Below are 144,179 nucleotides of genomic sequence, written 5' to 3' on the forward strand. Positions count from 1 at the left end.
ACAAAAAAAGCCCGAGATCGTGCATAAAATAAGTGTGTAGTACTAGGAAACGGGAAATGGATTAAAACTGAAGCATTAAAATGTATTTATTTCTTTTGATTCATTCAAAATTAAATCATTTATTTATGTATTATTTAAATGTGTTTATGAAATGTATATACATTATTTTAGATGTTGTAGCCGTTCATAAAACAATAGGCCTGGGTAAAACATCCAGTATCAGAGAATGTAAATAATAATGATTAGCTGTTTTAAAATCGGCACTAAACCTGACTTATGTGGGGCGGGAATGGTAGTATTTTGTTCAGCTAAAAGTAATGGAGGTCAGGTATTGAATAGGATGACACCTTATTTTTTTGCCTGCGTCTTAGTAAGCATATCACCGACTTTGTATTTTACAACATAAAACATTTCCCATTTTCTTTTTCAATCTTTTGCACACCCAGTTTCTCTGAAAACATGAAATTTGCGACAGGAAGTTTTATTTTGAAATCCCAAGCGGATGTCGAATATTTCACGGCGGTCGGCTTGACCTCCGTCTCAAATCACGACGTTTATCCAGCAGCGTCCGCTGAGCATCGGAGCTGTGATCCTCCTGCGTGTCGAGGAGGCGTGCGGTATGCTGTCACAGACTCACTGAACGCTGCTCGTCTTTTATTTTCTGCCCAACTCCCAGCAGGATAAGAAGCTGTCGGGCTCACACCCAACATGGGTTAGAAAGAAAGCCACCGATGGATTATCCACTTTGTGCACTTCAGCGAGGATGATGATGATGATGATGATGATGATGATGGGGGGGAGAGTGGACTTGTTTTCGCAGAGACATCCTGACAAAGACGGGGACTGAGAGGGGATAGAGACCGGGATTCGCTTCCTCTCTTGTCTCGCGTGGCATCTTTGTCTGTTTTTGTTTCTGTTTTGTTTTTTTTGTTTTTTTTTTGTTTTTGTTTTCCCCCCCCCCGCGTGCGTGCGAGACAGAAATGTTTGCAGAATTGCTGTGCGGCGCCGTGGCTCTGGTCCTGTATGTCAACACTCTGGGCGCCGATTTCTGCTACGATGACAGGTACTTGAGTAAATGAATGAATGAATGAATGACACGCAGACCGTGTTACCAACGTCACTGTCTCCACTAACACTTCAATCCCATCAACTCCGTTCTGCACAGCAGCAGAGCAAACAATGAGCCTTTCCTCGTTATGCTGGTAACTCTTGAGTGAGCAGTGTTTCTTTGCATCAGCATCGCAGCTGAGCGTTTTCATTATCACAACAAGCGGTGTGCCTGCAGGAAGGTACCAGGTATCAATGGAGTGAATTACTTGGAAGAGCTGCTGAGTGATCTGTTCTGAAAATCAGTCGCATGTCTCACTCCTGCAGCAGGCTTTCTCCGTGACTTCCAAGGATAATAATTATGCAACCGTCTGGAAAAATAGTTTCTGTGAAAGTATTCTTGTACTGTGTCTTACGGGATCTCTTTTTTGTTTTCCGTAGGTGAAGTCTGTAGCTCAATAAGCAGCGTGCCCGGCATGCTTCAGTACAAAGCGTTGCAGCCTCCAGAGTCTGGACTTGCTCAAAGTCCTGAGTTGTGCTGAGGAATTAATTGAGCTCTGGAGGAGAAGTGTATCTCGTTGCTCCGCAGCAGCTCCAAATTTGTATACAAAATGTGGAGCCGACTGAAACTTTGAGCAAAGCATTTTATTATTAATAAACCTTAAAAAAAATAGGTAAAGTTGTCACCCTTATCTGCTCGAAAACCATCAGCGCATTGGGTTCAGCCTCTGAAATGTAGTAATGCATTACTCATAGCTGGCCTTTTGATATTTGATGGCTGAATGGTTGTCAATGCCTAAAGCTCTTCATTCGCTATCCACACCCTGATGTAGGTCAGAGGCATCGGCACTTTTTTTCCCTGCCATAACTATATCATCGTTAACAGAGGCCGATTAGTAATGAGCCACTATTCGTAGATGACATACATCAGACTATTGTACACTTCATAGTCTTTTATTCATGCTTGGTACCAGCAGTCTGTGCATATATGGCAGGTGTGGTGCATTTCTTAAAACACACCCAGAGGACACAGCTCAGTGAACAAACAGTACATTAACACTCCACACTTCAACTAGTGGTGTATTTCCTGTACAACTCCGCTCACTGCTCTGTATATAGAACGCTTCCTGCTCGGTTCGTTCCCCAAGGCCCTCTTTGCTGAAAGTCTGATACTTTTCCTATATGGTTGTGTTGCTATGCATTTCGCACTGTGCTTAGGTCAGGTGATTTCAGGCACTTCTGTGCAAGACGGATGGTGGTCCGTGTCCATAAACCTGTCAGGGAGTGGCTGCACTGTGGAGAGGTGAGAGGCTGCCGCCGCCGCTGCTGCTGCAGCAGCAGAGTGGGCTGCTGTGCGGCCGGTGGATAGCCTCGAGTCCCTAAGTTTTATTGTAAGACAGAAAGCCTGCCCCTGATTATCCTGTAAGGACATGATGATATAATGTTATTTATTATCACACGAGTTTGGGTCCAAGTTATTGCAGGCTTCTTATGAAGTAGATAAATGCCAGAATCCGCCAGTCCCAGCCAAGGATTTTCTCTGACGTACTCTGTCCCTGACATGTTTTTTTCATTGCAGGCTATCTGTCATCCAGCGTTATCTGTTTTTAACACCATGTGTTCAGACGTGCAATTAGCATCCGTCTCCTGTCCCCTTGGGCTCCACGCAGGGGATAGAGGCAGGGAGGGAGATAGAGGAAGGGTGGGTGCAACAGAGATATATCATGTTGTTCAGTGAAACAGTCCTGGACACATTTAACAATTGCGAAGGCTGTAAAAAAAAAAAAAGAAAGAAGCTGATTTAACTGTGTGATGGTAACGAAGCTGCTGCATGTGTGATGGCGATAAATCAAACGACGAGCCCACCATCAGCCAACACCCTGCAGCCCGTAGACTGGTTTTATTTTAACTGTGAATCTGACAGTAATTTAGGGATCATTCAGCAAATGTTTTTCAACAAACTAAAAGGACATCAGAATTATCCAAAATAAGCAGCAAGAATAAGATGATGGCTTATTTAGTGTGCATTTCGGTAAAAAAAACAAAAAAAACCTCTGCCCTCCGTCGAATGTTTATGATTAATAGTTGAGGAGGAAATGAATATGGATATTTTGTGACTGTGCATCATTGATTCCTCTCTGAAAAGACAGATGGTGTTTCCCCTTCGCTGCAGGCGGTGAAACTAATGCACAGACTTAACTCAACTCGTGATTTAAAGTTAAAACCCAAGATTGCTGTGTGTGTGTGTGTGTGTGTGTGTAAAATGGCTTGAGGCTGCAAAGCTGGCATAAAGAAGGCACCTGAGGATTTGCGATCGATCGGCTGGTTCTCTTGGTGTGGCAGCGGAATACTTAATGATGAGTTGCTTTATTTTTGTCATGGTAAAGGGAGTGTAAAAAAAACAAACTGCCCAGAGCACTGTGCCTTTGCGATCACATGCTTCTTATCATGCCAGTGGTTAAACATTAATCTGAGGAAATATTATGCCGTATAAGGGTCACAATTAAAGGCAAAGGCACACTTTTCACATGTTATTGAAGTTTTATCTTCCGGGCTCTAGAAAAAAAAAAAGAAAAAAAAAAAAGAAAAGCCATGCAAGGAAATTCTCTGACCCCTGCAGCGAGTCGCGGACCCTCCCTCGATAAAAATGACAGCCTGGAAGAGTGACCTGTTCCGCAGTGCCAAATCGCCCCGAGGGGGCTTTTCCTCTCCCTCCCCCCGGACACACTCATCATTAGCACATACATGGCTTTGACACCTGCGCTGGAAAATGGGACTCGTACGTCATGTAGTTCATATCTCCGCTGCTGTATTCCACAGTCAGGGCCGAGTGAAGGAATGGGAGAGCTCAGTTAAATGTCAGAGGAGAAACAATGGTGCAATATTCTGCGGCTTGCTGTAAACCCGCACATAGGAAACGTGTAATGTAACTATTGGCTTGATTGCAGGTGGCTAAACGTAATTTTTCCGATGTGAAAAAGCAGTTCAGACGCAGGTTAACTGAGGTGAGGCCAAAAAGGAAGCCGTTTTTTTCTTTAGTCTTTACAGCCGAAAACGGGGAACCGTTTTCAAGGTATGTTTCACCTCAGCCCATGCACACTGGCTTCATGGACTATCGTTTGCTGATGGGAGCCTGACGGATGTGATGAACTGCGCCCACCTCATTCCTCTAGCCGTCGTACGATTTTGCCTGTGTGAGGATGTGTGAAGGTTTGCGGGTCACGCTGAAGGATACAGCCTCCCTGGGCATGGCCAGTGATTTATAATGCTCAGACAGTTGGTAAAGGCGAGTCACCGGGCTGCTCCGCGCCCTCAAAGCTTTCATTAGAGGAGTCGGGATCGAGGGAAGAACCGAAACACTTCTTGCTGATGCGGGGAGATGGGAGGTTTCGATCCGTGGAGGCAGCTCAGCTACACAGCGCTTTGGGTGGTGACTCATTTTGTTTAATGATCGTGCTAGCGTTGTAATGGAAAAAAAGACTTTACTTATTTACTTCTGGTGTTTGTTTTTGTTTTTTTGGCTGGATTTGATTCAATAGCCTTGCCTTAATTGTGTGTTTGCATGTTTTTAGTTTTTTTTGTGAGTTAAAAGACGCACAAACAAAAAGTAGACCCCCTACTTCTTTAAAATCTCAGCAACGGCAGCCTTAAGTGTCCCTTCTGTGTCTTAAAGTTGAATACTAGTTTTCATATGGCCTGTATTACTGGAGGCTGTGTGGTCCGTGTGATGTGGAAACCAGTGCGAGTCCTACCTGGCCTGACGTGGACTTGTCTGTACCCATGGCTTTCTCTTCGTTGGCACCGCGTGTCAGTGCAGTGATCTGGAACCCTACTCTCGGAGCCTATACTGGAGGATTGGCTGGTTAGTGTTGCGGTTATGTTGAGGGCCCAAGGGCGGCAACCCAGCAGTCTGAGTATCCCCACTTTTTTTCCCCAGTCAGGATTTCTGTGTCTGCGCCCTGTAATTACCGTCCTGCCTGCAGAGAGGGACTCACGACATGGTTTTGTAGATGTAGCTGCTCGGATGTCTCTCTCTCGCTTTCTTTTTCTCTCTCTGTCTGCCTTCCCCTCTTGCACCCCCCAAAGCCTTTCGGGCCTCCAGCTCCCATCATCCAGTGCCTCCAGATGGTCCCGTTTGGGAAGAAGTTGAGGGTTTTTCTCCCTTCACCAGTTTGAAGGGGAACGTTTGAAGTGGATTCAAACGGAGGATGTTGTGTTTGCCGGTAGTCGCCAGGATGGAGACATCAAAGTACACAATGACACAGACATTGGGAAGTGTATATTAGAGTCAGTGAAGATGGCCAAATAACATGCACTCAATCTTAGTTTTCAAAGTGGCTGTAATCAATATTTTGAAAGGCTAAAATGACCCAAAGAATTATCACTCAACTCGGTTTCCCTCTGACTTAGAGACCTTTGCCCTATTTTTCAAGTCCGTTTTAGTTTTATGGCCGACAACTTAACTCTTTTAGTTTATTCTCACTGCTCCGATAGCGCTTATGGATAAAATTATCTTTTTTGCTACTTTCCCAACACCAAATGGGAGTTAAACAAAGTTAGCTGCAAGGTAGCGGAGCACCTAGCTGCTAAATTCACACTGTTCGAGAGCAAAACATGAAACTAATACGCTACATTTGTCAGGTGGCCAAAAAAAAACAACAACGCATCTCCAGATGAATTCAAATGTTATTCTATATTTGTTTGATGTGTAAATAGACGGTGGCAACACTTTAATCAAGTGTTCACAATTCGTGTCAACGGCTCCCGTGTGGTAAAAAAAACCAACCAAAAAAACAGCACATCAGTTGTTACAGGTTTCAATTAAATGCCAAATTAAAAATACAAAAGAATTGAAAACACACCACTGAGGTTTTTTTTTCAATGTGTGATGAATCTGTTGTCAACAGGAATAACCTTTGTTCCTGCATTTCCTCCTTCAGACTACAAGTGAGTACAATCTGCTGGCAGGAGAAGAAGGAGATGTTGGAGGCACAGTTTCGCGAATAGATTTTCTCAGATGAGAGAAAGAGGGTGTTTTTGATTTCTTAGCATAATTTACAGATTATACACATTAGCCAGTTTGAAGACTGTTCACATTTCAGGCATAGTAGCTGCCAGGGTGCCTCCTTTTGAAAGTGAAAAGTTTATAGTAATTTTCATTCCAAGTTCTTTCTCATTTTATTCTGAAGATGCCAAAGTATCACAAAGACAAGAGCAAAACAGTTAAGATTTAAGCTCCACCAGCCAGAAAGATAAGCTCAGTTTTAACCACAGACCTCCACTTTACTAACTGTTTTTCAACAGATAGCCAAGGCTGGACTAGACTAGATGTTATTTTCACACAATTGCAAGATAAGCCAGCCTGGCAGAAATTTATTTGTTTCCAAAAATAACCATTAATGAGGGGTTCTGATGTGTTTGTGTGTTTCCGCCCTCACCAACAAAACCCTGCAGAATTACTTGAAGCATCGGAGGCTTGGATGGAGTGAGTTCACATGTAGGTTAATAGGAAACAGCTGACTAGATACGATGCCTCTCTTTCTCTCCCTCCCCGTCATCAGGCAGGGAATTAGACTACGTTGCACTGTATCTTGGTTACCGAGTTGTACCTCCTGAAGTTCATTTAAAAAGATGTTGGCCTATGTGCTGTGTTCCCTGTGGTGAGGGCAGAAAGGAAAAAAATCTGAAATACCTGAATATTTGGAAAATGTGCAATAGAGATTAAACCTGAGAAAGTGTTTTATTGGTGCACTTCCCTAACATGTAAAAAGTGTGGAAACACACACATTGCAGAAGAACACTGCACCCCTGTTGCCTAACCAGGGACTTCCTTTTCCCTACCTTCCCTTTCTGGGTCACCAGATTTCTCAGAGATTGTCAAAACAGTTAAATTAGCTTCTTTGGACTGCTGTGGGAGAAGCTTCCACTGTGTGATCGAAGTATTGATGGGTAAGGCCACGTTGGGTTAAAGTCTTTCTTTGTCCAACTTTTTGTCCAGCACATCTCACTGCTTTTGCAATTCAAAGAGGGTTTGGATTCCCCCCCCCCCCACACATTAAAAACAGTTGACATTACAGTTATTTTTCCTCCACAAGACCTTGCAGGACTTTCTGTAAATCAGCCAAGTCAATGTAACTGCCACTATGCATGTATATGGGTTTAATGTAAGCAGAGGTTGGGATACGAAAATGTAAAATATCTTTTAAGATTGCAATAAAAAGACAAATCTGCTGAATTTCACTGTCTGAAATATAAAGCAGGTACCCAGAGGAGGAACACTGTTGACTTTGTGCCACCAAATGTCATATCTTGGTTAAAGAGACAAATATCTTTACAATTAAATGCAAAGGTTTGCTTTGGCTATTGAATATCCCTAGAGGATAAATCCTCACTTTTCATTATCAAGTCAAAGTTAAAATTTCTGCAAAACTGACAAACTTTCAATTATCTTAATCATCAATTATGGAGCTAATGGCAAATGTAAACATGCTAACACACTAAAATAAGGTGATTAAACTTCTAAATGTTTTTTTGTTGTCCCCGTGAGCATGACGTCATGCTGACATTAGCACTTAGCTTAAAGCGTTGTGTTTCGACTTCAGCCTCAGACAGACTCCGGCTCCCAGTCCTGCTTTTTAACTGTGTAATCTGAGATGTTTGTGCATGCTATGAAACCATATTGATCTTTGATTTCCCCAGCTGTTAAGCCATTTGTTTCAGCAGCAACAAAACATTTGGCTCAAACTTGTGACCACCAACATCTAAAGAGGTCTCCATACTTGAAGATGAGGAAGGCACAAGTCATTTTATTTAAAAACAAAATCAAAACTTAACCAAAGCTATGAGACTCTTGAAGGCTGTCCAAAAAAAAGAACAAAGAACGAGTAGTCTGGGCCAGCCACGCAATTGGCCGTCGGAACCACAGTTGCTTCCCCCCTAAACTAACCAAGACAGATAAACTAAACTAACAAACCCAAAAACCAGACAACCAAACCTCCACTCCCAAAAGAAAGAAACCCACAAATGAAGGCAGAAACTCGCAGGGTTGCCCCATCTAGGAGACAAACAGAATTCCTCTTCTCTGCCAACCTCCCTTAAATAGGCTAAGTGGGTGTAGCCATCCACTCATCACAGATCAGAAACACCTGAATAGAGAGAGAAAGCAAGGGACACAAGGGGGAATCACTTAACACAGTCAACAGCATAACCACCCACAAAGCTGGTATTTACTTTTAACATCGTTTTGTGCCCAGACCTGATTAGTGAGTGAACAGTAGCAGGTTATAATGCTGAGCATGATAGCGCCACTAAGCCACAGTTTTTCACTTAATCACAGTAATCCTGAGTGACATTTTACACAGGGGAACATGCTCCTTCCACGCTACTGGACACCCATAACCTCTGGGCCCAGATGGTGTCTAGACTTTGGAGAAACACGATACATACATGCGTCTTAACTACCTGCAATCGCTGATGTGCAGCAGATCAACCGGTGCTATCTGCTGTTGGGTGGTACTGAACATGCGAGGCAGTGTGAGGAGCGCCGAATCACTTCAGCTGATTGTTGTTTGTGATACGCCGCAGCGGCAGACCGCTGGTTTTTGCTGTGGGATTGAAAGCTGATCATGAGCAGTTGCCATGCCCACCATTTCCTGGAAGCCTTTACTGTGCTCTCGCCAGGCCAGATCAAGCTACTTTAAAGCTGCATTAATCAGGCTCTGATGCTTTGTAATCACCTGACTGGTATGCAGTGGGATGAGAAGTGGGCCATATGTAGCTGTCGGGTTTGCTGCCTGGTGGTGGACTGAGGCACTAGAGATTTTCTCTGCTGCGCTGCACACGATGGGTAACCTTATAGTCCTCTTTGAGTATCCTCATTGCTTCTTGCCTGGCTATTTAATTAAAAGCCAGCAGATTATCTCTCCTAATACATCATGTGGTTAAAGCAGCACGCACACAGACAGTATATTGCAGACAGTCGGAAACACACGCGCAATGATAATAACTGCCTTAAATGGGAGTGGTGTGTAATACCAGCCTGAGTCATCCAACGAGTAAATCCTTCACGTGGTCAGTTTTGTGTGGCAGACATTCAACGCAACTATTCAATGATGTGAGAAAGGCATTGAAGCTGCCAACGAATACGTAGATCATCGATCAAACGGGCTGTGTGACCAACAATAGAAGATCGGTCAGATTTACAATCAAAGAACGTGATGCATGCTCTAAAATCAGTGTTTTAAATGGGATCACCGATGGGTGGCTATAGGTTATGCTGCCATCATTAGACATGGGTTTCAAATGATTTGACTCTGTTGGGCTAAGTTGTTAATGGGTCTAGACAAGGGTTTGGATTTCCAGGGCTAATGCTGGCTGATGGCTCTTAAGCCGTGGCCACTCTCAGGCTCTTGGCCCTCTTCATATTAATGGGATTAACAGCACTGTGGATGAGAGGGAGCACGACATGTAGGCAGAGAACCCCAAGCCATTAGAAACAAAAACTTCCCTGTCCCCCATATCCAACAGTGATGCTATAGTTTGCCCTTTTCAGTGAGGAAGAGGAGAAGGCCCCTTTTCGCATTGCTTCTCCATCGTGGCGGTATTATTCTCCGTCGAGGAGCACTGGCTCATTTCGATAAGGTTATGACACAAGTTGGCCGGTTCGGAGGCAGCGCCTTTGTCCATTGTAAAAAAGAAGGGTTTGTGTGGTCCCTCTGTTCTCCCCGGACACAGTGAAGGAGGCCATTTGTCGCCAAATAGAGGGGAATTAATCCCTGGTTGTGTTGCCCTGTTGTTTATGAGGGACAAAGCAGCAAGACCTCAGTGTTCACTGTTTGAACAGAGCAGCATTGCGGCCCAAACCTGTCAGAACCAATTGGGCAAACTCATTACGGTCGTGCGTGGCTCTGGTTCGTGCTCCATTTTCAAGTGGGAACAGGACAGGAAGGAAATCAGAGGATTCACAGTTCGTGAGCTCACAGATGCTTAACAGCATGTCAGGTTAATTGGTTAATTGTGGGTGGTTCAGTTGTATCCCTGGAAAGTTCATGTATCAATCAGTGCACTTGCATTTTCTGACTGGAAATCAGTCATCTGCCCAAGATGACAGAATGGTTTGTATTTTTTCTATTTTTATATATATATGTATATGTGTGGTGGACTACTGCAGTGCTCTGTTACTATTCTACCCAACTTTCTACCCCATTAGATCTTAAAATCAGTGTGAAATGCTGCTTCTTTTTCATTTTCATTTATTTGTTGATCTTACTGCTGCCGAGAGCTTGTTGTGGCATTAAAGTGCAACAGAAGCAGCACTATGTGGAAGATTCTCCTCTGAGAAAAACAGAGGACCTTTTTAACACTGTTTTTAACTCAATGAAATGTCTGACAGTGGCCTAATTCTTGTTGCCCAGGACAACTGGGCAAATGCTGCTGTTGATGCCAGGGGAGACTTGCAGCACTGTATCAGCAAGCCACCCGTGACAACAAATGAATATGTCATTTTGGCATGACACGGTTTCAGTATGGTTTCCGTCTCTTGTCAGGTCCAGGTTCACTCCGTAAAGGAAGCTTGTCTTAGACATCCTCTGACTTGTGTTACTGTTGTGGTTTAAGTGGTTTTCACATATGATTACAGTATCTGGTGTTCCCTAAGTGTGGTAAGTGAGTCAGATGCAGCACAGTAGGGCCTGTGGTCTGGCCAGTCCAGCCACTGTGGGTAACCTGCTGCTCCCTTTAGGCCTATAACACTGGGACGCAAATGAAGATTTGCCCCTTGTGGCCTTTGTTATGATGCTGTGCGCTCTCTGTCTTTGAGATGAGGTATCTGTAGAGAGGAAACATCACTGTACACGTCAGATGAGTGGAAGAAAATTGGAAGGGACTGGTCATTTGTGCAATGTTGGACACTTTTTCTATATGTGTGGACAGACAAGCTGACAGAGCAAGTTGAAGACTGAATTCTTGTGGACCTGAACAGTCCCAGCTGTAAGAGTCTCCTCCTCCCCCTCTCCTCCCTCACTTCCTACCTCTTACCAGACCACAGCAATGGAGGAAGTACATCTTTTCACAAGCTGCCTCTAAATGATACTGTTGAGCTCTGGGAACGCAGCGCGTGGTTTTAGTGCGCTGCAAAATGCGTGCAAAGCACAACAGCCTGCAGTGTGCCACCCTCTGGGACACCACAGGTTATTTACAACCAGACGACCAGTCTGGTCCAGGTTCTCGTATAGTTTCATTTAAGTAAATTTAAAAAATGAAAAAACCCCGAAAAACACCACACTTGGACGTGACCCTTGCCAAGCCTTTCATCAAATAGCTACACTGGGAGAGGGCAAGAGTTGAATCCAATCCAGAGCTGTAATCTCAGCCTTAGGGGGCTTTTCACTAAATGGTTGTGTGGGATATGAAAGAATGAAACCAGATATATGTGTAGGCTCAGTTCCTTCTGTTGGTTCTGGCTTTTTGCTACTGCTTCTCTTCATACTTTTGCTCAGCAGCTACACCTGCAGAGCATTCAGACGTGTCGTAAATAAATGATTGAATTTTGCTTTAATGACAGAATATGGGCCCGTATACGTTTTGCGTTCAGAGCTGTGTATGTGGCATTACCAGATCCAATTAAGATTGGTGTAAAGTGACTGCTTCTAATGTAGCTTGTCATGGCTTGGTGAGGCAGATGAGTGTGACATCTCTCCAGATGGGGAACAGCTTGTGTTGTATTGTATTTCACACACAGAGCCAACTCTGCCGTTCGCTCTCTGTCTCTCTCGCTCGCGCTTCCTCCCGCTCTGTCATCATGAATAAAATCAAACCGGTGACTGATTGATGCGATCGTGATTGTTTACAGGGTTGATTTCAGTGGTTTATTTTGGCTGAGCATTGACCCTCAGTGTCTGCGGCCGCCGTGTTTCTCCTCCTCTTTGACCTTTTACATGTGTGACTCTCCCGCCAAGTGAGGTCTTCCTCTTCATCAGGAGATGGATACACACAATTGGCCTCAGTTTATTTTTGGTCAGAGAAGGAAGTTTAGGTTGGGAGAAAGTGTTCACGAATGCTTTTTTTTTCACTAGCTGCTGAGGTTTGAGGATTTGGAGAGAGGCGCTTTCAGCTGCCAATGAGATTTCATAAATGTGCTCTCAAGAAAAATAAACTTCTAATCTGAGAGAGAGAATGACTCGATGAAAAAGAAACGAGCAAAACTGCTAAGAAAGATACAGTTGTAGAGATGGAAGTCTGATTCCTAATTGTTTAAGTGTGTCTGTGGAGGCCTGGAGATGTGCAGCGCGCGCTGTCCTGACGATGAACTCCAGCTGCATCGGGCCTTAAAACATTCACCTGATGAGATGTTAAGAGGGTCCAAAACTTAAACCACACCAGATCCCCCAAGTGACTCCTCTGAGCGTGTCCAGCATTTACGGCAGACGCATTTCTCGCCGCCACATGGTAGAAACATCAGCGGCTGTTTTAATTAGGAAGCAGTTTAAGGGAAATCCATCCTCAGCACCGCTGGCTTGCGAGTTTTGTTTTCATTTGCCTGAGTCATTGCCGGGGTCCCAGATGAAGACCCGAACCCCCCAGACATGTCTATTCAAACAAACTCTCACTCGGAAACCTCAAACCTTCTCTCTTCCTGCCAGGAAAATGCTAACCTTAGCAAGTCTTTTAGCCTCATGGTGAAGTTTAATGTTTTATGTTTTAGAAACAAGCTCCATTATCTTGGAAAAAGATAAATTACGCCTTGAGGAAAGTGACAGTTATATCAAGAAACTTCTGGAGACAAGTTGATTTCTGTGTAGGAAGACGCGAAATTATCTTACACTGCTGGCAGACTTCCTTCTCTGGTGTAAAGAAAAATATATTATCAGCACTAAACACGAGATTAAATGACTTATAAAGCGCTCCCCCTGCCTCCGCTGCTCATTTAGTTCTACTCCCAAACATTTGCTAATGCAGTGCGCCCATCACTCCACATGATTGATGGGGCTGGGGACTCGTCCTCATGACAGCTGAAGTAAAGCAGGCAGGCCTCAGGTACCTTCCATGTGGGCTCGTTTTGCTCCCTCGAGGCACAGCCTCGTTTGAAGAGGATAGAGCTTGATTGGCGCTCGTATTATGTCACCCCCTCAACAGCATGTCCTGAAGCTCTGATTGTCATTCTCCTCGGGAGCTGCAGCATCTACAACCGGCAACTCATTCAGAGGTTATTGATTTCTAGCGAAAGAATAATGCACCATAGTTTGGCTGTGAGCCCACAGAATGGCTGGCCCTGATTAGGTGGATAAGGATTTCATTCATTTTCTTTCTGCTCTTTCATTCATTCAATGAAGTGAAACTCCGCACATGAACGACTATGTTTATTGTGTGCAGTGTCACATCAGAATACAGTTATTATGTAAAATACTTCTGGTTAGGTTATGCTTTCAAAATGGCCCAAACGTTTATTTCATGGCGAGAGTCAGTATGGAGATTTAGGAGCATGTGGAAGTTAAATCTACATTTTTTTGTGTGTGTGTGATCTATTACAAGTGTCCAACAATTAAAGTTCAGATTTATGTAAGAGATTACTGTGTATCTCACAGTAGTGCTGGAGGCGTTTGGCTTTAAACCATGCGGATGAATGATGAATACCTGTTGTCACTGTGAACAGATGAGTTGGCAGGACACACGCCGGCGTGTTTGCCTGCTCAATGGGCTTTTAATTTGCTATAACGACTTGACAGCAGAAAATTAGGGGTATTTGGAAATTAGAAAATCAGACTTCTCTGAGGGAATGAAAGAACCGTTTCAGAAACATGTGTTCAAGCTGCTCTGGACTACAGACAAATTAGTTATCTTGTACTATTGCATTTTTTTTAAACTAAAGTTTTATAGGTCCCATATTTTACATTACTGCAGTATTTTATTTGCAGTCTTCATATCCATAAGAAGATATTATTTTGGTTTTGCAACTTAAATACCAAAAACAATCTCTCTTCAGCTACTTTCTGCAGCACTACCAAGAACAGGCTGTTTTGTGTCTGTTCCTTTAAGACAAATTGATATCAGTGACCCGCTCCCCTGATTGGCTGACTCTTTTCTGAGTGACAAATGCCCAGGCCAATCACAGGTTTCTTTCAGTCTTGTAACTTGCTTGCTTTGTGACGGAATGACTGTTTGGTGTTTTATTCCACATAAACGGTTGGACATTGGGCCGTGCTGAGGGCAGAAACATAGCATGAGTGGTTAATTTGTGACATCACAAACTTACAGAATTCCAAACAGGACTGCTACTGAATACAGGCTATGTGTATTTCACTGTAGACTGAGTTTTGACACTTTTACAGTATTTTTATACCTCCCAACCTGCTTTACAATCAAAAAAGAAATGGAAATCGGACTTTATAAAATATGAGCCCTTTAAAGGCACTAATATTGTTTATTTGGCATAGATTTTCCAATACTCCAATAGACTTTTCAGAGCAGACGAAGCAGTGTAGAGTGCGTACTAGTCTTTAATAAAAACAAAACTCGCTACTTGTTTGCAGTTGGTGGTTAGTGCTGTTTTATGCAACGTACAGGAAAACTTAATTATTTCTTATGTACAAAAAACATGCAAATCAGGGGGGAAAACTCTTCAACATGAAGCATTAGTCAGTAAAATCAGCCTATTCTCTGCTAAACCAATTATTGGACACAATTCGCAGTTGCACTGAAGGCTAGTTTATTAATCTTCATTGTATTTATTTTTTTTAACACATAATTATTCCTCATTTCCAGCTCGGCTGTGGTTACGCATTTGTTTTTTTCAGTGTAACTGGCTGTTGTTTTCATGGGCACTTTGTGTTTTACACTAAATTGCAAACTTGGCTTACACGCAATTACAATTACCATTTTGAGAGCAGTGATTATGCTGTGCGTGGTCTCAACCTGCTGAACTCAAGGCACCCCTTTCTGTTATTAAAAAATAAGCAACAATAAGCATAATAATATAATAATTATAATTATAATAATATAAGAAATATGAATAAATAAGAACTTCCCAAATACATTACTGAAGTTTTTGTCATTCAGACATACTTCATGTTGCCAAAGCATAATAGGTTTACAATACACTGTCTGAGTATTCCAATTTTGTTGGAAAGGACACATACAAAGTCATGCCATAATCACATAATCATCATTATGAATGATCTCATGACTTTTATTAACAGACCTCTGTTTTTTTTCTTCAAGAACGGGGCTCTGCTGTCTCACAGAATGTTCAGTATTTGACTGATAGAGAAAATAGCCATTTCAAATTAGCTTTTTTACTCTTGCAAGCCATAAGTACTAATTTTTTTAGCATATCCCATGCCTCAGATAGACATAACTAACTCAGCGCCATTCAAATATACAGTATTCTGCCATTGTTAGTGGGAGAGGCCTTAGCCTGGGAAAGAAAGGCAGAGAGTGGGACACTGTGGGGAGTAGAGACCTGAGCAGTGGAAGAGCCACAGGTCCATTGACTGCTCTGAGACGCCTGGCTAGATACTTGACGATTACAGCCTGTTGATGTCCACAGTGATCCAAAACAGACTCATATGTGTGTCTGGAGGTTTCCTTCAACCCAACTCAACAGATAATACTGTTACAATAATATTGGCAATGGGACATTTTCTTACATTTGACTTTTCTCTTTTGAAACTTTAAAGCAGAAGAATGATACTCCCCATTGTTCTTATCCTAACAGTTGCATCCTCAGTGTAGATTTGGTGTATATCAATTAAAACAGACTATTCTCCCCAGGCATTAATTATTTGCAGATTTGTCTGACTTAGGAGACGTTTTGTGTGACTGTTAGTGGACTCCTAGGGTGCGTCAGCTGCTGCTGCAGTAGACGCCAACAGTTTAAACCAGATTAAGTGTTTAAAGCCTTTAGTCCCTGGTCAAGAAGTTGGTAAACTTCTTTCAATTTATAGCCATACCTTTCCTGTGAGGGATTTTCGATGCATGTACTGTAGTTTTATATAGTTGTCAGACACAGAACAAAGTCAATGCCATGGTTTTCTAGGTCTATGATGAAACCCAGTGAGGTGCATTTGATCTTGATCTGCGATTTCATCATAGAATTGATGATTGAGATCAAAGTGTCTCAAAGCCGGTCAAACACTGTGTTCTGATTTTAAAAATGTATCAAAGAATCGACATGTTGTATTGATCCCGGTTGGAGATACGAAAGATAAAATAAGTCCTCCTCTGTGTGCATGCACAGTGTTTTGACCTCAACGCAGATACACTGTCTGACAGCGCCGAACCTTGAAGCAGACGTCACATGCATATTCATAAACCGCAGTGCCCTTGACCTGGATGTTGAGATCTAAATATTTTCATGTGTGCAGATAATATAATGTTATCTTTTTGAGGACAAACAGCACCACTAATGCAATAAGAGGCAGCTGCATGCTACATCGGGGTACTTTGTGTATCATGAATCCAGAGTTCAGTCTCTCCTAAGTAAACACTCCATCAAAACACAGTGTGACAAGACCTTAACGTAAAACTTTCATCTTGTCAATCTGATAAAAGCTGCTATGATGAAAGTTTAGCTGTGTGTGGTGCAACCTTTGGCTGATCTATGAGCCGATCTCCCTGCCAACTCTCTGTAGTAGCCAGCGCTAGTTTTTACTGGAAAATCCACCTCAGCTTATCACGAGGAGACTTCATAAACATTTGATATGTTGAGCAGCTTTCCACTTTCATTTTTTTATGGAATGCAAATTGGAAGTGTTCTTCTAACTCCCCTCATTAGCAAATACTTAGGAGGTCAGCCACTCTTTATTAGCAGAGGACACACAGTGTGTTGCTGAAAAATATGAAATCACAACTCATGCCTTATGGTGTTTGTTGCAAATGGTGCAGGTTAATGAGGCGTTAAAACAGTGCAAAAACAAACAGCTCTCAACCCTGACTGCATCTCATTCGAATCATTCAGAACTGGACTCAACAATGTGGACAAATATCCTGGCATAGCGCCAGCATCATGATGTTCACAACACCATTTCCTCATACATTATAAAATATGTCTGCAAGGTTTGAGAGCGCATATTCGCTGGGTTATTTTCAGCAGGATTGGTTTGTGTTATTAGATCCGTTGGAGACTTGTTTTTTGTTTATGGCTGCTGGGACCGTGTTTATTTGTTGATGATTTTAGGTTCTTTATTAGGGACCGGTTTCTGCAGTGTACAGTAGGTCCATTCAGATAATTGAGACATTTATGAGTTGGATACAAACACCAGCTCAGTGTTCAGCAGTGTTTACTGCAAGAATTTAATTATGGACAAATCATCTGCTTTTGTTCCACATAGCCATGAAATGATTGACTCAGGAAGAAAAGAAGGTGGCGGTTAATTTTCCTTGAATGCTCTCTGATCGTGAGGAGCTGCGAATATGACTAACGTTGACTAGAGCAGAGTAATTATGTGGCTGCTTTTTTACCCAGCTTTGCTGTAATTAGAGTGAAAAACAGCCTTTTTTTCTATTTCCAGTCCTAAAATGTCACATACATATATTTGATGATATTGAAGGCTGGTGTCACGCTCCTTTAGTCTTTACTTCCTGACTTCCCTACCCATTTGTAGCATTCACTCTTAAACCCATTCCTTATTACCAAATCCTTAAAAACTGCATATATGTTTTTTCTTTTCTTTTCTAAAAGGCTCAGTTGTCTCTTTAAACAGCTGTGCATTGTAGTTCATAGGAACTGGTCCATAAGTAGGAGTAAACAGCGCACTTGTTGGGACTGCTTTCAGTCAAGGATTGATACACATTTGTTGCTCTTGTGAGTATTTGTGGCAGTAATACAGTGCATTTGGGACTGCACATAAACTTTACAGTGCCCATGCTCATGTTGGGGTATGTCCCCCACTGCAACACTGTGACTCACTCATGTGTTTTAACAGCGTTTGGAACAATATACAATGTTGCCAGCCTTATCCCTCATAAAAGCATATCTCTCTACGGGACAATCTGTTCAATTGCTTTGTTAATTTTGTGTTTCCACAATGCAAAAATATTCTGTGTTAGCAGTCAGTACGGACATGTGGGCCTTTATGGACTTAAATGACTTAAACATAGAGCCGTTTTGGATGAGTGGAGCATACTGCAGTGTTGTGTCCCCATATCCAGGGCCAGTGGTGGCCTCTAAAAGGAGCAAACCAGTGAGGGGCTGGTAATTGATTTTTAAAAGTGCCCCTCCTGGGTTTGTGAAATGAGATGACAAGTACAGTCCTGAAGCATAGCTGAGTGGAGGGAGGAAAGGAGGAAGGAAAAAAAACAAAAAAACAGTGGTCCATGACCCACAGGAAGATCAATACTACATGACAAGGCTGTGGAAATGGTGCTGCAGCTCTTTGTTCTCATCCAGCCTTTGCAACCATTCTACCACACTACACTTGGAATGTTATTACAAAAAACATATCTCAGTGACACAGGCCATTTGTTTTTATTGGCCATGTGTTTGACCATGTGCTTTTCCATACTACAGCCCGAGAATAATTCTTTTTAACTGCCCTTCCTTTGTAAGTGATATCACGGACATAAAACGCAATGTGGATCCCCAGCAAAGGCTTTTAATATCCAGTTCCATGACATGGAGTCCCACTACAAATAAAGGGAGACATCACACACAAATTAAAGGTCGTGAGAAGGATTAATAGTGACGGTTTTGCTCCTCTAAAAAAAGGTGAGCTCATGTCTTTGGGATGTAAGGCTTGCAGTGTACAATACGTGATGTGGGGGGGGGGGGGGGGGGGGGGATGATGTCCATTAATTCCACCATATACTGACATTTGCTTGGGGCAAGGCCTAAATAATTTGTTGGTGGAACATGAATAATACAAGAGAAGGACACAAAGGCAGAGATGGTGGGAGGATGCTGTTTTTCTCATCCTGGGTTGTGTTTTTGGCTCTGAAACCAGCTGAAGTGTTTCGTTCGTCTGTTTGCATGCACGGTGTACAATCCTACCATGCACTGCAAAATTTGGCAACGTCACCTTCCAAGTCAGCAGTTCTGAGCCAACAGAGGGGATAGGTCAAGGCAAGTGCACTTCTCAAGTCATAAAAATCCATATACAAGTATTTTTCTTTGGGGTTTAGAGAGAATTCCTCGCCCTCAGGAACAGGCGGCTGAAGGGTTGGAGGGAATAATAGCTCACTTTGCACCTCATAAAGACCGGGGAGCACACCTCAAGTGCTGCTGCTGAAGGCTTCTCACTGAAGGTCTCTCAAAGAAATCCCTGAGGATTTTACAAGTGAAGAGGAGGGGAGTTTATATATCTGCCTGCACAACACTGATGTGTGTGTTTAGTCCTCATAGCTGTCCTTCACCTTAAAACACACTTGTTATACAAGAAGGGTGCCACGTCATTTTCTTCCCTTCACATTCAAGAGGGCCTGTTGTCTTTTTCCTGCTGGCTCTTCTACACATCCACAGCTGCCAGTAAACACTCCAAAGAACTAAAATGTGCATTTCTTTGCCACAAATGCAAGAGTCTGGCCTGAAGCCCCGGCTCCTGAGCTGAACTAGACATGTGTGCTGTGTGGCATTTTAACCCAGTTTAATTTTTAATATCTGCTAAGCTCTAGGAATGTACTCTGTTGTGCTGGAACAAGTGGCATAGTAGAAAGCGGAGTCTCCATTACATTTGCTGCAAGTGATTTTATTATTTTGCAGCGGTTCACTAATACCCTCCACTGCTTTTGGGCAACCTTGGGAGACTAAGCTAGAATGAAACTGCAGTGCGTGGATTATGAGTGGGGAAACTGACCAATAAGCACTCTGTTTTGTCTTTGTTCCCAGATGTTATGTACAAACTGGAGTTGTGTGATCACAGTCTTTTATCAGGTGGAACCAGTGGCAACAGTACAATTGGTTAGCTTAGTTGTGGCGAACACAAAAGACCAGAAGTAACTCAGATTCATGATCCAGATTAATTTCACAAAAGCGTGTGATACACTCATCAGTCCAACGGGAGATCTTGTGTCAGTGTCACATTTTGCCTCGCCTAAGCGTGAAAAGTACACGCATGCATGACCCACCCGACCCAGATCAAAGGAGGAGGTCATGTGACAAAGATAAAAATCCGTGTATGGAGGAAGTCATGGTTAGTCGAATGGAAGAAACACAGGACTTTCACTGGAGATGCCCATGTCGATGCCCAGAAAGCAGTTACTTATAATAATAATTTAACTTGTATAAGGTGCAATACATAGTTTACGTGACTTATGTAATGTTACTTACATAAAGTCACTTATTCTAACTCAAACCATGATCTTTTCGTAACCCGAACCACGTGTGTTTGGTGCCTAAACCTAAGGCACCTTACTTGTCAATCCTAGGTGAGGTAACACGTGACACCCGGTATTATCTAGTGGATTAGCAGGTGTATTACGTGCTTTGGCGTGCTAGCAGCTCTGTGAGGCTGCACTTTGACCCGGTGGTGCTCTGAGCTAAATGCTAACATTAGCATTCTTACCTGACCAAAATGGTGAACAAATCAACCAACCATCCATTAAACCACGCTGCCTGCACGGGTGAAAGACAGATTGCTGTCTCTGCACCTTGGTCATAAGTTAAGATAAAAAAAGAAAAAAAAAAGAAGAGGAACTAGATGTAGTATGTCGTGCGCAGCCAAAAATGTTTGACTAAATCGTAATTCTGGATTGTATATGACCCACGAGGTAGGCAGCTGAAATGAATCCTTCCTCCCATTTTTAATTTAGCGATTTATTTTGGGTCAAACAGGCTTGAAATCTGTTCCTTTGAGAAAGCCTGTCCTCCTCTGAACTCCATTATCAGGCATCTCGCACACTAGCAGCTTCAGATAATTAAAACCCGCTGCTTTGTTCACATCTGCATGCAGTGACGTGATCCCTCTCTGTCTTGCTTTAGCTTTAACACGCTCTGCCCTTCACTGTGTCCCACCATTCGCTATTCAGCAGTTAAGTACATCAGTGAAATGAGGTCTCAGTGGTGCTGATTTGATCTGGTGGTATGCGAGAGATGACTCCTTCTCTTTCTCATGTACATACATCACAAACAGCCGTGCAGCTTTTTTTTTTTAAGCCCGTTTGGGCTAATGGCAGAGCACCTTGTTTGTTTGACAGTTCGTCAATAAAGTGTCAAAATATAGTGAAATAATTCTCACGGACTTCCAAAGCCCAGTGCAAACTTAAATTTGTCCCAAAGCGCGTGCATTTTAAATAGCATATTCTTAGAACAGCTGCAAATTCTCAAAATTTGATAATCTGGAAAAACCAAAACTTTTTGACCTAATTACAATTATTCATTAATCAAAACAGTTCGTATGAATTTTGTCAATCATTTCAGCATTTTTTTATGTTATGGTTCTATTCTCAACTGCATCACGTGAGTAGGGAAATAAATATATTCATTTCCACAGGAGGCTTGAATTTTTCATCACTTCTGATCTGCCCCTGTGAGTCAGAGGATCAAAAGCCAGGGCCCACTGCCTTTTCTCAGCACCTCACTGTTTCTGAGCGTGTGCTCAGCTAGATGAGCACACGCTCTCTGTCAACATGTTATTTTTGAGATTATGGCTTCCTCGCTCCTCCATGAGGAAATTAGGTTGACACAGTGAATTTCTTTCCATTTAAGCAATCTTAATACTTAATGCTGTTTTGTCTGCCCCTGGGGCCCTCTGAGTGCGCTTTGCACTTTTCTGGGCTGGCACAGATTCTCATTACCCCTGGAAAAACTTCCCGTGTTCATGTAAAATAGTGTAACCTGAAACTCAAAACAGTTTGTGGGGGGACGATCCGGTGGAGGTGATTCGGCTTCCCAAGACGGGGTTGCGTAAATAGAAAACAGCCCAGTGGAGGATGTAAAGAAACAGCATGTGCTTGTTTAACGCCTATAAACATCTGAGGTGAGGTTACCATCAGCTGTATGCTCCAGTGAGAGGAATTATGGTTTATCAAAAGAGTCTAGGGGACTTGCAGAGTCGTGCTATGTCAGTTACTTTTTATCCAGCCTTGAACTTTTTTCCAAAAGGGTTGCTTGTGTAAGTGGAGTTAAATTATGTCGGCGACCTATAACTCATGGAGGTAAAACAAACTGAGATCTTAACAATCACAATGTTAAGAAGTAATGTATTTTACTTGAGGATTACAACCGCACAGATGTTGAATACAAGCAAAGATAAGGTATAACCGAAGTCATGAATTTTAGGTTTTAAAAGAAGCAACTAATCCCATTGTCTCGCTCCAGTGCTGGAAACCAGTAAACGCTGATGACATAAATACCATCAAAAGAATGGGATTGCAGAATGTTTACGAGGAATCATGTATTGTGTGCCGAGGGAAGTTATTTCTTACTCCCTGGTGAGAGGATCTATTTCCACCGGCAACTTGTCACGCTGGAGCCACCCGAACAGAAAATCAAATCCCAGCTCTCTGGATAATGGGCCTCTGAATCCTACAGGACTGGTGATGGCGACTGCATCCGTTGGAAAGCAGTTACAATTTAGAAATGTGTGTTTGTTTGGGTGTATTGGTGCTGTGTGTGTGTGCTCGTGAGTAAACGCATGTGTGTGTGTGTGCTTTTTATGAGCTCTTCTGAGTGATTTCCCAGTGAGTGTGTGTTTTACAGCTGGATTCCTCCAGGATGAGTCGGACCGTTTGATTGAGCAGCCCCATGGCGGCTTCCCAGTCTCAAGCTTAATGAGCATCTTGTCTAACAGGTGGTCCATCGGAGCACCGAGAACAAGAGGAATTAGGCTGCTCAATGCTCATGTAATCGTCGAAGAGGCTTCTTTTTTTTTTTTCCACCAGTAGCACTACTTTTTTCTCCATCCAGTGAGGAAATTGAATCATAAACACAATATTTGTTGGACCGGCTTTTGGCAGTCTGCCTGTGGTCTGCACTGTAAGCGATCTAACAGCCTCAGAAAGTCTGAACGAATCTCAGGTTATTGACTCACTTAAGATTATCGACGACCAATACACTGTTGGAATTCTACCATGAACAAGCAGCTTTTTTTCACATCACTATGAAGGACTTAAAAAAAAGTGGAATTTATACAGAATCTATGATTAAAGTGTTGCTGAAAAGATGGAACAAGTGTCAATTATTTCCAGATACACTTCCAGTTCATGTGAAAGTAATTTTGTATAATATTAAGCAGCAGCTGTTTTTGCAAATTATTTGGAAAGTCTTTACAGTGTTAGCAGCCATCCAGTATTATTAAATTTTGTAATATATTTAAGTACCTTAAATTCCAAATTACTCTCATGCAAAAAGCTGTATTCATATAATTCTCCGTTTTAAAAGTAATATGCTCCATCTGTTGGCCCTGTGATGGACTGGCGACCTGTCCTGTACCCACCTTCACCCAAAGTCAGCTCTTCCAGACTAAAAACCGCCTGAGTTAACAAATGTTAGAATACTAACATGCTGCACTTAGATCACAAACATGGAAAACATAATACCTGGTAAACACCCCACGGTAGCATTGTCACTGTGAACATGGTAACATTATACATTTAGCCTCCAGGCCACCCCCCCGTGACCTTGTTCAGGATAAAGCAGGTGTAGATGATGGAGGGATGAACGCTTCATGCTAAACTAAGGTTTACCCGCTAAACATCGGCATGTTAGCATTTAACTCAAAGCACCGCTGTGTCCGAGAACAGCCTCGCAGAGCTGCAGACTTGTTTTTAATTTTGGCTACCCGAACGTTACGTCATCAGGATGGTCTGTTAAAAGAGAGTCTTGGCCAGAGTGGCAGCATTACTGGATCCAATGTTGACAGACAGAATGAAAATGAAAATAAGATGATAAAATAAGGCATTGAAAAACCCTGAATATGGCGAAAGTGCTCGCCCATTTCTGGTCCAATATGGTCAACAAACAAACAAAAAAAGACTTAAATTGTGATCCAATCTCCGTTGAACATTTTAAGAAACATCAAGATGTTTTGCCTTTTAGTTTTCTTTGCCTCTTTGGTAAAAGTTAGAGGAACTTAAAATAAAACTCATCTTCACAGGTCTTCAGTCTGCATCTGCTTAAGGGCCTTATCTAAAATGACACCGCTTTATGCTAAAGTTTTAATTAGGGTTAATTAGGTTACTTACTTCAACCATACTAATATCTAATCTTAATAAAAATCAATATTTATGCTAATAACTCAGCCAGAAGAGAAGATTATCCAAGGTCTGGAAATTAAACCCCTGTGAATTTTATCTAGGAATAACAACATGTGTGTCCCGTTAGCTCATGTTGGTTCTAGACATAACGTCCTCGCAGGCAGAAGAGGAATAAAGTGCCATCTGCCTTGAATACCGGGCCGTTTTTTATTTATGCTGCCTAACTTCAGTGTCGTCTTTTAATGTCTTTATTTTTACTGCTGCATTTCATCACTTTGCTGATAGATCAGTATATGCAAGATATCAGAAACAAAAGCATATGTTTGGCATGACCAGAGGATGTCTTTTGTTGTACGGTGAGCTCATTAATTGATGGTGTGTTAGAATGCATTGGCTCAGGGTGGGGTGGGGTTACATCCCCCCCATCCCCCCTCATGCCTTGCCGTTGCAGAAGACTTTTAATGGAATCTGATTTGAAAGCTTGTGAATAATTCCCATGGGGTTGTGGTTTGTAGGTCATTGTGCCATTATGGTTTGTTCCTGGTCTGTCTGAGGCAGGATATATGCATGTGTGTGTGTGTGTGTGTGTGTGTGTGTGTCTGTCTGTCTGTGGGGGAGGGGGAGTGTAGGAAAAAGGCACGGCGGCTTCGTCTCCTTGTCTGGACGGAGCATCGTAGCTTCTCTTTGCCATACGTGGACATGGCGTGAACTCACCCACCCCCTCAGGCTTGACCCACAAATCCTTTCCTCCAGGCAACAAAGGGATTATGGGAGAAATAGAGTAATCTACTTCTACGCATTTACTTATCCAAAATGTTTGCCACACAAGGCCTGGCATCAGTTTATTGTTAGAGTGCGAAAATATAGTTTCAAATGTTGTTTTTATTTTTAGTTATTTCATCATCCAAAGCTGCACGCTCGTTATTTATGTAATTTTTTACTCTGTGCAGACCGAAGGAATAAAATGCTGCAGTTCCAATCTGAGAGCCTTTGTTTTCTTTATTTGGGATACTTGAGAAGGAACACTGGGCTTGTAAGGGGCCACCTGCAATAACAAATTACTCCCAAGTGTGTAGGAAACATACAAAAGCAGCACTCTGGGTGATTTCTGTCTTGATTTATTAATATTCTGCATATGGCTGAGGGTTGTGTGTGAAATATAGCTGAAGGTGTTGCGAGATGAAAAATACAACTTTACAAAGTGCTTTTCAGACAATTATATTCAGTAGCACATACCAGAAATGACAGTTTGTTACTCAGACAAATGCTTGGAGAGCAACTTTCACCTCAAAATGATATTTCTGGCCAGCTCATCTCAAACATCTTTGATCTCTTCTTTCAGTTTATATCTGGATGGCGTGTCTTTATCTGACAGCGAGGTGGGTGTGGAGTGTTAGTGAGTGAAGGAGGATGAAGAAGGATGAACTTATCACCGTGTCTTTGGCCAGACAGATTGGATAGAAGCTTTCGCCATAGCTGGCTCTGCTTCGCTTGTTTAAACGTTCCTGTCTCGATGGTGTGATACTGTATCTCCCAGGCTAATTCAGACAGTCCGGAGAGAAATAAGCCGAGGGATTTTCTGCAGTGGAGGTTAACACGCTGGAGTCACTGGAAACAGACACAGTAAAAGCTTCTTGGCTGAAATCACGTTATTGTTCTTCCTCAGACATCCCAAGACATTTGGAAATTAACCTCTATGATGTTTGCACAAACTCTCAAATGGTTGTTTCCCCTCCACATTTGGCCTGATGATGAAAGAGTGTGTGATATTCTGTTGGATTATATTTATTTTACAGGGAAGAGCTTTGATTTTTTTGCACCACAGGAAGAACATGTGGGTAGTTTTTGTGTTTCAGACCCGTCCGACTCATTTCCAGACTCGATCCCAGATGCTGGACATGGGTGGTCACACCCTGAACAATGTTGCATACTGTCTGCTTACTACCTGTTGTTTGTTAACCAACTATTATTCTTGTGTTTGCTTTTAACTAGTTGACCACACAGTTTTACAGGCAAAGCCTCTGAACTCTCATACAGCTATTTCCTTACCAGATGTTCTGATGATCGTCTCATCAGCTTTCGCCACCTCAGTTTTTACAGTGTGTTCACAATGTGAGCCAGATGGGTCAGTTTATTCTGAGGGAGGAGCAAGATGGTCCAAAAGCATGGGTGTGGAGACACGGTGTATGAACATACTGATCTAAATATAAGCTTCCGATGATAAGACATCCCTGCTTTACCAAAATGTATTTGTATAAAGAGACTTTTTGACGATAGACACTTTGTCAGACTAGTCCTCTTAGAAAAGGTACCCCGAGATACTTTTGTTTTAAGGAGAAGATAGTCCTCAACTTCAAAACGTTTTTTCTTGACAACCTGTTGGGTGTCAAAATACTGCTGCTTGGTCACAGCCCACTTTCGTCTCCAATACGCTTAAGGTGCCTGAGGTTTAGGCACCAGAAACCATGTGGCTGTGTTTAGGAGAAGATCACGGTGTGGGTTAAACTAAGTCAGTACATAGGTCACGGAAGTTACTTTACGTGTGTTACGTAAGTCATGTACACTACATTATTTATATAACTTACTTACGTTACTAACAGGAAACTTTTGTTTGTGTTAATTCTATCCAATCACACTCAACCTCCCCAACCTCAAAGGGCAAGTTGTGCGAATCAATGCTATATTTTTTCTGCTGAAATTGTTTCATTAAATGTGAATGACTGAATGCCATTTTATCATTAGAACTATACTACTGGTACTGGATTTTACTTTGTAAAAAACAACGTTCTATTTATAGTTTCATGGCATTGAATGATTTATACACCAGTGCTGGTATTTCTGCAGATCATATCAGCTAATATGTTGGCTTGGCCAATTTATTGGCTGTTAATTGGCTGATGTCCGTGAAAGGTTCAGACATGGTGGCTTTTCTCAACCCGCAGGCCTCCTGCACAAATTTGAGTCTCCCTGCTCTCTCAACGCTCCCTGAGAAATGAATGGCCCTCTGGTGACTTGTTGATCTTATTGCTCACAGTATGAATACACGGTTAGACTGACGTGTGCATTTTATTACTTAGATGCAACCACGAGAAAAAACTGCAGCTTTTACAGCTGCATAACATTAAATATCATATTTAACAATATAGAAACACCCTGTCCGAGAACAAAAAAGTTCTCTCCACGTTACAGTTTATTTAACCTCATCCAAGCTGAATTCAAATGGATTGCAACATGGAAACAGCGGTACTGTTAAGCTTCTTGAGCACATCCAGGCCATGCCCGGGCAACTGTAACAAGCCGCTGGGTGCTGCCTGAAATGTGCGTGTTTATTTTCTATGCATGCCCAGTGCTGACAGATCCGTAGTGACAGTTGTGAGATATCGCCTGCAGGATATCCAGGACAGGGATTGCAGCGTCTTATGAGCGGCCTCACCAGCCTGCCGATCTCTGAAGCTCCGTCTCATCTGCTGTTTGCAGTGGATAATGCAGCTCTAAAGCCTCTTGTGTAAGAGACCTGGTCACCGAAGGCAGGGCGGGGTGGTGGGTCGGGGGGGGATGACGTAAGTGTCCTCCCATTCTTCCTTCCATTCCCCCCTCTGGTGTTCCGATGTTCTGCTCCTGAGCACTCAGGAGGTCATCTGCTCTGCCCCGTTGACCCTAATTCCTTAAGGAAAAGTTTCCTGAGAAGATACCCTGCCCGCTCCTTTCCCCCTTTTGACGGCTGACCTGGAAACAGCACAGAGAGCAGCTGACGCAGAAAGAGGCTGCAGACGAGGCGCTTAAGAGCCGGCACTGCCTCCCTGCTTTCTTGATCCGGTGAAGGACATGGCGCCATCTGTTTCCTGCACCTGAGGGCTGCGGCATTCTCAGTCAGATTGAATGAAGACAAATGAATAAACGGAAGGATGAGTCACGGCTTTATTTTCATGTTATGACAAGTGTTTCTGCTCGAGCGTGTGAGACTGGAAATATTGACATCGCTTTTAAATAACTTTGAGGATGGTTCCGTGTCAGGCATCATCATAAACAGATAAGCTCAAACAATAGACAACATTGCTGTCCGTAACTGTTTACCAACTCAACGTGTTTTCTCGGTAGGTTTCCATTGTTTTCTTTGTCAATAAACACGCCAGATCAGAATGTAGGACACAACTACTTGTTGCGCTCCCCTACAGGAAGCCATTCGCCTCTGAGGAAGGTCTCCTATTTCTTTCAGCTCGTCATCCACCTCCACACTCAAACCCATCCTTCTCCTTTCACCGGCTCTGTCCTCTCGTCTGTCTTCCTCCAGCACCTGTTAAAGCTATTGTCCTCCCCTAGAAGAAGAGTAAACCCAGGCAGGCATGCTCTTGTGACCTTCTCAAAGGCCCTCGTCCAACAGGGCGAGTGCCTTTGTTCTTTGAGCCTTTCTTACCGGGTTTTGCGGCAATCAGCAAGTGGGCATCCGTCTTCCTATTGAGAGAGGCGTGGTTCTCGCTGCTCGCTGGGTGTGATTATGGACCACACATGGTCGTGCTCCAGTGGCTCACCAAGACCTGAGGCCTCGGTTCGTGGGCACAGGCCCGGCTCTGCCTCCTCTCCTCTCCAAACCGGCCCATAAAGCGCTCTTCTTCTCAGCCTTTTGTCCGGGCCCTTTTCACTTAGCTCGAGCTGTGCCGGGCCCTTTGTCCTCCTATCTGGGGGCCCGGCGCCTCTGCGTCCACTCCCTCAGCTTTGTTCGCTCCACCTACAATATGCCACCAACAAGTATTCCAGAAATGCAATGAATGCAGGTCTTTCTGTCAGAGTGAATTTGCCTAAGTAAAGAAGGGAGAAAATAGGTTTTGAGTTTCATGTTGCTCAGGAGGTTTTCCTGACGATTTGTTTATTGAGCTGAGCTGATAATGTTGGTAATTTAATTGGGATACAGTCAGTAAAAGAAATCCCAGCATACCTTTCTTTACGTGTGAAGAAAACAAATTATTGCATAAAGGAGTTTAATTAACATTTTCCCTGAGTTGATTACGAGGTGCAGTATCTGAAATTGGCTCTAAATTAAATACTAGTAAATTAAAACCTCATGCATGCAACAGTCCCAGCAGACCTCAACCTTCATCAGAGAACACATGGATACTAGAAAGGGCTTTTTTTCATCAAACCTGTGGACATATTTATCATACTTGACTGAAAGAAAGGGCCAAAAAACAGGCGTCAGTCTGTGTCTGGGTACTACAAAACTTAATATGTGTCCTTATGTCTCCACGTCCACTAACATGTCTGACTTTACAACCATAAATCTTTATGTGCAAGGCTTATTAAGTTTCCTTTTCTTTCTTTTTATCTGTAGAGTGGAGCTTTTTGATGTTTGACACACATGTCAGGGAGGGTTCTTTCTTCTTTCTTTCATTATATCGAAGGCCTAGCTAATTTAGAAAACTTCTGTCGAGGCCTGTGGTAATGGTACCACCCTGACACTTCATTAACATCCTGTATGCTTCATATTAATAATGTCAATTTACTGAAATCCACGTTCTTATTTTACTGGGATTTCATTGTAACCGTATTATACCGTGAAGAGGAGATGTCATTTCATGTATCTCATGAAATCATTCGCCGGTTTGCTCTGGTTTACCAAACAAATGGTACTGATTTGTTGGCGCTGCCAGGCTGGCTGCACAGATTTAGCAAGAATAAAGCGTAACATTCGGTTGTTCATGCTGGTCCGCTCAAGTAATAAGTCCACCAGACCTCCCCGCACCACATGGTCCTTTGTTGTTCTGCCGCTAACCAGGAATACAGCACAGAGAAACATCAGAGAACCAGCTACCTCTTGGGTAGCCTTAGCAGAGACCTTGTAAAACATTTTTTTTATTTTTTTTGTTCTTATTTCACTCATTCAGGTCACTGTGCCGCCTGTAGCATTTGACACAGTTTTAACAAAGTCCAAGACTTTTTTGTGGTATCTGTGGGTTTTAAAGCCTCCAAGTCTTTTCGTAATATCTTTGTGAGCCGTGTAAAATTTCCAACCGGCTTTACTAAGCATCATTTTATTGCCTCTAACTCTCTGTAACATCAGATCTCTGTCATGCCAAACTTTTATAACTCCTCTTCAAAAAAAAATGAGCTTCTAAACCGCTGTGGCCAGTGTGCTTCTCTGTGCCTCCATACTGGCAGGGATTTTTGAAAGGAGGTTTGATACTTGTACAATAAAAAAATTTTATGAAAAAAAAATTCTGTGACGCTACCTCCTCAGTCGCTGTATGTTAGAACCCAGGGGGCTTTTCAATTTCAACATGCCTCTCAGGGAAATGTTGAAATTGAGCGATTCTCTCCCTGCGGAGTCACATGACTGGTAATTTACGCCAGCCAGTTAGGAACAAGAAAACAAGCGGCTGTCTGTTTAACAAGCAGACCTGCCCTCAGGACAGAGACACTATAGATTGCTGTTGTGTGATACCTGCTTTTAGAAGGGGAGGCTGAGCCCAACCCATTGATTTCAGCTCACTTTATCGAATTGATTCTGTTAAGTTAATTCCACCGTAATTTAAAGCTAATGATACAGCCTCATCAACATCAGTTGTTGTTGGATTATTAATATGATTTCAGTTTTTTTGTTTCGTAGAAAGTGGCATTTTGTAAGCCAAGCATGTGTTCAGTGATTGGTTTTATAAAATCCAATAGTGCTGACTGTTGCAGTGCGATGCTGCATCTTAGTTTGGAATTCAATTTATCCTGACAATGGGAACGGAAGAAAATTGCCTCTGAATGTTATTGACTCAGTGAAAAAGATTAGCTGGGGAAAGTGTTTTGTGGTGCGGCGACGGGGGGTGACAATACAATACAGAGAAGACGTGAGGAAGACACGGGAGGAAACATTACTGCTAATGGAGGAGGCTTTCCAGTTTTAGCACAACGACCAACTGCTAGAGGCATTAATGCTGCATTTGTTGAAATATGTCATTTGCACTTCCTTTAATATTTCTCACTTTGCTTTTGTAATATTTTCTTTCCTCCGTGATTGCGTCAAGGAAAATCTGTATAATAATTATCATTTTGGATGGCTTCACCTCAACAGTGTATTTAATCTGAATGCGGTGTATTAAAAAAGTTTATGTGACAGTTAACTTGTAACCGTTTGCGTTTGACCAAAGTCCAGAACAGAAAGTTTGTCTGCTATAAAAAGAAAGCAGCTGTGTGTGACAATATAGCAAGCAGTATAGTGTTTCAGTAATGATTTATACACACGGAGGCAACTTGTGTCAGACCAGTGTGTTTACTTGTGTTGATTTGTGTACAGTATTTAAGAGATTCTTCATTTTCTAAATGGAAAACTAAATGAGAAAATTGAAAGGCACAGGCCCTGCTTACGGAGGCGGCGGTGCGGTTTGTGTGATTTGGTGGCTGTAAAATTTAAAATGCGTAAATGAGCTCCTTTGCAAAAATGCAAATTGACACCATGTGGAAGACAAAGCATTTAAAAACACGTAAGAGGCTATTTGGGTTCCTTTTGGACATGTTTATGGGTTTACGAGGCACTGCAGTCTCACGCAAGGGAAAGCGACGCTGGAGATATTTAGGTTCCTTTTGTTTTAACAGAAAACTCCATCCCATGGAGATGAGCCTGATTTTAAAGTTTGCTTTGGTTCCTCTTACATTCATCTTTTTTCTCAGTCCAGTTGCATATTTAAACGTTGTTTACCGAGTGGAAGCCAACAGTCAAGCTGACCTTTCATCTGCTTGTGCAACATACCCCCATCCGCCTTTCCTTTTCCCATTTAAGTCCAAATGAATACCAGATTACTGTTGCACCTTAACCTAATTTCCTCCATGTGTACCCACTCATATTGGCTCTGATCATCTGAGAGTAAGCAAAAGTTAATGAGCCATCAATATCATCTGGCAGAGTCCAGCCTGTCATAGATAGATCTTCGATGAGGCCTGAAGGAAACACCGGAGCCCGTCCGTCCACGTTACCGCAGACAGCCTCCACACACTCACGTGGCTGTCGATTGGGGCTCTCAATCTCTGTGTGAGGAGGCTACATGTGCCTTCAATTAGAGCCTGGAACTGGAGCCCAAATGGGAGAGTTAAAAAAAGCTGGGTTGAGAGCAGTGTGAGAACACTGGCCTGTTGTGATAGTACCTAATGAGATCACTCAGAGCTGCATCCTTGAACACTGCCATTCATTAATGTAATGATTATTTTTGTACATAAGGGTGACCCAATTCACTAAATAAGCTTTCATGCTGTGTTCAGGTTGTTGCCTTGAAGATAACAGGGAGACAATGACTCGTTTATACATATTTAAAGACAGTATGAACTGAGCAAAGAACAAAGTGATCACTTTCTCTCTTTTTTCTGGCCTCTTCCTTCTATCTCTTGCGATGTTTTGCTCTCGAGTTTTGTTTGTGTTTGACTGATTGCACAAGGCCTGAAGATAACGGACACTAATGACTCTGCCTATAGGAGGATGACCTCCTTTAATGTGCTTGCACTAAGGCAGCATTTTCATATTGTAGCAAACATAGCCGTGATGAGAACTGAGACAACACACAGCTGTTTCAAATGCTGAAGATGTAAGATGTTAGGGGCACTAAAGTTGTCTTCTCCTTTCTGCTTGGCATCCTCGAAAGGCCCTTCTGGCACTTAAGGCCCACTACAATAAACATCATCCATGTCCCTTTATTCAGGCTCATCCTTCAGGGTTGCTGTGCCATGCAAAAAGCTTTGGGAAGAACATTGTCTAAATGCTGGATAGATGTGCCACTCATGTGTTGCTGGTCTGCATAGACATCTGCAGCTCTGGCTTGCTCAGGATTTTTCCATCCCATTCCGCTGGTTCCATCCATCTGGTATGGGTCTCACTGAACCCCTTCATGGGTCAACATGCCCCAAACCCAAACCAGAATGCTTAAATGGCCCAGTGGTGGGCCAGGCTGGATGGGCCTCGCATGCAACGCAGCCACAAGCCCAGGAAGAGTAGCCTCCCCTGCATTGATCTCCCTCTCCATGTGAAAGAGAAGCACTCCAAACACGAGAGGAGGAACAAATCAAACAAATTTATTACCGTGTGGCCGAAAAGGTCAGAGCGTGACAATAGACTCCTGTTGAGAGGAAGAGTGCTGTGGAGTGGCCCCCTCCAAGTAGAGCCGGGGTGACTACCACAGCATTAGACATGGGTCAGGCCGGGGGAAACATGGAGGCAGAACTAGTTAGGGAACAAAAACCTTCTTCATTCTTGGCCTGTGACGTTTATTTAATAAAAACCCGTTTAGTTAAATTTTCCACTTAAGTGTTAAATTGGCTAAAAAGCCTAAGATGACATGGGGAAATCACATTTTCCAATTTGGTGACCATGATGTGACTATAAATATAAAAATCAAAGAAATGTAAACACTCAAGTTCATCCTCTCAAGTGAAACTTTTTCGAGCAATCAGCGTGGCAGTTTCTTTTCATTTCTATACATTATATTCTTAGATTTGTTAAATGTTTATTTGTATCAGTATTAAAGTCCTGTGCTGGTATATTTTTCAAAAATTTCAAGAAAACAGAAAAAGCTAAAAATGCACACTTGTTAAATCATTTTTAGTTAGCTATATTGTTATTAGCTGTGCTAGCAGTGTGGCTCTGGGATTGGCATTGTTGGTCTGTTTAACTGCCAGTGGTTGTCAGTCCTAAACTTGAACTTTGTCTAAACTGAAATACCTCAATAGCTACCGAATGTATTGTAAATCAGGGTTCCCTGATGATGTATCCCAATTACTTTGGTGTTCTCCTCACTCTTCCTCTTGAACCACCACGAAGTTCACATTTGTGGTTTTGGGTGAAATGTCTCAACAACTATTTTACCTCCAGCTGTGGACATTCATGCCCCGCTGAGGATGATTTTTAAAAAAAAAAACGTTGGTCGTTTCCCAACTCGTCGTCTAGTGCCACAATCTCATCAGCTTCAGCTGTACTTTTTGTTTAATGCTAACACAATCATCAACCTAGTTTAGTATGCGAAATGATATACCTGTTAAACATGAGCATGTTAGCACGCTTAAATCAGCATTTAGCTCAAAGTACTGTGATGCCCAAGTACTGCCTCTCAGAGCTGCTGGCATGTCTTGTTTCTCCCTTTTTTTTTGTTGAACAAACAGGTGTTTGGCCTTCAATAAGTGGAAGTGCAGGAGTTCTGTATAAATTTCACCTTGAAGAAGCGAACTCACCGAAAACTGCCCGAGCCCCAGTTATGGAAAGTTCTCACCCTTAAGTGCTCGCGACAATTTCTCAACAAAGCTGTCAGCTGAGGGGAGAGGTAGTGACAGATGCAAAGCAACAGTTTCTTTTTGGACACAAAAGAGAAAAGAGTTAGTGCCTGAGAACGAGAGGCCTACAGGGGTGACCCGGCAGCTCTTTTGCTGTCTTGCCACAGCCCCGCACATGCTGACAGATTTATTGGATACAATAATCGGAGTGTATATCGCTCCGCTCCGCTCTGCACCGGCAGCTCCTGTAATTGGCTCTTACACCTGGAATCAACTATAAACATCACACAACTTTACACTCGGCCTGGAATATGACATTTAGGTAATTTGTTTCAAACACTCGGCCCAAACGGGCTTCGGACGGTGATTGAGGATGCTTGTGTTTTGAAGAGCAGCCGCAACATTCATCAGGTGAAATAAATTATTCTATCCTAATGGAACGTTGCCGTGAAGTGAAGTTATTCAGGGGGAAATGAGCAGATACACGTCCAGATGGCTTTATCAAACAGGGCGGCGGCCCTGAGGACTCTGGATATCAGAGGATTGAGGAAGGCTCATGCGTACCCCTGGCAACTTCACACCATTGGACTCAATGCTGGGCTGCCAGGATTGCTGCTCTGCCAGCCTGGTTGGTTGGATAGAAGTGTGGCTCACTGGTTGGTTGGTTTGCTGGCTGACTGGTTGGCTCTAGTAATCAGCATTCAGGTCACACCCTACTGTGCCCATCCCGTACAGCACAAAGGGCTGATCAGGGATGCTAGGCAGCAGGCGCGGGTATTCACCGAGCTCTCGGCAATGCTGGACAAGCCTGCCCTGCTCCAGACTGAGTGTCTCAGTGTCCCAGTGTTTGCTTGTGTACTGTGCCATGAAATGGAGCGAGGGTGTATGATTGTGCCAGTGGAGCAATGCAAATACGCTGCTTGGAGGGGAGACGTAAGGAGGGTTAGGGAGTGCTGCTGGGTGAAACGACACAGTGTTGCATGTGGCACTCTGAAGTCCACTTAGATTCTTTCAAGTGACCCCCTGTGTGTGTGTGTGTGTGTGTGTGTGTGTGTGTGTGTGTGTGTGTGTGTGTGTATTTTAAACAAATCATTCACACTTTTAGCAAAGCTTGGAGCAATAGACTCATGTTATTGTTAAAGAGTGACAGCAGACTATTTATACAAATGGATTTAGGAAGAAACTATTACAACAAGCAGTTAGTGTAAACGTGGGTACACCAGAACAGTAGATTAACACAGTAATTCAGTAGTAGACACTGACTGATGATATACAGTGAAAAAATATTGATATAAATAATGATTGATAGAATAACTTCTTCAGCCTTAATTTCTGTAGTTTCTGACCTTTACTTTGACTGCCTACACAGCCAGTATCTCATCCATCCTTACTCTTTATCAAGGATTTAGTTGTCCATAGAAATAAATAATAGTGCAACACTTTAAAATTTTATTTTTTTAAGGTGTAAAGGTAAAAAGGTTCAAATATACCGGCTGGTTCTGTGGAATTGCACATATTACATTTCAAAATGTGTTTGTTTGATGTGGAAATCAATACAGTGATATAAAGTGGTCCTTACTGACTACATCTCAGGATATTAACAGAACAGATCAATAAATTAAAATGAATGAGCGTGTTAAATATTTCCTCTGCATCAATAACGACAAATAGATAACTAAAAATTCTGTCTTGTATAAAATTAAAAACACTCCCCGAGGCTGTTTTCTTCTTATTAATAATAGTATTATAGGCTTGCTAATCGCATGTCAAATGGAAGAAAGAAGCCATTCACTATGGACAATAGGGGTTTTACGGTGGCCTCAGTGGTGTGTCGGCTACATGAGCTATACCCCTCACTACTTTCCCTGTTCGCTCTTCTCCTCTTTCATTCAAAACATATCCAAACATCCAGTGACACTTTGATACTGGAGTTATTAATTACATTTCAGACCGAAGATACAGTGACAGGGAGTTCTGAAAGAAAGCCAAAACCAATTTGGACCTTTTAGTTTTTCCTCCATGTTAAACACACATTATCCCTCTCTGACTGACCTAGTCTTAAAATGTGAATGCTTGACTACATTGTATTGTATTTGGCTGTCGGGTCTCATCCATATCAGCTTCCTTGATGAAGCTATTTGTAACGGTCCCAAAACAGAAACGCCCTCCCACCCTCCTCCTAATTTTTCCCTTAGCTTTGTGTATTTCATTTCCATCCCCATTTGAATTCGTATTTAATGTAATAAATGACCATTTTTGGCATGTTTTCTGATCTGACTGAATACTTTAAGGCACAAAATAAGACATTGTTTATTTTTCATTATAGAAAAATGATTTAAGAGGAGAAGGTTAAATAATTGATTTAGTCCATTTTTGTTATTCATTTTGCATTCAGGTAGAGAAAACAGAATTATAAGTTCTCTTGGCCATATGAAGAGAATTTATTTTTCTATATTAGGTACAATAAGAGCAGTGGAGGTATGCCATTAATGACCTGCTAGCATGCCCATGGGAAGAAACATTAGACAAAGAGCTTTCCGGAAACACTGAGCGGGCTACCCCGGTGTCTCTGTGGGCAGTCTAAAAATACCACTGTGCTCCTTTCAGATATTGAATCTGGGTGATGACATATAGTTGGCAGACCTTCGATCACTTTCCCCAAACTCCCGGCAGACTTGATTTTCTTTTCACATGCTGTCGCAAATGGAAATCTTTATATGCCTCGTATTTTAAAGGGCTGACTTTCTCTTCAGTGTTTGAATATCCAAACTGTGATTTGTTAGTGCGTACTTCTCTTTTAACTTTGGAATCACTTTGGATATTACTATTTATATATTTTTTTTACTTTTAGGTGAACAGGTTCAACTACTTGGATCCAATACAAATGTCTGTCTCGCACAAAAAAGGTCACTACAAATGAAATTTTAAATATCAGTTACAGTGTTTCATATTTCCTCAAATCTTCAACATAAGTGGATGTTGATGCTTCCTGTTTACTTCTTGAATGTCCTTCAGTTTGCTTCCACATTTACCGCCATGCGAAGCATCTGCTACTTAAATCCTTTGCTTCACGCTTATGTGATTTATTTCTGGACACATGCCCATCATCTTTGGTGAGGACAATTAGCCTATTTTCATGTTGTTGTTTTTCCCTCAGGCTTTTGGGGGGATTCAATAAAAAATGGTTTTAGTCTGGTCACAGCTATACATTCCACCTATAGCTTCATCTCAAATTCATTGAGAAGTTGTAAAGGGGAAAACTCCTGATGACATGTCTTTGGTTTTCAATCTCCTTTCTAATATCCAGTCTCATCTCCCATGTGCTGCCGCTGCTTCGTCTCTGCACCAGAAAGCCAATCATTCTTTACCTTTCGATAGCCTCTTTACATGGGATCTTGTAGTCATTGGTTCTGGCTATTTCTCTTCATTCTATACTGCAGCACTCACATTATAAGTGAAACTGTTCCAGGGGGAAAGAGGTCAGCTCACATGATTATTTTTCAGCTATAAGGAGAGCATTTGTCAGGGAAATGCATTTGAACTAACCAGTTTCAAGGTCTGTGCAACAATTACATAAAAGAGTGATAAAAGTAAGGCTATAGCCTACATTTTGATCTGATTTTGAACAAAGGAATTACACAAACTTGACATCTGTTTGACAAACTGGGAAATGTCATTGCACCACCTTTGTTTTCTGACGTGGTTTTACACTAAATATCGTCTTTCTTCCGACTCTGAGTGTAGTTCGTCTGGCATTTAATAGACACCATGCTGCTTTTGTTTTCTCTGTTGAGGGTGATCACACGTCTTTGTTTGGGTGAAGTCATGTCACACTTTTCACTGAAAAATATTGAGTTTAGGAAGTTGTTAACATTTCTAAGTTCTCTGGGTTCGCCACAGTTATTCTAATTAGTGGTGGCGTGTACAGTAAACAGCGCACAGCAGGCTCAAAAGCCTCCGATAATACCCTTCTCCTTCTTGCTAAATATTTCATGCTTTATACGTAAACAAGCCTCTACTTAAATAATCAGAGATTTAGCTCACATAAAACATTTCTCAACAAGGGATAAAGCTGCAGTTTCTGACTTCACCCCGTTTCACTTCACATTTACACAAGCAAACAAACAGTAACAGATTGAGGCGCATGAATGAGATCCAGGCAAGTTGTGGAGGAATTGAGGATGGCAGCCAGAAGTAGATGATGGAGAAAGAGTAATGGGAGGCAGAGAAGTATTTCAGGGGCTTCTCTTGTTAGTGGCCACATGATCCCTCCGTCCCTCTGGGAGTCGGTGTGCTGGCTGGCGGTTGGATGAGGAATGCGCTCCCGGCTGGAAACGGCTCGGCGGTGCACGGAGCGGTCCTCTCCGCTGCCGGCTCGACTGAGAAATGGGCCCAGCCAGCAGCAGAAACTCAATCCTCCTCTCCAGCTGGCCTCTTTGCTGGTGGAAGAGGAGGGTTTGATGATGATGAAGACCCGCAGCAGATTAATGATTTGCCACAGATCAGAGAGATCGACCATGACTAGTTGAACCACAATGCAAATGTGTTAATTCGAGTGTGGGTGTATCATCTGCTCTGTGTCGTTTTTTTCAGAGAGAGTTGGGAGGTTACAGCGCCTCTTTCTCTGCATTCCTCGATTCCCTGCTCGTTGACCACAGTATGTGAGGTGCTCACTTGCATCTGCAGCATATAAACAGTAGATAATCCGAAAGGGGAACCTTGTGCACTGCAGCTCAGGGAGTCCCGGCTGTAAATGCAGCGGCCGTTTGACTGGCTTTTGTCTGCGCTCCCCTGCCAGAAAGATCTGGTGTGGTTTCGAGGCAATATATAATGTATCTGGCCTTGCTGGCTCCACCGCACTGTGCAATGGAAAAACAACGCACTTGTCTCCAAAATGGCTTCGAGATGTAATTGAACCATAATGCCTCTTATGTGAGCATCCTGCGGTGGAGTGAAGATCTCAGTTGACAAATGGGCCAGAGAAAATAAACTGGCATATGTGAGTCATGAAGCGGAGAGTCGGGCTACCGGTGGAGGGTTAGAGCCTCCGTCAGTCTGATGAGAGAAGGTAGAGAAACCCAATCGTTTGTGCGCTGACATCCGAGGCATTTCTATTATATCCCTGCTGATTATGTCTATGTCCTCTCCAACATCCTGAGGCCTGGTGATTTCCTTTAGATCCATCACAGGAGGGGATTTTTCTGCTCAAACTTTTCACAGAAGACGGGCTCATTTTGTGATTTGATAAATGCTGCAATCCTCACTGCAATCCCAAACTTCCTGTGAGCTTTCTGGTATTGGGAGGTGGCAGTTGGTCAGCAGGCTTTGACAAAGGTACAGTGTTGTGCTTAAGGGCCTCAGAACAGTTGCGGAAGCAATTAATTAGTCTCAATTCAACTGCTTTTTGATTCATTCACTTTCCTCGCATTTGTGTTAATTATATTCAGAGATTACAATAAAATAATTCCTGCCATTTGCTGTTTGAGGCTCCCTCCCACCTTTTCGCCACCCATCTTTCTTTGACCTAATTGTGTGTGCTAATTTGACTACCACGCGGACAGATTACATCCTATCACACATGGCTTGTTGTCACTTGTCACGTACCATCTATCACGCCTGCAATTACAACTCTTCTGTTCTGCTTTTCCAACCACCTTCTCTCTGGGGGGGACGGCTCGTTAAGCAAATCATCAGCACCAACAGCTCAAAAAGAAGCAGCAGAGGCCTGTCGCTTTGTCAGGCACCTCGTAGTGTGACAGAAAAGATAAGACAAATGGTGAACATCTATGTAAGGGCTCCTGTAGAGAGAAACCAGCCTTCCTTTGCCCACTTCCTTCACCCCTGCTGGCTGCACTCCCCCAACTACTGACACGCACAGCTTGTGGTTGATGTAGCAGCATCATGCTAGGTCACACAGGTTCATCCTTGACAGAAGAGAAGCCAAACTGGTCCTGTACTTAATGACTATTCCTGCTAAGAAAAGCTGGAATTACACCTTTTTTTTTATTTCTCGGCTGCTTGTCACCCCAGTCCACCTTCTCTCTAAACTGTATTTTACCAGAAGTTCCCGTACTGCGTGCCTGTATTTGTGGCTTTGGGTGTGGTGCTCTTGCTTAATCCCCAAGTCCAAGGCACTCAGAGCTGTGGCTGTGGTGGCAAAGCTGCCCGGAGCTTGAAGCTTCACCCTCTGATTTTCTGTTTGTGAATGCCACATGACCAAACTCTCAGGGTGAAGCTGTAAGCAGAGGCAAGTTTCATTTTGTAGCAACCTATATTTTCTGTTTAGTCTGCACTGTTGAAGAATAGCTGTACACCCTCCCTAGAGAATCTGCTGTGCGTTGCCAGTGCAAATACCGTATACCATAAACAGCTGTTTTCAGTCGCAGCAGTTTTATTGGATGTGGCAGGGTGGTAAAGTGGTCAGGCAGTGAAACTGTGTGACGTTAATTGAATTGACAAAAATGTCAGTCCAGTATTGCATCAAATATTGGTTTGATTTGTGCATTTACAGTGTACACGTTATATTTGTTTGTACCCAGAAGTCCGTTTCTAACCTTTCTTGTTCTCTTTACAGCCGTGCAATTAAGACCAATCAGGACCTGCTCCCAGAGACCCCCTGGACAAACATCTTCTACGATGACTTCTGGGGCACCTTACTCACACACAGTGGCAGCCATAAGTCCTACCGACCCCTCTGCACCCTCTCCTTCCGCCTCAACCATGCTGTGGGTGGGGTGGAGCCCTGGGGTTACCACCTGGTTAATGTGGCCCTCCACGGGGCCGTGACGGGCCTCTTTACCTCCCTGGCTCGCCTGCTGCTCGGAGGAGGACTGTGGAGCCTACTGGCCGGCCTGCTCTTCGCCTCTCACCCCATCCACACCGAGGCCGTGGCGGGCGTTGTCGGCCGGGCTGATGAAGGCGCCGCCCTGTTCTTCCTGCTGTCTCTGCTGTGTTACATACGTCACTGTCGGCTGCGGGGCCACGCTGCGTCCTGGCAGCTCGTGGCCTGGCTCCTCGGTAGCCTGGGCAGCGCTGCTTGCAGCATGCTGTGGAAGGAGCTCGGAGTGACCGTCCTGGCTGTATCAGCGCTGTATGACATCTGCGTTTTCCACAGGCTCAAATTGCGTCAGGTCGTTATGCTCGTCTACAAGGTAAGCAATTAGTTCTCGCCCTGTGATGCTGCTTTTTTCACGTGTATCTTATTTCCTGCATCTGCTCTACGATTCAAGAATCTGGCAAACATTATTGGAACGTTGATATATATATTTGGCCGTGTGTGCCTGTGTCTGTGTTTTGTTTGCTTTTCATCACAATATAATTTGAAAAACATTCACCCCGTGTATGGACAGCTGTGGCGTTCAGGTCAGATTGCGGGGTTTTCCATTAAATGCAACACATATTGAGTAAGGAAAGCAAACACAAGGCACAAACAGTAGTGATGTTTTATAACCATACACATGTGTATCCATTGATTAATCTGCTGATATCCAATCTGAGATGGATATTATTTTGGGTTTCATTATGTAATGGGGAAAATCTCGTTAATTCTAATGATATCAACAGCTTAAACAAGATTCATATGTAACCGGGTTTGTTAACAGATATTTTCGTATAGGCAGAGGTTTCACTTTTCAAACTTGGAGTCTATGTCTATTTTTATATCTAGTCTGTGGTGGGGAGGTGAGCCATGGCAGAAAACTGGTCAAATCCCTGCAAGAAGAACAAAGCAGCCCTGCCTTATGGCATGATCATATTCTGTGCCAAAATGGTTAATTTTCTGTATGTAGGTTGCTGCTCGGAGGTTATTGTTGTTGTTTCCAATTATGACAGGGATTTTGAACATGGAGGCACACAGATAGCGTAAGGGGAAGTGAATATTGACTGAACTAGTTGGCCGATGGCAGGTTTATACCAGCTGTCTCCATCCACTGATTCAGATTACAGAAATAAACTACCCCGTTACACCTTTTTTGGGACGTGACTCATGATTTGCTTAATCGACAGTCTGTCCTCTCAAGTGACATCATCTTAAATAGTCACATACACTGTGTACAAACATTTTGATTAAGGATGTGTGTAACCAATTATACTAAACCTGGTGTGAAAATGAATAGCTAATTTCTAACCAACCCATTAGTGTTTTTTGGAGTCTTTATAAAACATAATGATGAAAAGTGTGCTGTTTACCACATGTTAGGTATTAGCATTGGAACAAACCATGACGTTCATGTGTCTCTGGAGGTTTTCTTCTATTTGTGTTTACGTCCTGGTTTACTTGAGAGAAGGAGAAGAAAATGAAAACATTTTTCAGAAGAAATAGCAGAGATAACAAAAAGTGATGGCCATTTTAGATTTTGTTGTTGCTTTTGAAGCACCCGGCCATTAAGTAGCCTTTTTCCCCAACAGCTCCTGTCAAAACTATTTACTGTTTGCTGTCTAGTGAATGTGACATCCATGACTCTCTACCCATCATAACAAATTTAACAGGACGTGTGCACAAATGTGACAAAAGGGCTCCGGAGCAGCCAATGAGAGGGTGGCTATCGGGCACGTCCCAGCTAAAAAAAAAAAAAAAAAAAAAAAAAAAACACTTTAAGGAATGTTCTGTAGCAAGGAGAGGTAGGGGTCAGCAATAATAGTGGCAAAACCTGTGAAAGACGGACACAGAGATAAAAAAAAAAAAAAGCAAAAAAAACAAAGAGAGGAAATCGTTTAATTGAAGAGCAGACCTAACCCCTCCTCTTTAGTGCTCAGCATAGTGTGGAAATGAAGAGTGAGGGCCTGCGCTAGCCGTTTCTGCTGTCCTCTCATGATTTAAGCCTTATCTGACTCCTTGTGTCCTCTGGAGTATGGCCCATCCATTGCTGCAGGCAGACAAGCCTTCTAATGGCTTGTCAGGCATGGCTAGACCAGAGAGGAAACAGGGCCAAAAGGGCTGAGGGAGATGATGCCTCAAAGCTGACAGTTTTTCCAACTTTTTGATTGAAGGTCCACAAAACCCTGCTGATCCAATTGTCCTCGGAAAAAAAAAATGGACTGGACGATACTTACAGTTCTGGCAGAGAGCAGGCCCTATAGATTTCTTTCATGGTTTGCCATTGTGGTCAACTAAATTGGCTAGCATCTCCAGGGGAGAATGTGTTCTGCTACTGCGCAGCACATACTGTACGTTGTAACTCCTGAATTATACAGTGTTTTTTTTCCTGATATCGACTATTGTTTTTGCCCAAAAGATTTGTAGTTTTTTTTAATAAAAAATAGTAGTATGTTGGCTGCCTCTCACACTGCCACGACTTTGTCTTAAGGCTTACAGCAGCAGCTTTTAGTAAAGAAGGTTATGTAGTCAACTAAGTCTCGCACTGCACCCAGTCAGATTGTTTCTATGTTGTACACTTAAATCACATAGAAAAAATAGTATCAAGTTCAACAATTACGTCAAATTTAACAAACAAACGCACAACATAGAATGTAAAATGTGGTATTTTTACTTGTCTTTGTTTAATTTGTTTTGCAGCACAGTGTGAAAGTAAGACTGCAGCTCACTCACAGCAGATTACTTTGCATTGCGGAGACAAATAAGGATCTGTGTGGGACTGTTTCATGCACTTTTGGAAAAATGGTTGACTGTTTTGAGAGAAGACAGTAAAATGGCATATTTTTCTGGAAGTGAGTTTTCCTTACATGGCTAAAATTTCTTAACATGCAACTTCAGCTGACAACTGTCATTATCGTAGCATGTAATTACGTCACACCACAGACAACATAAAAGCGAGCACAGACAGGACTGTCATCATCACTTCAGTCACGTTAACATGGGAGGTTTCTTTCTTTTAAGGCTTGCCTCCTTTTGAAATGAATCAGTGTTGTGTGATCCGGAATATGCACTGCATGTATGAGTATTGTGACCCAATCTGTTACCCAAATGGAAAACAGCCTGCTTCTACAACGTGAACATTTGTCTCTCCTTGTCTCTGTGGAGCGAGGCAGTCACTCTGAGTGATGGTTAAAGCAAAGGGGAGTTATTCCTCAGGGAGAGTGGATCCTTCAACTGCCCAAATGAACATTAAATTGTGTACAGTGTTGAAAATGATCACAGTGAAAATAAATACAGTTCCCCCTCTTAAAATTCAGGCTTGAGATCAATCGGGTGCTGAAAACTTTGTCGCTAACTCCCCAAACCTGCATTGTAACATTAATGTTCTTTGATAAGAAGCATGAAAGCCTGATAAAGGCACCGCCACTGTGCTTTTTCCTCGTTCTGGGGCATAAAAGTCACTCTTCAGTCGGACTAAAGAGGTCGGCTTGCTCCATGACTGACAGGCCATAATGGGCCGGCGCTACGTTTTATCGCCGAGCTCTCCACTCAGCTGAAGTCATTTGACATTTAACGTTGGAAATGGTGAAATGGGCCTGTTTATCTGATTGTGGCATACAGTCAATTACATTAGAGTTTTATATCCACTGCAAATCTCCTATTGTGTCGCTACAGCTTCTGTGTGCGGTTTGAAGGGTGTAGGCGGTCGAGACAGCTGAGCTTCACTGTAATTCCATGTAGGTCCGTAACTCACTTGATCTAGACTTTGACTGCTGACTCTTTGCATATAAATCAGAGGCAAAAGGGTATTATCTTGACTGATTGTTGATGTGTGGAAAAGAAAGAGATCTTGGAACAGTAGAATCATGGGCTACAATTAACAATTGTGTAAAAGTAAGCCTAATTAAAAGCCTTTCTTAAAGGATTGCTGCACAATCACAGAAATAAGTGTACAAAGAGAGGCATCATACATTAAAGCAGGGGTCCAGTATAGATCTATCCGGTAGATCAAAGGAGCTCTCAGAGGGAAAAAAGGTTGGAGGCCCCGTGTGTTAAAGCATCCAACATTATAGTAAGTCTGCATCACCCGAGATCGGCATGCCCAAGCCTCCAGCAGAGATATCTCATCAGGGTGGGGTGCAACGCAGGCTGACCCAGCTGCTATGGGCTATGGAGCCCACTGGGTTGGACTCCACAGGCCAACACCCAGTCACCACACGCTTGTTGGCGAGCTCCCGTCCCAGGTCTGGCTCCAGGAATGTGCTGCGGTTAATCAAGCGAGGTGATGCATTGTCCAAGATTTCCTTTAATCCGGGTGTCATAAATCACTCTGGCCAGCTGAGATGGTTTGGGCATCAGGATTCCTCTTGAGCGCCTTCCGTTGGAGGCTTTCCAGGCACGTCCAACTGGTAGGAGACCCCGAGCTGGACCCAGAACAGCATGGAGAGATTATATATCTCATATGGCCTGGGAACGTCTTGGGATCCCCCCAGAAGGAGCTGGAAAACATTGCTGTGGAGAGGGACGTCTGGAGCTAACTTGCTCAACCTGCTGCCACTGCGACTAGACCTTGCGAGAAGTGGCAGAAAAAGGATGGATGTAATATTGTCAGTGTGAATACAGACCTCTCTTCTTGCAGGCTTTTGTCTGTGTAATGTCAGATTCAAGCTTACATGGATCCAATTCCATTTCACTCATCAAATTTACAAATTTGCCTCGGGCATAGCAAAATCCTTAAAGGGATTAGACAAACTCAACTTTATTCTCCAAAAGATTGTGAATATTCAATGTTTGACACATTCAGATGTAAAAGTTAGTGCAAGTGTAGGACTATTCCCCTGTGTTAGTGTCAGCAGCGATGAGCTTCTCTGGATGGAAGGAAATGAGAGGAAACCAGAGGGAAACAATAGTGCTCGGACACTAATTGAATAAGCACATGTTGCTTCAGCCGTGATGCTCGAGTCGAAGCTCTTGTAATCTTTTGGCATGTGAACTGTGGAGAAAACTTTTATTAAGATATCTGGTGGAACCTCTGGCTGCTCAAGTGACCTTTCTGAGCAGAATCAAGTGCTCATTAGATAAATCAAAGTCAGCCATCAGAAGTTACAAATATTTTCATGAATATATACCCTGAAAAAACACCTTTTCTTCCAGAATATGAATGCTTTTAGTTTCAGTTGAACTTTTTATGACACAAAATATCCTCTATACCTTTCAGCAAACATCACGCCTTCTTCCTTTCCCTCCCTACAGTCATTATTCTGTATGTTTAGCACTGAATTCAGCAGCTCCAACAGTGTTGATAACTGCTGCCAGTGCACGCCTCCAGCTTACAGTTTGCTCTAATTAGTTCTTTCCAAGACATGTGCTGTCTTCAAAAGTGAGAAAAAAAACTGTCATTAAATTGTTTACTCAAGCTGACCTTTACAGTGCTGATACTCTCCAGTTGCTTTGTGCCTGATTAAAGCATTTATGGCCATGTGTTGCTATGTATCCAGCTATGCCGAGGCAATGAGTTTATAGCATTCAAATGTAACATGGTTGGCAATGGTGCCTATGTGGTGTAACCTCAATTTATGTGGAAAAACTTGCTTTTTACGAGTGCGTTTCCTGCACAGCATTAGTTAATAGGCTCATTTTCAATAAGAGATACCGAAACACAATTAGAGCTCCTAATTCAGTGGAAGAAGGAATGCTTTTTAATAATGTGATATAACCATGTTAATTCCATAACATAATGCAGTTGTTTTGTTCTCAGGACTGTCTTTGTTAGCAGACCAATAAAATAAATGTCAAGGCAATTGAAGATGCAAGCTCTAACAATGGAAACAATAAGACCTGTTTGGGAATATACTGTAATTCTGTGTAAACATCTTTACTTATTTTCCCTTCATGAAGTGCTTCATATTTATTTATTGGTAAGGGGCCCATATATAGTTATTTTGTGTGATTTATCATGTACACATATTGCTTCACTCCTTGCCCACATGCTTACCCTGAAAGAGAAAGTATTAGTGAGGGTTTTTTTTCCCCCTTTAAAGACAAGACTGAGGTACTGTATAAGCCCGAGTCCCTGAGGGGCTGACACTCCTGACATGATGAGCACAATATACTTTGAAGACACAATACTGAAATCTGAGGCTTTGAAAGTGTAAACTGGATAAAGAGGAATTATCTAAGTGATGTAATGTCAATGCTGCACATCCATCAGTAACTCCTGAGCACACAAGGGCTCAAATACATCTTCAGAGAAACCAGAGACCGTCCTTTGCGATTGCTTTTGTTCACGGCCAACGTCTGACGACGCAAACACTGGAAAATGATTTTCAAATCTGGGACGAGACCCAGCTGGCCCTCAGTGAGTGTCAAACTTACACACTTTATCTTTTCACACCTCCCGTTTTCTGTTCGCACTTTTGCTATTAGTGCAAGGTTGCTGCTCAAGTCGTGTGTGTGTGTGTGTGTGTGAAATGTGTCTGGAGGGTGACAGAGTTTACTTGGACTCAGAGCTCAGGTGTTGTGGAGTGGGTGAGGCCAGCAAAGGCCTGACTTCCAGGATGTCAGAGATGGAGGAGACCGGAAGAGCAGATGTGAGATGGAAGGTCCCTGAAAACATATGTACATGTGCAGAGCCTGTTCAAATGTCAAGGTGTGTGTGTGTGTGAGAGAGAGAGAGAGAGAGAGAACTATGCCTGCATACAAAATGTGACAGCCACACATCCCTTTTCTGTGTATTCGATGAGGTAAAAGGAAACACGGCCCACCTCGTACAGTCTTACCTGGGGCTCCACAGATGCTGCTCCATGCTCTAACGGCTCCTGTCACCATATGATAGATTGAGCCTGGTGGGCTCAGCGAGTGACCCCTGCCCTTCCCCACCTGCCTCTCACATGGGGATGCACACTACTGATTCTGGTCTGGACAGGGAGATGGGCAGTCGGAGCTGTGCATACTTGTAAACACATTCATAGAAAAAAACAAAAATATAATACAGATGGATGATTAGGTTGTATAAATTCCCAACATTTTGGGCAATATGTCAACTGATCGCATAAAGACTGATGTCACGTTTATATGTTTATAGTAAATACATTAGCTCAACACAACGAGTGGAAAAGGGGAAACGGTTTGCTTTATATATCTTGTCGCCATGTGAGGTTGCCAGGCAACCAGCTGGTAGTTATTGCATCCAGCTGAGAAATAGTTCAAAACATAACCCCTTTTATGTATTCTTTACAACTCTTGTGTTATTGTCGACATTACAAAAAAAGCAATATATTATGTTGATAGGTGAACTTCATGAGTGCTGGGAGGCAGATTTTGTTTACTGTGGATAAAGCCAGTTTTGCTCTGCCCCTCTACTTCCAGTCTTTCTCCTGAGCTAACAACATGCTGACTGAAGCTTCAGATTTTCTGTGCAAAGATGAGAGTAGATCTTTTCATCTAACTCCTGGCATGAAAGCAAATCAGCATATTTACAAAAAATGTCAAACCATTCCTTTTAAGATTTAGTTTGAAAGTGTAAATAAAAAAATGCTTTCACAATTTCCTTTACTCTAAAAAAAAAAAATGCCACACACGCTGGCAGTGTAATCGAGGAAACATTCCCCACACAGACAATTGAACAGGTCTCTCAAACCATGAATGTCTTGGCTTTGGGGTAAAAATGGGGCGAGTGCAGCCGCAGTGATAGAAAGTGACTTGGGCTGGGTTTGCTTCAGCATACCGTTCATCAGGCATAAGCGAACCTGACAGGCATGTTGCCAGCAACAGTCAGTACCGTGGCCCCAACTTCGCCCGCTGTGAGAAGATGGAAACCGAGAGAAAGAGTGAAAAATCCCTAAAACAAAGCCTCATGTTGCCACGAAAACAGATGTGAATAACTGCATGAGGCTTGAAATACTTCACATTGTCCCTTCCCCTCGCTTCTCTCTGAGAGCGATTCATTCTTTTTATAGCCGGCGTGTCTGAGAATCGATAGTGGCGTGTTATGCAAGACCTCGGCCCTGGAAAGGAATGTCCCACAGCACCCGTGTCCTACACACTGCAGAGCATGCGTCGTTTGACTTCGTAAAGATATGTATAGATTTGCTGATTTATCTGTTTTCCCAAAATCATTAAGCTTTCACGGGGGATAATTGATTCACCCAGAAGTATCACAGCCAATAACAGACTCACAGTAATCAAATCCCTCTTATTTTAATTAACAAAGACTTTCAGTGTGTTCGTTGGCTTGTTTTCTTCCTTTGGGCGGTCCTGAACCAAATGGGCCTTTTTCTTCCAGCACACACTAAGGTCAATTCATATTTTAAAGTTTTGTAAACTGTAGTTTAGAACTTCGACACAAGTGAAATATAGTTTGGGCCTTTGTTTCAGTTTCTAACCATAGCTCCTATTTATGGTTCTATTTTTATGGTCTCAGCAAATAAACTGCCACGTAAAATCAGTCAGCCAGAACTGCATTACTTGAGACTTCCAGCTACTATACCATTATAAAAGGACTAGTGTAGGACTTTGTAAGGTCTTGCCTGGACATACGGTGTAATTTCTTAATCTCATCTTCTATTTCTTCCTTATTTCCCCTCTTTAATTCCTCTATTTTTACTTTACTCTCAAAAAAACTGAAAATGGTCAATAGAAATTATGATGGCATAAGTTTACATACAAAATTGTTCACATAAATGCATTGTTTTCAGAGGTTTAAGAGTTGCTGTTGCAAAACGTTAAGCATGAAAACTGGAATGGCTCAACGCCATGTGACAGGTTTACAGTTCTCCAGGGAAAGTTTTGTGTTTGTATGCTTAGTCTGGTAAATACAGCTCTTAGGAGTCATAATCAAAACAAGCATAATCAGATATCCGGTGAACTTTAAACTGAGGCCATTAATAAATTCATTCAGATGCGTAATGGGTGACCTGCCAAAGTACACAAAGAAAACAATACAGTCTGTAAAATTCGCTTTGCTGCTTCATCTCATTACGTCCTGTAATATTAAAATACTGCTGAGGGCAGAGTGATCCAGTCTATTACCAGAATAAGTGCCATCAGTAATTCCCCTCGTGCATGGTGCTAAAAAGAAAAGGACAGCTGCATTTTCTAGCAGCAGTCCTATCATCACCGTGGGCGTGCCCCGCAAGGAGGAACGGGAGCTGAAGAGAGACAGGACATGTGCAAAAGAGATGGAGGGAAAATGTGTTAAAAGAAAGTTGTGGGCGATGTTAATGGATGGGGCAGTCAAGGGAAAGGGAAAGAGAGAGAGGGAGAAGGCGAGAGGGAGAGAGTCTGCTGTAGATATTTTTGGGAGGTAGAGTCTGAGTGAAGTGCTTCGGTCAGATGGCCTGTCGCTCCCAATGAGCCTCTGGAGGATCTATTTTGTATTCCACAGACTAGGGAAGGACCTATATACCAAGCTGGTGTATATTAAACTCAGGAAATCAATCAGTCATGCTGGTTCCTCTCTGGGAACCCGCAATGGCACAGGTTGCCTATTCATATTGATTTATTTGTTCATACTAACATGAAAGCAATCTGTCCTACAGTTTCCTTGCTGTTTAACTCCTTAAATCTTGGTGCATCACCCTGCCTCACAAAGATGCTAAACCTAGGAATTCAACCAAAGAAAGAGATGATCATTTGATTAAAAAAAAAAAAATTAATTAATTAAAAAAATTTAAAAAAAACACAGCCCTGGACATTTAACTGCAACCAGTCCGGCAAACATAGCAAAAATGCTACGCTTATATCAGTGGACCTGTTCAGTGGGGACATGGGGATATTGAGTTATGGTGACTGATGGGAGATGTCACATGAGGATTGTGTTTAGAAGTCAGCGCAGATCCTAGAGTCATATATGTATACAAAAGGTAAATGTTACTGAGCAAAAAACAAATGTAGCACGTAAGTAAACTTACAGTGTTTTGTTATTTTAATGGATTTTTTATTCAACCAAAGTCATTTCATCATTATGGAAATGCCTTTATTGACGAAGAACACAAAGAAGACATTGTGAAGTTTTGAGATTAAATAGCTGACGAATTGTCAATCTTTTCAATCACAAACTACTCCAAAAAAACTTGAACACATCTACTTTTTCTATTTATCTCACTTCTCTGTCTCACCGTGTCACGTCTGGTCTGAGTGTCACTTTAGGTCTGCTGTTACCCTCTCAGATCAGAGGTTTCATCACAGCTTGTATTGAAACAAAATGACTCATGAGTATCCAGGGAGCTCTGAATTTCACTTCGCTTTTTGACGAAGCACATGCATATTGTTTGGCATACTTATGCAGCCAAGTGCTCCGCTCATCCCTGCTCTCACAATACTCTCAAATGAATTTCCATTCTTCCTTGTTTAGCTGCAGAGTTTCAGTTTTTGTCCTTAAACATTCGGTCAACTGTGTGTAAACTAAATGGACTCTGGCCCACGCCCAGTTCTAATTTCTCTACTGTTACACATTGGAACAATTATCGCAGCGGTAAAGTGAAGCCGCATGGGACAATCTAGCAGTTGTAAACATGGATGTAGATTGTGGAAAGAATCCTCCTCGACAATAGGATCAGTAAAAAGGAAATTCCAGCAGGACTGAGGCTCACGTTGATTAAATCCTTTCATTCTGGATGATCAAAGCTTAGTTCTGCGAGCAACGTGTTAACATAGTGCTTAGCATTTCTTCAAGACACATGGTATTACTGTACGTAGTTGGTGTATTAAATACCACTTTTAACTCTGCAGTGAATGTAATCAGGGAGACATGAGGGAAGTTATCATGTTGCATTGGAACATCCTGTAGAAGCAAAAAGGAGACATACAGGTAACTGATTTCTGGGCCACCACATCTGAGATTTCTCCTCTCAATCCCCAGATTCATTGGTAATCTCGAGGCATACTGCTGTAGAATTGAGTTATAATGCCCTTGTGTGAGTTCAAGCCTGCACGAGGACGTGTGTAGACTCAGAGACCTACAGAAAGATGACTGGCATGCCCTGAATACTCCCACAGCATTAAAGGTTTCTCAGTTCTCTTGTTTGATCTCACACAGTTTCTCCGGTTTTCTTTTTGTATTTCTTTGCAAGTTGTTTCTGGTAATTCTCTCTCCAGAGCTTCTTCTCCCTGTGGCCATCTTTGGTTTTCTGTCTTTGCTGAAAACTACAAATTAAAGTAAATCCGTGACTCTTAAGAGATTTTTTTTTAATGATTCGGTAATGATTTTATGACGATGTTACATTCTGTGAATGTTTCACGTTTTTCATTGGCTTTTGGAACAGTTAAAAAAAAAGAGCTGAAACTCACTACAAAGCTCTGTAAATCTGAGGGGAGTGTATTCTAATCCCTCCTAGCTACCCCACTTTGTCACATTGTTTCCACACACTATTCCTCACATCTTACACTACCTTCTGGATACTTTTAATTGTTTTGTGAAGAAACATTTAAGATTTTTCATATTTCACCATACTTACACAAACTCTTTTTCTGCATTATGTTCAATGAAAGTTTTGACATCGGCCAACATATAAAGATACCGACATCTGTGAGTTGTCTAAATTGGCCAGTAGAATCAGCAGGCTGATATATCGGTCTGATTCAAGTAAAAAGTGGAATATTATCATTTGATATTTCAGCTCAGACTGAATTTTCACCCTGCATGCTTTATGCTTTGCGTTTGCGTCTGTTGTTCGTCATCATCTCACACCACAAGTCATCTTTTCACTCTATATTTGCTGACCTCCTCTCACGCTCATTACTGGCCAGTATAAACAGAAACAAATGCCATGCTATCACTGAGATTCAGTGGTCAACTGTAACATGACACACGCCAGAGAGCTATTTTCAAAAAGTGGTTCAGAGAGGGAAAAAATGCATTCGGCGCAATTTTCTGCATCCAGCTTCTGACATCCCTCTGACAGTCTATCTGCTTGGCTTTGGACCCCAGTTCTGGCTTTGTGTCAGTCATTCATGCACTGCAGGAGCTTACCGCCTCTGCAAACCCTGCAGTACAAAGGCTCTGATCTCCCAAATGCATAGTAATGACTGGGAATCCATGCATGTACAGAACAAATCTAGTCCGGAGACAACTGGCAATACGCCTCTGAAACAGGAAATTTCCAGCTTTTTTTGTTTATCCTTGAAGTTGTTGATTTGTCGAGTCGATGAACAGCATCGAGCACAAAATACTTCCCTCCAACCAAAGAATTCAACCCCCATCCTTTGAGCTTGAATCAGCATCTTGTCAGAGCAAATTTGCTGCAGTGGTCACACAGTCTAGTTGGCCCTCGCAGTACAAATAAATATGGGAAACGAAAGAGAAGAAATCAGGAAACGTCTGTTTATTTTTTAAACCGTTACTGTGGTTTCACTCAATAAATATCTCCTCTGAAATGTTAAGGGTTTAAGCGCACTTTCTTTTTCGTTCTCCATTTTCATTATGTTCTTATTGTTTGGTCTGCCTGAACATTTTTCTTTTTCAGAATACGACTAGTTTGTACTAAGTGTTAATGGGGATGAATTAAGAGTAGTATAATTTTCTGTTTTTCAGTTGATAGATTGTAATGTTTGACCCTTAATCTGTCTGTGTGACCCCACAAATATAGAAAAGCAGATTGTCACTGGCCTTTTTTCTTACCACTTTGAGTCAATGAGTTGAGTTTAAACGCTTTGGAAAAGATAGCAGGAAGTTTTGCTGGTTTAGCTCAAAAATTTGTTCAACTCACGTTTCAGTAACCACTGAGAATTTGGCAAAGTGGCGGATTTTCCATTGATTATCTGTTTATGATCCTTTTCTCAGCCTTCATCTTCCTCCCAGCTTTAACGCAATGTTCCTTTCACTCTTAACTAGACATTCAGATTCCATCCCCTCCTGAGGCACGCTTTGGTTGGACAGAATGAGATGCGTCTCCTCTCCTATAGATGGTCTGATTGCCTCTGATGACAATATAAATGCACTCTGATTACGGCACTGGGAGAGGAAGACCTCTGTGACCCTTCAACCAGGGTCATCTGGCTGCAGCATGAAAAGAAGACATTTCGCAGCTTGCATTTGTACATTCAAAATAGTGTGTTTTAAGAGTTTGAGCTACAGTGAGGTGAGCTGGAATGTCGAGTGAGGGTTTTGGGAGAAATGGATCCCGTGTTGGTTCAATGATTATGGTTAATAAAAGCGGACCAAAAGAGCATGAGCTGGCGTGTTTTAGAAAGTCTTGGTCGGAAATTTTTTTCCTCAGATTTGTTAGCTTTCATCGTGTACGTTTAAATTCCTCTTTAACTCTTTTTTTTTTTTTTTTCCCCACAGTTGGCCTTTGGTGATACGCAGCAGGAGTGCAGTCCTTAAAAGTGGAAATATTATTTTTTATATTTAACTTATCAATGCCCTTAAACTAAACAGGCACCTCACAGTGTTGTGTGTCGGCCTTCTTTTTTCCCTTATTTCCTTCGTGGTCTCACACATATCTCTCTCGCCCCTAAAACTTATATCCTAAAAAATTCTGCTCATCACTGCTGTTTTTCCAGGGCTTTACTGTGTCCGAGGCTGATCCGTTCTCATTTTTGTGCTCCGTCTCCCTGCCAGCCAGACCGGCTGACTCGGGGGGTTTTCTGACAGGTTCATGCGGGTTAAAAGCTTTGATCATGAGCAGTTTGAGGAAGGTCCACTGTGGGTTTTGACTTCCTGACCTCACACCATGTGGCCCTCAATCCAGCAATGGTTCACTTGACTTTAGGTAAACTCTGCAATGACGCTAAAGTAACACACAGTTAGGGCTATTTATCTTAGTGATGACAGCATCCATGTAGCTTATCTCAAGGAATGTTTATTCATTGCACGAGCCTTGAGATGATTTACAGTTGGATTTTCTGGAGCCTCCGTACGTACAGTAGACTGTGAAAAATTTGTTAAGTAGACACTGTGGATCTTCTTGGGTCTTCACTCACTCTCCGAGTACATTTGTCACAATTCATCTTCACATTTATCAAACTCAGTCTTAAAGAAATAGTTGCGAGAAATAAACGTATTAGCTTTCTTTCCAAGGGTTAGATAAGTAATTTGATACAAAACTGATGTCTGTACCAAGATTTATTTATAATTTAGCTACCAACAGCAGCTAGCAGTTCGCTTAGCCCAGAATGAAGTCTGGAAACAAGGAGGAAACAGCAAGATTATCTCTGTCCGAAGTTAACAAAACCTACCTAGCAGCACTGCTTAAGCCCTCTAATTAACAAATTATGTCGTTTTGTTGGTACAAAACACAAAGTGTGAAAATGTGTTTAATTTTTTTTTTTTTGCTCTGCACAAGAACTGATATTACGTACCAATAAGTTGAATACGTTGATGTTACAGATAACACAACCTCAGGTACATATTCATCTAACTCTTCTCATATGACTTTCAATGAGAAAAAACAAATAAGCATGTTTCTTAACCTCTAAATTTAGCCATAATTTACCAGAAAAAAAAAAAGCCTTTATTTTGTATCAAATAATATAATAAGAAATTTGCCAAAACAAATAAACGTGACAGCTCATACTCTCAATGTCAGAGCTAAATTACGTTTTGTTATCATGAGCCAGCTGTTGGTGATCCATAACGTATTGTTAGGAAGTGAATAGTTGGGCTCTTATCTTGTCCCGCTTGCCGACAACCAGGTTTTACACCCAAAGATTCTTTACAGCGGAGAACATCGCAACAGCTGCAGCTGATAAGCAGAAAAGATAGATTTGAGGCTGTGGTTCACCAACCGCAAGCTTGATTAGTTGATCCAGCAGCAGAGTGTATATCCATCCATCAAACCTTTAGAAAGATTTAAACAGACTTTTAAAAGGAATCTGGTGTTCTTCCCGAATTTGAGCTTTCTTTGAGTGTGTGTGTGTGTGTGTGTCTGCAGGCTTTGAAGGTATAGTACTCTTTGATTGGTACCCTGAGCTCATTTTCACTTCCATTACAAGTCTATCAATGTGAGGCAGTATCGTGATGAAAGGCTCTCTGCAGACAATTGATCTCCGTAATGATGAAGAGGAGGGGATAGGTCAGACATGCCACTTCTTTTACAGGATTTTCTCTGAGGTGCTAGCTGGAGTGTGAGCCAGACACGGCGCTGCACTCTGATGTGCTGGTTAGATGTGTTGTGTGATGGATTGTTCTTAAAATGCTCTTGAACAGTGGTACAATGTACATCAACCAATTATGCAAAAAAAATAAAAGCCAGTGTGCACCCAGAGGATAGAACACTTTCTCTAAACTGATTAATTAAATTTCTCTCGGAGCGCTTTCCATTTTTTTTGCCACCACAAACCTTCGTTCACAACACCCTAGTGGATGTTAAAAAAAACCAAAAAAACATTTTAGATTGAGTTTTCTCCTTAGTCAAATTAACCTAATCAAAGTGTAGAAGGGGAAAAAAGAGGCACAAGCACAAATAGGGATTCTGTAATTGGCCTGTTTTGCATTTCATCTCCAAGGATATTTTATTCGCACGCCCGCCTTATAAAGCCTAAATTGTTTCAGTTCTCAACTGATTGCGCCTGAAACAAAAGAGGAGAAAAAAAACATTGCCCTCATGCCTCCTACGGGGTTGTGCTAAACCACTTATTTCAGACTAAACTGGATTATTGACAAAAGACACAAAGCTGGAACGCCTTGGTTTTCTTGCATAATAGAGCTATAGCACCCAGGGAGCCGTTGCCCGGCTGGTAATTATACTGATGCTTTTGAATGGTAGACATTTTAACCGGAGGCATATTATAGAGGATGCACGTGTTTGTTTATTCAAGAGATAATAGACATGGGGTTCATGTTGTCCCTCTGTAATATGTCCTCCAGACCATCCCTGAAGCATTTTCTGCTTGCCTTCTGCCTATATACGTTTTGCCCTCACCTTTATTTTCCTGAGATAGTCTGAGCCCTCGCTAAAGTAGGCCAAGAGGAGGAGCAATGGGGTTACAAAAGTGTACCAAAGTGCAATCAAGGGATTGTTTTATGTTTTCAGTGCTGCCCAAAGACATATGAAGGGGGGAAATGTTAATGTGCAAGTTCAGCACAAGAATGTAAATGAAACGCCGCCTCCATCCGCAGCAATGACATATGGATGTGGTTAAGATGGTGGTGTCTGAGTGTGTGCTGCGTCTGGGAAGAGTCACGATGACATATCTCTTTGTCACAGCGCCAGGTATGAATGAGTATGTGTAGGAGCAGTTCCAAGATGCTGCCGGCGGCAGCACTCTCAGGCCCTCAGAGGTGAAAACACACAAACATGAAATAACTGGTTGCCCTACGGAAGGTGGTCTCATCACAACGGGAACAAAAATGATTTGCAGAATCAAAAGGAACAGCATAAATCACTCACAAACAACACAGAGTATACTTCTAAGGAGATCAGGGTTGTCTGGATTATAAAACTTACTGTAGGCTATAACACCCAGTTTTGAATTGCCCTCTCCAAAAATAGACAAAGCTTTTCTTCTTCTGCCGAATGCTTCAAGTTAACAGTAATGTGGTGTCTTGTAAGCTCGTGCTTGGTCCAGAGAGTCGTCTTGAGAGCCTGTTGAAGATCCTTGTAAATCCGAGCTGGAACTCCCTGAAGCCGCGATTGAGATGTATTTACACTGCTCAGCAAGCCTCTCTGGCAAAGTCTGCACAAAGTAGAGCCACTGGGCCTCAAAGACCACTTCAGTCCACTTCAGCCTCTTTTTAGAGTTTCTGCACATCTGCTGGGATTAAAAAGTGGCCACAGGACCTCGGGTCAATTTAGGGATGGATTTAAAGTGCAGATTTATACTTGGTGAAATTTAAAGGGGGGTGATCTCCATCCCCATCATGCCTGAGACTTCTTATGAATTTGGGCTGTAGGAGTTTTGAAGGACTGGTGTTTTTAAATATCACTGATATTCTCACAGTTTATGGTCTCTCTTAGTGTAAGGCTCTACTTTTTATGTTTTTCACAAGCTGATTTTTTTTTTCAGGCCTACCTAAATCCAACAAGCATATTATTAGTTTCTGTACACATTCACAAAAATATGTAGCAGTTTGCTATGAACTGTGTTTTGTGGTAATTGATGAGGCTGAATATTTTTTTTAGACCTCAAACAGTATAAAATCAAGATGAAGACAACTCCAGAATTAAAAGATTTTGACATTTTGGGATAGTTAGATGAGATTTATGTTCATGTTTTTGCAATAAATATAAAGCTGCAGCTTATTAGCTTTCTTTTGAACAAGGCAAACTGTTTTGTTTCAAGCCTTTGTGCTAAATTAACAAAATCTACTTACTAGTAACTTTAAAGCTCCCTACTTAAAATATTATGTGTCATGTTTAATATGTACAATAACCAAAGTCTACAAAACTCGATGCTGTAATTTTCTTGTGCTAATTCTTTGTACTAAGTTAAGATAACAGGCTGATAGCTGTATCTAACTTTGGGCAAGAGTGCAACCAAGCGTATTTTCCAAAATATTCTTTTAACAGTAGAGTCTCATCTCCTGAAAGATGTGTTTATTTCTCTTTTGAGCATGTCTCTGTGGGTAATCAAAAAATCAGCAGGGGCATAAATGCTGCCTCCTCTCTCACTCAAAGCTCATTAAAATGATGGTATTAACCTCTGTTTACCAGTAGGGTATATTTATTTTTTTACTAGACCATTTAAACTTCACTGACAGATTTAAGTACTTTCTGTTTTTACTTTTTGTAACATTAAAATAATTGGGATTGTTTGGCATAGACACTATTGTTTTGTATTCAGTTGCCTAGCTGTGGTCTTTTGTTTTTATGTTGAACTTCCCAACATAAAAGCTAAATTTGATTCATTAGAGCTGACTGGTAGAAGTAGTTCCTCCATGAGGTCCTTGCGCAGCTCTTTGACTTCATATTCTTAATTTAGCGTTATTTAACAGCATCTAATTATAATTTATCAGCCCCGCTCTGTCTTCAGCTTTACTTTTCCCCTGGATTCCCACAGGGAGCTGACCATGACACTTTCTGCAGTTGCTCAAATTAATGAGAAATGGGGATGTGGATTGAAATGATGACCTTTTGTTGCCAAGCGACTGAACAACTTCTTCAGCGATGGAATACTGGAATATCCTCACGAAATCCTAAAACAGTGTCAGTTGTTGTCAGGTCTCCCCTGAAGGTTTTGACAGAGCTGACCTTATGCAGGTTTTTTTTGTTTTTGTTTTTTTTTCCATGCTTGTGACATTTTTATATATTGTATACCAGTACTCAGAAAAACTTGTTAGCCAAAGCACAACATTGTGGTGTCTTCTTCTAAGCAGCATTTTCTGCTGCAGAAACATGGTGAAGGAACCATTTTGAAAATGAGTTCTTGTCACATGTTGGATTTGTTGCAGTGCAGTTCTCTTTGATTCCATTGCATGTTCAGGTGTTAGTGTTGTTGTTTTCATCCTCTCCATCTCATCACAGTGAGTATCATGATTATTTCAAGATCTTTTTTGTGGTGTTGTCATGGTGCCGTCTTCTTGGTTTCCAGCATAATTTAATGTTGCCTAAGTGTTGGGCAGCAGCTCTTTGCATTAGCAGTGATCATTAGCAGACAACAGCTGTCCCCAGAGGTTACTGAAGTCTCCCTTCATGGATGCAATCTGTAAATGATAACACACAGGCAGAGACAAATCAATAGTACACCCCCAAAGCAGTGGTGGTATGATGTTTATGATCACAGATGAGACAAGAATTGTGCCCTTTGGCATGTGGAGCTAGAGAATAATCACATCCACTGGAATAAAGATTATGTGAGGTTAGACTACGGTCTTTGGTTTAAGGTTAAATAATAAAAAGAATTACACTTGAAAAAACATCAAGGACTATAATGTCCTTAAGAGTGTAGAATCAATATTTCATTCTTTCCATAGTACAACATTTTTCAAATGTTTTATGTATTTTCCAGGCACAATATATGCTAATCCTGCAGGACACAGGTGGGCACTGTTGTGCATATTATGGTGCTTTTTTTTCTCGTTAGATTTCCACCATTAACACATGGACAACGGTCAGTTGGTCCTGTAGCAATGGAACAGGCTTGTGGGGAAATACATCAAGTTATTATTCAATGCCAGCAAGGTATTAAACAACCAAACACACTATAAATATTTCAGAAGTATTTCCACACAACATTTGGAAAAGTGTTTAATATCAAGTCTGTAATATGATGAATGGAGCTCATATAGTTGTGTTTGAGTCAAGAGGGGGGAAAAAAAATGCATGAATAGAAAGTTATGATGTTATGACCTTCATTTTGACTCGGTGTGAAAGTTCTGGCTTTAATAAAAGTTTGTGTTATTTTTCTCTTGGTGGGTTTAAAACATGGTTTAAAGAGTCAATAGCAAAAAAAGGAAAAGACAACTGATTTGTTCACAGTTTTCCAAAGAAATCACAACGGTCAAAACTAAACTTTTTGATTAATAGCTTCTTGATTTCATCCACACTCGTTCTATTCTTAAAGGCATTACACAACTGGACTGTTGTAACCACGAAGTAGGCCGTTTATTCTTGAGAGTTGAAGTAACGTTAGATCCAACATTCCTTTGATCAATTTCCAGTCTTTAGGTGGGTCAAAGTAAATGCAAAGGTCCAAGAGTCATAAATAATACAGCCATCTAGAAAACAGGTGTAGCGTGATGCTCTCATATGTGCAGTATATTTTCCCCAGCAGACATTCCTTTCCAGTGGATTGAGGGTTTGATCCCTGTTTCTGTGTTTTTTTTCTGCCTTTCAGAGAAAGCACATCCACCTGCTGCTGAATGTGTTTTTGCTGGCAGGCTGGGGAGTCGTTCTGCTGGCATGCCGCTTCTACTGGATGGGCAACAAACCCCCAAACTTCTCCAACTCTGACAACCCAGCAGCCGACTCCCGCTCGCTCCTCACCAGGACTCTGACCTTTTTCTACCTGCCTGCCACCAACTTCTGGCTCCTTCTCTGCCCGGACACGCTCAGTTTTGATTGGTCGATGGATGCCTTGCCGCTGATCAGGAGCCTTGCTGACTGGAGGAACTTGCACACAGTAGTCTTCTACCTTGGATTGCTGTTGCTGGCTTGGTTCGGCCTGAGGATGCACCAGACGTCCAAGGGCAAGGACACCAATGGCAAAGCGCATCATTACACCAATGGCAGAAATGGGAACAGTAATGGACACAGTTACCATTGTAACGAATATGAACACATGAACAACTCCCACACAGATGCTCATAATAATAGTGCACAAAATGGTACCAAAAAGTATTATGAGAGCAGGACTCCACTGCCTACCACTGAAAACGTTGTGGTGTTCTCGCTAGGTCTGTTGGCCATCCCTTTTCTACCTGCCACAAACTTGTTTTTCTATGTGGGATTTGTGATAGCAGAGAGAGTACTGTACATCCCCAGCATGGGCTTTTGCCTGCTGGTTGCCGTGGGGATAAGGTCCCTGTACATCCGACTGCGACGCAGGTCCTCCAGGACAATGTTGGTGTACTTCAGTGCAGCCCTGGTTCTACTTTTTGGTGTCAAAACTGTTTTGAGGAACCGGGACTGGCAGAACGAAGAGATGCTTTACAAATCAGGGATTTATGTCAATCCTGCTAAAGGTACGGCTCAACGCCAATGCTTCTATGCACAATAGTTTGCACATGGACTAATATGAACAAGTACACAATCTTACACACTGTTATACACACCCATCAGGTTCGCTATTTAGAATAACATGAGCAAGTCTTGAGGCAAGCTTTTAATTTGATTATGTGAACTCTCTCTCAGTCTACTGCAATCCTGAATAATTCAAAGAAAAACCTGCTGCAAAATGTTTCCTCTTCATCACTCAGCTTTACCACATGTGCTCACAAGTTGAAGCCAACCAAATATGTACTTAAAAACAATTGAGGTTACTATTGTTTCGAGAAAATACAACAGAATTGTGTAACTTCACACATTTTTATACCCAGCACGCAATCTGTTTGATGACACCAGATGCCCCGTCTCACTCGGAGGGGGACCATCACCCTTCGCTGATTGGCATCTTCAACAGGAGATAAAATATTCAAAAGTTCAAGGTCAACCTCTCGAAAGCAAAGTTCTCAGAGCTGCTGAGGAGAGAAACAGGGCAGCGCTGCACAAAGCAACAGAAGGACATGTTGTGTTAGCTAATTTCCCTTTCAGATTCTGCAGCGGAGCTGAGGCATGACAGCTGTTTGTTTTGGCAGACCATGAGCTGAACACAGTAGCAGTAATGTCCCCGACTCACATTCAATAAAGCTAATATGAGATTTGAAAAGAGTCCAACCTCAAACGCGCTCATTGAGTTGTTTGAACTGTGAAATTTTGGGACACACAAAACAACTCTTTTCATTGTAAAACTTCATACATTTTACTAAGTGAGCAGCAATATGAATGCACAGTTGAACGAAGGAAGTTTGGTTTGTTTTTATGCCTGTCTTTATTTATACTGAACCCTGGTGGGATTCCACAGACTCTGGATATTTAACAGTTAAAAAAAAACGACTGCTTAAAGGCAGACTGCATATTTTTGCACCGTAAACACTTGTCAACAACAGCAGCGTGATCCAGGATTGTATTTTCTAATTCAATAAGACTTGTGGAGATGCTAGAAGAAATAATATATTGAGGTTTACACGTGCTAATTTTATATTTGTGCTTTAATTCACAGCACCAAAAATGCCTCAATAGGCTTTGTTTATTTAATAACAGTTTTCAGAGAAGTTAAATCTTTTGAGTCGTAATCATCATCAAAGTTGTGCAGTCTATTAATTATTTTAAAATCAAATTTGTGGTGATGATGTTACATTTATATGCTAGCAGCTATTAACATTAAAATTCCATTATTCCACAGTTTAATCAAATTAATTATTTTCTTTATTCCCTCTGAATTTATCTTCACACTTCGGTCTCTGTGCAAAATATACAAAAGCTCCTAGCAACCTTTTATCACCTGTCAGTTACTGCACTATGCAATTAAACGCTAATACCGTTAGCTGTTCAATAGCGCTGTGGTGGTCTTCTTTTCATACACATACTCATCGGAAAGACTGGTGGTTTATGCACAAAGCTCCCCCAGTGAGCCATCTCTCTTTACTCATAATGTCTCAGTGCACCAGCTGCAGCAGAACAACATTCTCTTCAGAGGTTAAAACAGCACTGAACTCATGGCAGCGTGAGGCTGCAAACAACAAAAAGAAAATTATTACTTGCCACAGATATTTTCTCTCCCGCTGTTGTAATTCACAAGGTTTTATTTAAATTCTGAAAGAAAAAGTCGTTTTTCTCTTCTTATTCTTCTTATTCTTTTGATTAACTCTTACTTTTGTGACATGTCAGCATGGGGCAACCTTGGAAATGTCTTGAAGAGCCAGGGGAAGATGGAGAGGGCTGAACAGGCCTACAGAAATGCCCTCTACTACCGCAGCAACATGGCCGACATGCTGTATAACCTGTAAGTGTGTCTTTATTTTATTTTTGTGGTGTAATTAATATTCTCTTTATTGATCAACTTAGCTGGCCTCGGATTTCATTTAGCATCTGTTGATGTGAATTCTGTTTCAGTGTCTCAACAATGTGCATGAATAAATGGACGAGCTGTCCTTTTACACATGTGCATTGATCACAGCTCTTCTTTCAGAGGAAGTGCGGTCTTGTCCTCTATTCCCCAGGGTGCTGTCTGCCTGACAGCATTATTAATGATGCCGTTTTAGAGCGAAAACACAAAACATCAGTCAAGACTCAGTGTGCAGATATCTGTGGTTTGCGACACCGTCCCCCTTTAAGGTTTATCAGCTGCTTGTGTTCTCGTTTAATCCTAACAGAGACTTTTAACTTCAAACATCTCATTTTTCGGAGTTTTCAAAGCTCTAAACTGTCTGAAGCTTAATTCCTTTTGTCTGTTCCAGCGGTTTGCTGCTACAGGAGAGCAACAAGTTCTCAGAGGCACTCCACTACTACAAGTTGGCCATTGGGAGCCGGCCAACTCTGGCTTGTAAGTACAGCTCTTCTTTTTTCTTATTGACGATCTCCAGCTCTTGTGGTTGTGGCTGTGCTGTGTCCAAGCAACAGTGAACACAGGCTGCGGTTATGTGAAGGCAAAGGAATAGGTGAGAAAGGGCAGTGGGTATACGGCTGAATTAAATACTCAGCAAAGCTGTGATGGGCTCTCAAAGCCCACTCATGTCAACAGATGAAGCAAATGTATGATGTCATTTATTATGAATTCAGGCCCACGATGCACTCATTTATTTTATTCCTCATGTGCCCACTTCATTTACTTTTACTTCTATGTAGGTCTCCCTCCTCTTTGTTTCCTCCCAGTTTTCCTGGAATCAAATTTTACATACGCTGTCATCTTCAGCGGGTTCACTCCCTGATTGGTACAAATGGCTCACAATCTCACATGATTGTGCAGTAAATTAGCTCCCCGTTGTTCCAGGCATCAGTCAGTGACAGATAAACAGAAAGACAATCTGAAATGTCTCTTCCTTTGTTCCCCAGATTAATTATATACCTCATGAAGATCCCGATTAGACTGGATAATTCCCATTCAGCATGCAATTATCCAATCTGTTAAAGCTGATAACAAGGTTAATTAATTAACCTAAGCAGAAGACTTTTTGAAGCACAAAGTGTGACATTTAAAGCGTTTTTTTCAAGGTAACACCATTACTCACTGCCTAATTGGGGTGAACTGGGGCAAACTGTAGCATTTTTATTCAATACACAGTTATCCTGTACTTTGATAAAGCACTACTGATTTTTGTCAAAATTTGTTCCACCTAAAAAGTCAGTTTAGAAAGCTGATAAAATTGAGAAAGACTTGCCTTTGTCTCTGTGTGCTTTTCTCATCTGCTATCCAATCATTGCAAGTTCTTACAATGGAGAAAAGTCTAATATTGACCATCAAATACAACATACCATGTAGGAAAGATTAGGTGTACGGATGAGGAGTGAGATAATGTCATCTTTCCAGATAACAAATTAAAGAACAGAGGAGTTATAAAATGGTTTGTTGGAGGGTAAAAAGGTTTGATTCTCAACCACTCCTCTTTGACTTGATTATACATGCCAACACCCTCCTGAAGAGCCTTTCAGATTGATCTGTTTTTTAGTTAATTTATTCCAACAGCCAGACTTGATAGGGAGTTGTTTAGAGAGGAAGGTCCACAGAGACTAATTACTCTGCAGCTACATATTGATCGCCGGATGTTGTCTTTGACCACTCAAGAAAAAGTTTAAGAAGCATCCAAAGTATCCCACAGGATGCATGCAAATGTCAAATGTAGAATAAAGCTTGAAGATCGACAGGGGTTTATTGTTCAACCGCAAAGCTGTAACTGATATGATATCAGTTATCATATCATAACGCATATGATAATAATCCTTTTTTGTTGGATTGACCTGAACCCACAGAGAGCAGAGACACTTGTGTTAAGGAATTGAGCATTTAAGGTTAATTGTACATAGATTTCCAGCAACAAGGATTTTAATAGGAGAACTAATCCCCTTCAAATATACATAAATATTGGATGCTATTAAAAGCAAAACACCAAAAATGAATACACAATGACGACACAGCTGTGAATGATGTAAAATGAGTGAAACAGCTAATGCCAACTAGTTAATAAAGACATAATAATACCCTGGGCATAGCATATATAGCACATTTCATTACAGGGAAGCTCAATGTGCTTTTTATTGAAATGTGTACAGCACCAGGCCAACATATTGATTTAAATGCTGAAGTCTAAGCTTTGTTTGGTTTTCTCTACAGCGGCCTACTTGAACACAGGAATCATCTTGATGAATCAGGGTCGCCTAGACGAGGCCAAGCGCACCTTCCTGACCTGCGCTGATATCCCAGATGAGAACCTGAAGGACCCCCATGCCCACAAGAGCTCAGTCACCAGCTGCCTGTACAACCTGGGCAAGCTGCTCCACGAGCAGGGACACCAGGAGGTAACAGCGCAAAACACTGAAATTACTACTTGTATTTTGCTTGAAAAATCCCTATATTTCAGAATATAATCAAGTAGCATCCTGGGCAATGGCTGTGCAGAATTCACAGAACTCCACAGTAATGTTGGCTGTTTTATGTTGTGTATCTTAGTCTTGGCTGGTTGTTGCCTTATTAATGCATAAAATAGAACAACTAAAATTAAAATGGTAAGTGTGATAAGAAAGCTAATTGATTTTGTTATTTGATGATAATCCACCCACAGCATACCTCAATTTAAACTACCAAACATGATCACCCTACCCCACAAGGAGTTAATATACTATAGAGTATTTTTGTTTTACTTTTTTTACATTTTATTTTGCCCCCACAAAATATGAAATATGGCTATCTTGATTGTTTGTACACGAATATGTTTTGTCTCAAAAGTATTCTGAAAAAAATCTACAAACATATTTTGCCTAACAAACAGGCCCGTTGCTTCCATGGGAGGAAGAAATAATGCTCCTTTGCGTACTCTACATGTTAGAAAATTTAAAACCGTAGTGAATTGAGATAAAATGCAGGCAGTGGCCCAAAGGAGCCTTTTGGGGACGCTGAGAAAATGCTTACTTTTATGTGGACATGTTCCAAAATTGCTTCTGTCATAAGGGACACAGTGTTTGTGCAGATAATCCTCAGGCTGTTTCTAACAAATTCACTCGCTTTCATGCCCCTGAAGACCTCCAGCGCTGACTAAAGTAACTGTTTTTCCAATGCTGCACATTTATATTGTACATAAGCAGTGATGCTGCTGATTCGATCAGGAAAGAAACAGTGGTACTGCAGATTCAATAAAGGCCTTTATAAATTGTTGGCGTGCTGGAGAAACGGAGCGATCCCACTTCCTCTGACCTGTAACCGCAACATTTGCTTCAGCAATAAAGTACTTTCGGATCCTACTAGCATTTAAACTCTGAGGTGAATTGTTGGACCTACATACTATACACGCTAGAGTCAATAAGTGAGACTGCTCTAGTCGTCTTAACAGCCGTGACACTGAGGATAGACCCTTTGTGCTCAGCTCTGTATGAACCAGCCTCCCGGCGACCCCCAATTCCACGCTGTGTATTCATATTGTCAGGGGCCCGGCTGCATGGGAGGAATGACTAGTTACCACAGAGCCAGTTTCTCTGGCCGGGTCTTACCACTCTCTAATGCAAACACCCCCCACCTTCTTTTTTTAATTTTTTTTTTTTATCCGTCTCATTCACAGGAGGCCCTCTCCGTGTTTAAAGAAGCAATACAGAAAATGCCAAGACAATTTGCACCACAGAGCCTCTACAACATGATGGGTAAGAGCTGATTTTGTTTCAGGACCATGAGCATAAAAGCTGTTGTTTTTAGTGAGGAGGATAAAAAACAAACAGCACAATTTCTTTGCTTTACTTGGTTGTTTTGAGCCTTTTCAGATAAGATTTCTATACATATTTTCTTCTAGTCTTAACTGAACCACTTTTCAATAAGCATTAGGATTTGCTGCACTGTTTTTTTTTTTTTGTTTTTTTTAATTACATGAGTGGAAGTGGTAATGAAATCAAAACAATGATACCTTTTTACTATTTCTTTATTTCTTAAAAATCAAACATGAAAGTAGGAGGTCAGATATTTGAGATACCTTTAGTGCTGCAAGAATCCTGGAAGTTTCTAGTTCTCAATAAATATGAATACTTGGTTTTTAGTGCTTTCTAGTAGTTTTCTCATCCCGTAAATAATCTAACGTGGAATAATAAAAATATCCATAACCCTGCTTCAGAAATATGTAACTAAATAAAACTGACTCTTAGCTTTCTGTTGCCCTTGCTTAAGATAAATCATGACATTGCAAAGTTTTTTTAAGTTTACAACTCCAGCTGAACATACAAATGTCTACCTAGTTATATTGATTATTAGCAACGACCTTGTGTTGGACAACTAATTTAATTTAGAAATAATGTTTTGACTGGATAGTAAGCTTTACAATATCATGTTAAACAGAGTCAATTTGCTTTTCACCACAAGAACAACCCAGCTTGTTATATTCCAGCTGTAGAACAGCTGCTTTCAGGCTCATTATATCTGCTGTTACTTTTTGTTTGCTTTTTTTTCCCCCTCTGTCCTCTTTCTGCCTTTTCTCTTTTACACACACATACACACACTTGAAATTTGGGACATTCGTAATCCAGACGTGGTGCTGCCACGGGTTTGCTTATGTGTTGGCAAAATGTAATTTGACAGAGCTCCTGAGATGATGACAAAATGTGGAAGAAAGCTGCAGGCACCATTAGGAAGCAGCTTTGCGTCTGTAATGGAGACACTGAGCCAGAGATCTGTGATTTCTGCAGCTTAGCATTGTTCCCTCACTGAACTTATTTGCACATTTGGCACACCTGCTCATATCTATTTTCATTTTCACTCACTGCACCGCTCTCATGCTGTTTGTCGGACGCCAAGGAGCAGAAGCTTTCATCAGAGGCAGACCTGGGTGGTAATCTGCACCCCGCTGGTCTCGCTCCAACACTCTCTGGTGGGCTGAGGAATGTTCCACTTCGAGGAGCTGGTTTTCAGCTCCTTGGAGTCAATGTCACTTCTAATTGCACGTTGATGTTTGTGCTAATCTCATAAAGCGTGTCTGCTGCCAGGAAGGCGAGTCAAGCATTTTTGGCTGCTTTTAAACCCATCAACAAGTCATGTCAAAACAGACCTGAATACACATTTCCAAACCGTTTAGTGCCTCAGGTTTGTTGTAAATCACTGAAATACAGATAATCCTTTCTAGATTTTAATGATGTATTAAACTTGAATCTAAATTATTCATTAAACATAGCATGCAGTGGTCTCATTTCTTGCATTTGTTAAATAGTACAAATCTGTCTCGAATAAAAAATTTATAAGCCAAATTGGAGAATATAGTAAGTTTAACAAAAACATCTCTTCAGAGTGGAAATAGATAGATTTCTATCAAACTGTTCATTTCCTCAAATAGAGCCCTATCTGATGACAAAAACATGTTTGATTATGTAGCTGTAATATCAGGGATTTGCAACTCTTAAATCTGAAACATAAGGCTGTACTGATGGAAATCATATTCACGTGTATTGTAAAAAACCCACATGAAAAGATTTTAATCCTCGATCTTTTTTTTTTAACAATAAAGGGAAGTTGAAGTCTTAAATCTGATGGCTTTTACAGGCCGATATGTTTCATTACACCGTGTTATCTCTCATCAGACAAGGTGTGTTTTCATATCCTTAAAAATGTCCCCAAGTTATGATTAGTCATGTGTCACCTGTCTCTGAATGCAGACTTTTCATGAAAGTGATTCCTCCCAATCCCACGTGGAATTAACATGTCAGTTCACAAAAACTTGTCAAGTCATTTTAAAGTTTGTAAAATTTAAATATGAACCACATTAAAAGGGGATTTTTAACAACTGGGATACATTTACACTCTTCCCCTAAATACATTAGGATGTTGGTTTTAACTGCGTTGTGTTACCAGCCGATGTTGTCAGATTTTTACAATAATATGAGGGTTATTGGATGGCCATGAAAGAGAGGTCAGTGTTGTTTCAGGTGTTAGCAGGCGGAGGGTCAGATCTGTCAGCGGGGGTGGTATCAGATGATATCTGACAGATTACGGAGAGGGAGACAGTGCCGTTCAGGCTCAGGAATATTCTCCTCTAGTTTGTTAAGTTCGTTTTAAATCATAATATTGCTTTTGTGAAAGACACTGAAAGCAGTTAAGAAATCATGTCTGGAGTATGAATGTGACCTGTTTTACAAAGTAATAGTTGTATCGTCAAAACTATGACTAACCGATAAACAGCATGGAATTTGAGCTGAGTTTTATACCCAGCTAGATTGAAGAGTTGCCCTCGCTGCCACCCTGTTATGAAGATCCTCAGAAGAACAATAGAAAGTTGTGTGATGTCTTAACCTTTGACAGTTTGACCCCTGATTCGACCCTCGCTTGTCTCCCACAGGAGAGGCCTTCATGAGACTGAACAAGCTGACTGAAGCTGAACACTGGTACCAAGAATCACTGCGAGCTAAGCCGGACCACATTCCCGCACACCTCACTTATGGCAAACTCCTGGCTACAACGGTAAGACTTCAGTTTTTGGTGTCAACCTCCTTTTCCTGGTTTGCCTTTAAAATGTAATTAATGTTACTTTTCAGCAACATCTTACCTCAAACTCATACATCTTAAAGCCACTTCCCAAATTGAGGGTTAAGGTTAGACGACGAGTTTACTCGTCATGGTTAGTTTAACTTTGCCTTTGAAAGCTGCTGCATAATGTCTTCTTTGGCTTTGGAGAAGCTTTATCAAGTCTGAGAAAACAACTGTGATACTGCTTCTGTTTCACACTGGTTGAGAATTGACTTGTGGTGCTGCATGTGACCCATGCACATGCAAAGACTCATGCACTTTAGAAGGGGAGAGTGTAGTGCAGGTCATTTTCTGCAACTACAACTTACAGGCATTGCCTAAATGCCCTCACAAGCAGACCATGGGTAGGTGCTATAATTTACTAATATTCCCCAAATTTTGATTTGATACACTTTATTAATCCCCGAGGGGAAATTTCTTCACTACAGCAGGGGGGCTCTCAGGGGGGAGCTGCTGCAGCAGGCTGCCACTAGCGCGGCGCCAGGTAACCTGACCTGAGGTGCATGTTTTTGGATGATGGGAGGAAGCCGGAGAACCCGGAGAGAACCCACACAAGCACAGGGAGAACATGCAAACTCCGCACAGAAAGGCCCAGGACCGGATTCGAACCCGGAACCTTTTTGCTGTGAGGCGACAATGCTAACCACTGCACCACCGTGCCGCCATGCGTCATAAGGAGCCTGTTAGAGCCATATTTTGTGTTGATAACAAATTATATCAGAATTTGCTTATTTACTGAGGTAATGTAAATCTTTCTTTTGACTTATGAAATAAGATGAAATGCATATGCTGAATTAATTAGTATGTATTAGTTGTGATTGTCAGCTGATTAGCAGCTGTGATAGGGGAGAAGGGGGACTGAGTTTTTGGTTCTTCTTCAACCAAGCATGGAGGAAACGTGAGGAAGGAGCATCGGTACAGTCTTTGACCTCACGTTACAACGAGAATGTTTTGTAAACTTTTTTGATTAATGTGAGAATAAACGAAACAACAGAATCGGCGACTGCAGCGTTATGATTTGGACCGGTTTAACGTGTGAGTCAAGCGGAGCCCCTATTAAGATAGCACAGATTAAATGAAAAGGACACGGCCATCACAGAGCCCGACTCCTTTACTGCACCGCACTCAACAGAAATTAGTTTGAAATAAGGCGATATAATGTTTGAGTTACATAAGTTAAAACAAAATTATTTTATTTGGATGGGTCCAAATCTACCCGGGGGGCTATGTTTTGGAAATACTGTATTGATATCTTCAGGGTAATTTGTGCTTGGCGTTACATTTAAATTCAAACTTAGGGCAAATGAGTTTGAGAGAAATGTGCATTAACCCCACGTCAACTTTTTATCAGTCTTTTCCTGGTAGACGTTGAAGCATCTTGAGAAACACAATGTGACCATCTTCTTTCATTGTTCACTTCCTTTCGGGAATTGCATTTCCGTATTCAAGATTTAGTTATGTCTGCCCAATTTTGGTCTCTAATTTGTTAGGTCTTTAAGAGTAGCTCATTCAATTGGCATGTTAATCTTTAGACCGTGTAGAAAAACAAATCTACGTTCATCTGCCCTGCCCTTTCCAGGTCAGCCAATAACAGCCTTTCGAGGTCACACAGCTGCCTTGTGTTTCCATAACCAAAGAAAAGGCCATCTATGTCGAAGGATCTCAGGGGTAGGAGCAGCTTCCAGAGTCCTCGGGAGGTGGTCATGTGGTGGGGGTCATACAGTCATGTGTAATAGATCGCAGCTCGATAGGCATATTTGGAATGAGGCTGATCAAGGCCAGAAGTGAAATCTAAAAAATGGAAATAAACGAATCAGAGAGAAGGTCAAAAAAAGGGTGGAGGCCTTCTATTTAGCTGACACCGCTCTCTCTTCTCTAATTCCTGATTCTGAATGAAAGGAGGTAAATGAGTTCAAAAGCCTTTAGAATCTAGATTTCCACAGAAAGGCTAGACTCATTCTGGCCCTGGCTCTTTTAATTTCCCTTATGAAAAGTTATTTTAAGGTTCTATTCATTTATAGTCCTTCCTAAACTGCTTCCTCTCATTTTCAGCTAACAGATTAGCTCAGAGAATAATCATGTCATAACATGACAAACTGTCAAAATAGTTTGTTCTGAGGTGCCACGCATGCGTGTCCTAGTATTATCGGCACTAATTATATGTCCTTAGTGAAGCAGTTGTTTGGTGGTAAATCATTATGCCTAAATTAAATTGAGCTCCAGCACCATACTAGATTGATTTTCTATTCTGCATTCATGCTGAAAGAAAAGGTCAGCTGACACCACAAATAAAAGTCACTTGTTAAGCCGACAGAAATGCCTGTTAAATTATTTTGTTAAAAGCCACTGGACATCAAAAATTTAATGAAACCGAACCCTGTCAGCAAGGACAGTCCTGAGAACTAACATAATACTTCAGAGGAGAGTGTTACGACTTGGTGAAGTGGACTCAGGGAAGAATTCAATGAGTTGTGAAGGGAAACTAATTCTATTTAAGAAAGTGTTATTGATTTTGGAGGAAAGTAGAGTTCAAACCTGCAGGGATAAATCGCTCTAGATATCTGACCGTGATGGATGATAGAGCGGTTTGGAGCCCTAGTGATCCTCTGAGAGCAAATAATGCCATCAAAGGAAGGGAATTAGTTGCTTGGATAGACTTACAGTCACTTTATCCTGAGAGGTATTTGACAGAAAGATTTTTATTGAAACGTTGTACCCTTGAATACAGGCTACCATTTAATGTATGCTCATTGTTGTGATTGTGGCCTCTGCCTGATGACAACAGCATTTAAACATGATCAGCATTCCCTGTGGCACAACTGTGAATGATGAAGACACTTGTGATGCTGTCAGGGGTTTTGAGGTTCAGATCCCCATGGGAGAGGTGGAGAGGCTGCGAGATAAGGCTTTGCAGCAGAGTCAGAGAAGGGTGAGAGGTGGATTGTGGAGCTGAGCTGGTAGCTGAGGCGCAGAGAGCGAAGAGTTGCTGTGATTTGTGGATGGGGTGGAGGGTGGGGGGGGGGGCAAAACAGGGTAGGAAGGGAAAGTTAATCAGATCAGTATTACACCCTCTCTCCGACTGCACTGTGTTTCAGACTATATGTACACACTGCTGGGTTAAGATGTGCGCGGGCACTGTGATGCTTGCAAAATTGGATTCAGTCATCCACTTGTCATTTCCTCGACTAATACCATGCAGGCTTCATTCATAATCAGCTCAGCGCCCACAGAGCCAGAGCTACATCTGCAGTTTGTCTGATGTTATCAGGAGATTTGAGGTGTGAGGCACGCACCAATGAACTCGGCATGTGTGCGACATAAGGGAGGAAAGTGTGCACACATTAAGCTGACTAAAATAACAAGTGGGTATAGTTTGAGTTCTTACATCATTTCGGCGTTTTGCACCCCCACCCCAAGTTACTGCCTCAAGATGCTGAATAAAAAGGAAGCGACAGCGTATGTAACATACCCACATTGACGATGTAAACATGATACTCGCTAAATCCAAGCATGTTGGTATTGTCACTGTGAACGTGCTGGCATGGTGATATTAGCATTTAGCTAAAAGCTCTGTGGTCTCCAAAATATACCTCACAGAGCTGCTAGCATGTAGACTGCACCAGGTTAAACCGAGACCTAAAACCAGCCTCGTCCTGGAGACCCGACCTTGATTGGATCTGAGGGGGCTACGAAAAGTTCAAATTGTATATTTTCACTTCATTTTATCTTTCCACTACTGACTTGCCAAATATACAAAGCATTGGCTACATTCTGTCTTTTTCGCCCCTTAACCGTTCAGTGCACATCTTCTTGCAACACTGTGGATGCACAAGATTTGCAGTCAGAGAGAAACATTTCAGATGAATTACATTTCACAATAACCAAGCCTGATTCCAACCAACAGCCGAGGCTTTCCATCTTGTTGCACAACGAGGAACAAGTAATTGTTGAATGTAAAATAAATTTGACTCTTACCCTTTTGTCTGCTAAGCAGTGGTGGTCATACCTCAGATGAGAAGTGGAGTTGTTAACTCATGGTTTTTTTTGGACATTGCTAGGATTTAACTTAGCAGAGAAAACGATCCTATTAGATTAGTGCCAGCTGTGTTTCATAATTACTCATAGAGGCATACAGATAGGCCAGATGAGTTGAAAGATGAAAGATTATCTTTGCCAGTTTAAGGAGGTTCAACAGTCAAGTAGTTGTACAAATACAAATAAGAACTGCAATAACACTTCTTTTAGTATGGGTAATGACACATGAGCCACTTGTTTGAGATCCTAACTCTTAACTATCATGTGACTTACTCTGGACACGGTCTGCATTAATATACTGAGATGTGTCACAATCAAAATCTTCCATCCACTCACAACTGCAGCTGATTTCGGCACGTGAAAGCTTGATTCTGGAGGTTTAACAAGCAGATGTAGACCTCTGTTATTATAAAAGCAGCTGGCCGTCACAATGTACACATCGCCACATCTGCGAATACGAGTGTAAAAATACACAGAATTGATGCTTTTCAGACCGGAGCTCTGATCGCTATTTGGACATCATCAGCTCTATTAAACATATACTTAGCACATGCTTGGTTTTCTGCAGCATCAAGGGAAACCACAGTCAGATGTTTACATTAGAAAATTATGTATTTATTGAATCTGAAGCTCAGTGAAAATGTAGTCGTTTGACTAAGTATACAGTCATTAATACGATACAGTACTGAATGGATCCGAGCCCATTCTCCTATTTGACTAAACCCAAGTCGTTCGCTGTATCTCACACTCGTGTACATTATTTTTACTGGCTCATGCAGTCTTTACATAATCCTCCATCTTTTCCAATGCTTTGGCAGATCATCTCAAGCCTTTTAAACTGCTACAACCTCAATGTAATAATATTTATTTTTCATGAAAAAGGCATTATCTCCTGGACTAAAATGCAAACTGATCGTTGCATTATTAATGCATCAGCTTTAATTGATGAGTGCACATTGTTAATTGTTGATCAGATGGCATCTGGTGCCCCATTGAGAGCAGGCATGTGTCAGAGTCCCAGCTGGCGCTTCTATTGGCCAGCTGCGCCGTTCTGTTTGAGCTGCCATTGGTTACATGTCGCAGTCTAAAAAGGACCTCAGGGAGCTCTTGGGGTCCGCAGGGCTTCAGTCTTGCTTCTCCTCGTCATGTCATGCTCGCCCTCTCAGCATGGAGTCTTTCATCTTTCTGAAGGCTGGAATAACTTTGTACACACAGATTAAAGCCTTCAGTGTGTTCACCATTTATATGAGCTAAAAAAAAAATCCCTATAGACACATGAACCTGTCTGTCGCTTCCCTCTCCTCTCCACCCACCTGCTCCACGTCCATGCACCGCTCACTGTCTTGTTTCATAGCGGTCAGGCCACACACACCGTCAATCCGCGGTTATGCTCTGGAGGTGTTATTTGCACAGATAAAAGTGTGTAATGAATGAACCTTTGCCCCATCTGGTCTTCTGTGCCAAGCATGACAGTGTGTACTCTGACGGGAGGACACATGAGCCTGAAAGAATAACGCTCGTGGTCCATGTGTTTCATGTCTGTTTATTAAGATTTATTGTTAAAGTAGGCCTGTGGTTGGGAGAGGGACGTTAGGTATACACGAAGGTATTTTGTCTGTTGAGCTGAGTGCGGCATTTTTATAATAAGTAGCTTTGAGGGGCAGTTGAAACAATAATGACACGGCGTTTAATCCATCTGTCTCAGGGGCAGAAAACAGAAGCGGAGAGGTACTTCCTGAAGGCCATCCAACTCGATCCCACAAAAGGCAACTGTTACATGCATTATGGTAAGCACAGATTTATATTCTTTCTTTCTATTTGACATGTCCTGACTTTATTCTTACATCTTAAATATTTGATCTGGCATTTATGACAGAGTACATGCTGCACTCGTGTGCACAAAGGCAGGAACTTGCAGGTTGTTTCAACAACAGTGCTGGCTGACCCTTTTGCCATTTCTTCCTTTGAACAGCCATAATGTCAGTCTGTACGTGATTAGTGGAGCATCACAAGAGGGGAAGATGATTTCCTCAGATTGTTCACTTTTGATTGGATGGAAATATGAAACGTGACCATTTCAGCGTCTCTCTCGTCATGTACTTTTTCCATCTTCACGTGCTGTGAAGTTGCAGCGTCACCTCTCAGATTTAATTACTGTCAGACTAATGGGAGTTTGAATAAGCTGACAAGTTCATCACGTTTTCCTTTAAAAGCCTATAAAACCTCGTCTGTCTGAAAGAGAATTTCATAATATACTGATGTGTCAGGTTCACTGTCACGGCACAGTGACATTTCAGGCGATCAATACAGCAGGTTAATGATGGATTTCTTTATCCTGTTGAGGCTCTGTATGTCTAAGTTGCCATCTTTAAAAGGTTCATCAATCAGTAGTGTGGATAAACTGTATTGATCCACACAAAGAAACAGTGACGTTCCATGAAAGCCATATTGATAAACAGGCGATAGCAATATACTGACAAAGATAGACCATCCATATAATGTGGTTTCTCTTAGCCAAGACTAAAACATGCACACATCCATTTTTCAAGGCCTTGATTCAGTTTAAAGAGTTCTATATTTAGAGGTAAGCACAACAGTAAATATAAAATGTGTTGTATTCTGCTACATATTCATTATTTAAAATAGAGTGAAGACATTCAGTACCTATAAAAGAGGCCGTCTTAAACAATCCTGACTGGCTTTAAAAGACTTGATGTTAGATAAGGTCTTAAAATTATCTTATGTTACTCGTTTTTCTTTTTATTTCTCTTCTATAACAATGTTTTTGTATCAATTGCAGGTTTATTTCAATTTTAGCCAAAAACATTATTAAATATAAGAAAAAAAACTCATTTTAATTAGTGAACTGGAACAAATGAATTCTCTTAAATTTTGTAATTAATAAGTATTGTAATATACTGCTGGGATTGATTATACTACACCATATTGTCTCTTGCATTTTAGCCCGTGTTGTATTAAAAAAGGCCATAAAATTGTTTTATTAATTAACAAATATTTAATTTGGTGAACTCTGCAGAAACCCAGAGTTAAGTTCTGTTTCCAGAACTGGACCTTTTAATACCCCTTTAAAAGTCATACTGTCTCATGATAAACATTCCTCGATCACATTTTAAAAATATCTTCTTATATGCTCTTTAATTTTTACTCACAGATTTGCTTTGATGTATTCTAAACTCTCCACGACGGCAGTGATGTTTATAACCTGAAGCTGTTTTACACTCAGTCATGGTCCTGAATCCTCACTTTAAGTCTGTCTCTCACCTCAGGCTTGTACTAACGGCTACAGTTTCATCCACAGTTATTAAGAAAAATATGCTTAGGTTCACTTGGTGGTTTAGCATCCTGGTATAGTGTTGGAGCTGACCAAAGTCAACAGGGTATTAATTCCTCTCTAAACCTGGCCCTTACCAAGGGGTCCACCCCTCAGTTCATGGCCTTGTCAGGCTTCCATAATCGCATCTCTTTAGGCGGGGTCCACAGAGGTTGACAGCGAGGCAGGCGTGGCCGTAATAAGACACAAACCTCCTGCGAAAAACATTTTCATCTTAAAGAAACAGATCTATCAAGGTCAGCTAATCTGAACAAATGGATTTGAAAGATGGCCAAGGAGAGATGGTATGTTCCACTCGTATCTAGTGTTTCAGCATATTATTACAGGGGCAGACTAGGCTGTCCCCCTGCCTAGGCCAAAGGCAACACTATGAGACTCTGTGCCTCTGTGGGGATCCCCTAGTGTTTTAATAGTGGTGCTGTTCTCTCCTGTCCTGCCAGGTCAGTTTTTGTTGGAAGACTCGCGGCTGCTGGAAGCTGCAGAGATGGCAAAGAAAGCTGCACGCCTCGACAGCGGGGAGTTTGATGTGGTCTTCAGTGCAGCCCACATGCTCAGGTAACTGTTTGATTGAAATATTTATTTTTTGTTTTCTTGTTTTATGTTTGATGACTTCCATAGTCCAACCACATACGTAAAGACACTATGTATTTTAGTGTGTGTAAATGAGATGGGTGGGCTGCAGTTTTTCCATGGCTGAGTAGAAAGGAGTCCATGTATGAGAGAGGGAGGTCTACTGTCTGCACGGTTTATCCGTGGGCTTACACTATTCCTCAGCTTGTTTGATTTACTTGGCTATACTTAGTAATCCTCTTCTCCCGCTGCAGTGCCAGCCCCAGAACTGCTGGTTTGTCTTAGTGGCACATGGTGCAGCTATACATCTTCATATGTTGTCTCTCAAACTCCATATACCTCTCCCACTCGGTGTCTATCGTCCGCAGCTGGCCTTCGCTCATACTTGGAAGTATTCTTCCAAATCAGTGCAAAGTTCAGCCGATGAGCAGAAAAGCCCACAAGCTGTTGTGTTTGTGAACACGAGCCATGATTGGAAATGTGTAAATACAGTCGTGTGCCAACTTAGTGAAGGCTTCCCCACTGACTGACTAAATCCACAAAATTATATTAGCCAGTGTAGAGATTTCCTTGTTTAAACTCATTACGACTAACTCTGTGATTTTTTTTTTGGTAAAATTACAGCTGGCTGCTGAAAGGAAATAGTTATCTTTAAGATGAATGCTCGCCTTGATGATTGATAAGGTTGCTGGTGCTTTGCCCAAGAGTACATCAGTGCACCACAGCTCTTAATATTTTCACACAGCTGCATTCAGCATAGCTCTTCCCCCACCAGTCTGACCACGCACGATCTTCACCACCATCAGTTTTGAGCATAGAGGGCCTCTTCCAGGGTCCAGACCCCTAGCAGCTAAAGAGAGCCTCAAGCAGTGCTTGGGCTCAACTTATCTCCGCCTGCTTGGCATGGGGTCTCCCTCCTCCACAGCTGGTGCTTTTTATGTGTTTGTCTTGGACACCGACGTGGAAAGGCCCTCGGTTGGTGGGGACAAAAGTGAATCTACACAGTAGAGGGGAAGAGATTAAAGAGAGGAGCAGAAGCTCTCAAATTTGCAAATCTTGTTTATTACCCTCCTGGGCCTTTTGGTTTTTAACTATTTTGCTTCCAGGCTAATCATTTCCCGCTGCCTCCTCTGAGCAGGATCTTGTGTTTTTCTTTTAAACCAGCTCTTGTTTATAGTCTGAATGTCAGACAGGAAAAGTTGGTTTAATAGGAATGGCAATAGGTTTGTGCTTCTACTTCCTTTTAATGTGTCAAATCCCAGTGAAAGTGAAAAATTACACTGTGAAGTGAAAGTACAATTTGTAGATATCGACAGGAAGCCGAGTGGGGAAGGAAATATAAAACACACACAAGCACTTAGTTTACCTCATAGATTTCCATCTGAACCATATGTTTTATATAATTATATAATACACCATATCTGAGAGATCACTTTGTTTATTATCAGCATGTCATGATATTAGATATGCTTGTTTGTGCATGTTTGGCTGGAAGTGTGTACATTGGTTTGAACTGATAATCTTGTAATGGGAATAAAGAAAAACTGGTAGTAAGTTACATGAGGTATAGTGCACATACAGTGCTGCCTCCAGGGAAGATATCCGTGTTCAGTGTAGCATCCTAACTGACTTACTCCAACAAAATGTAATTCCGTGCTCGAGCCAGATGGGACAGCTGCAGTTTGAGCACAAATATCTGGCTGTTGTTGAAAATGCAATTTGCTCAATCGGTCATTAGTGCCCCACAATGTCACGAGTATAAGCAGTATCTGTCAGTGTTGTGATTCATGCCTGTCTGGAGTTAATAAACCATCTCTAGAAAACAAGGCGCGGAAGATCAGTGGTTGACTGTTTTGAAATATGGTCCAGGATTTTTGCTTCCTCAAGGGATTTTTTTTTTTTTTTTTTCATTCATTTATGCTCCATTTTATCATCAGTTTCTCTCTTCATTTCTGTGCCACTGTAGTCAGACACCGATTCCTCCTCGGGTTGAAACCCAGGCGGCGGTTTACATAGTTGACCTCCATTGTCTTCAGCGCTCTAACAACCCACAATCAGACAGCCCAAAGAGGTCCTATTGCTCTGCTGGTCACATCGTGGCAGCTCTCCAGTTCTCGTCCGCTAATGTGTTTATAAATGTGATAATGATATTATAGAATTAGATTTGTGCAATTTTCTTTTTCTCTTCAGAAGATTGTGCTTTATAAATATTATGCTGGCAAACAAACATATGGTTGTGGTTGGATGTTCGACCCACATTTATAATCTCAGGACAAATTCAGCAACTGTAACTGGTGTTTGGATCACTGCTGGAATTTAAAATGCTTCTCTGGAAGCGAGCTGGAAAAATTCCGTTGTGCTATAAAAAAAAATAAACAGCACTGGCATGTTATTTTGTGTATCTGAAGTATGTCAGTGAATAACATGGTAATTTGATCAAATTACTGGGTAACTACAATATACGACAGTGCCATTCAGCCAATCACTGCAGTCACAAAAACTGTCTGAAAGCGTGCCATGAAGTTGTGTACAGACATTCATGTTCTCAAGAGGATCATACTGACTTTATTCATCCCCTGACTTTTCATATAGCGCCACCATGAGGTTCACATTCATGGTTTCAAGTGAAATATGTCAGCTCCTGGATGGATTGCACTGAAATGTGGTGCACACAATCTGTTGCCGGTCATGATGAATTGTAATAGTTCCATGTAGTTCCATCATCAGGTCAAATTTTGTATTTGACTGGTACTTTGGTTTACGAGTAAATAAATGTAAAACTAACAACCTTTCCATCAGCCTCCTCTGTACCATTGGTTTAGCAAACTAAAATAAGATGGAAAACATGGTGAACAAAGTTGCCAAACAGCATTGCCGTGGCAGTTGACGTTTGTATTTAGCTCAAAGCATTGCTGTGCGCAAGTCAACCGTCTACCAAAGCTTGTAATACACCCTTCAATCACTCTGGGAGGCATGAAAAGTACATGTATGTCTGACCAACCCTTACAAAGAGTAAGATAGTCTACTTTGAAAGAAGGTTGGATGAAACAAACATAGGACAGACCAGGGTTTGAATCCGTGAGAAAGCAAAAGTCGACGTGGATTTCTTTTCAGTGAAGTAAGTCAACTTATGTAACGTATTTAACTTCAGTAAATTATGGAACGTTAATCCAAACCATGATCTTCTCACCATAACCACGTGGTTTTTGGTGCCGAAACTTAGGACATCCTACTGCCCCCTCCTAGACGAGGCAAAATGAGATACTGACATGGTATCCTTTAGTGGACTGAGCGGTATTTTTCACGCTTTGGTCTAATACTGGTTTGGCGTACGGACACTCTGATAGCATGGCTGTAGCCTTGTTTGCTTCAATCACCCCAATAACTTCAATCTGGATAAGACAACTTTGCCATAGTTTGCTTTTGGTAGAAATATGTTTTGAATGTGTTTCTCGGGTCATCCCCTGGCTCACAACTTTTGGTGGATTTAAAAGTTGCTCTATTACTTTCTAAATAAGAAGCAACTAAAATGAAAAATGTATTCGCTGGTTCTAAATTTCATCATGATTTAAATTTCATGTGTAACTGAAAAAACTAAATTGTCCCCTTGTTGATCTCTGCACAATGGACCATTAGAATCTCAACAGTGTCTTTCAAATCAAACATAAATACTATGAGTGTACTTTTATCTGGAACCGTACACATTAGGATCTCCTAATAGACTGCGACAGCCTAAATGAAACTGTGGTTCGAAAGGCCTCGTCTCCTTTGATCATTACGACTTAAGGGGCTCGACCACGACCGGCCGTCGTTGACTCTGTCCTTGACTTTGTCAAAGTTAAATTGTTCACAGTCAGACAATTATTACCATCAGTGGAAAGCCTACAGCTGTGGATCATAAAGGTGATTTCTGAAATACGAGAGTATTAATAACAGGAAGTGTTTCTTGACAAAGGAGCTGCAGGTTTGTTTATAACAGTGGGTAATGCAGTGGATTATGAACAAAGATAAGAAGCATAATATAGGACATTCATGACTGCAGGTTTTATATCCTCAGGAACAAAGTATTTCTGGTTCCAGGGACTCACGCCGACAAGCCATCTGCCCCAAAATTATTTTTGGTAACATTGTGGCACATACTGCATGTATTGATGCATCTGTGCCATCCATTCGGCTGTTATGTTTTCTCATGATGGTATGATTAAATCATTTTGTGTTTCCATAGTGCTTGCACACCTTCGCCATCTCAGTTTTTATCTCGTAAGGCAAACCACAACCACATTCTCCCAGACATAACAGTAAACCTAAATGTACAGTGAATATTCCGGATCGTCCTTGGTTTTTTAATGAAACCAAATGTCCTGACCTCAAGCTTCAATTAGAACAGAAAGTGCTTGCTGTGCACAGCTCAGCACAGATGTTATCCTGTGGAAGATGCTATCGAACAAGAAACCCAGAAACGATTGGATCGGCTTTTCTAATCCCTCACGCTGTTCCCTCCTGTTATTTTCTCACTGACCCTTGAGCACCAGTAAACACACAGGGTTCAAGGCCTCATCCGAAGTCAGGAGCAATAAAAATGAGTAATGTTTGCCTCTCTCTGTTCTCTCTTTGCAGACAAGCCAGCCTAAATGAGGCAGCCGAGAAGTATTACGGACAAGCAGCGAGCCTGAGACCCAATGTGAGTAAAACCACGACTAGCTAATCTTCCCCATTACTATTTACTCTGATGGACACTGTGCAATCACAGTCTGGGTGGCTTTCCAGTGTTATTACTCCCCGGCCTGCCTCCTCACAACGGCCTGCATTGTCAGTAGAGCTCCGAAAAATGAGGGCTGGGTTTTTATAAAGCTCAGAAGTTTGCTTGCGCAACATCCATCACCAACTTCAAAGGAGAGACCAGAGTAAGCAGTTTGGAAGGAATAATGATAATAACACTCAGTCAGGGGACCGTGACATCTTGAAAATGAATGGGGTCCAGTCTTTGGGAACTCTGCTCCTTCTGAGGCCCTCACTTAAACAACTGGACCCTTCCTGTCATAGTATGTTTGGCATGTGGTCACCCTGTTTGTTCCTGTGTATTGATTAGAAGAAATCAGTTTAGGATTAATGAGAAAATATTTCTGGACAATGTCATACAGACAATAAAGTTTGGTTTTGGCAAGCACAAACCCTGGTGTAGTATACACAAAAAATTACCGACAACACAAACAAAAACTTGAGTATAACAGAGGGATAAAATTTTACATTTCCACAGAAGCCATGAAACTGAGCTCCTATTCCACTTGTTGTTCTCAGTCTCAATGTTGTTTTCAACTTTTGCCAAAGTATTGTATGTTTCACATCTAATTAAAGCCAGATGGAAGATTAGAAAATAAATGTTTCCCTTTGCTCCAGTTCAAATGTATACATAAATAATGAAAGAAACTATAAAGCATAGAGGTTATTGTAGGAATGTTTCCTTCCCAAGTATAGACTCCTTTTTATGCTTTGACAACGCCGTTACATCAGAAAACTGCTTACATTTATCTCCGAGTCAGCAATTTCCAACTGAATATTCAGGCATCATCATGGGAGTCCCACAACAAATTCTCTTAATACGAGGTGCGATCAAAAAGTTCCACTATACATGGAACAGGGGGAATCAAAAACGTATGTGAGTATATATGCAAGTTATGGCCCTATAGCAAAATCAGCACCGGTTACATCTGTTTTTGTGACTACTTGTATGTTTGCACATTTGCAATATGACCATGGCCTGGAGCAGAGAGTGTACATCAAATTTTCTGTCAGAGTTGGGAAATCGACGCTTGAAATGCTTCAGAAAATCTACGACAATGACACGATGAGCTGCGGGCAAGGTGTTTTGAGTGACATGTTTTTCAAGAGGGGCAGAACGCCACCGTCTTAGACCAAAGAAGACCTGTCAGATCAGGAGCGCAACCAGGTGGTCTTTTTGACATTTTCTAAGTTTTGCACCATAAATTCCTCTCAATGGGTCCGACAGTCAACACCGAGTTCTACTGTGATACTCTGAGGCGTCTGAGGGAAAACATTCAGCCCGAACTGTGGTGCGATGGCTCCTGGATTCTGACAATGTTCTCGCTTACAGCACAATGAAAACACGAGTTTCTCACCCGCAACAACACAATCGTCGCTCTCCGCCCCTCAGAATTCGGCACTAAATTTTATGCGTGTTCTCTGTTGAAGTTTCAGGTCCATGGTGAATTCGTAAAGGTGCACAACCAGTGGTTATAAAATCATGTGTTGATGTTAATCAAGTAACTTCAAATACTTATTCACAAAGGTCATAGCTTTCCCCCGCTCTGTGCACGTTATGCAACACAAACAGTCTCAGGACTTTTTTAACACGTCTTGTATTCATGAGGGACACCCACGTTCACACCTACCGACAATTCACAATTTTAAGTTTGTTTTGACCACACTGGACAACACTGCTGTTTTTCCACTGCTTGATGAATCTATACTATAAAGGTTTTGTTCCACACAGATATACCTCATTTAATGTCCACATCCCAAACACAGAGGCTTACAGCTGAGGCACGATTATAATTTAACCTTTTCATCAATCTTCTTTATCATTATCCTTTGTTCTCTCCGATGCGACTTGACTTAAGCCACGTATCCTGTCTATCTTCATTTGTCTTTTCATGCTTTACTGCAGCTTGACTCTTCACTCTCCAAAGGCACTGCTGTTTCATATTAGGCACATATGTCTGCTCGCTGGGAGTGAGAGAGGACAATTCGCTCCATTCAAGGGATTTAGTCCTTTAGTCCGAAAATTCCCTCCATCTAGTCGAGCTGAATCCTATCAGATGCTCGCTTTCTTTTTGCTCTCTGCAAACCACGAAGTCTGTCCTTTGACAGTCCCATCATATATAGATATTCTTTGTCTAAATGCCCATCTTAAGTTGTTAAAAGAAGGTCATACCTTCCCAACCTAGCTACACAATGAACACTCAGTGTTTATAGCATATGTTGCTTTACAGTCCAGGCTAATATGCCGTGCATCTGGCCGTGCCTCTGCTCCTACATGCCAGTTTTTGGCAAGGGCGGGGAGGCAGAGAGCTTTCAGAGCAGCAGGAAATGAGAAAAAAAAAATAAAAGCTTTTGACAAGGCAATGTTCTGCAGAGTGTTGCAAGGGCAAGGAGGAATGCAAGAGTAGGGAATAAATCACAAAAGTCTTAGATAAATGAAGTAGAGGGAGAAAGAAAGGCTTTTAGTAGAGTATAGGTTTGAGCCTACAGGGGAGACTTGTGGAAGGAAACTAAACTCAGGAAGTTCTGCATCGGCGAAGAAAACTATCCCTATGCTGCGGCTGTACTTAGAAGGAAAGCAGGAGCCAGTGGATTTTGTACCAAGGAGCTCAGTATCCTTCTTGATTTGTCTCTCCAGCAAATTGATACGGGACTTCAATGTCTTTAAAATGTATTCCAGCAAAGTATTCTGTGTCTTCACTGACATCTCAGCCTTCTAAAGGATTTTCTGTGGACAGAATTTGTTTTTAAAATGATGATTAAGTTTTCTTTTTTTTTTAGGGAACTCACTGACCTCTTAGAAACAGACAGGCTGAGGGATAACTGGACTTGTCAGAGTCCTCACCAACTCCACCAACAAACTCTGACTCTCTCTTTTCTAATATACACCTTGTCACCTATGAATTGTGTAATCTATGCGTAGCCCCTTCACCGTCACTTCCAACTGTATCAGTATACACACACACAGACAGTTCTATTCTGGCGAGTGACTCGACTAGGAAAAACTTTAAAAAAAAATTACTAACTTGCAAATTGATCCCCCCGTGTTATTTTGTGGTTTGACCCTCAAACGGTGGGGTCAAACAGAAGGTAATTTACAGTGCAAACAGCCTCAGAATTACCCCTGGCATTAAATTCATGAACGCTGGCTGTTTCGGAAACACAGAGGGAAAATTTTGTTTTGCTTGGAGATTAATGTAATTGCGTAATTTGAAGCAAGTGTAGTAAATGTAATGCTTTGAATTTAAACTTTAATGATGCACAATGGAGCGCGTGTGAAATGCGTGTGCATGGCATCTGTCGCACGTTTTAGATGCTTTGAGGGAATAAATGGCTCGGCTGCGAGGGACAATAGAATTATTTCATCGTTTTTGATTTATTCATGAATTAATTCTGACCATGAAAGCAGCCGCACTACTAGGACATATTGTTCCCATTCAAATTCTCATGCATGGAGCATCACTCATCCTACCTTGACGCTGTAAAAACAGAGATGTTTTGAAAGTTTTTTTTCAGTGTACAAGATACCGGTGGAACAATCCAACAAAAAGGAGGCAGTTCACGCAACCGACAAACTGAGATAAATGTTTGCAATTCATGTTTCTGAGAGCAGTTGTGTCTGGTAAATTCTATGTAATGCAAAGTATAAACTTCAGACTCACTTTAATACATGTATGGAAAGATTCAAATACACATCTGTGGCTGCTTGCCATCATGTTAAAAAAAACATCATTTTCATTTCAGACTTACTTGACCAATCTTGTTTATACGTTTATTGTAAAGGTGGACTGGATTAGATCAAATTTTATTATATCGCTTTTACAGTTTTTCTCACATTTCTCATAACATTTATAGAAAACACATTTACTCTTGATTAGTTAACAGACAGTGAGAGAGAAATGGTTGGCTTGTGGTACAGCACATCAGTAAATGTCAAGATGCTATAATCATGTGCCATTCCAAGTGACCATGATTTATGGGGTGATGATTACAGGAAAAAGTCACAAACACGCCACCAAAAACACATGATTTGCCATTTCTACCGTTTTATTTGAACATTCCTGGGAATTACAATTACAGAAATTACAATAATCTCCAGCAGTAAAACAGTAGCTTCTCTACAGGGTTAGACATCTTTTCCACATTTCATACTGAAATGGTGATCAGATGTGGGAGCCCGTCCTTGGTTCTGGATACTCCACGGTCTTGACGTGATTGCACCCCAGACACTTTTCCTGTATTTATGTCCGTCATGACTCACCCGTCACACTGACGATGACGATGATTTTGCCCCCCGGCAACAGCAGAAATAAACAATAAATTCATCTGGACTCACTTCAAAGTGGCGGTTGTTCTCTCTGACATCTGTGGCCACAGACAAGACACAGGGACACGCAAAGCAGCTCAGTTACCGAACTCCAAACACAGCTGAGGTGATCTGACAAACAGGAACCAAGAGCGTGTTTCTGACTGCTGCCCAGCATCAAATGATGATCAAATGCTCTACTACAGTGACTGTTTTTTTAAAGGACAAAATAGCGGTTTCATTTTATTGATTTTTTTTTTTATAAATGTCGTTTTCTTTGCTTTATTTATAGCAGCCACAACTCAACTAAATTATGAATACCCCAAAGTATGAATAGATACACTCCACTTGCATCATTTATCAGCTCGCAGATGTTTCAAAATTTTAATTTTTCATGAAATTATTTCTCTAGCTTAAACAACCCATTTATGGTCAGTAAAAAAAAAATGTTCATCAGAAGTGTTTGTAACTACTGTACACTCATTAACCGATTAAGGTTCTGCATTGTCATTCTTGAACAGAACAGTGAGTGTTTCTTTGGAACATAGCTCAGAGCTAGCCTGAGGTCATCTAAGTATCAAAGTGATGGTGTCATGACTAAGATCTCTCTCTTTTTTTGGGTGGGGTGGGGGTTTCAGTACCCTGCAGCCTTGATGAACCTCGGGGCGATCCTCCACCTCAATGGGAAACTGCAAGAAGCTGAAGCCAATTACCTCCGAGCACTTCAACTGAAACCAGACGACACCATCACTCAGTCCAATTTGCGTAAGCTGTGGAACATCATGGAGAAACAGGGCCTGAGGACCATGAGCCCCTGAGAGCTCACCCAGCCCGCCCTACCTGCCATCTGCCCGCCAGACCCAGAGACAAAAAGGACAGCCTTCACGCTTCTCATTCGCTCTTCTCATCCACGAGAGATGGAAGAGACTCAGGCAGGATGTTTGCTCATTGAGGCCACGACTGTGCCACACAGCCCTCCTAATGACTCCTGAGCTCTGCATACACCTCAGGCCAGCAGCTTCCCTCACAAGCATTGCTCACAGTTTGGCAGGTATTTGGACTCCTTAGAACTTTCTTCAAAATTAGTGCTCTCACAGAATCCATGTTTTTTTTTTTTTTTTTTTTATCTTTTCATAACAGGAGCACTTGATCTTGAAGTGAGACCATAGGTACCATCCTTCTACATTTGGGACAAGTTACATTCTGTTAAATAAGCCACTCTGTTCAAAAGGGTAAAATGTGTCCCCAAAGCAGCGCAAGATAGAAAATAAAAGAGAGACAAGAACTTCAGAGTGCTGCACTGAGGGAATTATCCATCACCATTTAATAAAGCTATTGGTTTGACCACATGTTTTATCACGGTAATGAAGGCAATTTCAAAAAGGTAATATGAAGAACTGGACACTATCCAAAATCTCCAAATGAATCATGAAAGTTTATTTCACTTGAATCTCCAGTCTGTGTATTGTTTCACATCCTGAATGGGTCAACTTGATTTCCTCATGACATTTAACACACTTCTTGGTAAAAGATTAAAAAAAATTAGCACCATTATTGCAAACCATGGCGTAGCAGATGTCCATATTGGAGAAAACTTAAAAAAGGGAATTTAATTTGTTAGCCATTGCAGCACAACAACAGCTTCTAAAAGCTCCACAAAAGCTGGATTTTGCCATATACAGCATGTTTTGGCACAAAATCAACAACAACAAAAAAGGGAAAAATAAATCCCATTGGAATTACTTTAATAAAAAAAAAGTGAAGCATAGAGGTGGCGTTTGCTATTACAGCTTCTCGTTCTGCAGTGGTTCAGAAGTCACTATGATCAACAACAAGTAAGGGGCTATAAAAAGTAGTATGAAGTTACTTTCCCGTGGAAGTCACAGATGACAAAGAAGTAGGTACTGTAGTTTTGGGTACACCACCTTCCCACACACACAATGGTTTTTGATTGTCGTGTGTGCGTAGCTGAAACAGATGATCTAACCAAATATAAAAGCTATGCTGATGCACACCTTTCCATCATCACAGAACAATGCACAGTCATGGCACGTCCAAGTGAAATGTTTTAAATGCCTTTGTGTTGGAATAAAGTAATTTCATTGTGTTTGTATAAATGAATCCTAATATATACCTACATTATGTATAGTATACAGAAAATCATGCAGCAAAAAAGTAGCCAGATGTAAAGTGGAAACAGTTACTGATCCAGTTTGGCTCGTTACTATACAGAACCAGTATTCCCCGTGTTGTCAAAACTCTCAGTCTTTAAGGTCTCATTTGTACATATTCTGTATTAACATCTGTTTCTTTATTGTTGTCAGCATACAGTGAGTGAAACGGCACCTTCCCGAGAGTCAGAATATATAAAGTATTTGTGATCATTTGTTTGTTATTGACCACAAACCTCCTGAACTATCGGTGTCCTTAGTTTATTACATTGTAAGTTATTGCTCTGCGTTACCTAGCAACAGAACCAGCTGGCACTGTGTTTTTACATGTGAAATGAAGGAAGTTAGTTTGAAGGAAGTTACGATGTATAAATGTTAAGATGGTCACAGTTCACATTCATTCCTGGCCCACATATCACACACACACACACACAACCGTTGAAACGTGCTAATTTCTCATGTATATATGAAGTGTTTATGAAGAAACACTGAATTGTTATTGCTTGAGTGAAGGTGTTAAAAAAAGAAAAAAAAAAGTGTTGCACTCTGTGTCTCTGCTCAGGGATCTCAAGCAGTGGGCTATTGCAGAAATTTGTTCACAGAGCGTTTACTAAATTAAAATTTATTTTTGAAAGTTGTTGTATTTGTATAAATTATCAAGATTTGTAGCCTTTTTTCCTCCTTTTTTTGTAATATAAAAAAAAACAACGTGCCAGAATAGACTTTTCTTGCCAATGTTGCTTTTTTTTTCCACAATAAATTTATGGTGTTCTGCTTTTTTGGGTTCTTGTGCAGTTATTTTTATGTAGATTCCAACACACTCTGTAGCAATGTCGACAGCTTCAAGTCAGACTTTGTGTATTCATGTGGGATAGGAGACTTAATGGGGTGGTCTAGCATGCTGTGGAACAGCTTTTACAGGGCATTTAAAGCCCTCCCCCCCTGCAAATTTGCTAAAACGTGTCATAAAATCAACTCAAATGGATCTCCTCTGCTTTGATCTGTGAACAACAAAGGCGACATGTAAATATTCCCATATGGAAGGGGTAGCACAGTGTGTGCATATGGCTGGTGTGATTCGATTTCAACCGCCCCCGCTGACAAGCAAAAGGCCTATCCTGTGAACGAAGCAGTCTGCCTTGTGATGTTTCTCACATGTCTGCATGGAAGGTTTGCTCCCATGATCTGAGCTCACCATGGTGCCCGGTTTTCCTTGTTGGACTGGAATGTACGAGCGCTGCTCACACTGTCCAGTCCAGTTTGACTCTTCTCATAACACAGGTGCACCTCACTTCATCTTAGCTCATGGGGAATAGAGACACTTGCTGGTTTGTGGAGTCACGCTACAAAGGCAGTGTAGTTTTATTTCTTGCTATAAGAAACAGTAGGCATTTAGGCTACTACCCATGCATAGCCTACATACAGTAACAGAAGATACTGTTTTAGAAACTTTTGAAAGTGCAAGTAACCACTTCCTGGATAGGCTGTGGCTCAGGCGGTAGAGTGGGTTGCACACTAATCGGAAGGTTGGTGGTTTGATCGCCCAGCTCCTCCTGTCCACATGCCCAAGCGTCCTTGAGCAAGACACTGAGCCCTAAGTTGCTCCCGATGGCGTGCCATCGGTGTGTAAATGTACTCTTGGTGGATGATTGCATGGCAGCTCAGTGTCATTAGTGTGTGAATGGGTGAAAGGAAAAACCATGTAAAAGCCCTTTGAGACCATGAGGTGATAAAGCACTATATAAGCACAGACCATTTCACTTCCAACAGTTTGATTCAGGCTGAAATATCCTAGCTATTTGAAGAGTTCAGTGAAATGTTTCAGACATTTGTGATCTCCAGTGGATTAATTCCAATGACACCATAGGTCAAAGTTTTTACGCAATCTGTGAAATTTCTTAACATTTACTAAAGAGGATCATCTCAGCATTTTGTTCAGAAATTCAGGGATGCTAGACAATACACTCATATTGGCTGGATTGTAATAAATTTTGGCCCCCGACAGCAAACATTTCGGCGATCTACAGTCATCAGATCAAAAGTTCACTTTATCCTGTGGTTTGGTTTTTGTAACAAAACTTGGGGCATTCTCATCAGCCTCTGCTGAACTTTGTGTTCAGCGCCAACACTAACATACTATAAGATGGAAGCAAAGCAAATATCGGCCTAACATTAACACGTTAGCATTGCTATTGTGAGAATTTTAGCATGCTCTTATTAGCATTTAGCTCAAAGATGCACAGTGCTTAAGTACAGCCTCTCTGTGATGGTGTTTGTTCCTCATTGCTTTGTGACAAAACTATTGTAACTACCTATCTAATTTTGGGACCAGTAGATTGCGATGTGTCAGATGTTCATTGTCTGTTCAAGCCTGGTAGCTGCATCTGCATGCATCCTTTTTTTTCTTTTCAAATCGAGGGAATGGCAAATCTTTTTTGTCTGGTAGTGATAGGAGGCCAATTCCTTATTTTACAGTTGCAGAAACGTTTTTTCTACACCAGTCTATCAGTTCAGGTAGTGGTGGACAATAACCGTGCAGTGAACTGCGGTGCTCCCAGGAATGGAAATGGATTTCATAATACTGACATGCTTAAATAAGTAGACCCATCCACCCTGTCTGTTGTCTCAAAGCCTATTCATGTTGAAAGGTCAAGTAGCTTCAAAGACATGGCTGTTGCCCATTTGGATTTTTCAGATACAGTAGATGGACCAAAATTTAAGGCAGTGGAGCTACACCGTATTAAAGAAATTCCTTGTGCACAAGTCTAATTTGTAACTGTTGCCAAAATACTCAAACTACCTTTCCCAAAATGAGCTAAACAGACACGTGCTGAGCTTATCAGTTCATCTGGATTCCAGTGTCAATGGCCTTTAAACAAACAGTGATGTTTCAGGGCTCTCGTGTCCTCATTTGCCTTTAAACCTCTCAAACACTAGAGTTTTGGATTATTTATGCAAGCATGTCATTTTGTCAGCTCTTATTAGTGTGGCACAGCACAGCGGTAATGATATAAACAAGTCAAGGATCCATATCCCACTCACACCATCATTATGTGCAGCAAAGAGCCTGAAAATGAAATAATAATAGTGATGATAATAATAATAAGTGATAATGAACAGATTTAAGTTTGTTTTAATGGAGAGGTTGTTTTTTTTCTTTTTATATGCAACATTTATACTTTCTTGCTTGAAAGTATTCATGTCTCATGGCGTTAGATGAAACCTGGATTAGTAGAGACCTGCACCTCAGGAATTCAGGAACATCTTGCTTCTGCTCTTCTGACTTCAGTGTGCTTCATTGCTTTATATAACCTCCAGTTCGGTTCAAACTGGGAGAAAGGAATTTGTATTATTATGCTGTGATCTGGAAAAACTGCCTGCTGTTATCAAGCAAATATTTTGTGGTATGTGCTGATGAACTATCACTACTTTGATCTCCAGAGGCTGAGCCAGGCGCTCACAGCACCCGACCAGCTTCTTTAGAGCGGTTGGCTGTGCGTGATGCTGAGAAGTCCTCCCCTCTGGACCCAATACCCAGTGTTATTATTTGATAGAAGAAGCATTAAGATGAAGCTCCTGCATGAGATGCAGACTCTGCCTCATATTATTGAAGTGTTTTAATGTCCTGAAAGGAAATTGTCTTTCTTTGGCATTACATTACAATGCAATATGTTCTACTGTAGCCAAATAACAGAAGCTACTTCTTCTAAGGGCAAAGAGGTGATTAAAAAAAATAAAGTTCTCAAGATGAGGGTTTTAAAGTCAAGTCCCACTGCACGATGTTTTCTTTAAATCTCACACCATTTTTTATTTTTTTTATTTTTTTTTTTATTTTTTTTTTAATGTAAATACATCTTGCCAATACTTAAGTCATTCTCTCATATCTAGATGTAATTTGTATTTTTCAGGCGTGTAATGCTTTTTCACCGCAAAAGTATGCGCAGCACCAAGGCCGGGAGGTTAAACCAATTGGCTCTGGGCACGAGAATAGAAGAATTCAGGGGGCTAGAACTAAAGATTCCAGCTAAAACTAGACAAACAAAAAGCACTATGGGCAGGCTAAGGCAGAGCCTATAGGACAGGCAGGTTACAAAAACCAGCAGGGTCACCAGTAGCAGCAGCAGGAACAAACAAGGGCAAACTGACAAACAGTGAAAGAGTGAACAGGAGGTTTATAAAGAGAGGAGGACGCTTAAGGTGAAGTGGAAACAGGTGAGCAGAGGGGACGGAGAAGCAGCAGGGAGAAATAGCAAAGTGGAAACAGGTGAGAATGATCAAAGGGGAAGGAGACACACAAGGGCAAGACAAGGGAGACCTTCAAAATAAAACAGAAAGAAAAACCAAAAAAGGAACAGAAAACCAAAACTATGACAGCACCTATGTAATTTAGGCCATTAATCTGGTAAAACTACAAGATTAGCTGCAGAGTTTACCACCTCAGATTAACTTGAGAACATTCCCAAACTGGAATAGCAGGTGTTTTCCCATTCTGCTAACATTGCCCTAACCAAAACCTTACCCAGCAAATCATCGCCTGAGGGCCGCAAGCAGGAAAACTAACAGAAATATCAATACACATCAGTGATTTGACAGCATGTTAGAAGAGGTGTTTTATAAACTTCACGTTTTGTACAAAGGAACAGACAGTTAAAAGTTATATTGTTTTTTTCTCTCTTTTAGTCACATGAAATTCTACATCACCAAAGTGTACTGGAACACATGAGAAGAATACTCATCCACATACCATATACTGCAATGGTAATCATTAGGAAGTCATAATAAAAAAACGTAATATTGATCCAAACCTTCCCTTCTCATGAATCCTGACCATGTTAAATTTAATCTGTTAAAATTACAACACATTTATCAAAATGACACTGTCAAATCTTTTACTTGTAGATGTGCAGAGTAATAACATGCAACTAATGAGTTTTTGATATTATCGCTGAAATTAGCATGTGTTCGTGTGCAAAGAGCTCTCTCTGACATGCCGCAGGAAATGAACACATTGGGTGGTTCCCTGTCGTCCACACAATAAATCTTTTCCTCAACACTAGTGCACTCTATATTTGCTTTTCAACTTTCACACGAGCACACTGACAAGTGTAATATGTGTTTGGAAAACATCCTGTGAAACATCTGCATGTGATTCCCAGAACTCAAAATTGGATTTTCAGAGCCAGGTCTCACAGATTCCTTCAAAACCCATTACAGGTTCTGATTAATTTTTGGCGATGTATTACACTTCTCTATTTCCCGGTTTGGACTTTATCCCCATATATACCAGCTACTGGAGTCAATGCACATTCGAGCATGTGTGTGCTCGTGCAGGTTTACCGTATGTCAGCCTACAAAAGGAGTACGAGACACAACCCAGATCCCCCGTCTCCCCAAAATGGCCACCTCAGAGTATTTACAGAGCGCTATTAACAGCCAAACCCAAGAGGCCTTGTGAACACCCCTACACATCTCAGGAAACAACACCTTTTTTTTTCTTTGTCTGCACTGACAGAATGTGCTTTGTCTTCCTTCTGCCCTCACTGATGGGGAGAGGCAGAACCGCAGTAAACCTCCAAGCTGGAACAACTCTGAGTGTGCAGAGATTGTATGTATGCATGAGTATACATATGTCGAGTGTGTGTGTGTGTGTGTGTGTGTGTGTGTGTGCGTGTGGAAGGTAGAGAGGAAGCAGGTGCGGTCTGTGCGTATCGAGACGCCAGGATTGATTAGTTCCAGAGAAAGAGACAAGATGTGAAGATCCAGTGGTGCACTGTCAAAACAACAGGCTCTTTTCCAGACAGCTGGATTTCTATTCAGACCATTACATGGACCGCTTGGGCTGTACTTGGTGCCTTCAGAATATCAATGTCGTGCCGTAGAATGATAAAAAGGAATTACTCATCTGACCTACAGAGAGGTGATTCCAGGTGATTTAACACATACTGACAGCCATAGCGGAGGTCCTCGACCGTTTCAGCAACAGTGCTGGTGAAGAGCAGATTGTATGCTCTCTGCAACTTGGTTTCATCAATAAACTTTAGCATATGTGGTGTTGTTCTGACTCATCAAAATCTCTACTTGGGGGTGGGTGGAAACCACTCAAGGGGTCACGAGGTACACGGCAAACTAGATTACTCTTATCCATATTGGATAATCCGGACCACCCTGTCCTCCGCCTACTGCAGGGACAGCGGAGAACTTTCTAGAAAACAGACTGATCCAGCTCTGCTGTCACAAGGACCGATACAGGAGATCATTCCTGCCCACTGCAATCAGACTTTACAATAACTCACCTCTGGCCAAATCCATCACACAATAACACTGTTGTTTGTTTGTTTAATATTATTTTATGTTTATTTGTATATAATGTGCATTTTTAAAAATAATATATATTTTTCTTTTTTTATTCCTCTTTTTTTATGTCATTTTTATTGCTTTGGCCTGTATATGCTGCTGTAATGTAAAAATGTTCCTTTGAGGGATTAATAAAGTATCTATCTATCTATTTCTTATAAATAACTTGTTGTATATTTTTCTAAAATAAAAAATACCAAAAAAAAGCGGTTGTTGTTTTTTGCTTTGTTTTTATTGTTGAATCTTAAATATTGATTTTAATATTGATTGCTAATTTTCTTGCAAAATACTAATGAGTAAAGAAAATTGGAAAAGGCTGGCCTGATGACAGACTAAGGTGTGCAACATTATAGTGATGAAGTGATTGAGCTCAGGGCTCAAGTTAAGGGCCTGCATCCACTTCTTGTTGATTAACAAGGATTTATTTTTATGTATGTCCTATAGCTGGCACACCCACAGTGGTAATTAAAACCTAAAAAAATAAAAATATATTTTTATGGTGATAAATGGATGAGCCAAATGTATTGTTTAACACACAAACAAATATATACCTTTGATGCAGGCTCGCAGGGAATGTAAGAAAACACTGACCAAAAACATATTTAACACTTAAGATATACAGTAGGTGTATTACTTTTTTTTCTTTTTTTTTTAATGAATAGAAATAAATTCACCAGCATAGCCAACCACATTTGTAGAGCTCAGAGTTCTGATTTACATCATGGTAGGACATTAAATAAAAAAATTCTAATTTGCTGAAGCTGACTGTTAATGGAAGATGTTGGAAAATGAGCTAAAGATATAGTATTTGTTATACCACGTAGATGTGTGTCATCTGCTTGTATTTTGTCTATTTGTGTCTTCTTCAGTTAATTATTTTCTTTCAGCAACCATAATAAAGTCAATTCAACAACCAGCCTACACAACTGTAATGGAGCCGACTTCCTCCAGTCACAGTATGTACTTTCCTTGACTCTATATTAGTGTGTATGCCGAGAGGAAAGTGCACATTTCTTATACACTTTAGCCTTTCTGCTGTTTTATTTGCAGGAGGACTTCAATTCCCTTATCAGCCTGACTCTTTCAGGAGTGCACTTTCACTATCTTTGTAGTGGAGGTTTTTGTTTTTTTAAAAGAAGGGAAGGTTTATTTGTTTAGCAGTTTCACTTACAATATATATGTTTTGATTATTCCTCTTAAGAGGTTGAATTTAATTAATATTTCTGTAAAAGTAGAATTAAAGAATTAGAAAATTATATAAATAGTAGCCTACCATGCAATGCTAAACGAGGAGAGATTCCACCTGGGTCAAAGTGGCACTAATCCCTTCCCTGATTGGCCACAGAAAGCAGGTGAGAGTATAAAAGTTTGTACAAGACAGCAAGCAGGTTGGTCAGTTTCTCTTGTTGACCTCCAGGAAAATGGAAGGCAGTGTTTTGTGTGTTGTTTTGAGTCTGAAGTCTGCCAGTCTGAAGAAAATGTGTACATCTGAAAAGAAAAACAAATCAATGCCCACATACTGGTCCACCCTTGTCCTCATGCTCCCAACCATTCAAGTAAAACAATTTTCCCTTTCTTGAATTCAGTGCTTCAGCTGGTCGTCCACAGTTGAAATCAGAATTTAGTTTGAAACTCGTACTGTTTTGACTGACAGATGAGGTGCGGCTCAGAAAGGTGTAACAAGACTTGGAAGCTGGGCAGAACATTCACTTTTATTTTAATAACCATCGTGAATTTACTCTGGAAGGCTACTCGAAGTCACACGTCTCAGTCTGCTGTATTAACTGTCAACTAGTCCACCACAACCATCACATTTCATTGCAGTGATGTTGGGGCCACTTAAAGGTCTTCACACTCACGTCCAATCTGAATGCAGATGTGTTCCTTATTTACTGTAGCTGCTGTTGCCTGAGGCTCCTCACTGCAGCCTACATCTGATTTGGTTCTGTTTGTGCGCACCTTCAACAGTGTTTACTTCTACTGAATATCAACTGTGGGATTATTTGCAAGTTCTTTTTTTTTTTTCTGCATTGTGTTTTCACATTCAGCGCCTGTGTTGCTGCAACAGAGAGTCTTTCCAAGATAAGTCCACTGTCAAATCAAACTGTACTAACATCTTAATTTTCCGTGTGATGTAAGTGTTGTTGACAGAACTTGACCTCCCCCATAGAAATCCTTTCAGGTCATCTGTCTTGAGCTGCTTTAACAACATAATATAAATGGCGAAAGCCTAAAATGGTAATGTGATCCCAACGGAGCAAAATATGCACAATGAGATCACATCATATGATTGAAACGGACAATAGTTTGACAGTGAAATTGTGCTTGTATTAGAAGAGGTTTAGTTTACAACCAACGGCTGATCAAGTCACACCCACCTGCCCTGCTTTCCCGCCAGATATGCTGCAGACAAGTGGGATTGTATTTACCCTGTACACGACAAGAGTCCATATGAACGGTCCCCTCCTGTGCTGACGCTTATGGATATGGCAGAGGCCATGGAAATGCAATTTTTGTTGGATGTTGAGCTCGCATCGCATAACAGAAGATCAACATTTTCCCCAGACGAAGTTATGAAGACAAACTCTACATAACTAAAATTACAATATATTAGCTTTACATCCAATGAAAAATAAACTTTCATGGCTTCTGTTATTTCTGTAAACATCAGCCAACACGTCACATTTTGTCCTCGAGGCTTAAATCGAATTGAGTTCCGACATCGTGAATACCACGAGGGGGCCGTTCATATGGACTCTTTTTGCATACACGATAAATATGACCCCATTTTAAAGCAGCTTTATATGACCTGATCTTCCCTGCCTTCCAACACACCCGTTTCAATTCCTCCAATCAGCCGCTCGGTGTGTGTATATTCTAGCTCGCCACATCGAGTGTTTTGCCAGATTGGATTTGTGCTATTGCCGCAGCTTTCCAGCTGTTCTTTCTTCTTTTTTTGTTTTTTTTATGACCGATGCCTGCCAACCTGGAACCCAAATTTTGCATGATCCCTTTGTTTGTCTGCTAGTTACTTTGTGGGAGTAAACTTCAAGTTGACTTTTATGTGACTGCCTCTGTGCATTTGCGTCCAATATCCGAGTCTTGACACAGACTCTTCTCTTGCCAAGCGTTTCATGACGCAAACTGCAAAGCCTCTACGCCTGGGCAGGTTTCCCATCTGCCTAGTGTTGTGGCCTTGTCATTGGAGGACAGCCACCCCAGTAAAACACACACTGCACTGATCTGCTGATCTCTCATCCGTTACACTACGTGGACCTAATGAATCAATGAGCCAAACATTACGAAATATAAACGTACACTTGAATTCAATGAGCACCAGCTTTTAGCAGAAGGTTGTAAAACTAGAGCGAGCAGAGACAAAGTAGAACTACTGCTTGAAATGGACCTCATTGTAGTATGTGAGACTGGTGTATAAAGCAGTGTGTCTAATTATACTTTGTTCACAGCTGTCCCATTAAAGCTCCTTTACATTGTAGCTCTTAGATTATGTCTACCTTATTGTCTTGGGGGCAAAAACTGTTGGCCTCAATGCTGAACAGCAAACCAAACAAAAGAAAATTGTCATCCTATGAAGTGTTTCTATTTACAATAATGACTGTTTACAGTGTGAAAGTAATTCACTATTTATCTCCAAGAGCTTCTGTGATTTCTTAAACACAGCTTGAGTTTGATGTGTTTACAACATTGTCTCTGTGGCTGTTTGGTTTTATACAAACAGTGCTGTGCAAAAGTTGTAGCACTTCAGATGTTTGGATTCATATCTGTCACGCAATACCAACAGGTGGGCGTTTGATCGGTCCTAGATTCACTCCGTAGCATGACAACAACCCCAAACAAACGGCCAGTGTCGTAAACAACTATCTTTTAATGAAAAGAAGAATAAGCAGCTCTGCAACCACAGAGCTTTGACTTCAACATCATTGAGTAAGACGTTTTCCAAGATCTTTGGACCAAGCGACCTGCCAGAAACTTGAAAAACATTGTTTGACAAACACAGTTTCTCAGCTCATTTTGAAGATATGCCTGACAGTGAATTAAATAGCCGAGCTGGTCGGTATAGGCCGGAAACTCTGCTTCAATCTGGTAGAGAATAATTTCAAAGCACTCTTTTCGAATATTTTTGACAACAACGACAGCCATTCACCTCAACTGGACACTGTGAGTGTTCCTCACTCAAAGCATCTGTTGCACTCATGATTGTCCTCCCTCACACTCGGATTTAATTCTGTGCCTACAAATTCATGTACAGTATGTGCACTATTCGGCCGGGAACACATTGCCTGCGTGGCGCGTGCATTACCTGTTGCTGCGTGGCGCCACTTAATTTGGGCGTCCACATTAGCGAATCAGAGCAGCCACACTGCCCGCTGAGATGCGCGTCTTATTTGCATGTCAAGCCTCGCGTGTGCTATCTGTGATCACATTTGTACGGTATAATCATAGCAGAAACGCAGTGTAGGCTCTAATTACATCATGGCGATACTTAGCTGATACGCGGCCGGTGTGGATACACACTTGCAACTGAGCAGCGAGTGAAAAGCAACGCACACGCCAGGTAGGCAGTGTGTTCCAGGCCTTATGTTGACTTTCAGACTGAAAAGAGCTCAAAATTTTGTTCGTGGTTTTGTGGTCAGTATACTTCCATAGAGTTTTTTTTTTTTTTTTTTTGCCATCAGTCAGCTCTTTCTTGGCTGGACACCCCCCTTGAGCAGAATTGTCCGTCTTGTTATTTATCCTTACATCAGTGGGAATGGCTGATTATGTTCCTCAGAGACCCATTAGAGCAGCAACCTGTCCCACTGAGCCACTGCCACCATCCATCATGCAAATCTAGAACACGGACACCACACTCAAGTCTGCCACAGTCTGCTTTATTATACCCTGATGTCAAAAACCAGTAAAAAAGTCTGCTGCTAACAACTCTGGACACTTCCTTTTTTTTTTTTTTTAAATAAACTCCCATAACAACAGAAATGGGACACCGGTGAGTGAGAGTGGAAGGAGCAACAGCTCTTGTATCAGCAGGGTTCGGTTAGCCAGGTTTGACAACGTACTTGGTCCTGCTCCGTATCTCTTCCCCCTGCAGTAGCTGACCCAGGGAAGCTGGGTCTCGGACAAGACGGCAGGCTGTTGTATGTTATTCTACACTCAACTGGTGAAGGAGGTAATTTGCAAATGGGCTTCAGTATGCTAAGCACTGGGGTTCCAGCCTAGAGGCCCCCTGACAGGTCTGATATGAATTCCAATGGAAAACTTCTCAAAGCTGTGGTTTGGACATCTACCAGTGGGTCTGACTGAGCTCCAGAAGATTCCTGGGGGCCGTTAATTCTGATACAAACAGTATGTTTCCCTCTTTTTGATACTATTTCACTTGAAATGTTCTTGTGCAGCTAATAATTCCTGTTTACCACAGATGGAGATCACTGACATTGACCACTGGCTTTGACATTATCACAAGGTGATCCAAGGAAATACTATGCATCTGTATTAGATGCCTTTACTGGAACTGTATCTCTCGTGTATTTGTTTTTACCATCAACATTTTTTCCTTGGAACCTGCTTTGACAGACTCTTGATAAGGCCTTTGGACCAGGCCCTTTAAAGGTGTGAACATGCTCAAACAATTTAATGCTAAACATTTTACCTTATTAAATAAAATATCAGCCCAATTAAAACGATTAACAATAGAACTATTCGATTCAGATGTGTCTGTGATTTACATCTGTTTCAGCTACTTTAATGCAGTCTCACATATGTGTGGAGTCTCGCTACTCAACAGAAAATGTGTCTTCTGTCAAAATCCCCCATTTTCTTTTCCTTTTGAGCCAGAACAATTTTTGCAGATCAGCTCTTTTCAAACCATGCTGATAGTCTTGTTACATGCCTAACTGTAATTAATTACTTTAATTCTGTCAAGTTCGCCATCCAAAGCCATGCGAGTTGCCTGAGGCCACAGACCTTCGTCGTGAGGAGAAATTTCAAAAACAGCACACACCACTGCATCTGTTGTTTCAAACCAGACAGAGGCAAAAATGAAAAAAGTCCCCATTGATATTTGAATGAAACCCACTTTGCTTTTTCAACAGACTTACTGTAACACTATTCTATATATCATCATATAAATGCAATGTAACACTGAAACTGAAAATGTTATCTCCAAGAACTATTGCAGAATATACCCTGTTGTCTCAAACAAATTACTTTCATTATGTTCACATTTGGACTACAACACAAATCACAGGAGATAATAATAACATTCTCTGATACTTTTGACAAAGCAAAATCTTATTACTTATCAGTCTACATTAGGAGTTTAGAAATGTGATTAATAGCAGCTGTGAGTTATCAGGGACAACACATGTTTTGACAGTTTTAATTCCAAAGGAAAGAGTGGGGTCTAATCTTTGACACCCTTCACAACCAATGGAAGTTATTTTTATATTCGTTCATGATAACAGTGGGACTTGAGAGGTTTTGTTCAGCCGGACCACCACAATTTGATTTAAAATGCAATAAAGTCAAATTAAAAAATGGCGCCAGATTTATCAATCATAATCATATTTGTGTTGTGTAGAGTTCATCTTAAAGCTCTGCTGAAATACTGTTTGTCCAAGGAGATATGAGTTAGAAATGTCTTTAAAATAATTAGGGAGATTTAGATGAATTCAACCTTCCCGAAGGGCATTTAAGCCATGAAAGTGGATTTCCTCCATTTGCAAAGTAAGCAGAGAAATTGCCTGTTTCTTGGTGGGTCACACATGAGGTGGCCTAATAACTTCCTTTATTGCCTTCTGTTTTGTGATGTAATGCTGGTAAAGAAGCAGTAAAACGGTGGTCTAGAAAAGGATGAAAAGCCTTATGTTTCTCTGAACAATTTCTACACTCACATTCTGTTTTGCGTTTTGAACACTCATCAAGATCTTAAAATTGAATCCTGCTTCAATATGATTTTCCTACGGGAGCAGATACTCTGCAGCTGGGCCTAAACTGAAAATGCTTGGTTCAATGTTTTATAACTCAATGTGGCCTTTGGATGTTTAAAAATTGATTCCATCCAACTCAGAGTTCTGTTAGTTGGAAACATAACGTAACGGTTGTTTGCATCTCAGCAGGATCCACTGAGTCTTTATAAAAAAAAAAGCATGATGTTTTAATAACAGCAATCTGTATCAAAGATGGTTATTTCTGTCTTCGCTTTGTAAACAGTCTATGCTGTGTCATTGTAGAGTGACACACACGTGATAACATCTTTGATATAAAAACCAGAGCATGTAGTGTTATTATGCTGTGACAAGTTGTGGTGTAACCTCTAAAAGATTTTGCGATACTTTTATATTGCAACGTTGGTTCACTCCTTATTCGGGATAAATCGCCATGGTAATTTATGCTGCAGACCTCACCTGCTCCGGAGCAGGTTAAATTTGAGATAAGAGATTAAAACATATAAAAGTACCGCCGACTGACTGGAAAATTTAAACACTGAAGGAGATCCTGTACAGCTCAATGCTCGGTGAGTGAGAGGGTCTCCTTGGAGACAAACTGTTCAGAGACCGGCAAACCACTTTGGCTTTCCCTGAAATACATTCCATTTCATCTTCCTTCAACAGAAACTGATTGATGCACTAAAGCCTCGTACTTAGTGTTTTTAAGATATGAAAGAAAGGCTACTTAAACCTGTGAAATATGTTTTTATATTTCTTATTTGCTCCATTGTGTCCATTTGACACCTCTGGGGCTGCAGGTTTCTTTTTTTCTTTTTTTTCTTTTGTCTTTTTCCAGCTGTCCTTCCTGCATTTGGCAGCAGCAGCTGTGTCGCTTTTATCCTGGATTATGTGTTTAACTTCATATTTTTCTAATATTATAGCTCTTATTGCTCTTTATTTGTAAAATATGTCGCTCTGCTGCCTGGAGACTTGTCCGTGTTTGCGATTGGCCATATGCTGCAAACGCCACCGCTTTTATGTGAAGGAGCACAAACCCTGGGTTGATTTAGCTAGTTAATCACTGATGTGTGACCTCTTGGTAGGATTACGTTTGTTAGGCTTAGTTAAGCCAGATAAAAGAAAAAATATCCTGGGTATTTTGAACCTGCTTTTCCCCAGCAAATGAAAGCACACCTGCTGCTACGTGTGCTGCTATTATTAATGTATCCTCAATGCTGTTTTTTATTTAATCACAAAAAACTGATAGGTAGAATTTATAAGCAATGCATTTAAGGGTTGATTTCTTTTTAATGTATTTCAACTTCTTTTTTTCCTTTTCTTGAATGCACCAAAACATTCACCATGTGTACAAAGAGTGTCATTGTGCAAATGTTGATTTGTAATAATCTCGGGTATGGTTTGACTCACACAGCAGCTCTTTGTGTGATGGACACCTGGAGGAAATACTCGGTGGAGCAGAGGCACCACCGAGTGCTCAAAGACTCCTTCTTTCCTTTATTCTGTATGACTTAGTTTGATTCATTGTTGTGTTTTGACTAAATGAGTAAGTGGACAGCATATATGCATTAATTACATGAAACCTCGCTGCTCAGTATGATTACTCAATATTTTAGTAATAAGAAATTAAAAACTGCGGCATCAGTAGCATCCAACAATCCTTTCAGACATAAGTGCTATTCTGGTTGCCATACCTCCGACCTGACAACGACGTCCAATGACCTGTGAGACGCTGAAAATGTTCCCCTGCAATTACATGTTCAGCACAATTTCCTGGAATTCCCAAGAGATCATAAATCACTGCCAGGTCAGTCAACTATAACACTTGTGTTAATACAACATCAAGAGCAAATGACCCTTCAAATCAACATCTGTGGGCCATATTGGGCAGACTTTCCTATTAGCTCCGAGTGCTGGATACCACATGTGAAAGGTGACGGTGATTTACAGCTGGCTAAACAAAAAGGTACAGGTGAAATGAAAAAAACAACACAGCATTTTATCTCCCCCCCACAGTGGGTGCCGACTCAAGGGCGTCGTTATGTTTTGCTCTTTTCCTTGTTGTTTGCAGGAGTTAATGCAGTGACCTTTCGCTCACACCATAACTTATGTAACCTCACAGCTACTGCAACAGTCCAGTCAGGCAGGTCAGGTATGATGATTAATTGTGTGTGTAGAATATGTCCAGAGTTGATATTTGGTGTCGAGGCTGTGACCCTGTCACTTCCAACAAGGACACATCAAGCTCTGCACAGCAGGGATTGGGGAGTGACAATAATGATTCTCCCGGAGGGACTGTAGAGACAGAGTCTACAGGTGGATGTGACGGTGGCTGTGGGGCTTATTAAACAGTAGCAGCAGTAACAGAGAGTGACAACTTAGCTCAGGGTTAAATTGTGTAGCAGCAGGTGTGGCAAATTGAAATTAGGACACTAAGGGCTTAGTGCTCTCCACCACAGGGAAGCCAAGGATATATGGGACAGTTAGAGGACTCAGTCAGGTCCAAATTAGATAAGGCTGCATTTCATGATTGTCTTCCAGGGCCAGTGCGGGAACTAGTGTGCCCCTCGAAGCCCAAAAATAAATGTGGAAAGTTTGGAGACTGGTTGGTTAATGGGCATGAGTTCAAAAGGTGAGTCCTGTTCCAAACATGAAATAAATAACTACAATGTTTCCCCCGAATACTATAACATTTTATGCACAGTCTGATTAACTGCTTCAAGTGATGTCACTTGAGTCAACATTCATCAGGCATGAAGTATGAATATGAGAAAAAAATCATCTGGTGTAGAGTTATGTTGGGTTATTCACGCAAGTATGGCTGCTCAAGTTCAATATTTTCAACTCGCGCGGACGCAAATTCGCGGACATTTGTGTGTTTGCATTGACTACGTATATAATTGCTCCGCGGGAATAACTTGCTTCGTGTTTAGTCTGAACACAATTTGAAGGAAATGGGTTTGCCCAACCTTTTGAGGCCTGTCCCTCATCTCTGCAGCTTGAGGCTACATTATGTTGTTGCATTGTGGGTAATGTAGGCACCATATTTTGACAAGAAGAACACGTGGAATAAAATATGCAGTACCTCTGATGTTGTTGTTTTTTAAAGATACAGACATTTATATAGACTGCCGAGTACTCTTAACAATAGTTAATTTGGTTTATCCACAAAGTTTCCCTAACCTTAAACCAGACGACCGTACTGTGATTACGTTCCAGACTTTGACCTTGTTGTCTGTAGGAGGGGTTGGAAGATTGTCACGTGAGAATAACAATGGACTCGAATTGAATGCCTGAACAAGCTCACAGGCTTTGTTTCATAAACACGTGAGTGCTGCGTGTCTACAATGTTTGCTTTCATGGAAAAAGCATTGCAATCAGTAAAACAAAATCCACACCATCTTGTGTTCACAATCCAACTCAAATTGTTCAAATTTTGAAGAAAAGATTATTGTGAAAATCTGAAAAGTAAACACAAACATTGAGCTGTGCCCACTGCCTCAGTGTTTGGCACATATCAGCACTTGTTTTCTTCAGGGGGGGATGAGTTCTGTAGCAGATGATGAGAAGCAGTGAGAGAAGACGGCGTATCATTTGTTTATATGAAGAGTTTTCTTGAGCATTGTTTTTTAATATTTGTTCTATGATCTAATCATCCATCATGTCAACCTCCAATGCTGAGTCTTCACATGTGCCTGAGGTTATTACAGGACAAATTACAATCACAGCAAGATAATCCAACAACTGAGTAAAGCGAGGTTTGGAAAACTTCCAAGATTGAGATCTGAGAAGCTTTGATTTGGTCAACTAAAGAGAAATGAGTTTGTTTTAAATGTTCAGCACTGAGCCAAAGTGGATCACTGCTGGTGTGCAGGCCATAACCAAAAGCATTATGGATCTTCACTGTGCAATCATCTCCTCTAATCACAAAGATAGTCCTCTCTACTTTTGGAATTAAAGTCAATTACAATAACTTTCTGGTCAAATGTTAAATTCCTCAGCGTCTGTTTATACAGAAAGAAATGTGAGCTTAGGCTTTGTTGATGTCTTGCAGAAGCATCTTAACATGTATCCAGATGTAAAAGCAGTCTGAGTTTAGGGCAGTGATGTAAATATTACTAGAGGGAGGTTGTGGTTTTGGGATTTTTGTTTCTTAGAATGACCAAGGCAAAACAAAAAGCTCATGGTATTTTCAGTCATGGTAAAAGTGAAAAGAAATGAAATAATCATCTTCAGAATATTTGGAAGTAAATATTATATCTCTAATATGTATGAGATGGCAATAAATATTTGTATTTGAAGGACTGACCATGACAGAAAAGAACATTTTGTGTATATAAATCAAAGTAGTACACTCTTAAACAAACATTTACTATCCTGTCTGTTCTTCAAGTATCACACTTTGTTTTGTTTGGATTTTCTATTTCAACATAGTTTCGAGACATCACCTCTTTCTCTTTTACACAGAAGTCTGAAGCCGGTTATGATGGGCGTTAATGTGTTATCCAATCATCACAATCAACTTTACGTCTCTTTAACAAGCTTTGAAATGTCTCTCAACGCTAGTTTCTCTATCGTAAGTCTCTCTTCAGCAGGTTGGTGCAGGTGCCTCATTTGTAGCAACCCCAGCACATTTTGCACTAACACACACACGGGGTTTCCCTTACCGGTCCCCACGCTATCCTGTTGCCAAGGTTACCCACAGAGATCATCTATGAATTCAGATGCACACTCATACTTGCATGATGTCTTAAAGTAGTTCAGATATTTATACATTTGTTTTATTTATGTAACTCACATGCTAGCCTCTTGCAGGCCATATGAAAAACCAAAAGCCCCCACAATCCACCAGTTGAATAGGCATGGTGTATAGTGTAATACACTGGCTTAACCCTCAGATTTGACTAGTCTCAAGCATGACTTACAAGATTACAGTCTACAGCGTGCATCCCTTTACATTAATCAATATCCTAGTTCCCAGTCAGAGTAGTTGTCAATTACCAAACACACTTGTCTGCACTCTCCTGACAAACCTCATGAAAAATGTTATGCTTCCCCATCTGTGTTTTATCATGAGCATCCTCTCCCTGGATACCTGCTTTCACTGATCATAATTTTCTGAATAAACAGTCTCAAAGGTCAACATATGGGGGGAAAAAACAGGAACTCATGAAAAAGATCTGGTTTAGTAATCAGCTTCCACAGATGTCCACGGCTTTGTACCAAGAAAGAATAGCATTTGGGAAATAAATGCGGCTTATCACTTAAAAAGCTCCCGGTGGGCAGGATGCTCCATTTGTTATGAGCATGAAAAAGTAGAAGCAATTTTCATTGCCGAGAAGCGACCTATCCGTCAAGCCGTGGTATGACAGTGAAGACAATGGCTGTACTATACTGTATAAGCTAAAGTGATAGATCTCCCTCTTTACTCAGAAGTGTGATATTTGCCTGGGTTTAGCCTCCAATGTGTGGTGAGTATATTAAAGAGAGGATCAGGGACATTCAAAGACTGTTTGTATTTATGTTCCTCTGTAGAATAGCAGAACAAATTTTATGAATAACAGGTTGAAATCTATCTGATCTAATACTGGCTCGTAGCAACAAAAGCATAATTAACCTCTTCTGTTATATTTAGGCATACAAAGCACTTTAGTGTTAAGAACAGGGCGGGTTTCTTTCACTGTCATGACTCTATATAAAAATGGACACAGTGAAGCCAATGGGGAATTGCCTGCAAATGCAATGCCAGTGACAGCCATCAGGGGCTGGCTCCAAAAAGCTACCATGGCTGGCTCCAATAGAATCCCATTTAAAATATATCAATGTTGCTCATGAAACACAAAGCCAATACATTTCTTCTACAAGTCATTACGGTGTCCTTTGCTAAATACAGTCCTTATGATCACTGTTCTGTGGTCCTTTTGATAATAATTCCATCAATAGTTAGATATTAATGAATTAAAGAAAGGTATTTTTAGTGCAGGCGCCGGTTTGACTGGGGTGCAGTCAGATTTTTGGTATAGGTGGGCAGACAAGATGTCCTTGGTGTCTTGGTTTCTTGGTTTGATCCACCTGTCATTCCTCCCTAGCTCCACCCTCTGATCCAAAAATGCATTTCTGACAGATTACAAACCAGCAGGTGACATCATGGTGGGTTGCTAGTTTGTGAAACCACAACCCTTGACCATAGTAATTTAGCTTTGCCAACTCTAAACACTTGAGATTTTGATGTTGAAGTCCTACACTGGTATTAGTATTTTACCTTAATTTTACAATGACAGGGTTGCCTGTTGGTAAAGTTATAATGCTCACACTGAATATATTTGCAAATTGCTCACCAACAAAATATTTCAATGCTGACTGCAAACCCAAGACAGAACATGTTCAGCTGTTTTTACGGAGAATCTTGTAAACTTTTTAAGTTTAATTACAGAGGAAGGAAATGACAACAACCCTAGTCTGAAGGATATAAGTCCAACACATTTTACTCCTACCTTTCATCCCAAATACATCTGTACAAACTGTGCAATAAACAAATATAGTTTTTGCTTGACCTGGAAAAAACATTTCCATAAACATCATCAAGACAGAAATTACACAACTGTGCTTTTCCAACCACAAATGATGCTTTGTATGTCCATTCACTGTTTAAATGTTTTTTTTTTTTTTTTTTTAAAAACCAAGGCTATTGTGCATCTAAAAACATTGAATGTATTCAGTGATTGAGAAAACCAGTTTTGAACATGTATTTTTGAATCTTTGTCTCTCCCCTGTAAAAACATCACAAACGCTATTGTAGCCATCATGTGAAGCATAGTGAGGGGCCAGTTTAAACTACAGAGTAATGCATCACATATAGTGCGGTGGATATTAAACGTTATTGTAGTAAGTGTTACCAACTATTATCCTAAATTAAATATTAATATTTGTGGCCTTTCACTGGAGGATTGTTGCCCTGATGTGGCTGATACACCACAAATTCCAGTTTCCATCCTCGCATTTATTTTTAGAAAACTTTGGATGGTATATTTAACACACAAATGCAAATCAAACTGGACTGTTGGTCCAAATCAGCAAGGACAGAAATGATCAGAATATTACATAAACATTTACAGAACTTGTGAATGTAACAAAAAAAGCCAACAAAAAGTACATTGGCCATGTATTTGTAGAACAAAAAATTAATAAAAAAAAAAAAATGCACTACATATATTAAAGAAACAGAGAATGATTTTTTTTTGTTGAAAACAATCCTAGAATTTTAAGACATGGTTTTGAAGGACTTTTTCACACACACCTGGGTAGTTACAAACTGGCAAAGATCACAATCCTCTTGTCATTCATCACAGACTTCACCATCCAACACAAGCACAGCAAAACCTTTTAGTGTGTTTGGTTTGCAGTGAATTTGAGCCCACATTCCCAAGTGAATATGGTTCATTATGAATAGATTTGTGTATTTAAAATTAACCTAAGAGTCTCTTCTCTCTTTCTTATGGTTGATATTTTGGAGAAGGCTATTTAACTTCTATGCCAGTGTGCAGAACAGAAAGCTACTGTTCTTGAATGCATGTTGTGTAAAATCCTTCAAACACAGAGTGTGATGTATACAAGCCGTTGTGACACTTGTTGCATTATTTATTTTTGATGAATAATTAACTTCACAACGTCACAGAAATCCTGAACAAGGCTGTGGGATGACATAAAAATGTGTACAATTAATTTGCAATGAGTCAGATGATAACTCAACAACAATTTGACAGGCTGATAAAATAATTGAAATAAATATGGCATGTTTTGCATTCCACATTTGCATTTCTTACTTTGCCCAGTTAATGTGTATATTTTGAAAAACATTGTTTCATGTCTGTACCTGCCTGTGGGCCATCACAATAAGAGCAGGCAAAATATGTGTTTATTCCGCTGCAGGAGAGACTTGACGTTCTCTGCAGTTAGGTAGAAAAAATACAAACATACTCTTGGCACCGTTAATCAGCCAAGGGTTAGATGGCAATGCATCCCTTCTTGAATCTTTTAACTGAAAGCTGAAAAAGATTTTAATATTTATATATTTTAAGCAATTCATGTTCAAGTGAATAATATTGCATTTAAAAATGTTCTGATGCAGCTGTGGAATAACTTTTCAAAGATTCAAGCTTAGAAAATGTAACCAGCAACTGCTATTGAAAGCGGCCACTTACGCCTCCACAAAAGACCAGTTTTCAACCAAATTAATACTGTTGGCTTGTTTTCATCCAGGAGCCACCAGATATTCCAGGCTGTGAACTGTAGAGAAGCTTGGTTATGATAATTAGCTACTTTCCCTCATTTGTTGTTCTGTTCATTTAACCAAGGGAGAAAATGGGAGTAAGAATAGATGAAAAAAAAAAAGCAATTTTTCTTGCTTGAACCAAGACTATGGTGTCTGAAAATAAACATCTTCCTCAAACAATAGTATGACATTCACTTTCTTGCTGAGAGTTAGATAAGAAAGATACTACTCTCATGTCCGAACAGTGTATATTAACTACAACCAGTAGCTTTTCTTAGCTACAGTAAAACCACAACATGTTGTCTTTACACTCTGTTTTTTATAGGATAGACTCAAGAGATAAAACACGATTTCAAGTTGCTGATACATATTTTGTTACCTCCAAACAGAGGCATGCCAGCCGTTTCCCCATGATCAGGCTTTATGCTAAAATAGGTTAATAATCTGCCAGCTGCAGTTTCAAGCCTTGGCAGGACTGAGACTGGAAACAGGAAAATGGTTATCAATCAAACTCTCAGCAAGAAGGGGAATATTTTTTGCTAAATGTTCATCAATTGCACAGTGTTAGAAAAGCACAATCTAGCAAGCAGTGTATTAAAGTGAAATTTTTCAAACAGTGATTTCTTCCTTAATTTGTTTCTTGAACACAGTTGACGCTGCCTGCTGTGAATCATGTTCTGCCCACTCGCTAAGTTCCTCTCTGTGATAAAATAGAGAGCTGGCTTTCACACTTGTCATTCCTTTGCTAATTCAAGATCGGCCTTACACTGCTAATTACTCAGTCATTCATCTCCTTCACACAGTCTCTCTTCCATTTTGTTTCACAGCAAAAGCAGCCAGGAATGTTGGGAGAGCGTCCTCATTATAGCAGCGACAGCAGTTTGGGACTACTTCTTCAAACACAAGTTTGGTAGCTGCTTTACTTGGGGAGATACAATCGACCTTGGAGTGTCCCTGTGGGGAAAACACTAAAGCTGAGTTATGCGGCTGAGTGTGGGAAGAAAAGTGTAATAACTTTCACCTGAATGCCTCCACTCTACACCATGGGTTTGTCATTCACAGGCGTCAGACCCCCCCGTACTGAGAGAAGGAGGCCTGCAGGGATCGAGCACTAATGAGGCAGCAGGCATTTCTTTGGCTCGTTGCATACCACTGTGTGGAGCCTTTCTCTTGACTAGAAGCTACACCGGTACCAGCTTCTATTTCTCAGAGTGAAAGGGATTCACAATTAATGATGCAATTATGCTAATGGTGTTGCCAAGCTACTTGTTTTCCTGCCCTCCTACTAAGTATCAATCCTGTTGAAGAATGGCACAGCGAAAGCATCACCGCTCTGATACGTAACGTATATTTTGACCACGAATCTGAAGTTTGCTGAGAAATGGATGTGGTGTAAAGTTGATGACAACTGGCTTAGAAATAACAAAACTCTTTCTGATCGTCATTCAGCTTCTCGTGCTTATGTGGATTGTAGGATTGGCAAGTCTAGGAAATTTTCTCTTAAATCAAGTCTTGGCCTTAAAGTGGTGTCTCCAATATTGACAGAATGACATCATTTATTTTGTTACAGCCATATGAACTATTCTGGCATGGTTGTGCACTTTCCTTTTTGTCAAGCAAGGTCCAACCTTTTCCAACCACCTTTAATATGTATTTCCCTAATGAAGAAAGAGTCTGATTTAATTAAAACATTTCCTGACTTCCATGGAAACACACCATATGGATGCACCATTGCCTCCGCCGTGGCTGGCGCATGCACGTATGTACTGAAAAGCATGTGCCATTAAGCGTAATTTTCTACTCAGAGACGAATGAGCAGTTAATAAAAAAAATAGGGTGGTAACTGTTCCCGAAGTTGCCATAATGTTGGAAAACCATGGGACTAACTCATTTACACTGGCACTTCTCATGTAATTCAGTTTGGTTTGTTCCCCGTCTCCGTTCCAAACCGCTTAATTTTGCTCCTTGTTTAGTTAACCTTCTAAGTAGCACCAGCAGCCAGTAGCAACAGCAGACAATGTGTAACGTCAGCTTCCAGTCCTATTTGATGTGAAACTGTTTTGAAAAGCATTAAAATTGTTTATATAATGAAAGCTATTGATTACTGTGCAGTGAGTATCTGGGCTGAAGACACTGACAGTCTCAGCTGAATCGATCTCTCTGCATCTCATCTCTACAGTTTTGTCTATGCAGTCAGTAAACTGCATGAATTTCAAACCATACTGAACATGTTTTGTTGCCTTACTTTACCTTTCCAGGTGTGTATGTCTCTTTTCAGTGCACCAGCAGGTTTTTGGGGATTCTCAGTATGCTGCCGTGACTTTCAGTCTTGAAATGAAACTCTACGGATTTTCAATTTCACTTTTTACGCATCTCTAAAACTGCGGCTGTTTAAAGACTTTTGTCAAAACGAGCAGTATATTTAAACTATTTCATCCGTTCAATATAGCATAGGGTTAAACCAGAAGTTAGCCAACGTGTCCAGCATGCATTCATTCGACCAGCTCCAGAATTACAACCCAGACACCAGATTCAAAGACGATACTTTACAGAGAGGTTTATTTAGCTGTATTCAATCAGCATTTGGGGAATTGTTTGGGTCTACTCCAATGTAACAGATGTCCATCTATAAAGTCGGGCTATTCTCTCAAGGCTACATTAGCAGCTACTAGCATAACACATTGAGCAAAATGTAGGTGGTTGAGTTGCATTGTGGGTAATGAAGGAACAAGAAATAAAACTTCTTTTTTTTTTTAAACTGTCTATTGTGAGTCTGACAGTGTCATAGGAGTGCATCAGTGGAGGACAAACAAAGAAACGCATCTTATTGCAAACATTTTGTAATTGCTCGTGAATTAATGCAATGCCAAAATTGTTTCCCACTTTTCTATCAAGTTTTTGAGCTCCACTTTATGAAAATTACATTCTTTTAGAGGGTGAAAATGTTGCAGCATTTTTTTGGTCTGCTTTTCTTTGCAAGCGTTCAGCTTCATTACCCTATGCTGCAGTCGGTTGCCATTGTTTGCTGTCTTGGCTTTGGAATCATCTGAAATGTTTGATGGCCAAAGAGTCACAGCTTGGATACAAGCAACTCATGCTGAGCTGCTAATCACACCTACTGAACAGGCAAATGAAATCAACACATTTATGAAACACCTAAACACAACAGCTCTTTTTGTTATTTATTAAAGAAAATAGACTGGATATGACAAGGAATTACTGTTTTTTTATGTTAATATTTCACTTACAGGAAAAATATTTAAGCATCTTTGACAGCGCACCACCCAGAGTTAAAATGGCACACCGTGAAGCCAACCCTCTAAACCGTAAACATAAAAGCATAGATGGTGATGCTCTTGAGTGGTTATGTTTTGATTAAACTGAGAACAGTAGTAATTGGAAACGCTACACCTGTGAGTTACTGCATAATTATATTACTTCCCATGCCAATATCTTTCAACTCCTCCTCATTTCATCAGAGACAAACTGTATCAGTGGGCATGAAAACGGTCGTGTGATTGTTTTGCTCCACTGTGCTTTGGCTCACATGGATGAGTAAAGGTTAATTAGATAAGCAAACCACCAGGGACTTCTACTGTATGTGTCAGCTGCAGATAAAATGTTGAGTTGAATGGCTATGTCTGTATAAAAACTGTGATGTCTTGTCGTATCCACATCTTGTGCTGAAACCCTTTCAGTTTCATACAAGATGGTTATTTATTTTCCTCTTTAACAAGCTTGTTACCAGATTCCAGTCCGCTTCACTTACCAAAACTGTCACGTTGCACAACATCTATTATACAAGAGCTAAAACCACACTACACAAAATGAACAAAGGCTACCCAGAGCCAGACAATCAGTTGGTGGAAGAAATGAATACTAACTAATAGCAGACAATCCTGTCTGTGTTTGTAAGGGCTTGTAAATGTTGGGGGGAGTCTGCTGAGAGGTTCCCAAGAGATTTCCTCTTCAATGAATGGCTGCCTGACTGTTTGCTCTTGTCAGTGACCTGTCAGATGACAAGAGACCAACCAGCCAACTCCAGATTATGATGAGATGAGTAAAACAGCCACTAAGCTCCCTCGCTTTCCTCCACTTCACTGCCTCCAAACTCCAAAAGCAAAAACTCGTAACGTTTATATTTTTTTTTTGGATGAGATGTTGTTGCAGTACAAAGAAGAAAAATTCTGAAGATTTGCGAATCATTAGATGCATATTTCACATCACTGGATGTTTGACTTTGTTTCAGTTTTTATAATTAATCACAAACACTTTGTTTTTTCATGTTGAGACTATAGTTAATTAAATGAAAACAACCCTGGTGAAATCATAATAACTACAATATTTTGATAAGCAGGCTACAACAGCAGAGAGCACATTTCAGAAAGTGTTGTTGACATTCAGACTTCCCCGTTTCCGCACAATGACATTTCATATGTGTGATATAATGGAAGTGGAAAGCATAAGACAACACTTGCACAGACAATTAATGTTGTAACTGAAATGTAAAATATGAGGTTAAGGCCCCACAGATGGAAAGAGTTTATGGAAATTGGATCCGGCTGGATCATCATTCCTCTATCAATTATTGCAAAGCTTTTTGTCATAGTAACTTTTCAAACAGGAAACAAATTTAAAAACATGTTTGTTTGTTTCACATGAAGGAAGAAAATATTTTTTTAGACATCTAGAAAAGAAAAAGCACTGTAAATCCATTAACATAGCATGTATTAAACAGTATTCAAAACAGGAGGCGGACGTAAGAGTACAATTTATTATATGAAATTTATATTTCAAAACAATAAATATATACATATTTATGTATATTGATATTTCATGTAAAACAATAGTAAATGAAGCCTGTGTAATTTATTGTTAACATATAACCTTAAATTGAACGTAACCTGAAAATCCATTTAATTTCAGTGATAGATCTACACGCACTAATGTATATTACTGTCCGTGACACTGTTCTACAGCAGTGCTTTACATTAAATACTAATGTCAGCAACTGAAATAACTAACATGTTGTTGTTTTAGCAGGTATAATATTTACCATATTCATCATCTTAGTTAGTTGGCTTTGGCATGCCAACATTTTCTACAACTGTAATTATCACCAAACATAAAGTACAGTTCAGGCTGTTGTTAGTTTTGGAAATATTTAGTCAAAAAGTAAAAACAAAATGGGAGATTTTGAAGGTTATTCCAATTAACCTTGTGGGGGACATGAATGTACTAATTTTTATCGCAATCCACACAGTAGTTGTTTCACCCAAAGCAACAAATATTAACCTCATGGTGGCGCTAAAGGAACGGTAAGAGATTTTGAAGTTAAGTCGGATTCATCCCCTGAGGATCATGAATGTTTGAGGAACCAACTGACTGACCAAAGAGCAGGCCCATCACTGGATCACTGCCTTTAGCATGGCTGAGAAACACAGTAAATAGTAGCTGCTTTCATGCAACAGAGCATTTATTCATTCATCCACAAAAATCCTATTTTCTCCTCCTTAATGTGTCCCTCAATGTATCATGTTAATGCCAGACTCTGCACGATGACGTGGCTGGAGCAAAACTTCACTTGACGGGAGATGAAAGGTTTTATTCTTCCACTACAGCCCTGCAACTCGCTTGCAAGTCATCCAAATCTAACTATTACAGCAAGACCTAGCAATGTATAAAATATGCATTCAAAGCTATATTTAGATAATATCCAGATGAAACACCCCCAAGGCACTCTGCTCTCCCCCGCAACAGAACAATACTTCGTAACGAGTGCTCCTTTCACTTAATGTCTCTCCCTTTTCACATTTTCATATTTCTTCCCGAACAGGGAATTTCTCTGACCACCTCATTTACATTTCAGTGGCATTTCTGAGAGAGACTAACAAGGAGCCTTCAAAGGCTTTGCCGACGGCTTCTATTCAGATGTGGTCAACTGTGTGACAAATGAAGCGCTGGTCAAACCCCGCTCCATTTCCCTTTTTCTATTGTAGGGAAATGCTGTGGGTTCTGGCAGTTTCTGACTTGCTGAGCGAGCTCCATGTCTCCAGGTCTATTACAGCTTCACAGTGTGACACTCGTATTTGGAGTCACAGAGAAAGGACTACTGCAGTTTGTGATGCTGTGACGAGGTTTCACTCACTGTGCTGGTGAGGGCAGAATTTTTAGTCTGCTTGTAATCAGACAAAAACAGATCTTCCTGACAGTACCCAGGGTTTAAATGGTAACAACAATACAAGAAATAGTTTACTACCATTGTCTGTTGCAATAAAACACTTATTTTTTTATTTTGATTCTCTTTATAAATCTTGATCTTGAAGCCACATTGAGGGAGTTGCAACAGGTGGATCAATAAACAATGTGGCTTGTCACCATATGTCTGAGGTGAATGAGCGTCCCCTGCCCGTCGTTTCACAATGTGTACCCCTCACACTGTGACATTTCAGTCATGTCCCCCATACCAGAATGTCAACCTGGGTGCTGTACGCGAGGCCATTAATCTCCCTAATTGAATAAAGATGAAGAGAAACCACTGTGATGAGAAAGGGCAGAAGAGTGTCTGGGGTGTGATTTAATGACCCAAGTGATTTATGGAAGAGGATAACACCTCGCTTAGGACTGAGTGGGTGGCGTGTCAGAGGACGGCTTGCAAAAAATGCCCTTTCCACTGTTCTCCCTTTAGTACTTGGGGAGAAAGCCCCTGCTGCACCTCGGCATCGTAAATTTCAAGCCAACGGAGAAGGCTGAGCCGGTGTGAGAAGGAAAGTTTCACATGAATACGTAAGCAGTCAAACATGGAAGACGAAAGAAAGCCAAGAGAAAGGGAGAAGGCAAGGAAATGGGAAAGGGGGAAAGGGCAAGGGAAGCCCGGTTGAGTCATCTTTTGGGAAAGTTTGAACGTTTGAAAAGGTGCCATTTGGATAGAACTTCCCAACTTGACCTACTTGGAGTGGACGATAGCCGAAATGACAGTTTTATGCCCGATTGTCATCCGAGGGGAGTGGTCAAAGTGTCAGCGGTGCTCCCGTTTTTTTCAAAGTCATTTGGGAAATATTTTTTCCCATTTGGGACCCCAAACTGCAAGAATCTGCTGAATTGCAAACCCAAATGGCAGAGATGTTCCGGATAGTCGCTATTGCTCACCCACCTTGTGGCCACATAGCACAACTGTGCCAAAACACCTTCAGAATTCCAGAAAGAGAGTGCACAACCAGAACATAACTTCTGTGGCATGGCCAAGGTTAAAGGGTCTGGTGTCAGTTTTGGATTTTTCACAGACCTCCTTGCACCCAGTAGGGAAGGTCAAGAAATGGCCTAATGCCCCAGTGGTCAGGGTTTCCAATGTCAAAAGTCCTCTTGGGTGGGCAAGGGAAAGGAAGGGAAAGAGGTGCAGATTGCCAGGTCAGTCCTTATGGGGCCCATTCTGCTGAATGCAGCATTAATTTGATAAATTAAAGTCAAACCTTTGTGGACTATGCTCTTTTACAGGGCTCATTAGTGTACAATCAGTTTATTTCATATTCTGTAAAGTATATGGCTGCTTGAGTGGGCTACTGTAAATGTTCTGTTTGATTAAGACCTTGGCACAGGATTTATTGAATGAAAAACAGTGCTCCATCACTGCATCCTGGCTTATTCCTTTGATTGATTGCATGTGTATTAGAAAGAGGAGCGGCGCTTTGCGGTCTCTAGTTTAAAAGACATAAGGAGGTTTTTCATAGGAGGAAGTAAACGAGCACACACCTGTTTTTAAAAAGCAAGACCTGCTTCCTCCTTCCTTACATGTTTCAAAGAGAGGCTAATGACATTCACAGACCCGGTATGATTACATGGCATGTTAACGCTCCTGAACACAGCCGTGTCTCGGGCCTAGAAGGGAAATTTATTTTACAGCGGGGGCAGCCTGACACAGATGTTTAACAGAATCACCATCTGCCTCGAGTAGGCCACCACCGCATGCCTCCTCCCAGTTAAGTCTTGCCATGTTTTTGCACAGTCACACTGTGCCAGCCGCTCTCAGGTCATTCATAATGAAGGAAAGAGTTAAATCTGAACATACCCACATGGACAGACACACGGTGGTATCATAGCCCACTGACACTGAGACTTCTCCTTGTCATTTGTACGCTGTCTTCACGCTGCAATCTATCACACAAAGCCTAATGACAGCAGGACGGTGATTAATGAGCTTCTCAACATGTCTGAGCCTCTGGGTGCTATAACAGAACGTGTGTGAGTGTAACATTAGATTCTCAAATACAGCGGAGACGTTGCCGTGAGTGTCTTGGTGGAGTATTTTTATACAAGCCCCTGGCTGCCTGTGTGGGCTTGTTTCAATATCTATAAATTTGCCTTTAATTCATTTATTGTTCCCATTATTCCAACCTCAGGATGTAGCGGCTCAGCCAGGGAACCTGAATACACAAGAACATGTTGAAATAGAGAAATATCCCCCATTTGTACAGTTCTCCAAAGGGCACCAAAAACATTTTCAAAGTAAATTTGGACAATTCCCCCATAATGAGTAAATGCCAACGGAGGATCCAGGAGCCATGATGCAGCAGGGGTTTGTTGCTGTGGCAAAGCTGACAGTCCCAAAAAAAAGAGGAAATCAGCAACACCTGTGACATTAAGCAAATAGCAGGGCACTATTTTTAGATGACTGGCATTAAAGTCAGCTCACATTGAAAGTTAGAAGGAGAGTGGAGAGCAGTGATTTCAGTGAAAAGAGCAGAACAGGATGGCTAGATGGAAACAAATAAACAAAGCCACCTGTGCAGTCACGTCTCCTCCGTTTTATCCCTCCTGTTTCTTGGCTAAAGAAGAGAAGCCAGAAGTTGGAGAATCTTCACATTCACTAAGTTTTTACTGGAACTTGTTTGATGTCTCATCAAATATTTCGAGGCCTGACTGAAGTCAAGACTCTGAAGCTCTCCAGCCAAGTAATTGCGCCTTAGTGGCATGTATTCTCTGCAGCTGGAGGCTCCCACTCAGCAAATTCACATGTATCTGGGAGCCTTATTGCCACATTTACATAAGGTGAACATGAGAAGGCTGCAGGTGAGCATATAGGGAGAGAAATAGAGTGGGAGCCCAGAAACACTATTGGTTTCCCTGAAAACAGGTTATTGTAGAGAGAGCACATTTGCATTATCTTTACATAATGTCTTAAAAGGTACTTTGTGTCTTCACATATACTGCATAAATATTGAATTGTGTTCTCTCCCGCTCTCTCTCAGAGAATGACATATTCCCACTAGTGGTGGCATGTTCTCCTTTTCATTTACAGTAATGAGTGAGTCTGTGGAAATGCTGAAATAGGCACAGTTGAGCTGAAGAGCTCTGCTAGAGCTTACTGTCGTGTCTTATATAAGTGTAGCATTTAAAATGAGGTAAATTTAGACTGGGTGTGTGGCATTGATTGATTGATGTTGAACACTTTCGTCACTAAAAAAAGCAGATTTGGGAATAGTTGCATCAGTGAACAAGCTGACACTTCTAAAACAGATCCTATATATAAGAGACATTGTTTACAGAGAATAACAGTTTTTGAACCTGATCAAGCTTCAAACCTCCACTTTTGTATTGAAGGATTTAAACCAGCCATGTCAATTTGGAAAAGAAAGAAAAGCGCCCCATAGGAAGTCTTTCTTTACATTTACATCCCCCAGGAAACCCCGACTCCACAGCTACCACCATCTCATCTGGTTTTAACCATAAATTGTTCAAAGCTGAACCTTCCAGGCTCCATGAAGTCACTCACATTAAGTCCTGATGCTGCACATCTGAAGCAGAAGCAAACATGAAAAATAAAGCCTTTATGTATCTATCACCACTGTGCCAAATGAGGGATTTGTCTGTGTGTGTGTGTGTGTGTGTGTGTGTGTAGTGTATGAAGTATGATTTGTAACATAGGCCTACTTTGATGACTTGCTGTGGCTTTCCTTAAGCCAGAGGCTAAAGAATAAGCCACTTGGACTATGATGCATTAAATGAATTAAATACCCTTCTTTTGCATTAATGGTCTTAGAATAATATTGAAATTTATGTCCCTCATCAAATCCTCATTTTCTCTTGGAAAGGCTTCACCCTGATTTCTGTATAAAAAAAAGAAACCTGCACTTTTTGGCACTGCTGAGTCTGTCCCTGTGAAATGTTTGTGGGAGGTTTAGGAGGAAGCCTCATATACTGGAGTTACATCCAAAGGTCAAGTGCTTTACCATGATGTGACTGGTGTTACGCTTTCCAGCAGAGGTGCACTGAGGATAATAACGGGAGATTTATTTTGTATCATCTCTACAAACATTCTAAAAAGAGTTTACTGCCATTACATGATGAAAATAAGAAAAGAAAATATATGATTAGAATCTTACAAAGTGACTTTTTCAAGCTTTGATCATTGAAAATCTTGTTTGACTAATCAACAATCTGTTAACACAAAAACAGCTATGCAGTCAAGTCCCTCTTAAAGGACTTTTCTTGCCTTGAAATCTGCCCTACTTTGCCCTGCTAAAGTCATGTTAAAAGAAATCACCCTTATTCATCCTGAAGGTTATTTTGAGGCCTCCCTCTGTGATAACGGCCACGCTCTGACAAAACTTTATTGCTTCTTGCTTAAACAGTACCCCTAGTCTGCGTGAGGAGCATGCACTGTCAGCATATATTTATACACACAGAGGTTATATGGCCATAAAGTGCAGAGATACAAAGCAAACAAAACATCTGTTTGACAGTAAAAGTAAATGACAGTGATAATACTCATGGTAAATGATGTGGATACTGCCGCTTTCCCCCGACCTCAACTTTTCCTCTTAATGATCATAAGTCTCGGATAATTTTACAGCTTTACTCCACTCAGACTTGTACACTTACTTGCGATCTAACTTTTTGGTTTTAGTCCCACTACAGATCAAGAAAAATCCCTTTTACTAAATGTTTAATGTGGTAAGGTCGCATGAAGTCTTCACGAAGCCGTTGCTCGTCCCTGGGTGTCAGACTCATTGAGTAAGAAGCTTTGAAATATTAGGGAAAAGTCATATAGTCCCACAGTCACAGTAGCTGAAGACTCCAGTTTGACAGGCCACATCCAAAACCTTAATCCCAGTTTCCACTTGCAGCCATCCATCAATCTGTAATGACTCATAATGCAATAATCTTTCTCTCCTTACCCTTCTCTCTCCTCAAGAATATCCTCCTACTGTAAAAAAGAAAAAGAGTAACTTCTTTCCTCTGTTGTTCTAAAAATACATAAACCATTAACTGTTCAATTATGTATTAGTACATATATGACAGTAATAGATTTGTTGTGTTGCTGCTGTCCCTGGCAGAACACTAAATTATACATCGGGTCGTCCTTTCTTGAATTATGCCTCTGTTCTGTGTGGAGTTTAACTGCTCAAGTCTTTTGCATTGAGCAGAGATTATTGTGTCTTTCTTAATATATTCCAAAAGTATAGCGAGAAGCCTCAGTTATTCAGTTACTTATTTATTTTCAAAATTCTGACTCCGTGTTGAAATGGGCCAAACTTATCTCAATAAAACATGAAGTATTGAAAGTGGGACTTTTGTTGCTTCAGTTGTCTGAAAGTTTTTTTCAGCACATATTACATTAACTTCAGATCAGTTCTGGAAAGGCTGTAAATATTCCAAACAGAAAAAAAAAAAAAAAAAAAAAAAAAAAAAAACATTTTCTCCTCTTTCTGCTTTATGAGTGTGTTTGTCAAGACTCATATTCTTCATCCTTCAATATTGTACAGGAAGAAAAAAAGCACACAGGGCTGGCAATTCTTCTTTGAGTGGCTAGAGATGAAGACGGATTCCTTTAATATCTTTGTCATAGCACAGCCGTGACACCTTTCACCCTCCGCTTGCACTTCTGATAGATATTGTCCAGTCAAAACTGATTATAGTTCTCTGGTTAGTAAGGCCACGGAGGGGACGAGGGAGCAGCTGTCAGTTCTCACTGGGCATTGAGCAAATCCATCATTTGTGACAGCAATGGAAGGGGGTGGCGGGTATCGGCACAAGGCTTCAGTCTTTAGGGTATGACACAGGACTTTAGTTTTAAATACTGAGCAATTGCACACAGTAGCAAACATTAATATTCCACATACAAATATTTGATGCCATTTTAGCAGCCTGTTGTGCTGTTTGTAATTTTTGGTGGTTTCACCATCTCCACCTGCCTCATTATATAGTCAGCACGGTGAACTGAATTTCAGTGACAGCAGTGAGTGAAAAGTAACATTTGAACAATATGCTGCCCACAGCCATGCTAGCCTCTCTGGCTGGACAAAGCACAGCTGGGCTTCAAGGTAAATACTAACAGATAAGTATAAAGGTCAGTGTCAGCTATCTTACTTAAGCAAAGACTGATTAAAAATGTAAATTAATGTTCACTTAGTTCATCCTGAGAGAGGACATTTAGATCTGCTCCCAATTTCAAGGCAGTTTGAATAGTCTGAATTGTAATTGTTTGTTGACGCATTTCACTTAAAACCCCCCAATTGTGACCACATAGCACGAGAAAAAAAACCATTGTCTCATCAAAGTTACAAGGATTTATCCTCTGGGGACCATCAATTTCAATTTAAAAAAATCATTTTATTCCATCCAATAGTACAATTTTCAGGACTAAACTGATCGGCTCATCAATATTTCAACAGTGTTATTATAATGTATGCAGAAATCTTAGAGATTAACGTCACTGAAATGCAGCATCTAAAACCGAAACTATGTATGTCTATCATCAATAGAGGCAACGTAAGTCAGCAAACTTAACCAAGCTCAAATTAAAAGGACAAGTTAAAGGGAAGATTGTGGGAATTCTGGTTCAAATAAATCTAATCAGTGTCATAATCTTTTTTTTTTCTGATTTTTGTAAATCATGTGGACATGTCATGAATAAGCATCTGATGGCTATACTTATAAATCAACCCAGTAGTCCCACAGGGATTAAATTTACAGTTAAAACCCAAATCCAAAACATGTTTTATGGAAACGTCTTGGACCAAACACAAATACCGTCTCTCCACAGCACTTAAAAAACAATTTCTTAGCATAAAACTAATGTCTGAGACGTTCCTCAGCTTTCAGGGTGAGAACGGAGTGGAAGATCTCCACCATAATTCACGTGACACACAAAGGACAAAAAGAGAGGTTAACCTCTCAAAAACAAGCCTCTTCTCAGCCACAAGAATGCAAGTGAACAGTGTGTTTTCAATTATATAAAAGAAGCTCAACCATAGGTTGCTTCATTTAGCTGCCTGCCTCGGAGCCTACATAATGCTCTTTAATTCAATGAATCACAGTTTAGAAAATAAAACACATCTTTGGTCACCAGACTTGTCAAACGTTTCTAATTTACAGATCAAGCTATTTGAAGATTACTGGATTTTCATGCAAAAATAGGCTCCCTCGGGCAAAAGGCACATATTTGTGGGATCCAAGAAAAGAAAATGCCACAGTAACAATTGTGGAATCTTCAATAGAGTATTACTACACAGTGTAGTGGCTAAGCAGTGAACAACGTCAGTGAGATCTCTCCACGATGCACAGATGGGAGTCTGCAGTATTTGACATCTTGTGTAGACACCAAAGAATGAATTGCTCTCACACAAATTTTATGAATAACATATTTCATCATTGTCCATAAAACATATGGGAGGCAACAACAATGACAATCTACATCTGTAATCATGGGATGAAGCCTGACAAAACTTGGATTCTTTAAGTTTTGGATTGTGGTTTACCAATTCCCTCAAAAGACTCATAAGCCCAACACATATTTCCCAGACTGTGTGCCAGATAGAGATTTGTTTAATTATTTCCCATATGAAGGGACCAGCGAGCACAATGTGTGTTATTATGCTCATCCACTGGGTGCTGGTTTTCACTCGGGGTTTTCAGACTATAATTTCCCCCGGGTCTTTTGAACATGCCTGTCAGTTTGACTCTGGCTCATGGCTGGGAAAGTGGCCACCTTCTCCTATGGCAGACATCTCAGACCCGCTCGCCTTGGCTTGGAGACAGCGGGCTCCCAGTCCCCAGTCCAGCTTCCTGCTCTCCATGGAGGGCCCAGCTTGGTGTGTTGCCTGGGAATAAAGGTTGAGAGGTTGGAGAGGGTACAGAGAGGAGGGAGTGGAGGCCAAGGAAAGAAGAAGGGGGCACATTTGAAGGGATATTCCCTTTCATAGTTTCCGCTCCTCTCATTTTCTCCTCATTATAAGGATGTATGGTGCCAGACCTCCAGCTTGATCTGGCTGAGGTGAGAGATGAGATACAAACTGCAGACAGAAAACTGAAAGTGGCATTTGATCACTTTAAGATGAGGGGAGAATGCCAGCTCTTTTTCTGAGACCTGCTTTTGATTAGGCTTTTCATAGTTCTCCCACAAGGAGGAGTTGAAGAAATAACACTAGCTCCCTTTCTTTAAAAAAATACAAACAAGTTATTTATTCATCTGCCCACCCACTTTTTCAAACCTCCTCCAGAATAATCCCCAATTCTTCATCAGCAGTTTACTCCTCTTCACATACCAGCATGTGTAGCGCCTCCTTGACTTCAGCTGCCCTGCCATTCACAGAGGCCCACCAAAGCCTGAGCACCTCCGCTCCCACAGCCTTGAAGGGAGATGGAGCTTTTTGAGATGTTTAATTTACAGTGCACACTGCAGCTGCAGTACACATCCACCAGCAGGTTACTGCCCTCCTCCGCCAGGCCACAACCTATGTTGGCTGCCTGTGACGGTTGTGCAGCCACATCATAGCCTACTGCCAAAAAAAGACTTTGGCAAAGGATAGAATTGTGCGAAGAGTAAAAGCAACTTTGCTCTAAGAGACAGGGTGGTTTCTCTGCACAGGGATCCACAGCACACTGGGACAGCAAGAGCCTCTTGCACACAGAGACATTCCAGACACGCACATGAATCACTATAGAAACCGCCCATCAGACTTCCCTCATCATCTTGCTCAACATGTGATTTGATCCGTGTGATGTATGACGTTGTACTCAATAATATTTCAGTTTTGGTTACCACTTGGCAGGTGTGTCAAACAAAAAAAATGCATTAAGGAGCTACTTCATCAGAAATACATCAGCTAGATAACTGCTTTAGCTATATGTTTAAAGCATAATCAAAAAAAACTCCTTGCAATATTTTTTTAATGACTTGTCTTGTAAAACAAAGTTTTGATGACCAACACATAAGTTCCATTTCGGCTTCTTCGAGAGGTGGGATTTTTGCATTGGCAGAAAATATAGAGTAGCTTTAATACAGACATCAGGGCTGCGATTACAGGCATTTGTCATTTCCAGGGTACACAGTCAGAAATCTGAATCCACCGATATAAATTACAATATAGAAGTAATTACCGAATTTCATTACAATGCAAGGCTACCGCAGAAGAAATTCTAACCATCCAACAAAACCACATACAACCAAATCAAAATGAGGTTTGGTTGTAACTTTAAAAGCTCCCATATTTTAAGATATTCTTAAAGTTTTAAATACCAAAAATAGTTTTATAACAATATTACATTGCCTCTCTGTGGCTTTTCTCTGGAGTTTTACCAAGAATAGGCTGTTTTGTGTTTGTGTCTTTAGGCGCTTTGATTTGACCCTCTCTTCTAATTGGCTGACTCTTTTCTGAGTGACACATGACCAGGTCAATCCCAGGTTTTCTTCAGCTTTGTAGCTTGCAAGCTCTGCCATGTAATGACCACTCAGTGTATTCTTCTGCATTAAATGGTTGGACAGTGCGCCATGTTGAGGGCCTACATATGACATGAGCGTGAGTTTGTGAAAACACAAACTTACAGAGGTCCAACCAGCACAGTGTGCATTTCTAACTGTGTGGCTGCGTGTTTTAACACTTTCACAGTGTGTATATAACACCTAAACCGACTTTATAATCACAAATAAAATGGAAATCTGAATTTATACTATAGTATTTTGTTAGTGTTGTTTGGCTGTGAATTAAAGATAGTGGCAGCCGATAATAATAAGCGGTGCCCAATCTAATCTAACCCTCGCACTGTGTGCACTGACTTTTTAAATGGAGTCACTGCCTGCATTTCCTTGGCAAATGGTTTTCTTTCCATTTAGACTGCAAGCTTCGCTGCTCTGCATTCACGGCTCTGTATTAAAATGGATTATGTGTTAAATCAAAAGTGACTCTCAGGAAAACAACACGGAGAACCTGCTGACAGCCTGCATATAGACAAATAAAGACTTTACTGACCCGCAGTCCACTTTGAGGCTTTGAAAGCAGTTTTTCTATCCGGGCAGCATTAATGAGGTTTACCAAACTCTGCTACCCAAAGGTATTGTGGTTTCCCATACAGCTGAGAAACTCTCTAATACTCGAGTATATGTGATTATTAAAATCTTATCGGGGGTGTAATGGAGTGGGTGATAGTTTGTGGGGTACGGCATCGGCCACAAGACAACAAACACTTTTCTGATGCGGTGTGCTGTACATGAGCCTGTGGGACATTGATATATAGGCTAACTGTTTTAGAGCACAGCTTTTGTTAAATGCTGAGGTGTGTGTTTATGTTGATCATAATCAGTGATATTTCTGCAGCCACTCCTGTTTCCCCTTCGCCATAAGTCACTGTCATACCTGTTTTTTGCCCCTGTATGTACACACAAATGGAAAAGCTCACACTCACTGGGTCATATTGAAGCAACATAAGCAGAACAACTCTGACACTGTGATATTTTGCCAGAGACACGGTGACAGGACAGCACAGGGGAGACAGAGAAACTGGAGAGCTAGCTCATTATGTTGCCTTGACCTCTGAGGTCAGGGACAGGAAGGAAGCCGGCGGACACAGCGCCAAGCTGCAACTGAGGTATTTTCTGTTTTTAAACCAAGTACAGACAATGAGGTTTACTGTTTTCTCCAGGAATAAGAAGGAAAAATGATCTGTGAACAATATAAGTCCGTGTTTATATTCAGGCTATTTATCTGTTTTAAGAATCCAAGTAATAAGTCCACAAAATCTGTCACGTAGTATTTACAATGAAAGAAGTCACTCTCCCACAGCTGCTAACATTGTGACAAATATGTGAATGTGTGAATCTAGCATGAATCTGCAGTAAAAATGTACAAGATACAAGTTCGGGCCACTTTATTGAACTGAACCAGTTTTATGCAATGCTTCCAGACACAGTTGGAAATGCTGTAGCTTCTGTATTTCAATAATAATGCAAAGGGAGCACACTGAGCTGAAAAATGGTGAACTTAATCAGACTCATCTGGTGACAACAAACAAAGAGGAGGTCTATGATGCTGATACAGCTGTCAAGAATCGGATGAGAAAACTTTACTCAGACAACCAAATGTGCAAGATGGAAAGCTTTTTGACATGCGGCCAATAAATACAACTTTATGCATTGAACATATTCCGTATATTCTGTTTCATAACAATTTGTTTTAGGTAGGGAATAGTGCCTGTTAGATTATATTCTGTTAAGGTGAAGTTTCAACAGCATAGCATGTACTAGGGGTCTGTATTGCAGCATCTAATGTCACAGCGTCACAAACGTTTTACTGCCACCTGGTAGTAACGTGTTCGACTTCTTTTGTTGTTTAATGGCGGTTGGTAAACAGCTCTTTGGTGAATTACTGCCACCTTCTGGCGGTAGTAACACATACAACCAGGTGCTGGTAAAAACTATTTTGTAATAAGGACTATTCGGAATTTAAAAACTTCTGTGCTATGCTGTACATACACCTCAAGAATGAAGATCATATCGAACCACTGTATTGCTGAATGTATGGCTAGGAAGGAATCAGCGCAAAACAGCACTGCATGTAAGCCTTGTTTACTTATGATACTATTCAAATAGCCTATAGAGCCGCACCAGGTTTTACTGTACATACACAGCCAGTGATTTACATTAGAGTCACTGCATATGCCTTGGAAACATGCCACAGATCTGTGTATCGAGAGTCTGTTTTTTTTTATTGCCGACAGTTGTGAATAAATGAATGTAAACTGGTTGTACCTCCCCTGAGACCAGACAAGCACGTAATTAAATGTGATGACGCTTTGCTGGAAGGATGAAGGGGAAAACCCACTGAGGGGACAGAATAGGGAGGACTGGAGGAGTGAAGGAGTGGGAAGGACAGAGGGAGGATGCAGTCAGAGGAGAGAAAACACTTTAGTTTAATTAAGACTAATGTGTTCTGGGTGATGCTCATCATGTTTGGGGAAGAGTGGTGTGGGGAGTTCAGCACAGTAGGGGAACATTACAGAAGAGTCTCACAGCAGATGAAGCATAGCTGGATGTAATAAAGAGTTTGATACCTGCAGCGATGATCGTGTTTTGCTGCATCCAGTGTGAAACGAAGGTCACGCGACTGTACTGGAGGACAATCAAGAGCACAAATTCAATAAATGTACTTGTAATAATACGTTTTGGTGCACTTTATATTTGATGGCATTTTCTATTTGTTCTATTGTAATACTAGAAATAAATTATCTGTATTTAATGACAAAGAAACATTGTGAGTAAAGGGTTTTTCGTCAGTAATACGAGCTGTTAAATTCCCCTGACTGAAGGGTCAGAGTGAAGGAGTGAGACTGCATTGTAATTCAACATGTGGCATTTGTTATAATGATATGATGACTTTAATTATAATGGATACACACAAGATGTGGCTCTTCGTAATGCCAACAAAAACCAAAGTCATAATCTCAGTAAAAATCATTTAACAAAGATTTTCCAGACGGAATATTCTCATAATGACCAACTGCTCTGGAAACACTCACAAAATGTCTACAGGCAAACTGGCTTTTATTCTCGTCTTAATTGTCCTACTGTTAAACCCACTGTGATGACCAGATTCACATCACCTTTTGACTGTCAACTCTATGAATTCAACCATGAATTTTATGCAAGTACTGCTGATATTTGTAATAAGAAAAATATTAAATATGTAGGTCATAAATAAAACTAAGAATGCACCAAGCAAAATATGTGTTGGCTATCTTGTTTGTTTTAGATGGATGAAGCAAATCTCTGGGGATCCTGTCTCAACATTTTCTACATTCTATTTAACAATATTTCGTACGTTTTATATGTCTAAACTGGAAAGGAACAACTGACTACTTTTAATTTACAATTTCTTGTTTTAATTGGTCGGATCTGGCCTCTTTGATTTAACTGGCTCTACTATATCTATTCTGTCACACAGCACTGTAATTCAAATATGCAGCTATTTCACAGAAATGAGCCAACTCCAGCAACAAACTCAGGACTGCAAAGCGGCTGTATAGTGCCAATACTTCAGGACGTTTACAACAACAGCAGGGTAGCAACGCGCTCTGTCAAGATTAACTGACCCCTGTCATCCTGGACATCACCTCTTCCAGCCACTCCCATCTGGTAAAAGACTTAGGGCCATCAAGGCCAACACAACAAGACAAACCAATAGCTCCCCCCGCCCCCACACCCCGGACTGTGGCACTCATTAACTGCAGTGGAAACTCTGCAGTTTAAACAAAACTTTGAGTTTGTTTACTGTGATCCAACAGCCATCTACTATAATGCAGCTTTGCACAATTACATAATGTTTATACAACTCTAATATAATCTTAAAAATAAATTCTGATTATATGTATAGCTTAGTGAGATTCCTATGACATTATACAAAACTGTGTTTTTTTTATATTCAATCACATTTTTTTTGAGCATGCATGTCACAATTGCTCCGGTTTGTCATTCTTATTTTTTTTTTTATTTTTTTTTTTGTGTCACTTATTTTGATTATTACCGATTACGTTTTTTGGGCCGTGCTATCTCAGGACACATTATTTGGGAGACTTATGCTCTTTTCTTTCGCCATTTTATTACTTTTAATCAATAACCCTACTGTTGCACTGCACCTCCACATTTGCATTGTTTATACCAGAGACTAGCTCATCTCGCTGAACGCAGTCGGCATGGCAACCAGAACAACAATCTATCAGAAATCAGTAGTACACACAAAGGATGCAGAAAAAAACTTTTGATACTGTTGACTGAACTGTTAACTGAACTGATAACTGAACGATGCGGAAGAGCTGTGTGGATGGAGCAGGACCACTGATGAGTTTAGCGGAAAGAAACATGGATGGCTTAAATGTATCCAACACTTTGTTTTATGAACAATTAATTGGAAAACTTTTCACCATCAGCTTCGGTTGTACCTCGATATAAAATAAATAAAGGTCTCATCAGAAAAAGTGTTTTGAAAATGTTTACATTTTACAGGGACGCAGTCGGTAACTTTCTTCGCAGTTCTCAGTATTTTCTCCTGTAATGTTCCTCTGACCAGCACTGTCTCCAGTGTGTTGAGGTTTTCGCACACAGACAAAAGAAAAACCAATGTTGGTTTACAAATGTGGCAAAGTTTAATTCCTTTATTTATCCATTTTCTTACCCACTTACTCCATTTCATGGTCACAGGGGTCTGGAATCCATCCCAGCATTCTCATTGTGAGAAGTCAGGTTGTGGCAAAATTTGATTTAAGCAGTGTGGGTCTGGTTTTTTTTATTGCTGTCCGTGTGCAAACCAGCATAACTACTTCCTCCAGACCTCTTCAGAGCCAGATTTTACAGTAATGTAGTAATGGATGTATGCCACTTTAAACAGGAGACACACGCCGACACTGACATTATATCTTCTTTAATGGTTTTTAAATCTGCGCTATCATTGAATGGACTATGTTTTACTCATGTTCAGAGACAGACTCCGAGACACAGATATTAATGTGTGACACATTTTTGTGTTTTCTTGACCTCATTTCCTCTTTAATCAAACAAGATAGGAAACATTTCATGAGAAAGTTGGAAATAACAAATGCATCATTCAGGTTTGATAGCAAGATAGCGCAGGGTGATCCTCAGCAGAGGGGTTGATTTATGTGATTATGCCTCTCGGTAACACATATCCACATGTGTACACACACAGAGATACTCATCAGCTGCTGGGAGGCAGTCCAGGCGAGCTGTGGAGACCAAACAGCTGCTCACACATATCACCTTTCACTACCGCACCAAAAGAGAAGCTCTCCGGGCCCGCTAATGTCCGTGTAGATACAGTTAGAGAGGAAATGTCACGGTTCCCCACAGAATGTTAATTGAGCTCATCAAACAAAGACCTTCAGAGCCAGAACAACACAAAGGAATCCTTTAATGAAATAGTATGGAAAAGCAATACTCATTCGTAATAAGAAAAATCCCATGATTGAAATAATGAAATATAAGGCAGAAGAAACAAAAGGTAATTGCATTGTGTGCAGTCATCAATTTGCCATTTTGTTCTGGAGCAGAAATAAATAATTGGCTTCATTTTTAAAATTTGTATCCACATACGCAATGTATTTTAATAACATAATCTTTATGATTACTGCAACCTTGACAATCTGGCCTTTATTTTCCATCGTATTCTATTTTGAAGTCATTATCCTGAGCTTTCCAACCACTTTAAATTCTACCCACTTAAAATTGCAACTAACAACCTGTCCAAGTGTATTGATTAATGAGATCCTGTAGAGGATGAGGCCATTACACAAGAAATTATTGCTTTGTTACGCTCAGTTATTAGTGTACTGCTGCTCTTCTGTATCTGGAAGCTCGCAACCTATTTGTGTCTCCCACAACTGAATGAGCATGCAATTCAAATCCCCCGATTTCCATTCAATTCATTGCCCTATTAAAATAGTGATGTTGTTTTTGGATGATAAATTGCTGTGGCTATTGCTCCCAGTGAATCAGCATTAATCTGTTTCTTGCCAGCACTCTACAAGAGTAAAAATGGAGTAACCAGAGGTCAGAGATCCTGTTTTTATAACCAGTATATTGCTCATATTCTTCTTTCTACCCTTGACAAACCATTAGTCACAGTGTTGACCATTCAGTACGAGACTCATTGTCCACGGTGTCTATCTGTTATCGTTTATAATACAATATTGCTGCCTTACTAAATCAGTATGTAGTCTAATCTGTATTTTACATTACACACTTATGAGTACAGTGCATACAAAACAGAGAAACTGTGCTGCATAGAGCTGCCTGGGACGAAGAGTGAATGTGCAGAATTCGCTCCCCGAGGCTATGAAATTTAGCGGGTTACTCAAGATGGTAATTTTCGGTAAGTACACCAAAGAACTAAATACCTGCTTATAAACTGAATGGAGCCCTCTCTTTTTAGTGCGTGACACGGTTAGTGGTCAGACCACAAAAGAAGTGAGCCACCCATTCCCATAGACAGAAAAGTTGTTTTGATTGAAACTGTATTGCATGTGATGGAGGAATTATCCCTGAGACGGCACAAATCTGATTCCAGTAAAGCGATGCATCCTGCCATGAGGCCAGAGGAGTCATCCAAGTGCAGAATTTTCGGTCATTAGTCATCCACCTTGAAGAGCTTAGCGATTTTTGTAGATTTGATTTGATGATACGGTACTATATACAGTATTGTTATTGCACCAATTAATAATATATTATAATATAATAATAAACTGTGCATTTAAATCACATCTATTCAAGTGTTCGTGAGACAATCAAATACATTCTTAAGCAGAGTGAAAGTAATTATTTTCTTGGAGTTGATCTTCTAACCCTTTTAAGGAGTTAAACCTGATCTCTAGTGGGAGTAAAGACACTCCCATAAAGACTAAAATTCAACTTTCAGTTGATTCAATGTGAACTCTTTTACAGTGTTAACAGTCAACACTTAGAAGTATGTATTATTTAACGGTTACAGTTGATACTTCAACACACTAATACCATTTTATTCATAAATGACTACAAAACAACAGTATATTCATCTCAAATTTTATTTTAATAATTTATACAATGTGTACAATGATAAATACTACATGTATTCTTAGCTAATGTGACAATTTATTATCATGCTAACCAATATCTAATCGTGACTGTAATACATATGTTACTACCTTCCGCACTTATGGTTTTAAATCACAAACCCATTTTATGTCATTATTTCTTCATTGAAATGTTCCAGAACAGCATGTTTTAACAAAAGTAAATATAATTTCTGCCCATCATTAAGATTTAATTTGGTTGCTTTACTCTTAAAAGATTCTGAGAAATAACTAAGGCATGCTGGGAAATGGTAATACAGCAACAAAAAGGTAGTTAACACCAGGAGGAGAGTTGAATCGTGCTCAACACCTGGCAGATGAACACCAAAAATATTTTTCCGCCAAAGAGTATCCCTGAAAACCAAGTGTAGTCTAACTGAGAAAATAAACTCCCCAAATCTCTTTCACACTGTTTTTTTTTTTTTACTCCAGGAATTTGATGTTAAATGTCGATAGGTTTTAGTTGACTGTTTTTGATACACTATAGGTCTAATATTTCTGTGCTTAAGGGCAAATGTTGCATCATTTTGGGGCCTAAAAGAATAATGATCTGCTGTTCTTCAAATGCAATCCCACTCTCATATAAAATTTCATATCAACTTAAAAAATAAATACATTCAAAGCTTAAATCAACATGTACCTTTCAGTAACTTATGACCACCTCTGTGTCTCCCACTGAAGTCCAACCAGGACACCCACATCCAGAGACATGAAACATGAGTCCAGCAGTAACCTCATCACTCCTACTGCATTAGAGCTCAATCCTCTCATTTAGCACTGCCTGGGTCTATGATTTTATTACAGATGCTTAATTTAATCCTAACAACTCAGATGACTTCAGGTCTATTACTCAATGACAGCGCTGCAGGCAACACTATCAATCACCTACAACTAACCTTCATCTCATCTCCCGTGTACACTGCAGCTCAGCCGGTCCTGCTCACTGTAACAACACACTCTGAGTTCCCCTCTCTCTCATTTTGAGCTCAGCTTGCCTGATACATACCATTCACTTCAACATAAAGCATCAACGCCAAGGGCACAGCTGTGATAACAATCATTTCACATTTATTTTCCAGCTCTAGTGGCTTCAAATTGTTTTGTGTTTGGGCTTTGTGCTTCTACCTGTTTTCCCACACAAACAGATATAAATCAAATGTCTTCTTACACTTTATATGGTAGGCTAAGAAAAAGAGTCGTGAGATTTACAAGATATGGCTTCTTATTTGAACACGGACACAGACATGTTCAGTTGGACTCACACACACGTGAAAAACAACAAGCCTAAGAGTCTAAAGCCATAGTAGCCATGTGAGGCAGTACTGGAACTATAAATGCTGATATCAGCATGGTTACCAGCTCACAATGACAACTAACATCTGAGTTTAGCAATCTTAGTTTAGTTCAAGCATGCTAGTAACACTTGTTAATTGGCTCTACACAAATGCAGCAGCAGAAAATGGGAATACAATTATCATAAATCAAAGTAATGGTTAATTCTCATTTTTACCTAATGATGGTGTTTGAGGAACCAATAAAAGCTCACCAAAGTTGTTTCAGATCATTCTGAGCATAAATGGTTCTACGAAATCCCATGGAAACTAATCCAATAGTTGTTCACACAAACCTCATTCTCACAGTGTGGTACATGTAAAGTCAGGAAATCATCAAAGTCAGGCTGTGTATTATCTGGGAACCATAAATGTCTGTATTAAAATACCTGATAACCCATCACATCTTTGTTATATCTCACTAAAATCCCCAAACCTGCTGGTGTCAGTAAAGAAAAAGTCAGCTGTTCACCAAAGTCAGTTAGATTAAACAGATTCATGTACAAACAGTCGCTGAAAGTAGTGGACATGCCGAGACCAATGGTGTCCCCTAGAGCCATGTTTCTGGTAACAAGTAATGACTCGGGTCAAAGAGATTAGGGGAGAACAGCTGAAGGGACAAATACAATCTCCATCAGCTTATAAAACAGATCATATGAGAAGACAGTGGCCTTAATTGTAATTTCAATGAAATGTGTTTCCATTAGGATATTGACCACCATGTCAAATGAACTGTTAAACATGAAAAAAATCAATCTCATATTGTCTGATGAGTTCATATCGACATTTTTATTGAGCTTGTGTAAGCGTGCATTCATACACAGGCTGCAAGTGTGTGTGTGTGAACCTGTTTCAATGTTTACTCACCAGCCTGTGTGTAGTTCCTAATTCCCCCTTTTCTCCTTTGTAATGTTTTATTTTATGGGCACTAAAAGTTGAAAAGAATGATTAATAGAATGATTTCCGTTTTGGCGAGAGTAGAGTGAGATGCAGACTTGGTTCCCAGCTCCCAGCAGGACCTGCAGCTATAACTGAGGTAATGGCCTTGAACTACACGAGTCTGTGCAGCCTGAAACAGAGCCCTACGGTCACTTGCACAGATTATTGAGCCATTACTGCAGTTTAACTGGGAGAAAGAAGCGGAACCAAACTCACTTCAAAGAGATGCAAGTGAGCTGGTCGTAAACTGAATATTCCCTGAATAGTACTAAAATATAAATGATGCTTTTGGTGTTTGATTTTGCATAACTGTCTATAGTTTTCCAGCTGATCTTAAAGGAACAACGTTGATGGTGGATATCGTGTCAAGGTCGAGACAGATGAGAGGAAGCCGCACAAAAGCAGGAAGAGCAAAGGAGGATGTGGAGGTAGAGCGACATGTGAAGAAAGAAGCAAAAGACCTTGGATTTACATAAGTGACTGCTGTAGATCTAGCTTAGGATTCACCGACGCACGTTTTATTCTGATAAAAGTGCAGACACATATGCGCACACCCACAAACTCAAATAAAGAACTGAGCAATGAGGGGCTCGTTCAAGGCCTCGCCACTGCAGACAGCTCATCTGTCGTCTTCAGAGATAAGAGGAGGATTCAGGCAGGATGTGTCCTGACTGAGAGGCAGACCGGGTCTCTGTCTGCAGGCTGAGTATTCAAGATGGAAATTTCTGAATAGCAATTTTGAATTAAACAAGAAGCAATATTCAAAATTGTATATTCAAGGATTTTCTTGCAGTTATTTATTCCAAACTCCTAGAAATATGGAGGTTTAAAAAAAAGACAATATTGAAAGGAAGACCATTTCAAATCAAACTTTCTTTTGTTATGTGTGTGTACTACACAGTATATAGAAAAAAAAATACTTTTCATCAGTCGTAAAACTGCGGGGGTTACAGTATGTTTCCTTTTGTTGTTGTCTATTTGCTAAACACAGTGTCAATCATAGCCACTTCGTTCAGACCTAGTTCTCATTGGCTATATCGGGCAATGCAGGTTTCTGATTGGAGGAGGAGGTTAAGTCCCACCCCTCCAGGTAGCTGTCTGACTGAGCGCGGAGAAGTGAAGATGGCCTGAAGAGACGAGCGCGGCTCGAGACGGCGAAATTCTTCAGATAAACGCAGGATAGTAAAAACTGTGTGAACAATACGTTTACCTTTTGAGAGAGTTTCTGTGAAGAGACGGAAGTTGTCCAAACACCTGTGTGCCGGGAGTTAACTTGGTTCGGAAGCGTCTCTGTGAGTTCAGCGAAGTTAAGCCACAGCGGCTAACTGTAGAAGCTCGTGTTGTCCGTCGGCTCGAGGCGGCTCCGAAAGCTCGTGTTCTCCTTGCTAATGTGTGAACTTGGCGTTGTATTTACGGTGGTGTAGTCAGAGCGTGAAGCTGTAGTTAATCTAGCACCATTCTGCATTGGTAACCCCGTAGGAAAAAAAGTATGATTCAACACAGCTTGTGGCCGTAACTCAATAGGTATGTCTTAAGAGGATAACAAGGTGAAGTAATGGCGTTTGTATATTAGAGGGGGTCAAAGGTCAACTTCACTGTCAACTTCACTGTGACATCAAAATGTTATGCAATACCACTTTTCAACACCTTAACTCAGGAACCGAATGGGACCATATTTCACATTTGGTCAGATGCTGGTACTCTTGGGTGTCCACCTTGAAACTGTAGTGATTGTGTAGATCCTTTGTGCTGTTGGGTTGAACCTTTGTGAGGATTTGTGCTGCAACATCAATATTTGAAGCATCGTCTACTGTCAATCAGCTTTTTCGCTCGAGCATGTGACCACAAGGCTTCCTTCAAATCGTCTCTACGCATATTACATGTGTCTAGACGGGCATGGACGTAAACTAGAACTTGAGTGGTTGGTGGAGGCGTACAATGTGAGCGGGTGATTATATGTGCATAGTGTTTAAAAAAAAAAAAAAAAGAACTCATCGCTCCCTTTGACAAAGAGAACACTTTAAATATGAATCCTCTACAGATTTCCACCATCTGTAATTTATTTCCCAACAATGAAATGTTCAACCTATTTTTTTTTTTTTTCGTTCCTGCTCAATCTGCCTTTGTGTCTCCTTAAAACCCAAGACAAGAGAGAAAGGATGCCATCACAGCACTTAGATTTATTCTCATCATTCTCAGACAATGCAGCTGCTGTTCTCGTGTCCTGATGGGTTTGGATATTTGTTGCAACTCAAACCCAAAAGACAAAAACACAGGTCATTCGTCAAAGTACGGTAATTGTGTTCACTCCAGAATCCAAAGTCTGCTCCGTTCCCACAACTCTATTTTTGGTTGCGATTTGAACGGAGGCTGGCTCAGAAAGTCACGTTTCGACAGCATTTTGAACTTCTCCATGCAGCTAATTACAGTCGTGGCTATAATCTGTGTCTATGAAGAACAGATGGACATCGAGTTTCGATGACTGGTGATGTGTTGCTGACTCTGCAAAAGATCCGGTCAGGGACAGCGTCCCAAAAGTCAGAAAATGATGAGGCGTTAGTATCACTTTAAAAACATGAGGGTGCCTGAACGGATCATAAAATGGGTTTGGCCTGCAGACAGCACAATACGAGTGCATAGTGATGACAGATGGTCTGTGAAAAACTAGGATGTCTGCAGTGCCAGGCTGTGAAGTGGCGACTGCCCAGGGTTTCTGCATGTTGTGAACAGTACCTCCAAACCCCGGCAGAGAAAATTCTGATGGGTTTATATGAAATTTATACAACAATTCGTCAATATTGTGCTTAGAGGCATTTTCTAAATTCACAGCTTTCCTGAGTTAAGTGGAAGTTTACCAAATGGCTTGTAGCCGCGATGATAGAATCATATCTAACTATTGAGTCACATATTTGCCAGGTTGTTATATTGATACAAAAATGTCAGTAACTGTTTACGGTTTAACTATTGTACATAATTTTGAGGTAGACTTGTACTTAGTATTTCTATTTGATACCCTACTTCCACTCCATCACATTTTAGTGGCAAATATTGTACTCGCCACTCCTCACATTTCTTGACAGTTTTAGTGACTTTAAAGATGTGGATAACACAACAGGCTTTTAAAATACAACACATTGTTAAAAAATTAAACCAGTAGTTTTCAACCTGTCTGTCCTCTGAGGTCTTAAAAAAGAAAAAGGCAGCATGTTCAGGTCACATTTTAAATTTTCCCTCAAAATTTCTATCAGTTTTATTTCAAAAGAAGCTCAAATGATTCAGTATCTCTCAAAAAAAAACGAATGACTATGATTTTTTTTTTTTTTTTTTTTTTTTTTTTTTAAACTGAACAGATTTGTTCAGAACTTTGTTATCCCTCTTTCCCCTCCCAGTAATCACCTCAAAATCCCTCAGATTTATCTGGTTTCCCTATGTATAAAACTGTATATAAAGTAGTTTAAACTAGCTCCACCTGCAGCAGCTACAACAGTAACACACAGCACACACTCTGATGTTTCAGAATTATTAATCTAATGATGTCACATCAGTCAGAAGGATCGAATAATGAAGAAACACAACTAAACATTTTGGTTGGCCATCATTTGTGTTGCGGTCCGCAGCAGTTGAAAGTTAATACGGATAAATTCTACCATCTAGTGGATAGATGTAGCTGTTACATCTATACCGATTTTTTTACCATCTGCGTTGAAATTAAAAAGGCTTTTTCTGTTTTTTTCTACATGCTGCGTAGTCGGTTGAATTTTGAAGAATAAGAACGTGCATAAATATTAAAGATAGTACACGCTGCTGATGTGCAGTCAGTAGGTGACAAAATATACGGTCAGCTACGCTTTAAATTCATTTCCATTTCTACCTTTTGTGAGTTCGCAGGAGAGAGTTTTTATTCTTCATATCGTGGATTCCCTAAAATGTTGGAAACTTTCTGGTGCCTGCTGAAATTATTTCAGTTGTTTTTCCGTCATCCTGCTGACAAACGGACAAACAAACTGCACCGTAAACACAATGATCTTGGCGGAGGTAATGATGGCTCTGCTCCGTCAGCGGGTACTCCACCATGTAAGCGAGCCTGCACTTTCACATGCGTTGGAATGCAGCCATGATTCATATTATTAGTCACACCTGTGTAGGACTCGCAAATGTGAAGTGCCTGCCATGAGAAGAGTCTCACTCACTTCAGTGAGAGTACAAATACCACCATGTAAAAGCACTCTAATGCAAGTCAAAGTCCTGCACTAAGATGTAGCTTCAGTATAAATACAGTATGAAAGCTTTATCTGCTCATGTACTTATAGCAATAAAAGTAATGGTATAAACGTTAGTAATGCAGAAAAAAAACCTCAGTGTTTTTAATTGTACTATATTAATGCTGGATTTTAATTACAGGGTCAAGGTGGAGCTCATTTGAATTACTTCCTGTATTATTGGGTCAATTAATCTCGATCAATGAGTCATATTTTATAAGCTAACCACAAGTTTGTATGTACAATAGTAACTATGGCAGTCAAAAAATTACAACGTAGTAGAGTGGATGTAGAAGGTGATAAAGGGAAATCCTGAACAGAGTAATTATCTAAGAATTTACTTCAGTAAAGATATTCTAATACAAATCACCATTTACTATATGAAAGTTTACTCTGATAAAACAATTCATTTTAATTTCAGAACCCTTAAATCCTCATTTTGTGTCATCAGTGACATGTAAAGCATTTAATCTTCATAACCTTGACATGATCCGGGCTGGATTTAAAGCCTTATATCTTACAGCCACAGCCTTCTTGCTTGTTCAATCCACATATCTTTTCACTGACTGATATGTGGAGTCACTATGTGAAGAATACAGTAAGATGACAATCAGAGCTATTGGACACTCTTCCTCTTTGTTGGATAACTCCTGTTACCCATCTGCCACTTCACAGGCATGTCCTGTCCTCCTGTCTTTTATTTTTATTTTTACCACTACCATGTTGCTTTTTGTATAAGAATGATTCAAAAGTTGCATTATACACACTAAGCCTCAGCATTCATGAACCCAGAGGAACCGGTCATCATCTACAATCCATCTTATTTCTAAAATTGAAACAGACTGGCCCTGTCCTAATATGGTGCTTTATCCAACTTTGTGTCACTAAATATTCCAATTTAGAGAAAGGAAGTTATTTGGGGTAGCTTCCAGCCTGGAATAACATTTTTGTTTAATTTGCCTGTTGAAAGAATAATATGTTTGTGTAAGTTTGTGAGATGTAATTCTTGGAAGTTTCACAGAGGCCACAGCTCTCCTGCCAGCTGTGTCTGCATTCCTTTGCAGCAGCAGCACGACTGCCACATCTCTCCGATTCTGACACTGACACATATCTGACAGGACTAACCTCTAGAAAATATCTCTGTGTGCTGCTCTCACATGTTGGCATCATCTTGAACTCTCAGATGGAATAAATTAATGCTAAAACAACAACAATTTTATATGGTTGTACCCTTTGCAAGTATTCCTCAGGCCTGTGGGGGAGGTGGTCAGTGCCAGGCAGTGAACAAAGTCTTTCTTTGTGGTTTCTGCAGATGTTTTCAGTCCAGAGCTCAGGGTGCGTGTATTTTATAATTATAAATAATCACTTAGCTGAATTTCCTGCTCATGGAGTGTGAACTTTCCACATTTGTCTCCTGAAGAACGCAGGTTGAGTTGATCATCCTGGCACCATCACATGCTCCTACCAGCTGAGGGACACTGATGTGGGGGGAAAAAATAGAGCGTACTCAGGACCTTGTACGTGGGTAGTGAACATTTAACACAGCTCCCACAAGGACAATAAGAAATGTTTCTCCATCGTTGTGTTTTCAGCCCACAATGAGTTTTTAATAGCAAGCAACAATAAATGTTCTTCCTGACAAGCTGCTTTCAAAGCTGAACAGCAGTGACCGACAGCTCAACTGGAGCACAGCGTAATAATGACTGTGTATCCCAGAAATGATCACGTGCTCTGCTGGATGCAGCTGAATTGCAGTAAAATTAAAATGCATGTGATGAAATGAACTGATGAGGACCATTAAAAAGCAGCAGTGGGTTTGAGGTTTTTACTTTTCAGAGTCAGAGAAGACAAGATGTTAAAAACTACAAAGCAAACTGCTGCTGCTAGTGATGAAGATGAAACGGAAGACAGGAAAAAGACCTTCCATAGAGAAAGGTAAGAGAATGATGAAAAAAAATGTTAAATAAAAGTGAGGCTCTGAACCTGATGACAACCAGATGAAAGCATTAAAATGCTGCTCATGAAAGGCAGAAAGAGGAAGGGAGAGATCAGATGGGGATGGGGATGGGAGGGGAGAGAGAAAACCCAGTTATAAACACAGACGGAGTCAGACAGCACAAGTGATGAAGAGAGTGTGCAGTAAGGCTGCAAATGCACCGTAGGCAAGAAACGCAGCACAAGTGTACACATGGGTGGCAACAGGTAGAGTACTAATACAGTAGGAGGAGAACTTGAGTCAACCTGCCCAGCCTCAGCCTCTGAAGAGTGATTGGCCACCATGCTGCCCTGGAGGATGGTTGTAGTTGGTTTGTTTTACTGCTGCATCAAGACAGGCGTCACAAGATGTCACCCTAAAGGTAAGACTTGAACTGAAGCGCAAAGAATTTAATGCAAAACATCAAACAATGTTTGCTTGTGCCCGTGAGATTTTTTTTTCCTCACAGATTAGACCATAAAGAATCAATTGATTAAATTACTTTCCATACTAAACCACAAATTAACACCGTGATTAAAAAAAAAAGTGAAAACGAATGATTGTTTTTCCTTACTTGTACTGTAGTACAGCTACTGTTTTACATTTTTTTTTAAATTGTTGTACTTGCAAAACATTTCACTTTTGTCTCCTCTAGAAACTACAGGGTGAGATGTCATGTGCACCTGTTTGTAATAGAGGAAACTGATGCGAGAGGATTCCCTCTCTGAATAATGAAAAGCATACTGCCAAGATGTTCAGACCAACTTGTGTCAGAAAGTAATTTTGTCCAATAATGTGAGAATATTTTGTGATTTGATCATTGTTCTTGGTTCTAGCGCCCTGATAAAACACTGTAAAAAGAAATGAAAATCCACTGATGAGTGCAGTGTAACGGTTCTGATGGTGAAAGTTTCTGGTTTTGGTTATGGAGCCCTCTTCAACAACAGGAAGTCCAAAATTCAAGAATGAAATCCAAGAATCACTTCCTCTTAAAAAAGATGGAATCAAATGCATTAGATGCCTTTGTGAAAGGTCAGCTGGTAAACATATGACTTCTGTGTGCAATTCACCGATATGATTTTAAAATTATTTCCTGCTATGTCCGAGTTTTCCAAAACATTACCTCTCACTGGCAAACCCCTACAAATCAACTTCAACTTTAACTTCAATGTCAATCCACCATATCACATACAGACAGATAGATAGATCGAAAATAAAATTCTGTTTCTTGCTCTGCTGTGTCTGTTTGATGTAAAATAAACAGACAGTAAAAGCCTAAAATTAAGCGGTGTATAGGCATACAGTGGGTACGGAAAGTATTCAGACCCCTTTACATTTTTCACTCTTTGTTTCATTGCAGCCATTTGCTAAAATCAAAAAAGTTCATTTTATTTCTCATTAATGTACACTCAGCACCCCATCTTGACAGAAAAAAACAGAAATGTATAAATTTGTGCAAATTTATTAAAAAAGAAAAACTGAAATATCACATGGTCATAAGTATTCAGACCCTTTGCTGTGACACTCATATTTAACTCACATGCTGTCCATTTCTTCTGATCCTCCTTGAGATGGTTCTACTCCTTCATTGGAGTCCAGCTGTGTTTAATTAAACTGATTGGACTTGATTAGGAAAGGCACACATCTG

At 40.8% G+C, this 144,179-nt stretch overlaps 2 protein-coding genes across 5 annotated transcripts in view; both read left to right on the plus strand.

The window, feature by feature from the left end:
- The first annotated feature begins 583 nt into the window (after positions 1–583).
- Positions 584–90,325, plus strand: tmtc2b (transmembrane O-mannosyltransferase targeting cadherins 2b). 3 transcript variants are annotated; one of them, XM_069162497.1, is made up of 12 exons: positions 584–1,063; positions 40,976–41,552; positions 60,932–61,778; positions 63,523–63,637; positions 64,092–64,177; positions 65,963–66,147; positions 67,401–67,479; positions 70,149–70,270; positions 76,077–76,158; positions 78,164–78,278; positions 82,911–82,974; positions 88,017–90,325. In XM_069162497.1, exons 1-12 carry the CDS (start codon positions 981–983, stop codon positions 88,194–88,196), a joined length of 2,535 nt encoding a protein of 844 aa, XP_069018598.1. In that variant the 5' UTR covers positions 584–980; the 3' UTR covers positions 88,197–90,325. The 3 variants fall into 3 exon arrangements, with proteins under 3 accessions (XP_069018598.1, XP_069018599.1, XP_069018600.1); XM_069162498.1 differs by lacking the exon at positions 88,017–90,325 and adding an exon at positions 84,979–88,008; XM_069162499.1 differs by lacking the exons at positions 76,077–76,158; positions 78,164–78,278; positions 82,911–82,974; positions 88,017–90,325 and adding an exon at positions 68,350–68,389 and having other exon boundaries at positions 70,149–70,265.
- A 52,072-nt stretch (positions 90,326–142,397) lies between these two features.
- Positions 142,398–144,179, plus strand: part of LOC138206291 (protein FAM180A-like) — a 6,036-nt gene continuing 4,254 nt past the window's right edge. Inside the window, exon 1 of one of the 2 annotated variants that reach the window (XM_069162892.1) lies at positions 142,398–142,491. In XM_069162892.1, the coding sequence (XP_069018993.1) occupies positions 142,446–142,491 (46 nt within the window). In that variant the 5' untranslated portion in view covers positions 142,398–142,445. Of the gene's footprint in view, positions 142,492–142,703; positions 142,914–144,179 lie in introns of those variants that run through there. The other variant, XM_069162891.1, reaches the window with a different exon arrangement.

Source organism: Embiotoca jacksoni, unplaced genomic scaffold (assembly GCF_022577435.1).
Source record: "Embiotoca jacksoni isolate LCO1_2020_lvr unplaced genomic scaffold, fEmbJac1.0.p SCAF_3, whole genome shotgun sequence".
NCBI classification, from domain to species: Eukaryota; Metazoa; Chordata; class Actinopteri; family Embiotocidae; genus Embiotoca; species Embiotoca jacksoni.

Coding starts and splice junctions, on each gene's coding strand:
- tmtc2b (XM_069162497.1), top strand. CDS start 981: ATGTTTGCAGAATTGCTGTGCGGCGCCGTGGCTCTGGTCCTGTATGTC. Junction 61,779..63,522: donor TTATGTCAATCCTGCTAAAG/GTACGGCTCAAC, acceptor GTGACATGTCAG/CATGGGGCAACCTTGGAAAT. Junction 78,279..82,910: donor AGTGCAGCCCACATGCTCAG/GTAACTGTTTGA, acceptor CTCTCTTTGCAG/ACAAGCCAGCCTAAATGAGG.